Source organism: Phocoena phocoena, chromosome 18 (assembly GCF_963924675.1).
Source record: "Phocoena phocoena chromosome 18, mPhoPho1.1, whole genome shotgun sequence".
NCBI classification, from domain to species: Eukaryota; Metazoa; Chordata; class Mammalia; order Artiodactyla; family Phocoenidae; genus Phocoena; species Phocoena phocoena.
The window spans coordinates 77,577,143-77,721,321 of NC_089236.1; the positions used below are offsets into that span (position 1 = coordinate 77,577,143).

Below are 144,179 nucleotides of genomic sequence, written 5' to 3' on the forward strand. Positions count from 1 at the left end.
TTTTGTTTGAGGTTTTTTTTGTTTAACATATTTTTTGGAGTGTAATTGCTTTACAATGGTGTGTTAGTTTCTGCTTTATAACAAAGTGAATCAGCTATACATATACATATATCCCCATATCGCCTCCCTCTTGAGCCTCCCTCCCACCCTCCCTATCCCACCTCTCTAGGTGGTCACAAAGCACCGAGCTGATCTCCCTGTGCTATGCGGCTGCTTCCCACTAGCTATCTATTTTACGTTTGGTAGTGTATATATGTCCATGCCACTCTCTCACTTCGTCCCAGCTCACCCTTCCCCCTCTCCGTATCCTCTAGTCCATTCTCTAGTAGGTCTACGCTGTAGTTTTGAGTTTCACTGGTCATGACTGTAGTTTGCGCAGTATTTGGTGGGTCTGGAAAGAGCAGGTATCCCAGAATTCATTCAGTTTTAGTATGTAGCCGAGTTATTTGATACAAACATAGGAAGTGTGTACAATGTGTGCTTCCCATGGCTTCCACACATCCATACCATGCAGTGCTTTAAGTGCTGGACCTCCAGGCAGGTCTAAACTATAAATTTTTGAAATTATATATACGCATACACACACACACACACACACACATATTTATAGTCACTGAGTGAATGAGTCAGCAGGTATAAACATATATATATCTCACAAATACAAAGGTCAAGAGTGTACCAAAGATTTAAAAGAGGGATCCTACAGAGCTAATTAAAATAGTCAGATATAATCATAGGGAAGCACTTAAATAAATAAGGATATATTCGACAACCGAACATCGCTGAGCCACCGAAAGAGTGGACATAGTTATTTGCTGACAGAAAAGATATTCCTCAAACGGTGTTAAGTGGTGAGAAGAAATCAGGCCAAGTACAATTGTCTTTTTGGGAAAATAAGCAGAATGTGAACAAGAATTCTGGAATACAGACCGCCAGAGTTTTAACTGATTATCTCTGGGCAGGGGAATTATGGGTCGTTTTTTCCTTCTTTTTGGTTGTCTACATTTTGCGCTTTCTCTATGTCGAATGTAAGTGGTTTTTTTCATGAGAAGAATGATCTTGAGCTTTAGAAACTGTATCCCAGTGCCTTCGGGGTAGACAGGGCAGAAGACGGCTCACTCTGGGGACAGGAGTCTGAGATTTCCCAGTGAGCCTCTGAAAAGAGGAGGAAGTTTCAAAAGTTAAAGAAGCTATAAAACAGGAAAATCTTTCTCTTCTGAAAGCCTTTCTCCGAAAAGATGCACCACGCACCAACACAGAAGCATCTCCCCTCCTCCAGGTGTGTACACCCCCAGCTGCAGACCAGCACTCCCCGGAGCCCCGCCAGCCGCAGTGGAACTTCCGTTCCCTGGTGTACCTACCCCTCCAGGTAGGCTAACTCAGCCTCCACTCATTCTCTTTCCCCTCTTACTTTTCAATGTCAAGAAAGAGAGAAATATTCATCCTAAAGGTGACCAGGGCCACATGACAGTTATTTGTACAACCAACGGTTTCTTAAAAAAGGTACTTAAAAAAAACTCACCTTTTTAGGAAAAATACTTTTTGGCACAAATGACCATCACATAGTCGTGACTTTGCTCCTGCTGGATGCCCTGCGGTGGCCCACGTGGTGGAGAACAGCACAGGTAGTGTCACCCGAGCACTTTCCTGAAGATGAAAGTTCCCACCAGAGAGCCAGTCGTGACCAGCCAGACCCAAGCTGCTGGCTCTGGAGAAACTGGATCAAAGCCACACGCTGCACTGTGTCCCGACCAACAGCCCGGCATCCACTGGTCCTACTCAGAGGGGGCTGTCCTCTCGTCCCCTCCCCACTTCCTATACCTGCTCATCATCTATTCCTTCCCTCAGTGGATATGATGAGCTAGACAAAGGTGGAACAGTGAAGAAATAAAAGTAAATAACATCCCAGTCCCACTTTCAAGGAGCTCTCATCCAGTGAAGGGAGAAAGACGTACAAATAATTATTACAAAGCTGTGGCTCCCTGACTCGGATTTCACAGGCCCAGAAAGAAAAAGAAGAATAAGAGGAAGATTTAGAGTTGCCAGTGAGGACAATTCCCTATGCCCCTTCCTGATAAATACTAAAATCTTTTTATTTCAAAAAACATTTTAATGTGAAACACAGGACGTAATCTCAGAATAAAGAACAGTCCTTGCCAAGAGAGCATAGTTAGAAAAGCTACTCTGATCCATCAGTCAATCAATCATTCTATCTAAAGCTCTAGGATTGGTCATCCTTTTCCATCTTGCACTGGATTAGTGAGCATTTCTTGATGTACCGTCATGGGTCTATTCATGGGTATTTGGATCCAGGGCAGGATCCGATATAATGGAAGTCCCCACATTTGAGTGGGACCTGTGCTCGGTGGAATAGAGTCCCCCCAAAATCCATGTCTATCCAGAATCTCAGAATGTGACCTTATATGGGCAAAGGGTCTTTGCAGATGTAACTTTGAGATGAGGTCATACAGGATTAGGGTGGATCCAATGACTGGGGCCCTTATAAGAAGAAAAAGCAGAGGCACAGGGAGAATTCCACATGATGGCGGCCGAGACTAAGTGGTGTGTCTATGATCCAAAGAACACTAAGGATTGCCAGCAGAAGCTAGGAGATAGGCAGGGGGCAAACTCGCACTCTGAATCCTCCAGAAGAAACCAACCCTGCTAACACCTTAATTCTGGACTTCCGGCCTCCAGAACTATGAGAGAATTCATTTCTGTTAAGCTAACCGGTTTGTGGTACTTTGTTAAGCAGGACTAGGGAACTGATACAAGGGCCAATGAGGAGACATCATTCACTTGACATCGAGGCTGTGGAACCACAGAAAAGGTTTGTAGGGATGGAACATTTGATATGCACCTTCAGAGAAAAATATCTTTCAACAGCCAAAGTGGGGGAATATCAAAGATCAGGGGGTGGGGGGCGTTTGGGATACAGGGGCGGTGTGAACTGGGTCCAGAACTGTGGTGATGATGACGGTGAAGGTGATGATGACGGTGGTGGTGATGATGGTGGTGGTGATGACGGTGGTGGTGATGATGGTGGTGGTGATGATGGTGATGACGGTGGTGGTGATGACGGTGGTGGTGATGACGGTGATGACGGTGGTGGTGATGATGGTGATGAAGGTGATGGTGGTGATGATGAAGATGATGAGTAACATTAAGGCGCTGATTTGGGGGCACTTGGAACTTAGATTTGAATTTTGTCTTTGACACTAACTGATATATGAAATCTGGGGCACCAACGCTTCATTTCCTTATTTATAAAATGAGGATAATAATAATAAAGCGTAAGACATATACTTATTGTGATGGTTGAATAAAATTCTGGAATGCACTCAGTAAATGTTAGCTACTGTCATTTTTATTCTTTTTTGATTAGATGGATTATTTGATAGGGAGTGAACACTTATGGTAGCAAACTAGTTGGAAAAATTTATGATACGTTTTACCCAAGAATAGCTTGTGTATGGTCATGAAACAAAGTATAATTCAGATTTCGTTGGTGGGGTTCCTGTGTTACCACACCCTGCCTGCTAGGGGGTTGGCAAAACTCCTGACAAAATCTGAGAGTTTTTCTTTCATATCGTTTCCTTGCAACTTTTTCTCAGCCTCATTTGTAAGTAACACCAGAATATGTCACAACAAACTATGTCAAATTGAGACTCTCCTTACACCGGGACTGACATATCAATTTGGAATATCCGTCTCTCCTTCTGTAGTTGATCAAAGTTCATTTAAGCCATTTCCTATTGTATTTGTGTTGTTCTTAGCCTTGGAAATTTTCTCTTTGGGAGCCATTATCTTTTTTTTTACTGACTGGCAACAGATCTGCCCAAATGAAGGCCATGGACCATTTGCCCAAAATGCTGTAAATATTTACCCTGTGTCTGTGTTTGTCTTTTCGTTTCACTCCTGCTCTTGGGTTTTGTTCATGTAAACTTTTGAATTTCATTTTTACAAAGTCAAATCTGTGACTATTCCTTCTGTAGTTTCTTTCACTGACTCACGCTTAGAAAAACGTCCTTCCAAGGTTAGTTATATTTCTACCTGTATTTTAGTTTAGATCTTCATATTTTTCTTTTTTATATTTGACTCTTTAATCCATCTGGATTTTTTTTGTAGTTTCTTTGAGGTAAGAATCTAAGTTTTGTCTGTTTATTTGTTGCTTTGCTGTGTTTTACAAATATTAGCTGATGTCCTAGCATTATCTATTAAATGAAAGTGTCATTTTCCACTTGATTTGAACATGCTTACTTTATCACATAATAAATGTTTTATCTAAGTGCAGTTCTCCCTGAAAATACCCTCTTAAATGACTGTCAACATCTACAGATGAGGTGGGAAAAGTCGAGAACTTACGTGACTCGAGAGGAGAAAGAGGCAACCATGCCTCAGCGAATCTCTCGTGAGAAGCCGTCCCTTTCCCACGGCTGTTTCCCCTCCCTGGCTGCATGAGGCCCCTTTGCTAATAGGTACTGGGCTCAGGAACCTTTTTGCTGGCTGGTTGGCATTTCCTGAGTAAACACTGCACTCACTAAACAAGTTACTGCATATTGAAGTGTTTAGCAGATGCAAAATCTGAGCCAGAGGGAGCGCACCCAGCTCAGAGGGTCCAGCCTCTAGACAAGTTGTTTCTCAAGGCCACGGGAAGAATCTTGAGAGCATCGCCCAGGGCCCTGACCACCCTGGGGTAAGAGCTGTCACACTGCCTTCACCTGCCTGGATGGATGTCCAGAGACACCTAATGGGTCAACAGGAGTGGTTAGAAAGAAGCCAGGGGACTGCACCCAACAAGAGTACGTCCGATTGCAGAAGCATGTACTCTTAACATGGAGGCTCCTGGCGAGGTCACTGCCACCGCGCTTCTATCCATGACCCATGGCATTGCCCACCCACCCCAGTTACACCACCAGAGGCATTTCTGACCGACAGGCAGATCTGGGTGACGAGATGTCTCATCCTTACCAAGCTTCATGCCTATTAATACCTAGAGCATAACAAGGTGAATTTTCAGGGTGCGTTTTTAGTAACACTGTTCTAGAAATGAGCTGAAACTACCAAAACATTTTTGGGAGTCTCCCTCTTTTCTTCCGTACCCTTCCCTTCTCCATCAATTCAATCCTAAAGCCACTCGGTGGGTTGGAGCCAGGTGGATGTCCATGCTGGGTGGAAGGAGCCACAGAGGAGCAGGGGGGCAAGGTGGCATCTGGTGAGGCTCACCGGAGCCTGAGCCGGGTGTGGGGGTGTCCCCGGGGCTGTGGTGCAGCCTCGGTGCCAGAGTCCAGCAAGACGGGGACTGGGGCGAGAGGTGGGGGAGAAATGGGACCAAGGGCAGCCTTGGGGGTTGGTGCCTCCTTGGCATCAGACCCCAGTGGGACGGGACGGGGGGCACACACCGGTACTGGGACCCTGGGTACTGAGCAGGATGGAGGGTGCATCCATGTGGGAGGGGCAGGCACCAGGAGAGCTTACAGGTGGGGGGCAATCCAGATAGTGTGCTGACAGGTGGGCAGAAAGCCCATGTCGGGGTGCAGTCTGGCGGAAGGCCAAACAGAAGCTGGCGGTTCCCATGCAGGGGAGGGGCGGCTGCGGTGGGAGAGTGCGGCCAGGGAGGCTCACCATCAGGGAGTTACAAACACAGGACGAAAGGTGACGCCAAGCCTGTGACGCTCAGCTTGAACTCGGGGTCTTCAGTACGAGTGAGTATGCATAGAAGCAAACGTGGATGGAGCTGTGGGTGCCTGCACGCGCCGATCAGCTTTGTCCACTGACACCGTCTCCCACTCCAGAGCTCGCTTCCAAACCCCATCCTCCCCTCGGGGGAACCAGTGCTTCTTGGAGGCCAGGGCAGGGAAGGGCCAGGGTCCGCCTACAACCTGTCTTCATGCTGACGGTGAGGACGTGCCTAAAGAGTGCTGGCACGTAGGCTCCATACTCAGATTCCCCCAAAGCTGGACACATTGGAGCATCGCGGTAAGTGATGATAATAACAGATTATACTCCATTGAGTGAAATGGAAACCACGAGTTCATACCAATAGAGGCAAACATGGAAATGAACAAAGTAAATGTTGGACAAGAAGCAGGTTATGCACAGTTTGGTTTTTTCTGTTTGTTTGTTTGTTTGTTTGTGGTACGCGGGCCTCTCACTGCTGTGGCCTCTCCCGTTGCGGAGCACAGGCTCCGGACGCGCGGGTTCAGCGGCCATGGCTCACGGACCCAGCCGCTCCACGGCACGTGGGATCCTCCCAGACCGGGGCACGAACCCGTGTCCCCTGCATCGGCAGGCGGATTCTCAACCACCGGGGAAGCCCCTTATGCACAGTTTTAAGGTGGTTCCCACCCGACTCGTATTAGTCACGACGGGGAAGAGGAGTGAAGATGCCAGCAGATGCCGTCTCACCAGGCAGTCAGCGGCCGTCACCATCCCTCCTGTGTCCTTCCTGCCAGCCTCTGGAGGAGCTGCCAGCATCACGAGGGGGCAGCAGGCAGCCCCAGAGTCTCCACAACGCCGGTAACCCTCACAGTCAAGGTCACCAGAGTCAAAGACAGGTCCAGGAGCTCCTTCAGGGTGGTGAAGACAAAAGACACGTGATGACTAAATGCAGCGCGAGGTTCTGAAGCGGATCCTTTTGTTTTCAACCACTTTTTAGGGCAAACGTGAGTGCCGTCTGGGGACCGGTGACGTACCCTGTAAAGTGTGATTTTGCCGGCTCTGTTGAGGTCACGTGGGGAATATTCTCATGTTTAGAAGATACAGACTACAATGCTCAGGGATCTTAGGACATCACAGAGGCAACTTGTTCTCAAAAGTTTCAGGAAAAAAAATTATTTGGGTGGTACTTTCAACTTTTATGTGAGTAGTTTTTGCTTGTTGAAAAACTCAGACTTTCTATAGGGGATTCCTTTATGCATAAAGGAAGGATAAAAAAAAAACTTCGGATGAACATAAGTCCCCGGACCCCTGGCAGCCTGTGCACCCGCATAGGGTCATCCCGTCCCCACTCCCCCAGCTGGCGTGGACTGTTCCCAGGTCACATGAGCATGACCTGTGATGACACATGCGTGCCCCGGGCTGCCAGCGCAGTGCACGGTGACGAAACCCCCTGCAGTGTGCCAGCGCCCTAAATAAAGGACGGTGAGACCCACAGATGACATCCCTGGGCTGCCAACCAGGAGGAAGGGAGAGGCTGACTGACGGCCAGAGCGGGTCAGGAAAGGTCTGCTTTGGGAGGCCGGTGAGATGAACTTCCAATGAGAAGCGACCCGGGGATCTCAGGACAGGGGTAATGGCAACACTAAAAATAACCAGAGCGGCTGGGCTTGCTCCGGGCTAAATCCTCGGCTCCAACATCTCATGTGACCAGTCGCCAGCATCCTGAGAAGTGAGTATAATTAGTGCCCCCGAGGGAGGAGGAAACCTGAGGCCCGGAAGGTTGAAGGACAAGGCACCTGTGACCTGCTAACTAGACTGGCAGCAGCCAGCATCTCACGACACGTGCAAAGGTGGCCTCACTGTGCTGCGATCCTGAAACTCGCAGTGTTGTGTGCCAATTACAACTCAAAGGAAAATTAAAACATAGACAAACAAACAGCGTGGCTATGGTCGTTCTGCTATATAAGCATCCCACTGGTCCTGGGAGGGGGCACGTATTCTCTGGCTCTCACAGATGAGGACCCCGAGGCAGCGATGCTGGGGCCTCCCCCGGGGTCACAGCCTCTGATTAGGGAGCTGGACACCCAGCTTTCTCATTCACAGGCTGCTCTCTGAGCCTGCCTGCCCCAGACTCCCAAGACCTGTGTTGAGGGCTGCTTTCACAGACACAGCCTTTGTCACGGCAAAACTTGGTAGAAAGTCCCGTGAGCACGTTTCAACACCAGCAGCTTGACAGAGGGGAGGAGCTTCCCAGGGGCCACGCTCCACGGCCACCGGCCTTCTGCACAATTCCCTCCACTCCTCCTGGGAGCCCACAGCCTCCTCCTTCCCCACCTCGCCGATGTCCCTGCTGAGCTTTGAGTGACTCTCTGGAATCGTCACCTTCGAGGGGGTAAAGTCACATCTTGTCTGGCAAGTGGAACCACGCACCCAACACGGCCAGGATGAGGGGCCCGCGGTGTGGGCTCTGCATCGGGCAGCCTTGCTCTGGTTGAATAGTGATGGCGTTCAGGCTAAACACAGAGACATCGAATCCTCTAGGACAATCTCAGCGACCGTCACCAAGGGATGCACAGGGGACACTCCCAGGCATGCGGGGGAGGCCGGGCAGCGGCCAGAGCCCCGTGGCCAGCCTGTTGCCGTCACCAGCCAGGCCATCTGGTTTTAACATGGGGTTGATGCTGTATCCCCCTCCCTCCCTGTGACTGAGTTGTCCCCTCCACGTCTAGCTGAGCGGGGTGGCTGGGGTCCGAGGGAGGGAGAGCCTGGGGAGGGCTGGTGCCTGGGGGCAGCCCCAGGGCTCTCTCATCTACCCCTTTGTCCCCCTATACATGCAGAGCACCCATGATGCTGCAAAGCGAAGGAGACTGGGACCCCGTGTTCCCAGGAGCCGAGCCACCGGATCGGCGCAGACCACCCCGCACACACAGCCCTCTCATCCGTCCGAGAACAGGGCTTCGCACGTGTTTTAGGACAGGACACGGAAGGCTAGGATGCGAAGGGGTAGAGCCCACTGCCCGGCCTCCGTAGCCGCCGTGGGTCTGGGCGGAGGTACGATGCATCTCTACTCCTCAGCCCAGTTCTGCCCAGCGCTCTTCCCTCTGCCCTGGCCCTCGGGAGGCAGGAGGCCAAATCTCAGTGCTTCTCTCTCTCGATGAAGATGGGAGCCACTCTGGCCACGCTGGGACGTGACCTTGCACACTCATGCCTCTTCTGCTGTGCGTTTAGGCGCAAATGTTTAAAGCAGACGAGGGGTATAAAAGGAGCACAGAGTGTACAAAGTGCTATAAAACACAAGGCGTAAACGCTGTCACGCTCGGTACTTTTAGGAGCGCGAGGGGGGATGACCAGTAAATGAACTAGGTGCAAAGCCGGCTCTCGGATCTCCTTGTTATAGCCTCTTCCACTAATCCGTGTGCTGTGCGTTCCCACCCGCCCTGGACCTTCCGCTGTTCCCGTCCACAACTGGAAGTCGCCGTTTGGCTCACAGGGCACCCCTGACCTTAATAAGGAGGATGACAACACCGGCTCATCACCATAACAAAGACTGTTTTCATCTTTTATGGTGTCGCCCAGTACAGAACGCTGGCATTTCTCTGACTTGTCATTCATGATTCGTAATCATCGCAAGATTCTTACTGTCATCAACAGAGGCCACAGGTCACTCACTAGATCTGAGGTGTTTCATGGCCAAGGGCCGTCCTTGCCAACCCCTGAGGCTCCCCAGTCAGGGCCCCGTGGAAGAGGGAAATAGAGACCCTAGGCTGGGCCCCAGAGGTTCCCACCCAGTACGTCTCTATGGGGTCCCACCTCGCTGGGTTGAAATCTCTGACCCAGCAGTTTAAATAACTGTCCTCCTTTCCTCACCTTTTCAAGGTGATATTTTCTGGCCTTTATAGAAGGCTCCACTTCCCTCTGCATTAGTGGCTTCCTTACAATTCTAGAACATTCTCAATTAACAGGAAGTGGAGTCTGTCTACACGGCACCAAGCGATGTGCACGTGAAGCCATCAGATCTGCGTGGATAGAAGTCAGGAAGCAGGAACCCTGAGGGGCGGGGTCCTTGTCAGCTACTGGGAGATCTGGGGTTTCTTCAAACACAACCTCGAGTTTTCACCGCTCCGTTACTGGTGGCTCCAAGAAGGCCTCACGCGGGCTCTCCTGCCTTTTGGCCGCATTCCCTCGTGTTTATCCCTCCCAACTCAACCTGGCTGTAAACTCCTACTAACTAAAGGTCACTACGTTTGAATTCAGCCTCTCTCTCTCTCTCTGGACTCCTTCTCTTAATAACACGTTTGACTTCAAAAGGAGAACACAGTTCTTTCACCAGCTCATCACGCAATTCACCCCACTGTGAATCTCATTTCACATCCGAGGGCGTCTAAGGGCTTCAGTGCCAGGTTGCCGGGTGACCTCGTCTCTCTGGCCTGTCTCAAACGCACAGCTCTCCCTCCGGTGGAAGCTGAGATCCTTGTGGGAGGCCCTGCACGGAGGATTGCTTTTGATTTTCTGTTCTCAAGTGCGTGCAGCCGGAACAGGGACGTCCTGACGCGGTGGGATCTGCGGTGGTGGCTGAGCGCCGGCCTCTGGGCTGCTGCGGGCTCAGCACTGTTTCCCAGGGGCCGCGGACCAGCGTTTCCGCCACCAAATCCATTTGGCTCTATTTAGGAACCAAGTACAGGAAGGTAGTTATTGTACGAGATTAGTTTCCTGTAGGCCATAAATTGGCAGTAGCAGAAAAATACAGGATGAATTTATTAGCGCGCAAGGTCAGCTAAAAGGAAGGCGAGGCTGGCGAGGGTGCTGTGTTCTTTCTTTGAACCCACCTCCCAAACTCAGCCAGGCTGAAAAAGACCCTTTAACTACTTAATTACTTCTTAATAGTTTTAAGCAAATTCAAAAGACTGTGCCCGCCTTTGCTAAGTGCCTGGAGGTAGAGCTGCCTGGAATATGTCAGGAATTCCTGTCCGGACTGGCGTTTCTGAAACCCGATTAAAAGCCTCTACAATCTATGGCCTTGTGGGGTGGGGGGGGTTGTTTCCGTTTTTTGTTGAGTTTTTTTTTTTTTTTTTTGGTTGGGGTACAGGGGGAGGAAGGCTTAGCTGGTGTTGATTGGCTAGGTATTTACTCTGACCCTAGATTTTTATATTTGGGAATCAAAAACAGCTTCTAACAGTTAAAAAAAATTCAAGTCAAAAATGTAATTGTTTCCAACCAGAGATATGCTCACGTGACAAATGTCCCTGCAGATATTTGCTTTAGAAAGAACAAGTCACTTTTTTTTTTAAGTGAATACTTCCTTGAAAACACAGAGTTGCAGGTAGCCGCAAAGGTGGGTTACGCTCCTTGTAAAGACACTTGTACTTTCTGAGACATCCTTGGCTGGCAGAGCCTCCCCAGCCTGGAGTCGTAATCCTCCCTTTTCCCTTTGGAGATTTTTCCAAACGCCTTCAAGCTGTCAGGTAAAATTAGGCCCCGCTGGTATGAGATGAAGTACTTGGAGCCGGTTTTCCAACGCTTTTGCGTGAAAGGCTGTAATTCACATTTTAAATATACCGGAGATCTACAGTGACTTACGGAACACCCTTCCCCCTCCGTTACCCTGAGGCCCTGGCCCACCAACTCCCCACCCCGTGCTCCTCTGCGGTGTCACAAGGGTGGACGGCAGGGATTGAGGAAGCAGATAAAACAGCTCAGTCCTTTCCGTCCCTTCCCAGCAGATGACAGCCCTGTAGAGTCTCCAGTTTCTTGGGGAACCGTAGCACTTTATGTAGCAAACGGACCAGATGATCAACCTGTCTCCACGTAGCAAGGGCCCAGTTAACATTCACTGAAGGAGCCTCGTATGTTCCCCGGGGTTTGCTGCCCCCTGTTCCCTGGGGCAGCCCCTGCTGTGCCCTGCAGCCTTGGGGGCCTGTCACAGGACAGCCTGCAGGACTTGCAGTAGAGGGGGTCCCGAGCTGCCTCCAGTTCAGAGGTTCAGACAGGCGCCTGGGCTGCGCTGCCTCATGGTTCCAAGGAAGTCGGGGGCTCAGTCGAATTGTGTCCACTTGTCCAGGCCATGCTGTCTTTAGGAAAACGTCTGAGAGAACGTCTCCTACAATCGGGTCTTACTCAGATGTTCTAGGTCTGCTTCGTGGCACCCTGCCCCAGAGCCCAGGAGAAGAACCACGGAGCACGTGAGCCAGCCTTGGTTCCATGGTCACCTGCTCGGCCCTGCTGGGGGTAGGGGTGCTGGCACTATTCCTCCATCCTGTGATTTGCTGAAGGTTTGGATAAGAGCAGCTTGGCTGGACATTTGATCCTCCTTCCTTCCCCCGAAGAGACAAGGGTCTGAGGCGAGTATAAGCCTCCACGTATGTGTCTGGCATCAGCTGGGCTCAAGCCAGACTCAACCTCCTGTGACCTTCCGTGAGCCACTTATCACAAAAGAAATCCAGAAATTAAGGGGGAAGTTCACATCCTAAATTGTGCCAGCGACAGCCTTCCCAAGGCCACCCGGGGCCAGACCCTGGCTGGCAGTGTCCTCACTGACTCAGCAGGGCTTGCCTCCACGCAGCCCAGATCCACGGTCCCCAAAACAAAGACGATGCTCCCTTCCCGTGTTGCTCCGAAGTCAGTTTTAGCCAATCCTGTGAACCTCAATCCAACAAATATTTAGAGCTCATAATAGCCACAGGCCCAGCTCTGCTCTTGGCTCTCGACGACTGAGACAGTCCCACCCTGGAGCTCCTGGATTTCTTTGTCAGGCATCTTCAGAGACAAGCTTCGTTCCCAATTCTGTTCTTGTAGAAAGAAAAAAAAAAGCGGGGGAGAATTTTCCACTCAGAGCCAGGAATCTTTTTTTTTTTTTTTTAACATCTTTATTAGAGTATAATTGCTTTACAATGGTGTGTTATTTTCTGCTTTATAACAAAGTGAATCAGCTATACGTATACATATGTTCCCATAGCCCCTCCCTCTTGTGTCTCCCTCCCATCTTCCCTATCCCACCCCTCTAGGTGGGCACAAAGCACGGAGCTGATCTCCCCGTGCTATGCGGCTGCTTCCCACTAGCTATCTGTTTTATGTTTGGTAGTATATATATGTCCATGCCACTCTCTCACTTCGTCCCAGCTTACCCTTCCCCCTCCCCGTGTCCTCAAGTCCATTCTCTACGTCTGCGTCTTTATTCCTGTCCTGCCCCTAGGTTCTTCATATCCTTTTGTTTTTTAGATTCCATATATACGTGTTAGCATTTGGTATTTGTTTTTCTCTTTCTGACTTACTTCACTCTGTATGACAGACTCTAGGTCCATCCACCTCACTACAAATAACTCAATTTCGTTTCTTTTTATGGCTGAGTAATATTCCACTGTATATATGTGCCACATCTTCTTTATCTATTCATCTGTCGATGGACATGTAGGTTGCTTCCATGTCCTGCCTATTGTAAATAGAGCTGCAAAGAACATTGCAGTACAGAGCCAGAAATCTTTGTGACAAACTTCAAAAATGATTCAGCAAACTCTCGCAAGACATGTGGCATACGGTGTGCTGAGCTGGATAAGAGTAGAAAACACACAAGCCTAGGAGGGAGGAACCGCTGCCCTCTTCCCAGCTCCGGGCTGCTCCCGCGAGAACAGCAAAGCATCGCTGGGGCGGAGGGTGGGAGGGCATTTCCTCCTCCGTAAACCCACGGAGGGGCCTCGCCTCCGTCTCCGGTGACACTTCCTCCAACTGGTGAGTGATGTAGCTATGGGGCCAGCTGAGCACATGCGGTGGCTTCGGCTGAACTGAATCTTCTTACCCGACATGACCAGGCCCACCATGGACTCTGCCCATCTGCCATGCTGCATCCAGGTGGTCCTGTTGAGTTTCCCAGTCACATCAAGGCGAGAGCCCCTCCACCCTACAAGGGTTATTCTGGGCGTGACCCCGCCAGGTACTCAGCCTAAGATCATTGCATGACTGTGATGCCAGGGATGGAAGGGAGGAAACAGAATCTTTAGGACCAGTATGGAGACTCTGATCCACGGCTTGAAAGGTTATCAGAAACTAAAGAGTTGTTCTTTCCACCCCCTCACGTACCCTCCCACACGCCACGGCTCGCTCTCCTCTCGGCTGCCATGTCCTGGAGCTAGAAAATGCTTTCCCCATCGGTGAGTTCAGAAGACCCTGTGTTTCCCCAGTGCAGAGAGCGCATCTCAGGGAAAACCTGAAATTAGCAAGGATAGACCAACAGCCACCTATGCCAAGGGCACCGTCAAAGCCACTTCTAGGTCTACAGAACAGACAGAACCCAGGCAGGACAAGAACACAGCAAAGTAACACCACTGAGTAAGTACACAAATCACCAAAGAATCACAGGAGCATTGGGGAAACAGCAGGGGGACAATCCAGTCATGACGGTGTTGGGATAAATAACTGCATATTGCATCGGTAATTTAAAAAATAATCGCCTTATTATAAAACCAGAGAAACAAAATGTGGTCTATTGTACAATGGAATACTACCCAACCATGAAAAGAATGAAGTACTGATACACACGGATAAGCCCTGAAACATTATCTAAGTGAAAGAAGCCAGGCGGGAAAGGCCACATGGTGTATGATTCTATTTATTTGAAATTTCCAGAATGCCCAAGTTAATAGAGGTGGAAAGTAGATGGGTGGTTGCCAGGAGCTGGGGGTAGAGAAGAATGGGGAGTGACCACAGATGGACGCAGGGCTTCCTTTGGGGTGATGTAAATGTTCTTGAATGAGGTAGTATTGATGGTTGCTCAACTTCGTGAATACACTAAAGACAATTGACTTGTACACGTTGAAGGGGTAGATATTACGATATCTGGATCATATCTCAAAAGAAATAAAATAAAATAAATGAGGGGCAGTGGCAGATGGGAACAGAAATGACTTCCCTTATCCATTATGCCTTCAAGCAGGGCCTCAACATTGCACCACTTTCACGCAATCATCTCTTTGGAGGCAAAGGTCACTGGGATTTGGATGAGGACCCAACATTACAATAAAACTTTCTAGAGGACCTGGTTTTACTCAGTTTCCCGGCTAAGGCACGTGTCCCTCTGAGTTTCAGTTGGAATGAACCTGCAGTGGAAATAAGAAGCATCTAGAAAGAACCTCCAACTTGGCCAAGACCTCAGTTGTTTGAATAACTTTGGCCTGGAAACTACGCACGTTCATCTATTTCATAACTAATCCTCAACTCAGTGAACTGTGTTTGCAGTTAACTCGTGTCAGGGGATTTGCCTTCTGCTGTCTATAGGAGAACGCAGCCTTGCCAGCTTGGGTTGGGCTGGCAGGCAAGCAGATTTCTCAACCTAGGTGTACTTGCTAACTCTCTGCACATGTCCACGGCCTGATGGCAACAGAGTCCCCGGGTCACATCCCCAATTTCCACATCAGTAAATGTCGAGTAAGAAATTATGTTTCTTAATTTGCTTAGACACTGAGGACAGACAGACAGGGGAAACGGCACGAGGTCCCTGTCACCACGGATCTTGAAGACATGAAGTGGACCTAAAGGAATAAGAGTATTAATAGACAAGGGGGACTCATTCTCGCCAATCCTCAGGCATCTCGATGGCTCTGCCCTTTCTTGCGGACCCCACGCAACAGTGGCAGGAAAAAGAGACCAAAGCACAGATCCGTAAGGGCCACAGCTCTGTTAGAACTCACCCACAGATGTCTGCCCCTTCCTGCCCTTATGATCCAGGCATAGGCTCCTCTTTGCTTTTGGACCCCCTTCCCCTCATTCTCTGATTGCAGCTCAGCCCAAGCATCGTTCTGTTGACTCTTCAAGTGCCTCTTGGAGAGGCTTAGCCTCAAAGCTCTCAGCCTCAAAGGAGACTAGCAAACGAATTCCCTCTTCATCGTGCCGACTGTCCTCGGGGAGGTGCCCACCTGATAAGACTTGAAAGGAGGAGCAGGGTGAGGGCTGGGGGCAGGTTCCTTGGTTGGTAGGTTGCTCGCTATCTCGGTGGTCTCTGACTAATCCATCCTCCCTCCCCTAGATTCCAGGACCTAGACGAAAAGTCCTGCCACATGTGTGCTGAGTGAACAGATGAAGGTGAACAGCCTTTCATAGCTCAAATTTGAGACTTACATACAATGAAGTTGTAGGCCCCAGAGCTCCTTAGATGCTAAGGACTATGATCTCCAATCCAGAAGCTTTCACCCCGATGGTGAGCCCGTAACTGGGAGCCGGAGGACCTGGGCTTGAATCCTGGCTGCTGCCGCTGGTCTGCTGGCCTCAACAGGGGTGTGACTGCTCTGAAGCTGAGGTTCCCGGTCTCTAAGGCAACAGGATCGGTCGGAGGCAGATGGCCAGATGAGTTGAGGTAGAAACGGCCGGGATTCCAGGAGACAGTGTGCAAAGCGGACATGCAGACGAAAAGGACAGCAGGTGGGAGGGATGCTGATTTGCAGGTGAGAGTGAGCTCCCATGTGTTGAGTGGTTCATGTCAAAGGTCAAAGCAGGTGCTCAGGCAGGGAGGGATACCTTGTAGTTGAGAGGGAGGGACGGGCGTTCTGCTGCTGTCAGAGGGACTGGACCAGAATGGGGGCATCGCCTGCCTAGAAATGGAGGCTGAAGCCTTAGAAATGGGTGTGATGGCTCTAGGAGAGAGTGGCTCGAGAAATGAGGGTCAGGGAAGGACCCCAGGAGAACAACCACCTCTCAGTGTCGGAGGTGGAGAAGAGGCAGAGGAAGCAAGAGAGGATGAAGGGCCAGGTGACCCCAGGGTGTCAGGAGCCTGCGGGGGAGGGGCTTTCCGGAAGGGGAGAGCCGACAGGGCAGAGATGGAAGGGCAACAGGGCCAGGAAAGGCCATGAGAAGATGGGACAATGGTGTGGTCCCTGGTGACGCTTAGGAGAGTAATTCAGTTATTCAAGGCGTGGAGGCGAGGAGATGGGAAGGAACGGCACGTGGATCTATGGCTCCCACACTACAGTGATGCTGGCCCGGGTGGTCCCCGGGCCAGCAGAATCTGCAACACCCGATAGAAACGCGGACGATGAGGCCCCGCCCCGGACCTGCTGTGTCCGCATCTCAGGGCTGGGCAACCTGTGTGTGTGCGTGTGTGGGTGTATATGAGTGTGTGTGAGGAGGGCATTCGAGTGGCTGTATGATGTGTACGATATGTGTGGGGTGTGAGTGTGTGTGAGAGCCGGTTGGGGGAGGGGGATCTTTCTGTTTGAAAAAAACATCTTTGAGAAAACATACAACAAAAAGCTACCGTTGATTCAGCAATGTTTGAATACGGTTTATAGTCGGTTGGTCATGAGGCTATCTACAGATATTTGTAAAATAGTACGTTTGTATCCTGTACAGAGAGGTACGAGCAAAACTGCGGAAATCCAAATACGATTGGCAGATTTTGTTGATGCCAACTTCCTGGTCGTGATATTTGACTACAGTTTTGCAAAATGCCACCCTTAGAGGAATCAGTCTGGGCAAAGGGCACATGGGGTGTCTCTGTATGATTTCTTAAAATTGCATGTGAATCTACAGTATCTGAATAAAAACTTCTATGAACACTAGGGATCTTGGGTCATGGCTTTACATATTTTTTAATTTAATTGTTTTGAAGATCAACTTTTTATACTTTTCGCTGTAGTGGCATGGAGTACAATGAATGCAAATGCTGTTCGCTGACACGACGATTGGTCACCGTAAAGACAAACAGCAGTTAGAAGCGTAAGTCAAAGAGAAAAATCAGTGAGATTAGAATAGCAAAACCACATCCAGACGGGTGAGGCAGCAGACGAGGAAGATGACAGAACAGGAGAATCCATCCAGATACATCTACTAGATAAATATGAGATACTCAACTCCTTGCTGGAAAATTAAGATAGATTCAAAGCCCTTTATTAGTATTTTTAAATCTTCCATTTATAATAAAAACTCCACTACACTATTCAATTAATTTCTTTGTTATCTCCAGAAGCGTTATAATGCAGGGCTAAAGAAAAAAGCACAGTTAAATTATGCTCAAAGCCCACACAAGCCTTATTTATAAATTATGTTCCACATAGAATTCTTTCCCGTTATACCCTGAACGATTGGAACATTAGATGCCAACTTGGCTAAGTTCTCTCTCTTAACTGCCAGGGTGTCTCAGTAAGGTTCACCCTGGCCACCCTGTTTAATAGCACAGACCCCCTATCCTCTGGGGCTTTCCCTACCCCCTCACCTGGCTCTACTTTCTCTTGTTTCAACAGCACTTATCGTATCCTAACATTTATTATGTCTACAGTTAACATCTGTCTTCCTTTCTAGAAAATCAGCTTTATGAAGGCAAAGATTTTCTGGGGGTGGGTTGGGATGGGTGGAGGAGACATACACTGATGTACCTACAATGGGGTTGGTGACAATGAATATCTGTTTACTCAATGAATGAATTTTAACCATTCAATGGTCTAATTTTCACTTCAAAGTTTTTGGGTAGAGACTACAAAGAAAAATAAGGAAAGCTTTGCGTGTGGCTTGTCCCTTCTGGGGGCACTGCTATGCAGACAGCGTGACGTGAGCATTCAAGCCAAGGTGGGAGCAGAGGGTCAGCCTTGCATCCCCATGGGGGTGACACTGGCCACCTGCCGTGGGCAGAATATGGTGATGAATGCTGCAGGGTATTGAAACAGGACCTAGACAAGGCCACGTCCTCGGCAGTTTACAGTCCAGAAGGGGTGCAGAAACACATCCGTGAATGAAGACTAGAAAACTGTGAGAGATGGAGGTGAAAGTCACACAATTCTGCAACAGAGAGGTCTGACTTCCAGGGGGATTCCCGTGGGATGCACTTGAAGATGGAGGGGACATTCTTTAGGAGGACACCTGAGCAAAGACATGAAGCTGCCCCTGGGCGGCCCCTAGGAGGAGCTCTGTCTGAAGCAGAGAAGGTGTCAAGAGAAGGCGGAGACATCATCGTGGCGCAGATAAAGGGCCAGGATGACACACAGTTAACTAGCAAACGTGCATTTATAGTGAAAGAGGTTAAGCCGTGGGGAGCCTGTGCCTCCAGGTCTGGAGCCAGGATCGGGAGAGAGGGGAGGGGACCAGGGCTACTGTCTCCAAGGAGAACCGTCTTCAAGTGTGTCCACAGCTCTTCCCCTCCCCCAGAGGGATCCAGAGCCACACCCGGGGCCCCTGGAGACCCTAAATGCTCCTTCGATGTCTCACTTGGGGATGGGGAACCAGGGGCTGGAGAACCATGCTGTCTCCAGAACTCCACATTCTTTACACCTGGCCACACACACGCACTGCCTGGAAAGTTCTGAAAACCAACTAGTTCAAAGGTACTCTTTCTTTCTTCCAAAAAGTTCCTTTCTCTCCCCCAAAACTGTTACTTCAAGCAAAAGATACTTCGGGACCGAAATGGTGCCTTTCAAACAGTGCCTGACTCAGCCACTTTCCATTTCCTACTAGAATACCTATGAAAACACAGAAAAGGAGAAAAACACAGCGCAGGGAACTAGGACGGGCCGTCCACCCGCCGCCAGAATCTGGGAGACACGCCAACGGAGACGCAGGATAATGCAGGCGGGTTGAGAAACAGCCCTCAGCCCTGCCAGCCGGGGCCCAGGCTCCAAAAGCCAGCAGCCGGGGCTGGTGGTGCAGGGCCGCCCCTTCCCGCTGCTGCCCTCCCGCGGGCTTCTCATCGCCTAGGAAAACCGCTTGTCGAGCCTCCTCTGGCACAGCCGCTATTTTTTGAGGAATGTAGATTGATAACTAACATAGAATTGATCGTCTGTGATGTAAACCCGTTGCAAATCCAAGGAGATCGTGACAGATGTCTCTCCTCCCCCCAGCCCGTGCAGGCTTCCCCTCTCTCCAACCTCAAGTCCACGTGGACCCGCGGTCAGCTCCGCAACCCCACCATCAACGCCGACACTCAGCGCCCTAGTCCTCACCTGGGTCCCTAGAAAGGTTTCCCTCCTCCGGTTTGGCCCCATCCCAGTGAACTCTGCACTGAAACCAACAGAGTCTCCATAAATGCCAATGGGAACACCCCTCTCGAGGTCTCCCCATAGCCATAGGCTAAAGCTGGAGTTCCGCTTGGTCATCTCCCCTCCCCCAGACCACACCTGGACCACCTTGTCCTCCGAAATTCTCTCCTGCTAGAACCTCCCTGGATATCCCAAGCTCGAACTCAGCCGCTCAGTGCTGAGCCTCCGTCTTGTCTGTCTGCCTAGAATGTTCCCGCCCCCTCTCTCCGCCTGCACCTGACCCATCTCATCCCTGAAGGCACAGCTCAAGGAAAACCTCCCCAACAGCCAATGATGGGAGAACTTCCCGGCACAGCATGTGCTGAAGACCTCCGTCAGACCACTTCACAGGCACAGCTGGGCAACGATCCGTTTCTCTTGTCTCCTGCATGGCGGCCCCTGGAGGAAACTTCAGTCATTCGCTCAAAAGCGATTTATTCAGCCCCGGTACATACCAGGCACTCACTGGGCACACTCACCAGGCACACAGCAGTGAAGGCACAAGTTCTGGAATTTTGATGTTTATGAATCAGCAATCCTATAAATCAGCCACATCATTTCCGAGAAGGATGGCTATGCTGCGACTGTAGCTTTTTCTTCTCTATCCTCCAAGATCCAGCCTAGGTTTTGACACAATGGACACGACCCATAAATGGCTTGAATGAGCGTGAAATGGTAAGTATCGGTCTGATGATGATAACGAAGTGTTCAGTACAGAAAAGTATATGTAGAGAACATGGGACAAAGAACAGAAAAGGGGAAGAGCAGAACTCCGTCAACTGATTCGCTGATGAAGAGAAAGGCAGTGGTGAGCGCTTCCTTGAAGAGTGACAGGATGTCTTAGTCGGCTCAGGCTGCCGTAACAAAACACCACAGCCGGGGTGGCTCAAACGACAGGAATTGGATCCTTGCAGTTCTGTGGGCTGGAAATCCACGATCGGGGCGCCTGCATGGCTGGGTTCTGGTGGGAAACACTTGCTGGCTTGAAGAGAGCTGCTTCTGCCTCCCAGCGTCCTCCTGTGGTGGGGGCAGAGCTCTGGTGTCTCTTCCTCTTCTTATAAAGACCCCCATCCCATCATGGGGACCCCACCCTTGACCTAATCTAACTCTAATCACCCTCCAAAGTCCCCCGATTCCTACTACCAGCACACTGGGGGTGGGTAGGGTTTCAACATTAGCATTTGGGGAGATGCTAACATCCAGTCCATAACAGAGGCACGACCTCCCCTGCCATGAACTTCAAAGAGATGTGTGAAGGGATAGAGTCGTTGGTGGGGAGGGGGTCTGCAAGGCCAGGGCTTGTCCTGCCGACTTCTGTTTTCTTTGAAAGTCTAAGTCAAGGTCACCTGCTCAGCTGAGGGGAGGGACAGGTTGGGGAATTGCAGGGAAACCATTAAAGTGTAAAATGACCCTTGAAGAGCATGGGAAAGGCAGCTTTTTCCAGAGGCCAGAAGACAACCCTCCCCCAGCCCCGCAGCACCGACGTCCAGCTGTTTGGACATCACTCGACACAGTTACATGCTTTTCCGGGAAGGCCCGGGGGCAGAGCGGGAAACAGAGAGGTAGAGAGAGGGGCTCGCGGCTGAGAAGGTGCTCATCACCTGGGCAGGGGAGTCAGGAGCGCAAGCAAACCACCTCAGGGCTGGCGGCTCTAGAAAGTGGTCCAGGTCTGGTGTCTAGGTATGGAAGTGGGGGAAGTCAGCACCGAAAGAATGATGCCGTCTGAAAGTTTTGCTTTTTAAACCAAAGAAGAGTCATTAAACGATATAAAGTCAGGTGAAAATGTAACATGATTTGACCCCGTTCCCAGAATACTGATGCCCAACCCAGCAGCTTTCAGTTCTGATTTGTGTTTATTGTACGTCAGAAATATTTCCTAACGTTGTTTCATGGCCTAGCGAACCTGCCAGCCCTGGACTTTAATCTCCAAGAGGCAGGATAACGCGTCTGTGTAACAGGGCCCCTCCAGGACGAACCTGTAACTGCCCCCAATGCTGAGCCCTCGGGGTTCATGGGCCTCCCCTGGAACACCTGCAGGACTGGGCATCTCTAAGTCAGCCCGCTTGGAAAGGGGTGTGTGTGGTCAGATGGAGAACCAACAAAGTTTTGAAAATGGGACACATGAGAAATGACCTTTCCTCACATTAAATTTCACTTAATCGAAGTAAATGTGGTATGGCTGTCTGTGGCCCAGAGGATAAAAAGCCTTGGGTACTGTCTCTGCCAGCCTGGGTGCCCACCCCCGCTTGGAAAGTCGAGCTGAGCGTGGGGCAGAGGATTTGCTCTGTTGTGAAAAGAACTGGGCTCATGGTCAAGTCCAAGTGTGTAATCTGAGCAGGAAGGGGTGGGTGTGTTTTGTGCGCACCAGCAGGTCGACTGGGGAAAAGGTGATGTTTACTGCAGGGCTCGGGAGACGTGAATTTTCCGCAGCTCCGGAGCTGAAATGACAGCAAATGAGGAGGGGCCCCAGCAAGCGGCCCCTCCGAGCCAGCCCTGCACAGATGGGGCGAAGGGAACAGTTAGGCAACCGGCTGAAAAAAGGGAAGATTAAGATCAGGACACAGAGCCTGGGGCAAGAGACGAAAAGGAAGGAAAGGGTCACGAAAATGGACGGGGAGAAGACACCGGTGCCAGCTGGACTGCCCGGTGCTGATTAAATAGACTGGGATCCGCTCAGGATGGATGCCCAGGGAGGCAGGCCATGGGGATAGACACAGACCCAGCGGCTCTGATACAGGGGTCCTCGAGCTCCAGCGTTGGTCTGTTTCTGCTCCTGAAAAGTTGCCACTTGCTGACTGATCGCAACCAGCTCATTACAAATCTCTTGGAGCAAATGGAGCCTTTCAAGGCCAAATATAAAAGACGTTGGCCCAAAGGTTCTGGGGCAAATCTGGACTTTTGTCCTGAAAGGGTAATGTAGCGGTTGACATTTTCAACTCTAACAGAATGGCTGACATAACCGAAGTGTTGAACAGCTATTCGGGGCAATTTTGGGAAAGAACTCATCTTTATCACCCAGGAAAAAAGAAAGATGAACAATATCAGTAAAATGGACCCCTCCTTCTTTTCAATAACACATTTCTGGGCATAAATTGTTTTGGAAAAAAATGCCTCAATTCGTGTTTTTGACCATCCAGTAGAGTCATTTACTTAAACAGGGGTTCTTAAAATTATTTAGGGAGTGAACCACCAGAAAGTTACAGAGCCTAAGCAAAGATTGATGTTCAACTCTATTTTCAAAACTAGGATTTTTCCTTCTTAGTGCTTAGAAGAATGTCAATATCGAAAGTACGCAACACACATTCACAACTACGAAGACAGCTCTCTATGAAAACCCAGCTGTCAAACGACATCCCTGAGCCATTTCCAAGGGATTCTGCTCAGGGTTTGTACTTGTTCCCTCCTTTCTGTATCAGTTTAAGTGTTTTCTGGCAGAGAAGCCATAGAATGTGCAAAAGATTTAAGAAAAAGTAGCTGCGGGAACTTTTTAAATTGAGCAATTTCTATCCATTTTCTCAACATTGTGTGTGCCGTGAGAAAAGGCCTTTGTTTTATTTTAACAGTAGAAACCTTGGTTCAACCCGTAGAACACATGCTTTCCACAAGAATACCGATGGAGAACCGTTGTCCTGAGATGTCTCTGACTTCCGACCTTCTGTCTTAGAATATATTAGAAAGTGGTCTCTAGAAGTGGTGTTTTCTTCCTACAGGATTGAAGTTCTCTTCTTTTTCACTTGGCTCTGACCTCATCATCTGTTTTGATCTTATTGCCTGTACATTTTGTGAGACATTCTACATCCCTGTTGAAAAGAGGTGAAAACTATGTAGATAAGACGCGAGAACAAAATTCGACGACCACGCCCCCCCCCCAAAAGCAAACTTTGGAATCAGAGGATTTAGAGTTTTCAGAGTTCTGTTTCCTCATTTTTGTCTTTCGTTTATTCAACAAGTAATTAATGAGCATTTATTCTACCTACGCCAGACACTATTTGAGGGCTGGGAATATAGCAGTAGATAAAACACAAGTTCCGGCTCCATGGAACTGACATTCTGGAAGGGGTAAACAGGAGACAGACAATTAAATCACCTTTAGTAATACAACATGACAGGTGGTAGTGAGGGCTATGATTAAAAACAAGCAGGGCACAGGGGATGAGAAGGAGGTTTTACCTAGGGTGCTCAGCGAAAGTCCCTCAGATAAGGTGACAATTAAACAGGAAAGTGAAAGAAAATTTCAGGGCAAGGCCTGAAAGGTTCTCTGGGGTGAGAGCATTCCAGGAAGCGGGCTGGCAGGTGGCTGGCTCTGGGCAGGATTTACTCTTTAACCCTCCTAGAACCGATGTGTCCATAAAGCCTTTGTAGGTTTATACATCGAAAGAGCCTCCAGATGAGTTCTTTGATGGGATAAGTATAAAGTCGAAGTCTTTAACATTGAATTTTTCTGTCTTCAGGCCCCCCATCTTACCTCCACCGGGCACCCCTGTATCCTCAACGTCGGACACAAGTTCTCAAAGCGCTCTTTCAATGGTTTCCACTCATGTACTTTCATTGCACGGGGCGCAGAGAAGACTGAGCTCTGCAGCAAATTCACTGAGACTGCTGATTGCAGACGTTTCCTGATTCCCGCCAAGGTCATCTTGATATTTCCCTGAAAATCGTCAGAGAGCTTCCTCAGTGGACCCAGATTTCTTTGACATCGACAGGAAAACCACTGAGGGAGCAGGGCAGGGTCCCGGCTCCACCTGGACTTGGTGTGGGAACAGCAGCCATTCTCAGAGCCCGGGCCACAGGGTCCTCCGCAAAGGCCTGGGCTCCACGGTGCCGGGTCAGAACCCCGTGCAACTTGCAGTAAAACCAGCCACGGAGAAACCCAAATGCTGAGGCGGGGCGTTTCCGCAAAGACTCACCTGTGCTGTCGGCATGATGGTCACACCTGCTCACTTCAGAACACCTTGCCCCGCCTGTATTTCATCCCTCGCTGCAGATGGCAGAGGGAAGTCCCACCCTGTCCCATGACAAGCCACAGTCTGCCTGTGAACAGGGCGGTGGGAACAGGGGCTGGCAAGCTAGTTGTGTAACAAAATGACACAGAGAGTAGGACAAAAACCCCTGCATGGAAATGGATAACTTTATCCACCCATCCAATCAGAAAGAGCCCAGTGGCCACTACTACAAAGTTACCTTTTCACAGAAATGCAGAAAATACAACCACAACCTTCATGGGATTGAGGTCATATAACCTTTACGTTCAAGTGGCTGGTGCGGTCTGTCAGAGCCTTCCTTTCCCACCTGACCACAGAGCCGTGCATTCTAGGTCATGGCCAGGTCCCTGCGGCCCCAAACAGCAGGTGCTACCAGGGAAGAGCTGTCCTTGTGTTAACAAGTGTATCATCTCTGTCACAAAACCAAAATAGGGCTGAAACAGAAAAGACATTTGTTTGAAATCCACATGCATGTGAATTTCACACCCTCAGAGAGAAACCCCTTGGGCAGAAATGTCAGGCCTTTAACTTTGCTGCTTTACCAAAAAAAAAAAAAAAAAAAAGAAAAGAAAAGAAAAAGAAAGGACCATTTAAAATATTTCAACCTATATGGGAAAAGAATCTAAAAAAGAGTGGATATATGTATATGTATAACCGATTCAATGTGCTGTACACCTGAAACTAACACAACATTGTAAATCAACTTTACTGCAATAAAAATTTAAAAATAAAATAAACTATTTCAGAAGGGCTAGTAATTAGTAGGATGGGCTTCTATAGAATCTAATAGGTTAATTCTTTTAAAACTAACCCAAGCAAACATGGTAAATGCTAGCAATGCTGGGTGGTGAGGACACAGCGTTCCTTGTATTAGTCTAGCTTTTCATACAGATATATTTTAACAAGAAAAGAATACATATTTAATAATGAATATATAATAAAAGGTTATCACTATTTAATAATAAAATATATTAATGAAAATGCTGCTGGATGCTTTGAGCTTCACTAATATATAGGGTGGAAAACATCTGTGTAGCATTTATGTGTAATATTTGCTATTAATGTGTAGACTCCTCCCTCCTCTCCACAGAGGTTCTAGAAAAGCAGACCCCATACCACTTCACAGCCAGTATCTATTTGTCCTTAGGTGATGATGTTACAAGAGAATGCCACTAAAGCTTCCATGATGCTGTAGCATCCCGCCGCCATGCTGGGGACCAGATATTTCTTCCCCTGGGCTGAGATTCGCCTGCTGTGTGGACACCTAACAGCCGGCCGCCACCAGCGGGCTGTGGTCCCCAGACCCAGCAGCCAGGGGCAGCTCTCTGTGGCCTGGCACCAGCCAGCAAGCATCCCAGTCCAACTGCAGACCCCCGCTCAGGGCTGAGACACAGAGGCAGGAGACCGGTGGCCCCAGACTGCAGCGTTTCCTGTTTCCGTTAGTTCTCACTTGAGCTGCCCCCAGAGAGACCCTCCCAAGGAGAACGCATCAGACTGCATCGTGTTTCTCCACCTCGATTCTTCTCTGCCGTCAGCACTGACCGCCTGGACCACTGGCCAGACCATCCTCCACCTCTCCTCGCAGCCCTGCCAGAGCGATGAGGTCTCTGATGCTTGAGGAGTCTCGGTCCGCATCCCGTGCAGAGGAAGCCACCGCCTGCACTGGGCACAGTTCACCCCTACCTGAGGAAGGACAGGGGACACTCTGCTACGGAGGGAAGACTTAGGGGGTCGGGGGGTCGGCCGGGCCGACCCTCCTTGCTGCCAGTCCTGTGCACCCACAGTGACCTGTCTGCCTCGGCCAGGGGTCAGGGACAGAGGGAAGTTGAGACCAAACCCCACCATCCTAAGAGGGCAAGGAAGGATGGGCTGAAAGTTGCTGGTTTTCACCTGTCCTGAAGTCACTCTCACCTGCACAGGACTTCAGGGTACCTGCCAACCACAGCCAGGGCAACTTAGCGGGACGCACTCGGACCTCGAGTTTGTCCCTTCAAAGGAGAGGTGGGCGTGAGCCAGCGATCATGAAACATCTGTCCACACACTGTACGCTCCTGCACCGGTATTCTGCTTGGAGGAGAGGCGTTTCTTAAAGATGGGCCAGCTGGTTGGAATTTAACACACACATATATCTATAAAACACTCTCAGTATCTATTCCTAAATTCTAGTTGGGGCTTTTTGAAAACTTAAGAAGCCCTTGGGAGGCCATCTAAATGCAAAATCTTTCTAGATCTAAATGCAAAGTCTTTCTAGATCTGGTTGCCTCCTTATTTTCCACAATTGCCACATCTACACGTACTTAGAAAAAAATGTTAGTGACTCACCCATGTTCTCTCCAAAGCGTTAACTTCCTGGGAACAACTTTCTTCTCCTGTGACAGCTCTTTGTGATGAAGTATGGCAATCTAACGTACCTGTATGCTCACGCGTGTGACGAAAAGTCACAAGATGCTGTATATACTATAAGTCACACACTCTGTTATTCTCCATGCTAGTCTCATGGAGTCGAAACAGATCTTTTTTTAAATGCAGGTCATGACCCACTGACGTGGTTTAATGACCTGCAAATAGGACCCGAGCCTTGAAAACCACTGGTTTGCAGCTCTGAGTTGACCTCGGGTGAAGTATGGGGAGCCTTCTCCCGTCCCTTCCTCCCTGCACTCTTTCCCACCTCCCTGTGATGTCCAGTATCTCAGAGGATGGAAGTATCAAGGATATTGACATAAATCCTGAAGTCTGAGTAATAGTTTGTTTTGCAAAGATATAAATGCTCACAAATTTTCCATCAAGACAGAAAATTAATACACAGAAAACTTCAGTGCCTCTTCCTCTGTGCTGTCAGCGCTTACTCTGTTCTCCCAATTATTTTTTTCCTCTAAGTCAGAGGAAAACACGACATGTCTCGCTGCTTTGAGATGCACCCTTTCCACCCTGTCTTAGTTTAATTTGTTTATTGGTTTAATGTCATGACACAGGAAAGTAATTTCAGGCACCTGGGATTATGGTCTATTTTGTGGTCTCCTATTTAATTTTTAAAGTATATGTAAAATTCACAACCTGCTTCCCACTGTATTTACGTTAATATTAAAATTGCTTATTGTCAAGTAAAATTCATAGTCCAGGAAGAAAAGCGGTGTTTACTCCAGAGCTTCAAGGACCCCAGAACAATAGGCCACCATTTCTCTTCCTGGTGTTCTGCTTCTGTTTGAAAAGTACGGCCTTAAGGCAAAAGAAACTACCAGGAATTTCAAGCACCATCATAAGCCAGCTGAAGAGGTTTGGGTCAGTGGCTCCCAAGGGCCATGACAAGAAAACCAGATGAAAATGACCTGCTTTCATTATTACCGTAAGCTAATCATTGTGAACACAGTGATAAAATCCTCCTCCACACACATAAAAGCATGTGTCGATCTAAGATCTAATAACTGCTATCAGTCATTGTTGAGCTGTGTGTGTGTGTTGAACTGTGTCCCCCCAAGACTTATGTTCACATCTTGACCCCTGGTACCTATGAAAGAGTCTTTATTCTGAAGAAGCATCTCTATAGATGTAGTCAAGTTAAGATGAGGTCCTACTGAAGTACCCTGAGCCCTGAATCCAATATGACAGATGTCCTTATTAGAACAGAAAGGACACAGACACAGGGACAAGGCCACCTGCAGACAAAGGCAGAGATTAGAGCCACGTGACTAGCGGCCAAGCAACTCCGCGTACTGCCGGCCACCAGCAGGGCCGGGACAGAGACCGGGACCAGAATCTCCCTCATGACCTTAGAAGGAACCAACCTTGGCCACCAACTTGATGTCATACTCCTGGCCTCCTGAACTGTGAGAGAATAAAATTCTGTTGTTTTAAACCACCCAGTCTGTGCTAATTTGTTACTGCAGCCACAGGAAACTAATACGGATGTGTAAACTCCCATGAATGCATTTGTATTTTTATCATTTAATAAATGTCGATTCTACGTGAAAGTTCACCCAGAGAACCCCAGGTTACACAGTGGCCCCTGCACAGGAGGACCAGCTCCTGTCTTCGCTTGGTGGGGAGGAGCCTGAGGGTAGGAACCAGGTCAAGCTTGTTCCAGCTGCTTCTCCAGCCCCTGTGTTTAGACATATTCTTGCAGTTAAGTCTTAGATTCTAAGTAAGAAGTAATAGTACATTGACCATAACAACAAAGAAACATACTTGAGTTATTTTAATTCTGTCTTTCATGGTGACCTTTTCGAGCTTTTATTTATGGTTAAAATTTGAAACAGTGGGACAGAGGGTGGACTGCAAGATGGAATATTTCTGTCTGGTAAATGCAGATCTCAGTTCATTAAATATTTTACTGAATTTGGAAACCATTTTTAAAAATAGAAAGGTACTATCTCAACTGCTATTTGTTTTAAAACTAAAAAACAAATCAAGGAAAGCATAATTATCACTGACTATGACACGGTCTTCACTTCCCCACTGTGGGGAGGAAGGCCAGTTGGCACCCTTTGTCACCCCCATTTTTGCACCAATCAACAAGTATATGCTGGCACTCAGCTAGGTCTGGGGGATACGGAGATTACAAGAATAAATACACACAGTCTCTTTCTTCAAGCACCTTATAGTTTACGGGGGAGACCAACATACATGTGATTACACACAGCCATGGTTTCCAAACCTACTGTAGAGTGTTTGTGTGTCCCCCAAAACTTGTATGTTGAAACTTAACCCCAATGCGATGGTATAAGGAGATGGGGGACCCTTGGGGAAGGTGATTAGGTCATGAGGGTGACGCCCTCCTGAATAGGATTAGTGTCTTTACAGAGAGCTCCCTCACCCCTTCCACCAGGAGAGGACACATGGTGAAGATGGCCATCTATGAACCAGGAAGGGGACCCCCCCACCACACACCAGATCTGCCGGCACACTGATCTTGGACCCTCAGCCTCTAGAACTGTGAGAAATAAATGTGTGTTGTTTATAAACAGCTAGTCTACGGTCTTTGTTACAGCAGCCTGGACAGACTAAGACAACACCAGAATTAACTATGAGTCTTTAAAAAAATTATAGGCACCCACTCTGGAAAACAGCTTTATAGGTTCTTATAAAGTTAAACATACCTTTATCATATGACCCAATGATCCTACTTCTGGGTATTTACCCTAGAGAAATAAAAATGTGTCTTCACACAAAATGCTGTACTTGAATGTTTACAGCAGCTCTATTTATAATTGCCCCAAACCGGAAACAATCAGAATGTCCCTCAATGGGTGAATGAATGAGTAAAACGTGGTATCTTGGGACAATGGAATACACCTCAGCAATAAAAAGGAACACATCTGTGACACACAACAACTTGGATGAATCTTAGAGGCATTGTGGAGAGTGAATGAAGCCAGTCTCGAAAGGTCGTATTATATTTGCACCATGTTATTGAAAAGACAGACCTATAATGGTGAAGAATAGATTCGTGGTTGCCGGGGGCAAGTGATGGGGTTGGATATGACTGTAAAGGGATAGCCCCGAGGGAGGTTTTGAGGATGATGGAGCCATTCTGTGTCCTGACAGTGGTGGTGGTCACGGGAATCCATACATGTGTCAAAACTGATAGAACTGCAAACCCCCCAAAAAATCACCATCGCTGTGCGGTTGAAAGGTCTTAGCGGTAGAGAACAAAAGCTTGAGAAGCAGGTGAAGACAGAGCTGTGAAGAGCTGCAAAGAAGTTGTAAATGAATTTTGAATGCGATGGGGAAACGAAAGATTTTTAATCACCAGAGAAGCATGATTAGATTTGGGTTTTAGTAGGGTCGTTCTGTTGACAGGATGGAAGACGGATTGGAGAGGGTTACATTGAAGGGGAAAAAATCAATTAGTATTCTATTGCAAGAGATCAATTAAGGGCAAGAGATAATGATTTCAGCTCTGGACATTCTGAGTTAGAGACATTTATGGACATTGAAGCAACGCTGTGTATAGGGGGTTGAATATATGAGTCTGAGGCTCAGAAAGAGGCCTGGGCTAACACTACCAGTTCGCTGGTTGAATTCATACGTACGGATGAAGTTGCTTTTCGTGAATTGTATACAGGGTCGCGGGGGGAAACAAGCAGTTTGGGAATGCAACTAGGGGGATCACAGTATCTGAAAAGAACAGAGAGAGAAAGGAAGCTGAGAATGTATGGCCAAAGAGAAAAGGAAAAGAACCAGGAGAAAATGACGTCCCAGAAGCAAAGGAGGAAAGAAGAGAGGATTCAACACGCTGTGTCTGGTTTATTATCACGTGATAGATGGATGAGCAACCCAGCCGTTCACAGAGCCAGGAAGTCATCTGTGTGTCCCCCGGTCCACAGCCTCATTTCACAGCTAAAGAAACTGAGTCCTAGGGATGCTACTTGGCTTGTTTGAGAATCATGGCTGATTCATGGTCAGGCTATCACTGGCAACCAAAACGCCTGGAGGTTGGAATGAATAGTTGGAGTTTTCAACGTCTTCCATAAAATATATCTATAAATATATTTTTTAGTCAACACATTTCCCCATCAGTTTTTGTTACGTCCACTTATGGGAGAAAAGCCTCATCTATCCCAAGCCAAATAAGTCAGAGCCAGCATGAGTGGGTTGATTCCATTCTTCTGTTTTTTTATGTGAATAATCACCAGCCTACCTGGATATTTCATTTGCCTTCCGCTCCCCATTCCGTAGAACACAAACATCACTTTTGAACTACCCATAAAAGCCCCAAATTTGGTTCCTAGGTAGGTTTCTTAGATAATTATGATGGAAATTCCATTTTGCCCCAGCCTTGACTTTTCCATTTTCTTTCCCAAAATACTTGCCACTTGCTACCCCACCAGGGTATGGAGACACTCTGAAGTGTTTGGGATTTCCTACAAACTGGGATAACCTACCCAGGCCTTCCAATGGCTTGAACGCTACCACATAGCTTAAAAAAAAAAAGAAAACCTTATATGTGTTTCAAACCTTACAACTAATCTATTATATAACTGAAATTATTCTATTCAGAAAGGTTAAATGTCACACATTAGAGCCTCAGATTCTCAGCGCGCTCCGTTCTTCCCAGATAAATCTCAGTAAGTGAAAAAAAACACACATTGCCGACATGCCAAGTTTGCTCCCTGATTTATAGATTTCTTAAGAATTGGATTTTGCTTAGCAAGGTTGGAGGAAAGAAGAACACTGCATCCAAACACGTGGCGAAAAGATAACTAGTCTAGAACTGAAGTCATAGACCTTTGGCGTAGTACGAAGCCACTCGATTCTTTCTTGGAAAAGGCAATAACGAGCATTCTTTCCCATGATGTCATATCTTTTAGAAGCGAAGTTTCTCAACAGGCGCTGAAATAACGAAAAGCAAGTGGATGACAAAATCAAGGTGGACCAGAAAATGCAGCGTGAGGTATCCGATCCGACCCCAGGGCTTGAGATGCAGTGCCGTTCTGTCAGGCACATCCAGCCCACCACTAAGTACGGGGGTTCTTTTGGTATGGCAGAGAAATACTGTTTCCTCTTTTAATTTACTTGTATTGGGGGGTTTTTGTTTTCTTTTTTTAAATTGAAGTATAGTTGATTTACAGTGTTCCAGGCGTATAGCAAAGTGATTCCGTTATTTATATACATATATATCTATATATCTATTCTTTCTCAGATTCTTTTTCCGTTATTAGTCCTTACAAGATATTGAATATAGTTCCCTGTGCCATACAGTAGGTCCTTGTTGTATATCTATTTTATATACAGTAGTGGGCATCTGTTTTCATCTTTTAAACAGCTACTAAGTTGTTAGGACATAAATAGTTAATAAGTTGCTTGAACCTAACTACTTATACAAAGAGCAGTTAGGACCCACTTTTGGCTTAGGAGTTGCTATGAAAAATCACTGAGACACGAAGGGGCCAAGAACCGAGGAAGCAGGGAAATCTCTATGCTCTGTTATCAATGCCCTGGTTTGGCACTTGGCCCGGGAAGGGGAGGGCCCCAGCATGCCCACTTGTTTTTCCTACTGTTGGTGCCTCACCCACTTCTATGGGGCCTGCAATTCGCCAGTCACGGAAAATGCCCGCTCAGGAAACAGATGTGCAGAGGCTGCAGAGGAAACCCACAATCACCGCCCATGTGAACCAGCCCAGGCCTCCATTCATAAAAATTCAGCAAACCGAGGGCCACGAGACAGAGGAAAACACCAGCACGGAAGATAATGATGAACAAATAAAAGAGCTCCGTGGAGAGAAAACAGAAATAATCATAATAATGAAAGAAATCCAAGGGGCTTCCCTGGTGGCGCAGTGGTTGAGAGTCCGCCTGCCGATGCAGGGGACGCGGGTTCGTGCCCCGGTCCGGGAGAATCCCACGTGCAACAGCGCGGCTGGGCCCGTGAGCCATGGCCGCTGAGCCTGCGCATCTGGAGCCTGTGCTCCGCAACGGGAGAGGCCACAACAGTGAGAGGCCTGCGTGCCGGAAAAAAAAGAAAAGAAATCCAATTTGATCTTGAAAGGTTAGAGAGGGAGTTACACCCATAAAATCAGAATTGGCTGCAATTAGGAGCAGGAAGGGGGAGGGGCAAAAGAAAACGAGAAGAAGAGAACAGCACCCACAGAAAAGGAAGAGACCCTGGAAATAAAAGTAGGATCGTAGGATCAGCAAAATAAACATGGATGGAAACACCAAGCTGGTTATCTAGACCAGAGCCCTTCTCCACTGTGCAGACCAGTCAGCAGATACTGTCAAAGCAATCTCCCAGATCCAGAAGCAAAAATAAACAGACAAGTGAATAAATGAAAACTTAACAGTCTTGCGAGATATATCCAGGAGGGTCAAACTAATAGAGACTTAGAGACAGAAAGGTGAGAAAGAAATAATAAGAGAAATAATTGAAGCATCATTTCCAGGGCTGGAGTTTCTTAGATAATGGTCCACCAAGGCCAGAACAGGATGAAGAAGAAATACATCCACATTCTGATAAAATAGAAGAACACCAAAAATAAAAGGAACATTCTAAAAGCTCCCACAACAAAAAAATAGAAGAGGGCCGTGTGGTATGAATGAACCATTGGCAGCCATGGGAAGCTAAGAAAATTCACAAGGAAGTTTAAAGGAATCCAGGAGCCCTTGGCCTCGGCTCACTCTTTTTCAGGTGGTTGGACTGAGTGACGTGAATTACATCGCCTTTGCGACAGGTTCCACCACCTTGTTTTGAAGAGGTTAAAATTGAGTAATTATAATACTATGTACTGCCACGGAGGGACGCGTACTATGTGAAAGAAGCAAGTTGCACAGCAAATGGACCATCTTATCCTATTGAAGCTAAATACACACACACGCACATATAAACTGGACAGATAGAGATGATGATGAAGATAGATAGATAAATAGATGATAGATAGATGATAGATAGATAGATAGATAGATGATAGATAGGTAGATGAGATAAACATTTAAAAGGACAGAGTACACAGGTGGAATTTGGGAGAATACACTGGCTTTTTATCTTCAACATCTGATACTTTCTTTCTCTCCTTTTTTTTTTTTTAAGAAGGAGTACAGATTACTTTTGAAATTTTTTGTTTAAAATGGGGGCTGCAGGAGCATGGCGTGCTCAAGAAGTGAGGAAAATCCGTGTGGCTGGTGAATGCCGAGAGTGGCGAGCCAAGCAGGAAGATGCCAGAGCTTTGGGCAGAGAAGGATCAGGTCCCCACGTTCAGATGGGGCCAGAGAGGGAAGCCAGGAGTGGACAGAGTAGGGAAAGGATGACTTAGCTCTGGCCCGGAACACGGAAATGACACATCTGACCCTCGGCAGGGCTTGTTCTATGACCTAAGTGGATTCACCCATCGTGCACAGACAGAAGAGGTCAAGAACCGTGAAGCCTGGATCGATTGTTTGGGGATCGACTCCCTGCCCTAAACCTTATCCCTCTACACGGTGCCACTCCTAGTGGGGAGTTAAATTCCCGGATATGCTCAGAACCAAAGCAAGCAAAATGAGGGTCACTAGCCACACAATTCTTCTTGCCCTCCATGACTGTCCCACCAGCAATGGCACCAGCTACCCCTGGGTCTGAAATGCAGTTGAAAAAATGCCCCCAAACATGGTGGAAAACTCTAGATTATCTTGGGAGAACAGAGCATTTGATTGAATCCCCAATCCCACCCATTCCTGGTCTTCCGTATTGGGGATGCCCCTCAAATAGGTGGACATGTGGGAATGAGCTAGAGTCACACAGGCGACCACAGCCCCGAGGTTTCAGGATGGCCTGGTTTTGCCATATCCCTGAAGAAATTATGAGTGGGGAAGGAAACGGGACTAATTCTTATTTACCCTTAACCGCAGACTGTGAGTTATAGGGACAGATCATGGCATGTGATTTATTTTCCCACTCTTTTGTGTTTGTGTTTCTTATGCTCAGAGGCGTTTATCACAGACTCCCATAGACGTAGCCCCACATCTGCAGCGGGCAGGTCCCCAGACTCTCCAAAGGGCTGCACAGCTGAACCTCGCGCTCTGAGCAAAGGCCTTAGCCGGTTCCTGGGGATTTCCTTACCCTCCAAGATCTTACCTTGGCATGCCGTCCAGGATATCACTAGCGAAGAAGTATCAATGTGAGTCAAAGGCTCTTCTCTGAAATGCAATCAAAGCACCAGCAGAAGAAACCATGATTAAAAAAAAAGCATTGATAAGTACAATTCAAGTCCTATTGTTGCCTTTGTTTAAAAAAAAACACAAAACCACAGACATTTTTTGTATGTAAATTTTTATTTCAAAGCATCTGATCCCCAGAATGTATTCCACAATAAGTGATTTTCTTAAACAAATCAGGACAGTCATCAGTAGGATATTAGTTCTGGGATGAAGTTTTCCACAAGATTCCCCCCGTACGTACTGTGGATGGTATTTTAATCATCTGTCCTTGGAAAAGCATGAACAAAAAACCAAGTCGTGTACTGAACCTTGAATGTTATTCTATACACAAAATGAGTTTTAAGCCTCAGAAAACACTTCAGAACAAAGAACATGTTTTTAATGCCCATGAGAAAAAAACAAATATGATAAAGATGATGGGTGTAAAGGATGACTGTTCAAAGCCGAGGTAGACGTTCTCCCATCGAAATCTCCACCAAGTCTGTTGTTGTGAGTCCCTGGGTCCTGGGGGAGGACACTGTTTTTTTTCCGCTTTCTGACATCATCTGTTGCAACCTGATGCAAAGCAGCACGCAACTTGTCACAGGAGGAAATAACTCTGCGGCCAGCATGGAACGTCTCAGGGAGCCCGGGGGCTGGGAGGCCATTAGTTGAGGGTGGGGCAGACTGCCTCTTGGGGGAGCTCACAAAAACAGTGCTGCGGTTCCAAAGAGAAAGCAGGATCCTGTCATTAAAGAAAAGGGTGGGAGTCCTTGCAGGCGGGAGTCATGATACAAAACTTCGGATAAAATGTCAAGGCTTATTTCAGAAGGGCTGTGCGAATGCTCCGTGCTTCATGGGAAGAGGGCTTGGAGCAGAGCATCCATAGATACAAGGTCCCCTAAGAACGGAGATAACAGGAGCGATGCTGGTGGTCCTCTGTGCCCCTTCTTAGCCTGGGGGCCTCGGGGGCAGGACCGGGAGCGTCTTCTTCCTTTCCTTGGTTCCCAAGGAGCAAAGGCCAGCCTGGTGAATGTCACAGCAGGTGAGCGCTGGCCAGGCCAGAGAAGAGAATGAAAGCTCCCTGAAACGTGCCCTGCATCGCTGGGGCCCTCGGGATGGCTCCGTGAAAACAGCTTGTGAGCCTCCTGCAGCCTACAGGGCCCAAGCAGGGAGACTTGCTCTCCAGGCCTTACATAGATATTATGTAGCACGTAGCACGCTGCTTCTCACGGAACATGCACTCAAGTAATACGTATGAGCACGTGAATGAGAAGTAGCTATTAAAATGGTTTATCTTATCTGTGGATAAATGGATGAACTAAATAAAGGACAAAACACAGACCAGCCAGATACTTCATGACGTTACTACCTTATTATAAAATTCATTTGTGCAATAATAAAAACAAGCACATGTGCCAGGACTGATGTAACAGCTTCGTGGATTTTGAAGCACATCAATCTTCACGCCATCCGCATTTCACAGAGGAGGAGGCTGAAGCCCCAGAGTTCAGGCAACACGCCGAGAACAGAGCAGCAATGACAGGCAGGCGGGATTCGACCCCGGGGATTCGGAACCAGTCACAGCTCTAGACCACTCTGTTGGGCAGCAGGCAGCAAAGTCACAATTTCAAGAATCCCTGTCTTTTCCTGGTTGTCATATTTGCTTCATCTTGTTCGTTATGTATACTCCAGATGTCTTTCAAGCTTTCAGGTTACGTGGTTAACAGCTTGGCCAACAAGAACCAGACTGTGGCCTGTTTATTGCTCTCTACGCAGCTTTACAAAGATGGGTGTTAAACCTAATTTCCTCATTGCTAACTGTGAGGGAATACTCACTGTTTAAGGCTCAGACAAAACAGGATGCATGAAACAGTTTCAAATGCCTTTCAGGGGTTCTGAACCCAGGGATTACCATCATTGGAGGGTTTTAAGATTTTATTTCAGTTGAAAGCAGAATTAAAAGAAAATAATTTTTTAAAAATTTTTTGAGAAATTTTTCTCCACTGAGATTGTGAAAACATCATTAAACAAATTTTATATACCTACTAAGGACACCCAGGTGTTTCCAAATATCTAAGCATTTGGAATTGTATGTAATTAAGAATTATCAAAGAATACCTTTGCTGTGATTCATAAAATCTTTAGCAATTAAGTAATTTTTTAAAATTATTAGCTCTTGAAAAAGACCTGAAAATATAACTGTTTCATAAATTGAAAATGGAATCCTGTTAATTGAAGATCTTCTCCGTAAATCACACCTGCGGAGCCATGGAGGAATTAAAGCTTTTCCTCAATCTTCCCCAAATGCACACTCAGGTAAAATAATATTACAAGACAGGAAAAGAGATGAACTTTGATCCACCATCAATCATTTACTGATCCTGCACCTGGGACCAGGCATTGTGTTGATTAAGCTTGGGATTCAGAGACCAGGGGGGCAAACTTCCGGTCCACAAACTTACTTCCTGTTCACAAGCTACTTCCTGTCCACAAACTTACTTCCTGTCTACAAACTTAAATCCAATCTACAACTACTTCCTGTACACAAACTTACTTCCTATCCATCAGCTTCCGTGTGGGAAAGGGAGGTGAGAAGGATCAAAGCAGTGGTTGCCAGGGGAACCAGGCCAGGGAATCTCTGGGAGAGAGGACACCTGAAGATGGGCATCTGCACTGAATAGGAAGGGGCTGCAGTTCCTGGGAAAGCATGAGAATTGGGGTCGGGGGGGCGTCTACAGAGGAAGTGAGAATTGTGCTTGCTCTTGGAGAACAGGTGGAAATTGGATGCTCAGAGGGAAGCAGTGAGGGCCCAGGAAGCAGAGGGGACTCCTTGGTGATCCAATGTCAGGGTGACAATAATAATAGAAATCATCGTAACCGGAGAGAATGACTTCAGCAAGGGAGAAGGAGAAATGTAAGTTAGAAAGGCAGATTGGGGTCAGAATGTGGCCATTCTCAAATGTTAGACTGAAAGCATTATCCTGTAGGTAACAGTGGATACTTTGGGAAACAATATTAACATAAAATAAATCACTAAAAACGTACTATCAGTGCTGGAAATGGCTTTAGAGAATATCCAGCCGCTACTCCCTCTCCTCTAGATTGAAGCCCCTTGTGTCTAGAAGGCTGATTTATTTTCCCTGTATCCCCACAGTGCCTGGCAGAAAGTAATCACTCAATACAAATTTAATTTTAAAATGAAAGAATAGGAAAGGGTAGCCCACAGCAATTGATTCAGTGACTTGCCTAAGGTCACCCTGCAGGGAGCAGACCCTAGGTTCTCTGTTCATCCAGGACCAGAACCCATTTTGGCCTCATTCGGTCTTAAACATAAGCTAGATATTTTATCCACACAAAGACAGCTATCTAGATATATGCACTTCCAGATAGTTGACTGTTTTTTTCCAGTTGACACGTGGACATCTGATGTCTTTCAAATATACACATTAAGTCATTAAGTTTAACATTAAAATATAGGTGTAAAATTTTCTAGAGTCAACCTTACCATACTAATATTACAAGGGTTCACAGGCTATATGATATATTAAAATACATTTAAGAGGAAGAACTGGGCTTCCCTGGTGGCGCAGTGGTTGAGAGTCCGTCTGCCGATGCAGGGGACACGGGTTCGTGCCCCGGTCCGGGAAGATCCCACATGCCGCGGAGCGGCTGGGCCCGTGAGCCATGGCCACTGAGCCTGTGCGTCCGGAGCCTGTGCTCCGCAATGGGAGAGGCCGCAACAATGAGAGGCCCGCGTACCGCAAAAAAAAAAAAAAAAAAAAGAAGAAGAACTAAGAAAGCCCTAATCCTACAAATCTCTTTCTCTCTCCTTCTCTCTCTCTCTCACACACACAGTAACTGCTCACTAAGATTATTAATTCATTAATTCTCCCCTCTTTCAAGCACTTCATTTTTCTACTGTAACCCTGGGTGGAGGGAAATACGTGAAGCAAGATTGGTCGTGAGTTTATAACTGCTGAAACTAGGTGATACATATATGGCTACTCCTTATACCTTGCTCTCTACTTCTGCCCATTAAAAACAATTTCTCATTAGAAAATGTTTTTTAAATAAGTGTGAAAAAGTAATATCCATTAACAAATAAATATTTCATGCCAAATTGGCTTATTGAGCAACATTCTGAAGGAAACAATGAAAACGGAAAACTGGGTGAACAGGGTATCATTAGAATGATTTCCTAGCCGGTGGCTGCAGGGGTCCAGATGCAGAGTGTAGGTAATTTGGGAAGTTATCACCCTAGAAGAGGAAGCAGAGCTGTAGGACTTTCTATCCTATTGTACAACTGTCTGCTGAACAGAAAGCTGCCACGTTGTTTCAGAGACAAAGCCATGTTTTAACCCCAAACTTAAAAACAGCGTTGTTATTCAGAAGAGATTAAAAGGATTTCTAGCAATGTGAGTATGTGAAAACTCAATGACTAGGAAGCATTCACCAAATTTTATAAATCGAGACTTCTGATTTTGTTTTTGCTTTTGTACCAAAATAGACCTTTCCACGTGGGCACAGCTCCCCGCAACCCATAAGCAGGAGCAGGTTGGGAAAGCCAGCTGCCATGAACCCCATGAACCCCTTCACTACTAGTGCAGTCCATAAAGTTGACCATCTGTGCCTGAAGGTCTGTAGTGCCTAGGTGTGTGAATGTTAAACATACAGGACTAAGCCCCTTTAGAAGGTATATTCTCATCTTATTGGCTATAATCCTTGACCAATCCAAACCAAAAGTAGACAGTTGTAACCCTAAGGACTAAAAGAATCTAAAACTGAACTTACCTCCCTAAATTGTGAGCACGATTGCCTGTCTTCATTTTATCATTTGCTATTTTTGAAGGAGAAGAATGGAGAAAGATTGAAATGTGATAAGAGAAACCGTCAGAACCTAAAGTTCTATGTATACATTCCTGGTTGTATAACCAATGTCAAGGGTTGGCTGGGCATAGAAAGAACTCCAGAAATGTCTGCTCTTACTAGTATATATAGGATGGATAAACAAGGTCCTACTGGATAGCACAAGGAACTATATTCAATATCCTTTGATCAACTATAAAAGAAAAGAATATGAAAAAGAATATATATGTGTAACTGAACCACTTGGCTGTACAGCAGAAATTAACACAACATTGTAAATCAACTATACTTCAATAAAAAATTTTTAAAAAAAGAAACGTTTGCTCTTGAGCATAGAAATCATTGTTATCAATCTCATTACATGAGAATAAGTTGAAAGTATAGGTACATCCTATATACATCTTAACACACATAGTTATATACAGTAGACAAATTGTTCATACAGACTTGAGCAGCAAAAAACCCTAGTGAGTAAACCCTGGCACACTGGATGCTTCGTATTTCAGTGTGTTCAGATATCTGCGAAAGTAGGGAATTGAATTTGTAATTAAAATTTTTTTTTTTTTTTTGCGGTACGCGGGCCTCTCACTGTTGTGGCCTCTCCCGTTGCGGAGCACAGGCTCCGGACGCGCAGGCCCAGCGGCCATGGCTCACGGGCCCAGCCACTCCGCGGTATGTGGGATCTTCCCGGACGGGGGCATGAACCCGCGTCCTCTGCATGGGCAGGCGGACTCTCAACCACTGCGCCACCAGGGAAGTCCCTGTAATTGCATTTTAAAAGCAAAGCCTAAACTATATTACTATGTTTATAAGGCGTGAATAGTTATAGCAGGTACAGGGTCCTGGAAATACCAATTCTTTCTTCACAGGCCGCTGAGGCATCCTTTAAGAACGGAATAGTTTTCATGTTTCTATTCGGGATGAAATCAACCACACTCAGCCAGAGTCTGTAGCTAAGACAAGGTGAGCAAACTGGATTTTAGGCTGAAATTATTGTGAGGTGAAGCTTGAAAGGCAGGAAGTGCCTCTCAGAGTCCTGGGCTCTCGGGACTGGAGGGAATTACGTGCAGAAAGGCCCTCAGAGGGGGCTCCAGCTAAAGATGGAGTTAAATGGCCTGGAACTCAACTTACAAGTAAGTTAAAAAATAACAAGGGTCCTCCCTTTTCCCTGTTCCTTTAATTGAAGTATCTTCTATCTTGGAGGCCTCTTTTGAAATGCAATACTCCTGGGAGTGTGGTCACACCTTAAATTATCAGCTGACACTTTCAGAGAGATTAGCGGCAGCCCACAGAAAGAAAGAATGGGATTTAGGCAAAGTGCCTGGGAGTGGAGGGAAGGCCAGAGACAAAGGGGGGAAGAAAGCTTAGTTGATAACCAGGCAAATTCTCCTACTTGAGAGTGTTCTGGTCTGCAATCCAGACTCCTAACCTCTGAGTGCTGTCCTTTGACCAAAAATATAAACGATGGCTCACGTGTTGCTATGTAAGCTATTTCCGCACAATCTCCCAGGTTATCCTGGAAGCAATTGGAATTCCCTGAGTGGGGCAGGCAGGACGGCAAACGAAATAAACCCTTAATACAATTGAAAAGCATTGACTTTTTACTTCAAACATATTTAGACAATCCCTGAGGGGTGTTTGTACACTTGAGATCAGACTTTAGAAAAACTATAAATGCACTATAAGGTAAAGACATAGTCAACAGAATAGCAAGTACTGATAAATCTCTATCCTGAAAACTCATCAGATTTTTCTAGCGATGCAACTAAGATACTCTACCAAAAACTATGTCGCTGAAGGATTAGAAAAAGAAATTTCTGCTTCAGGAATCTATTCTTTTTTTCCTTTTTCAGATGTACTTTTAAGATTTACTCTTTTAGCAGAATGAAATAATGCCATTGGCAGCAACATGGATGGACCTAGAGATTGTCATACTGAATGAAGTAAGTCAGACAGAGAAAGACAAATACCGTGTGATGTCACTTACATGTGGAATCTAAAATATGACACAAATGAAACTATCTACAAAACAGAAACAGACTCACAGACATAGAGAACAGACTCTTGGATGCCAAGGGGGAGGCAGTGGGGAAGGGATGGAGTGGGAGTTTGGGATTAGCAGATGCAAACTCATTATATAAGATGGATAAACAACAAGGTCCTACTGTATAGCACAGGGAACTATACTCAGTATCCTGTAATAAACCATAATGGAAAGGAATATGAAAAAGAATATGTATACGTATACACATATATAAGTATATATATTTACAACTGAATCACTTTGCTGTGTAGCAGAAATTAACACAACATTGTAAATCGACTATACTTCAATAAAATAAATTTTTAAAAATACTTACTCTTGGGCTTCCCTGGTGGCGCGGTGGTTAAGGATCCGCCTGCCAATGCAGGGGACACGGGTTCGAGCCCTGGTCCGGGAAGATCCCACGTGCCGCAGAGCAGCTTAGCCTGCGCACCACAACTACTGAGCCTGCGCTCTAGAGCCCGCGAGCCACAACTACTGAGCCTGCGAGCCACAACTACTGAGCCCGCAAGCCACAACTACTGAGCCTGTGGGCCTAGAGCCCGTGCTCCGCAACAAGAGAAGCCACCGCAGTGAGAAGCCCGCGCACCGCAACGAGGAGGAGCCCCTGATCGCCGCAACTAGAGAAAGCCCGCGTGCAGCAACGAAGACCCAACGCAGCCAAGAATCAATAATAAAATAAAATAAAATAATTAATTAAAAAATATATATTTACTCTTTTAGCATCTTTCAAATATGTAATTCAGTATTGTTAACTATGGTCACCATGCTGTACCTTACATCCCATGTCTAAAAATAATCTATTTTTAATTTTTCTTAGTACGCTGGCTAGAGTATTTATACATTACCTTCAAATATCTGCTTGTATTGATCAATTTACAACAAGCTCGTCGCAATGCTTCCTTGGAACCCTACCACGCAGAGGAAATAACCTGCTGCGTTTTTTTCACACTTCCTCCTATAGACTTCCTAGAAGCGATAGCACGGAGCAAGCTCTTCCAAGTGTAATTGACCTCACTGGGTCTGACGGCATTGGTAGACCCTAACGGCCTTAAGTGCCACCCGAAGTTGCTGAGCACGGGCTTCGGAAATACATGTTTTGTGAATAGTAGCTCCATTTCTCCAGGTGTGATAAGGGGCAGTGTGTACAGCACAGAGAGGAGAAACCAAAAGTTGCCTCCTAACTCCACTTTCACATCCATTTGTGTCTCTGTTGCCACGAAACTTTCCACCATCGCTAACAATGAGCAGCGAAACAGACGTGAGTTTTCATTCATTTTCCCTATTTTCACACTCAGGTGACCACATTCATGAGCAATGGGAGGGTCAAAACTATTAGTATCCTTAGATGGGTTGAAAGTGAGCGTGAAGGGAAAAGAGGTTTGTTCTTTAAGCTTTAACGTGGCAGATGTAGCTGGGCTCCTTTTGCACACCAGACGGTGGGTTTGGAAAGACGGGAGGGAATACGACCATCGCCTTTCGTGTGGCCATGTGCAGACTGGGTCTGATTTACGAAACAACTAGCAACAGTGGAAGTGCGCTGAGAAACATACAACTAATGATCAGGAGACTTGGTTCATGATCTCAGTGTTGTCAATTACTAGGTGTGTGACCTTGGACCAGTCACAACGTCTGTCTCATGGGTTTCTCCCCGTAAAATGTGACGTTTGGCCATGGCGAGATGGTTCCTTTCTGACCCAGAATTGTCTGATTCCATGTGAGTCAAGTCCAGTGAGGGAGCAACCAGGGTTCATGGCTAGACCACCTGTCACCCGTTGGGTGGGTGACATGTGTTACATCCCTTAAAGCACCTGAGTCCCGTCCACACCTCTCTCTGCCGAAGGTCCTCAGTTTAGGCTCTTAACTGCTAAGGAAGAATAATTATTTAAACATAGACCCATTGGTAAAACCAGCATATTTTAGAAAAAAGGGGAGGAGAGCTCAACTTCTCATTATGTAAAAAATTCAAAGTATCATGTCGGATGAGGGAAATGTGTAATGTGGACCAACACAGCCCCTGGTTAGTACAAGAATTCCACAGAGCTGAACAGTGATTCAACTGATCTGATTTGATTTGATTGAGGCAACCAAAAATGCGGTATTCTCTTGCGATTAGATTTTGGACTTTAAACAATGTTAGGGGACACTTCTATTAGTTAGCCGTATAAATACTATAAATCTACTCTGATTTCCCTGAATCTTCGTATGAGAACCTGTATGTGTAAGGTCAGTAAATCTTAGAGAAAGCAATAAATATTGAACAACCTGAAAAGGTAAGTCAGAGAAATCCAATTACAAAGGCCACAGTTCAACCCCAAATGGATGTATTAGAAAGGAGCGTGGCTAACACAGGCTCGTCCAAATGGATGACACCCAATCTACAGTGTCTGAGTTTCAAAGCCTCACTCTCCTTCTGCCCCCATGGCCATTTCTAGGTCTTTCAAGAGAAGAAGGTCTTCTTCGGCTTCCTGGGGTGAGGGGTGCAGGCAGAAGGGAGCCTGAAACCCTCCCTCTCCCCACGAACCCTCAGAGATAGGCCGCCTGCCACCCCAGGCTCACACGACGGACGGGAAGCCACGCTGCTTCCCAGGCAGCAGTCACTTGTGTGCTGTAAACAGTGACCTAGTCATTGAAAGTATATCCTACGTGGCAGCCACTGGCTTTGTTCAGGACCCAAACCCTCTGTCGCCAGAGATACCAACAACCCTGTTTGCTCGTCAGCTCCGAGGTGATGGCCTACGGACGTGATGACCTTCTTCGTTCTAACAGATTCTCCTGCTGTTTGGAGACTAGGAATGAAGAACCCTACTTAGTTTAATGCCCCCTGAACGTTAGACTGATTTGAAAACATCGTCGTTGTTTTGACAAGGATGTTGACGTTTCAGACAGAAGAGCCACGCACAGTGGGGATGCCTCGGGCTCAGATCCAGCAAATTGGAAGGACTTCACGCAGCCAGGCTGAGGGTAGCGGCTCTGGAGCACGAGGTATGGTTTCCACCCTCATTTCCCACCTCCACGCTGGGTGGTCTTGGGCGAGTTTCATCATCTCTAAATCTTAACGGCACCGGAAGCGTAAAGATCACTGGGAGGTTTATATGTGACAATGCACTGAAAGCATTTTGCTCTACACCTTAAAGGCATGCAGTACCTGGCATATATATAATAGATATATAATATACGTAATAATAACTAATAGTGTTGCTTTTATTCCATTGTCAGGGCTGCCATAACAAAGTACCATAGACAACAGAAATGGATTCGCTCACAGTCTGGAGGCTGGAAGTCCAAGATCAAGATGTCGGCAGGGTTGGTTCCTTCTGAGGCCATGAGGGAGGGTCTGCTCCAGGGCTCTCTCCTAGGCTTGCAGGCAGCTGTCTTCTTCCCGTGTCTTCTCACATCATCTTCCCTCTGTGCGTGTCTGTCTCTGTGTCCAGATTTCCCATTTTTCTAAGGTCACCAGTCACATTGGATTAGGGTCCATCCTGGACCTCCTTTTACCTTGATTTTCTTGTTAAAGATCCAATCTCCAAAAACAGTCACCTTCTGAGATGAGGACTTCAAAATACGACTTTGGAGGGGACACAATTCAACCCATAACACTGTTGCTATAAATAACAATAATAATAATTGATATTTTTACTGTAATTATCATGATCATATTTGGAGCAGAGGTCATTCATTCCAGGGAAGTACATGATGTCTTTGAAACTGAGAATTCTTACCCACTATCTTGTAATAGCTGACTGAGAAGGAGGTGACCGGTTAAATGAAAGAACGAGTAAGTGGGTGAATTGTGGGCAGGATGTAAGTACCACTAAGGATTTATAACCAACAGGACTAACAGAGCTCCCAGCACTCGAGGGAATGAGTCACAGACACAAATAAGATGCCCCATAAAGAACCTGCAGTTCTAAGCCCACAGCAATAGGAGGTCAAAGCAAAGACGTCTGTCTCAGAGGAACCAAGGTCAGAAAGAAAGTTGCAGCAAAGCAGGCTTGAGGACTTCCCTGGCGGTCCAGTGGTTACGACTCCACACTTCCACTACAGGGGGCACAGGTTCGATTCCTTATCAGGGAACTAGGATCCTGCATGCCACGGTGTGGCCAAAAAATAAAAATATATTAAAAAGAATAATGCTTATTAAAAGAAGAAAAAGCAGGCTTGATGCTGAGTGGGGCTCCCTTTCCCCTCCCCCCACTCCCCAGCTCTGTACTTCACCTCTCAGTACCTCAGGGTCCACAGAGTTGAATCTACGGGTAACTGTAAAATCACCCAGCTCAGAACCTACACATCACACCATCATATGCACACAAACATGTTAGGTTTTTTTTCCTTCCCGCAATTATGTGAAGCTTCACAATTCTGGACCCTTCGGGATGGCCCCAGGAAGCCCAGGGATCAGCAGTGGAAATCCTGGAGGAAGTGCCCAGGGCTCTCCTCACTGCAGCAGGGGCGGGAAAGCCCTCCAAGCACAGAATTTCCATGGAAACCACCCTGAGGCGTGACTCAGAGGACATGGGCCTGTTTGACTTAGGTTACATCGTCGCCACGTTGAGAGCATGGGGGCAACAAAGCCTACCGTGCGTAAGAGACTCAGTGGATTTGGGGTTATACTTAGAGGGTTTGTTTGTTTGTTTGATTTTAGTATAAGAGAAAATTGCTTTATTTCAAAGGCCAAGCTCATTTTCCTCAGAAGTCAAAATATTATTTAATATATACCTATTAGCCAACTGGAGTTGAATTATAACTTAAAAATGAGAAATAAGAATGTCCTTTATGAAAAGCAATAGGGGGGCTTCCCTGGTGGCGCAGTGGCTAAGAATCCACCTGCTGATGCAGGGGACACAGGTTCTAGCCCTGGTCCGGGAAGGTCCCACATGCCGTGGAGAAACTAAGCCCGTGCGCTACAACTACTGAGCCTGCGCTCTAGAGCCCGCGAGCCACAACTACTGAGCCCGCGCCCCTACAGCCCGTGCTCCACAACAAGGGAAGCCACCGCAATGAGAAGCCCACACACCGCAACAAAGAGTAGACCCCGCCCACCGCAACTAGAGAAAGCCCGCGCGCAGGAACAAAGACCTAACTCAGCCAAAAATAAATAAATTTATTTCAAAAAAATAAAAATCAGTGGGACACACACACAAAATCTAAATCTAAACACCTAATTCAACAGGCTGATTGTAAATATGATTGTAAGTAGCCTGTGGGCTACTCCTACTTCCAACAAAATATGCCTTCTTCCGGGTGACAGTAAGCTCGGATAAACAGACACAGGGAGTCTGACTGATTAATATGAAAGGTGCTAGAAGGGCAGAACTTCGGAAGAAGAGAAAGTAAAAACGCGCCCCCCAAAAGGTATTATCAGTCTCCTACTGATTTGACAAAACAGCCTCATTTGTTCTTGGAACTCGATTCACAGTTGATGGTGAATTACAGAAAGGGCAAAAAGATGAAATTCCTTAAAGTATAATTCTCAAGGGTATGGAAAGGATTCAAAGAACCTGTAAAACTGAACACAGATCGTGCTTTGTCTTCAAGGAAAATCATATTTGAATTACCAACCTAAATACTTCAGTACACTTTTATGAGACAAACATTTTCTTGGGATGATAAAATATGCATTTTGCAAAAAATAGAAACCATGTCCAAAAGGACTGAAATATGTATTGAGGGTACGTGCACATACACACATATGTACTTATATAATATAGACGTCAATATGCACACCACATACGTGCCCTGTATCACATTCATACACTACCTATCTATACACACACACACTAGTAGTCATTATTCATACCAGATCTATTTCTGAATACTGTGATCCAGCCTCACAGCCCCCACTTAATGGAGATGCACTACCACTGTGCCAGCCACCAGGGTAAAACGCTGTGCCTATAGTTAAAGCTTAGTTTTACACTTAGAATTCACAGTTGGTGTCACAGACACAATGGGATTTGAGTATTTAACAGTTCTCAGAACTTCATAAAGACGAGTAAAAGAGAGATCCCATTGCTTTTGGAGAAGGAGAAAATGAGTGGTTTGTGCAATATTTATAATAAATGTAGATGGAATCCCAAACAAGAATTTGTCTTTAGGATGAACAGCTGAATTGGCCACACCTGGGCTAACTAAGGGTCGTGAACTCCTTGACCGAATTCTGTTCAAGGACTTTGATAAAGGAGCGGTCATGGGGTTTTGAAGGTCCAGTGATCTCATCAGGGAACATCCGGCTCCCATTGCGACACTGCCTACGGTGGACAACGGATCCTTTTTGGAAGAGCTTGGACCTCGTTAGGACAGAGAACGGCTGCACCAGGGTCAGACCTGAGAAGCCAAACGACAGCAACGCACCCACTCCCAGTCCCTGACCAGCCCTGGCGTCTGGACACACAGAACCCAGAGCGGAGGTCAAGTCCTCTGCAAACTGGCAGCAGGAGTGGCTCTGGGGCGATTCTGCAGACAGCCCAGTCACCCTCAGCTGGTTGGCTGAAGGATCGAATTTTACCACCTGTCGGAGACAGCGTCTGATTTTGTTCCAATATCTGAAGAAACTTTTAAAGCCAGAGTGCAATCACGTGGCCTCCTTTCCACATCCAGCGGGGGCTGGGAGGGCAGAGACAGACACGAAGTTGTCCTGCTGCCTGCAGTGCAGACGGTGTGCCGCAGACAATACGCATAATGGGAGACTTAATCAAATTTCAGTTTTCAACTCTGAACCCTGAATGGAGCCCGCCTTGTCCCCAAGTCATCAGCTAAAGAGAAAAGGCTACACCAAGTGACCACATGGATACGCTGATTTCTGACCTCGTGGATGTCGGACATTGGAAAGGATCAGGGGGCTCAGGGGGTTCCCTGAAGAGGAGGGGTCCCAGCAGGGCTTTGAAGGAGACGTAGGGTCCATGAAGGCAAAGTGAGAAGGGAGATCTTTCAGAGCCCCACCCCCCAATCTATAAACCAGTCTTTCCCATTTTCTCATCAGTATTTGTCAGCATCATTTACCTTGAAAATTCTGTGCAAACGAAAACCATTAAAAGCAGTTCAGTTAATTCAAGGTAATTATTTCAGCGGAAGAGATTTTTGTTTTCCTAACCCCCTCTCTGTCTGCAGAGAGGCAGCTCTTGGTTACACCTACCGTGGAAAGCCTTCGCTCTGCTTACTTTAAAGAATAAGCCACTGTTTGATTTGGTTTCTCATTTTCAATATGTAAACCCTGGTCTCTTGTGTCTCCATTCCAGGAAGGAAAAAGAAAAGAACAAAGCTCTTTAAATATCAGAGTGATGGCTGCTTACCGATGCACACAGCCTCCATACCTTATATAACAGCAGCTTAGGGGGATGCGTAAGAATTTCCCGGCTGGCAACCTCGATTTGACAGGTGAACCTCCACTGAACCAATCACTTCTTATTTGGCTGCGATTTGTTTCGTTTTGCTGGCTGCATTGCAAGAGTGTGTATTTATTCCAAAAGGCCGTTCACCTATTCCACGGTTCAAAGGGACCATTTTGTTCATTTGAAGGGTGACTGTAACGATAGAGGAAGACACAGCCAAGGAAGGTGAGTTAGAATTGTGAGTCAACTTAGTAGGGAAACTTAGGAGTATAAACCACAAAAAACAAAATAAAAATATCATTCCTTCGTTTTAAAAAAAATGAAAAAACAAACAAAAAATCGCTAGAGCAAACCACACTGCGAGAGTTTTACTCTATACCAAAAGTAATAATCACAGCTGCCGTAAATACTTCGCTTATTTGTTTGATTCATATTCTGCATTGGCAACATATTCTGTCTGCTTGATTTAACTAACCCACAGCAAACGAAAATAGAGATTCATATAAATTTGTACCTAGACTGTAATGGAGTCCCTACCTGAACTTAGGGTTTACTTGATTGGATGAATAGTGATGTGTCTTACCCACCTCCTGCCGTACTGCTTGCCGCGTGACAGGCCAATAGGTCAAGAGACCAGTTGTTAGGACAAGGAATAGTGACTTTATTCAGAAAGCCAGCAGACTGAGAAGATGCTGGACTAGTGTCCCAAAGACCCATCTTCCCTGAGTTAGAATTCAGGCTTCTTTTATACTAAAAGGGTAAGGGGTAAAAGTCCTGGTTCTGGTAAGACTTAGGAGGGGATATGTTCATTGCTTCCCTCGTGCAGCCATTCACAGGTGGGCCTGGTCAGGATGTCTCCTGTGAGCTAAGAAAAGGTGTCTTAGCTTGACGTTCATAACCTGGGAGGCACACTTCCCAGAGATGGGCCAGTAGGCAGGAATTAAGCTTATAAGCCGCATCCCCTTAGTGATGAACTCACAATAGAATACAAAGGTTCTGGGCTTCCCTGGTGGCGCAGTGGTTGAGAGTCCGCCTGCCGATGCAGGGGACACGGGTTCGTGCTCCCGGTCTGGGAAGATCCCACATGCCGCGGAGCGGCTGGGCCCGTGAGCCATGGCCGCTGAGCCTGCGCGTCCGGAGCCTGTCCTCCGCAACGGGAGAGGCCACAACAGTGAGAGGCCCGCGTAACGCATAAAAAAAAAAAAAAAAAAAAAAAAAGAATACAAAGGTTCTTCTCCGCCACATGAATAGCTTTCCGTACCCCCATGGGTCGGCCCACTTCCGGTGAACAAAAAACGAGACGGTGGCTCCATCATCTATCTTTTTATTCAGAAAAGGCCATGCTTGCAGCAAGGATGAGGGCAAGTATTTCCAAAAAGTGGCAGGTGTACTAGCTACGATCATATTCGACAAAAATCTTGCTTGGCCAATCAAAAGCTATCTTCAGGTAGGACAGGTGGCTGTCGTTGGTTGTACCATATTAAAATATATGATTTACATCAGATTTTTATAGTCATACTGCTGTGGTTTTCACAGATGTTTGGCCTGTAAACATGCTGAAGTTTATAATTTATGTGCTACCATCTACCGGTATCTATGGAGGCTACGAGAAAGAAACCAGAACCACTTGGGAGCCGAAAAGCACCTGAATGAACTTCATCACAGACTGCCATAGGACTTTGGGATCTGAGTCCCCCTCTGAGTCTGATTTTCCTCAAATGTGAAAACGCAGACAATATGACCTACAGCAGAGCCGGTGTAACTGCCAAGTTCACGTGGGTGGAAGAAGGGCTGAGCACGCTGCCTGGCGGGAGAGAGGCATTCGGGGATGCTAACCAACGCCTTCCCCTTTAGAAACCTCCGCATCGTCCCAACGGCAAACACAAGCACTGACAGGCGTGTGTCTGACCCCTCGGCAGGTGTGCCGGGCTGGGAGCAGAGGTCAAGCATCTGGACGGCTGTATTTATCCACTAACTGACACCCTTGCTCTCTCTCCTTAGGCTCAGCCTGAATATCTAGATGGAGAAGCCCGCGCTCCCCTCGAGGTGGGAACGCAGAGTCATGGACGCGAATGCAGACGCGGTGGGGTAATTACAGCTGTGTGCTGCCCATCAAGCCTTTCCTGTTATTTACACGCTCAGATGAAGTGGGCCCTCTTCACAAGCGTGGCATCGACCCTGGGACTTGTACCAAACAGAACCTCAAACACAAACCAGAACCAACTGCGCTAATTTGCTGAACCCCAAACGGATCCAAATTCAAAGCTCTTATTTTCGAAAGTGCCAGTAGGGAACCACAGTTGCAAAAACACCAGGAAAACAGTCTTAACAGGACATCACTACAGGAAAGTTTCCTGCCATCTATTTCAGCGTGCTGTGGGTTTTTCTTCTTCTACTTTCTCGAATTGCTGAATGCGTCATTAAAACAATAACCGAAGTAATCTGACGTCTCCTCCGTGGAGCCGCGCTTTATTGACCCTAAGCTCTCTCAATCAAATGGAGATATGATCAATGTGATCAACTTAGCGATTTCTACGGCATCTGCTCTGTGACATAGTACATCTATGTCTCTGTGAGACAAGTACATTGATTTTTTCCAGAGCAGGATTATTTTTTTCAGTTCTAAGAAAGAACTGCTGAGGGCTGCAGAACTGAGCAGATCGCCGCATGGAAGAATCTGCTTGGTTGATAAGATGGTTTAGAAGAAAAATCACCTTACTGCACATCCTGAACAACTGTCAGACTAGGTCACAAACGCTGTTTGACCGGACCGTACCAAAATATTTAAGGTATCGGATTTTCCAGAGCTCAAGGTAACTGTCTTGCCTGAGACCTGGACCTCAGCTTAGATTTTCCCGTCATCCCTTCGTTCACAGCGACCATGTCTGCGGATCCAGTCTTTACTCTGTTGACTACACAGGGGTCTTTGTAATAATACCGCGTCTGATCTGAGTAAAAGGTAAACAGTAAAAGGTGATACCGAGTGCTGGGTGGTCATCACCTGAAGACAGGGTTCAAGGACCTAGCCAAGACCTGAAGCTGGATATGACTAAGTAATCCTGTAAGTCCTCAAACAAGCACAGTGAGGTGTTTATCAGAGCAAAGAGATGCTCCTTTACAAAAGAAAAAACATTTTCTTGATCTGTGGAGATGGCAGAACATTTCCCCTCTACCATGATGGGCAGCCTATGCCTTGAACAGCAAACTTGCAGATTAATGAAGGTAGTAAAATACAGCACATCCTCCTGCCTCCAGGTATAATATTTTATTCATAGAAGAGCTGTGTGAGCCTTGATGTATATGGACTTCCATTAAAAGGCAGAATTCAATCTGAAGGTGTCACCTCCAGGCTCCCTTAAATTCAACTCTCAGTCAGATGTGCTGGGCGTCCCCCCTCCTCAGGTAATTCTTCCCAAAAACGAAAAAGAAAAAACAGGGGAAAAGGAAAGACAAGCAGGTTAGAAACAACTTGAGCGCCAGTATAACTCATGCGGGTCTAGGTAGAGCCCTGAACCCCCCAGTCACAGAGAGAACAGCTCTAGGTTCCAGTAGAGCCATTTTATTTTATTCTCTAAATTTGTACTCCCAAGTTTATTTATTTATTTTATTAATCGAAGTATAGTTGACTTACAATGTTGTGTTAGTTTCTGGTGTACAGCACAGTGATATATATATAAAATATATATGTGTGTGTATATATACATATGTATATATTCTTTTCCATTATGGTTTATTACAAGATATTGAATATGGTTCCCTGTGCTATACAGTAGGTCCTTGTTGTTTATCTATTTTTTATATAGTAGTGTGTATCCGTTAATCCCAAATTTCTAATTTATCCCTCTACCTCTTCCCCTTTGGTAACTGTAAGTTTTGTTTTCTATGTCTGCGAGTCTGTTTCTGTTTTGTAAATAAAATTCACTTGTATCATTTTTTTACATTCTATATATGAGTGATATCACATGAGATTTGTCTTTCTCTGTCTGACTTACTTCACTTAGTACGATAATCTCCAGGTCCATCCATGTTGCCGCAAATGGCATTATTTCATTCCTTTTCATGGCTGAGTAATATTCCATTGTATACATGTACCACATCTTTTTATCCATTCATCTGTTGATGGACATTTAGGTTGTTTCCGTGTCATGGCTATTGTAAACAGCGCTGCAATGAACATTGGGGTGCGTATAACCTTTCAAACCATGTTTTTCTCCAGATATATGCCCAGGAGTGGGATTGCTGGATCACATGGTAGCTCTATTTTTAGTGTTTTAAGGACCCTCCATACTGTTCTCCACAGTGACTGCACCAGTTTACATTCCCACCAACGGTGTAGGAGGGTTCTCTTTTCAGAAGAGCAATTTAAAATCTCGTCAGATAGGTAATGTGTGGTGTCAGATACACCAAAATGTGTGATTTATTTTCTCCATAAATTGTGAATGTTTTCCAATTAGCCCCAAACCTTTAAGAAGCTCTAATTTGCCTTAAATAAAAATTCAATTATACATTTATCATCACTTCTATTCTCAAGTGTTTGATTTCTTTAGGTTCAGAGCCTTCATTCATCCACTCATTCATTCATTCACTTGGTTCCGAGCCTGACATCACACAAGAGCAGAATTGCAGGAAGTGTATAAAATCATGTAGGGACCCCCAAGTTGATTACTTTTAACTTTCTTAAACCATTAAAATGTAACTCAGGTACATAAATCTATCTGCCAAGAAAGGATGTGGGGTGTTAAATTTTCTGATACATAGGACAGGATAGTGGACTCCTTGGGATTTGAAGTCCGGTATTTTAAGCTTCCAGCCATTCTAAGCCCTTGACACTTGCCCATGACATTGGTGCAGGACCCTCGACCCACCCCAGAACGGCTCCAGTCTGGACTGAGGGCAGGCATAAAGGCAGAGCTGCCCACCCCACAAGCTCACCGCTGGCTGCCACTCCCAGAGAAAACAGAAAGGTCAGCCCTTCCTTACGCAGCTCCTAAAATTAATTTGGTGCTTGGCCTCAGAGGTGGATCAAAGGGTGGATTACCTGAGGTTGCCTCTGTACTAACAAAGGCATCTCTTCAGCGCGGTAAATCGGTGTGATGGCCCTGGGCCCAGAGCAGCGATTCGAGAAAATCACCCATGGCAACAATTAGGCCATGAGTCTTCAGTGACTGCCAGGAATCTCACTGAATATTGGAGGGAGAGAGAAGTTATATGTAATCCAATTTAGAACAACAACATCAACGGAACATTCCCTGTTCTGCGAGGACGAAACCCAGCCCAGGTCTGAAGGGACCCGATGGCTGTGCCTCCAGTGAGACATTTATCTCACAAAGCCTTGGCTTCCTCGTCTATAAACTGGGACAGGCTTCAAGGCCGGCACAGAAGCGCTCAGCACACACAAATTATTATTATGATCCTTCAGGCTGCTGTGACAGAAGGAAGTCCACACCAAGAAGCAAAGGCCTCCCAAACAAGGGAGCACCCTAATTGCCCCAATATAAGCCTCACAGAGATGCTCTCCGTGTGGAAGCTCAGAGGAGAGACCTGCAAGAAAGAGGTACAGAGCTGACATTATCAGCTCCAAGAGGAGGGACAATTCAACCTCACAGCCTTCTTGCAGACCTGTGAATATCTGAAGTCTTTGAGAAAACTTCAACAAGGAAGAAATAGCAAAGCCACAACAAATGAACTTTAGCAGCAGGAAGGAGCCCCTTTGGGCCCCAGCATCTCTGACCAAATGGGAGCAGACCTTGACGGGTGCTAATCAGTTGAGTGCTTCTGAAACATATGCCTCATTTTCCAGTGGAGATCCTCAGCCCTCACATGAATGGATGGAGGGCTGCAATCACTGGTCAAGGAGCAAGAGATGGGTGGGAATGAATGATGGGGGAGGTTATCCTCAACGGGGCTGCACCCTGTCAGTCCCCAGGCATCTAAGGAATCACCTTTACTGGGAGAGGTAGGGGTCCAGGACAAAGCAATCGTCCCTTAGTAACTAACTATCTTTTATTCTACATATTTTATGTGGCAGGCAGTGCGGTGGCTATTTGAAGCAGGTGATATTTCTAATCCCCTCAATGGTCCTGGAATGTAATATTATTGAAGCAGTTAGCTGGATAAGTGAAATGAGGCTCTGTGAGACTGAGTACCTTGCCCAGCTCAATACACATCGATACATATAACATTCTGTCCACCCTAACGTCCTTCCTTTCACTAGGATTCTGAACGCGGGTGGGCAGGATAGCTGTCACATAGGGTGGACGCTGACCCAGGCTGCGGAATCAGGCTACCCCACAGGGTCCCCCGGTGACTGGTCTAGGAGTGAGCATGTGACCCATACAGAACCAGAACCATCTGGAGGAAACTTTGTATGATGTTGGGAAAATCTCTTTTTGAAATTGCTAACTCTGAGGGGAATGTAGGCCTGGGGCTGCCGGGAGCTTACTGTGTCAGGACTTCAACCCATAGGGATACAACACGGAGAGGTGAGGAGAGAAACAGACTCCTAGGAATTTCGTCCCTGAGATCCAGCAGTGACGGGATCTCCGGGACAACGGTTCTCAGAGTGGGATACCCAGGGCAGCAGCAGCAACATCCCTTTGGACCTTGTTGGAAGTGCAAATTTCAGCCACCCCAGACTCAGTGAATTGGAAACTCTGAAGGTGGGGTCCTCCAGGTGAGGCTGATGCAAGTTCCCCTAGAAAACCACGGCTCTAGGTCAACCACGGAGTCTTTACTTTCATGAGCTAATAAATGCCCTTTCTTTGCCTAGACTTTGATTAAAATAAAAGAAACAAAACCAAGATAGTTTTGAATTATTTTCATGAAAAAGTTAAAGTCTTTCCGTACATCCCAAGCAAACAATTATTTTCTAATGAGAAGCTTTTCACTACAGAGGTGCCTTGGGGGGTGTTTTCGTTTTGTTTTGTGTTCGTTAGTATCTGCCTGATGCTTACAAGAAAGAGGAAATTTGAAGCTCCACAGACAGAAGTTGTATTTGACGCCACAAGTGCTGAACAGTGGAAAGCACTGCTGGGGATATGGAATCTGAGTGGCTGTCATTTACACAGGAAGCAGTTAGCAATAGGAGTCCAGGCCACAGAGAAAGGAGGGGGCTGGAAGCGTAGATGTGGCCACTGGAGAACACCGCAATTCAAACAACACAAAACTCTAGTAAAGAGGAGAAAAATGACAGACGATGAAATCTTTGAAGAGAAATTTGAAGACTTGGAAATGACATGCGTCCTTACCTTTGCTAAATGCATGGAGAAAGAATGGCCGAAAAAGATATCACAGGAGATCAGAGCAAAGGAGAGCAGTGAATGCGGGGACAGTTCTCACGGGCAGTGGTCCACTGCATGCGGTGCTCCTAGAAAAGCAGGATGTGGCCAGTGGCTTAAAACTCCTCCCAGAGGTCCAGGGCTGTGGGCTTAGGGGCATCCTTTGGATCTGCCCATGGAGAAGACTGGTGAGCTGTTTCAGCAGGGGATGGAGACGGGAGGGAAACTAAGCTGGAAAAGGAATGAGTAGATGCTACAGGCAGTTGTCCTGGGGGTGGGGTACAGGTTGTGGATGGCAGGTGGCTGACGTGGAGCCTGGAGGAGGGCGTGTCCTAGGAGGATGGATGGCCGCACGCTTATAAACTGAGTGGAGGGGTGAGTAGGAAGCAATGGAAAAGAGAGGAGGTGTGAGGTATCCCATGAGGCAACCCTCTTGTAAAAGTGGGGAGGCTCATGGCTGCAGAGGTGTGAGAGAGAGAGAGAGAGACAGAGGCATCACAGGGCTCTCGGGCAGAGCTGGGCTGGAACCCCTACCTTCTGGCTCCTGGGCTCCGTGCTTTCCACCCATAGGTCTGCCCTCTGTCCCTCCAGAGTCACCCATCTATTCATCCAACAAATGTTCAACGAGCACCTTCTACGCCAGGCGATGTGACCGTGCACAGAGATATAGCAACTCCCAAGGCGAGAGTCGTGTGACCAAGGCTGTCGCCCCGGAATCATACCCCTGCCCCTCCCTTGAATAGAAAACAATTACTGTTATCCAAGTTTCAGGAGGAAGCTACAAAGAGAAAAAAAACAAGAACTGGTTCAAACCACTGTGACCCAAGATGGCAGAAGATTCGACTTCCGGTGGACCTGGAGCCTCATTACAGGCTCACTGTGATGCATTAGCTAAATGACACACCAACCAGCGGCACACAGTTGCCGGTTGCCATGACAACAACCGGGAAAAGCCAAAACAAGGACTGAAAAGGCCGGTTGCATCAATTCTGGGCCCAAGCCACAACCCTGTTTCCAGATAACTCACGTATTCCTCTCACTCTTTTCCAAATCCCTCCCTTTTACCTCGACCTTCCTATATACTTGGTGTCTCCACCCGAACTGTGCTGAGAAGTTGATTCGCAGACTAGGTTCCCACTTCCCCATCCTTTGGCCACTGAATAAACCTGGTGCTGTTCCAGTCTCAGCGTCAGTTTTGCTATTGGCTGCGTGAATCTGATCGGAAAAAGAGCCTCCCCAACCGAGACAGGTCGTCTCCACCCGGGCTACGACCCCAGCATGGGTCTGGTCAACAAATCTGGTAACAGTTGCAGGGTAGGGTTTGGGGCCTTAGCTCCTGCCCTGTGTAATCTCCAAGCCCTCAAGCCCCCTCAAATAGATGCTGGATAGAAGTTAGAAAATAGCATTTGCCATGAAACTCAGCTTCCAAACAAGTGCCCTCCTCAGATCACCACCTCCCCACAGGTCCTCCCTGTAGAAATCCGGGGCTGCCCCTGCCCTGGGAGGTTTAGAGATGAGGACACCAACGACAGAAACTGTGACTGCAGAAACCCAAGGTCAAGGGAAGGAGGTAGTGACGATGCTGAACTGCGGAGAGCACAGAGGTCGACCCCGGGTGCTCCTGGGAGGCTCACGAGTCCATCAGAGCATGGAATTCCCGGAGGAAGCGAGAAGGGCCTGCGCCTTAGACCAATAGGAGCTACCCAGTTGGAGGAGGCGACTCACAAAGAGGCGACGGGATGTGGCAGGAGGAGAAGCAGGAGGGCAGAATGACCAAGTGCAGGAAAACCCGGGCCGTTTGGCATCCCCAGAGCAAAGGAGGAACTCCTGGGACCGTGAGTCCAAGCTGGTGATTGGGCTTCATCGTGAAGGCCATCGGGAAGCCCCGGGCACACGGCAAGACACCTGCCAGCACCGCGGATGGAAAAGAAACCAGTGCCAAGGCTGGAGGGTGAGAGTCACAATCCAGGCGAGAGGCAGGTGGTGGGTGGAGTTGCCAAAGGCAGCAGTAACAGTGGAAATGGGACAGCGGGGCAGAATGTGCAGGAGACAGCGTAACTGGGTTAGAAGGGGGCCTGTGAAAAGCTGTGACAACGGGGGCAGATTCTGCATACGTGTGCAAGTCTGCCTTTCTTCCTGGGGACAGTTTTCATTCTTAAAGATGTCCGCGACCCAAGAAGACGTCCTTATCTAATTTTGGAGATGCATGCTGTCCATTGGGCGGGATTGGGTGTTTTACTGGTTAATGATGGGTAGGAATGGGGCATCACTCTTAAGGCTTGTGGCTTCTCTCCAGGGAGCCTAGGGGGAGGGTAGCCTGCAGACACGCCAGGGAGAGGGCAGAGTCAAAGGGCACACGCGTTCACAGGTCGGCAAGTCTTAGGTGCACATGTTCTTTTGTGTGTTTTTTGATGTATCTATTTATTTCTTTATTTTTAAACATCTGTATTGGAGTATAATTGCTTTACAATGCTGTAAACATTTAGTTTCTGCTATTCGTATACATATATCCCCATATCCCTTCCCTCCCACGTCTCCCTCTCACCCTCCCTACCCCACCCCTCTAGATGCGGCTATATATACAGTGGAATATTACTCAGCCATAAAAAGAAACAAAATTGAGTTATTTGTAGTGAGGTGGATGGACCTAGAGTCTGTCATGCAGAGTGAAGTAAGTCAGAAAGAGAAAAACAAATACCGTTATGCTAACGCGTATATATGGAATCTAAGAAACAAACAAAAAAATGGTCATGAAGAACCTAGGGGCAGGAAAGGAATAAAGACACAGACGTAGAGAATGGACTTGAGGACACGGGGAAGGGGAAGGGTGAGCTGGGACAAAGTGAGAGAATGGCATGGACACATATACACTCCCAAATGTAAAATAGGCGGCTAGTGGGAAGCAGCCGCATAGCACACGGAGATCTGCTCCATGCTTTGCACGTGTTCTTTAATTGGGTTAATCGGTCCAGCACGGAAGGAAGCTGTTTCGGTTCAACCCAGGGAAGACTCGTCAGCTCTGCTTCTCCAGGCACCTCACCTTGGAGGGACAACGTGCTACTCAGTACAGTGAGGTCGTAATACACTCTGCCCAGGTCGGGGTTGGAGACCTCAGCCCAGGAAAGAAGCTACAGTCTCACCCCAGGCAAGCAGGGTCTCCTGAGCCCAGAAAGACGACCTGCTTCACACGTTCCAAAGGTAGCCAGCAGCAGCGAAAAGGAAGCAGCGGGAAAGAGAAAGAAAGGCAGCAGCTCTCCCCCCCCATCAACGCTGCTGTCAGGCCGGTCCCAAACAATCGCCCAGAGCCACTGGGAGGCCCTCTGACGGTCTCACCTAGGGGAGGGTGCATCGCAGATTAAAAACAACAGCCTGCCCATCAGAGGCAACGCTGTTAAGCGTAAGAAGAGGAATGCCACGGCGGGGAGCAGATCAAAGGGCTCTGAGCACCGCAGAAGCGGCTCACAGACTCACAAAAGCAGCTCTGTGCCTTTAACAGCAACCCCTGGAAGGGTCCCCCGGTTGCACAACCTGAATGCCGCCCAGAGTGATGTGGTTTGGAAATTAACCTGGCCTTTCTTCCCACTGCTGTTTTACATATTAATTAAAGTGTTTTCCCTGGATCTGGAATGCCTGCAGGCTGGCTGGGCTCTGCAAAGGCCCTTCACTCCTCCGGCTCTGCCCTGGCCCCAGGCTCCGTCGTGCAGGGTTCCCCGGGATTAAATCTCTCCGAGCCTGCAAGGGACCCTGTCCTCCCTGGCCGGTACCGTGCTAGAGAACACACACTCCAATAAGGCCTTTAAAAAGTCACCCGTCACTTCCCCCAAAGATGACTGCAATTTAAAGGAGCTGGGCTGTAGGAGAAATTGCTGGAAGGGCCTCCATCTCTCTCCTCCCCATCAGCCCATTCCTTTCTTTTCTTTTCACGAGCCTATTCCTTTCTTTTTCTTGTTTCCTATTCCAGCAGTGTTTGGAAAAACGTGCAAACAACTCACATTTTAAGAATAAGCTGACTTGTTTTAGATCATATATTTTGAGGGAATCACAGTGGCTCAACGTTTAAAACCACGGGAACCTGAACCCTCAACATGCAGAATTGTTCCGCAGGGCTCAGCTTCCACCCGCCTGCTCCAATCTCAGGCTCTGCGTCCCGACGTGCACCTTCGAATATCTTTTTTTTTTTTAAAATTGAAGATTCACAGTGCTGCTTCAGATATATGGTAATGCCAGGATTTTCTAGTTAGATACATGTGGTTCATATATCTGTCACCAGGATAATAAAATTAAGTCATAGTACTGCCTTAGGTTTTAGCTAGCTCAGCCTAATACATCCTTTTCAGCTCTGAATTATAATTTGGACTGTATCCATGAACTTCTTGGCTTATGTTAAGCTTACGTATTTCTTTGTGATTTTAGAGAACTTTGTTCCCTATAAAATCAAGCGTCAGGTGATTTAAACTCAACAAAGCAAAATGTAGGACTAATTGGTCATCTGTCACAGAGGCAACTCTGTTTCTATGGCAAAGAGAAGATTATTCCAAAATGTATCTAACACGTGGAAGTAGATAGCAGTACACATAAGGAAATCCAGTTGATTTACTGAAAATAAAATAAAGCTACTCTCTCTATTTCCCTACTTAGCGTTCATTTATAAAATTCAAAAGGGATCAGAGAAGGTCAGGATTCATCGCAATGAGGGTTTAGGGGTGCCGCGGAAAGGTGGCCTCCACACCAAACGTGAGCTGCAGCAGCAGAAATTCCATCACCGTTGACGTATTCCTTGGAAGTTTGTCTACAGTATATACCACACGCTCGCCTCCACCCCGCCCCTGCGTAGTAAGAGGGCACCAGTTAGGCTGGCAGAAATCCTGTACCAAACTGGTTTAATTAATAAGGAAATGTAGCGGCTCCTCCGGACCACCAGTCCAGAGGCAGGGCCTGCTTCAGGGCTGGAGGGGCTGGGAGTCCTGTGTTGCCCCCTCCCCTGCCATCAGCCTAGGTCTCCATTCTTCTGCTTGTTCATCCCGCATTAGCTCCGTCCCGGGCTGGTACCTCTTGGAGTCCTGGGCTGATTGCCTGAGAACTTACCTACATTCACTGAGTGAGCTGCTTCCAGAAGGTTCTCAGCAGTGCTGGGGAAACCCTTCCATGAGCCCTAAGCCTCCCTCACATGCCATCTGGGGTCCCAAACCACCCAGCAACGAGAAGACAGCCCCCCTGGAGCTGCAGGGGGACCAGCCTCCTTCCGGCATAAGGTCCGTCGGGGCCTCAACGTTCTCTTAGAAATGTCTGTGGGATGAAGCAGGGGATCTCTAGCAGAGGAACAGCGGTGCGAAGTTGCAAGTCCCCATCCCAAGAATAACTCAAGGGGACGGAAGTGATGGATTACCAGTCGGGAAGTTCATCCCAGGGTTTCCGTACTGAGAGCTAGGACTCAAGCCCATCTGAGGCTTCTTCCAACTCCAAGAGCCTGTAACGTTACACCTGTTTGAAATGTCCCACTTTGTCAGGACAGAAGATTCACAAAGGATTTATCGAATGCCTACTGTGTGGAGGGGACTCTTCTTATAGGGTCTGGATAGCAGGAGTGAGCAAAGCAGACCTCACCGCCCAGGTCACTTACATTCTGGCAGGAAAGACGGACAACACACAGGGTCAGCAAATGGAACGACAGAGGGACAAGCGTGAAAAAGCAACAGATGGGAAAGCGGATAGGAAGTATGGAGGCAACGCTGGAGTTTTCATTTTAAATAGTAGCCAGGGAAGTACTGACTGTGAAAATAACCAGCCCCCGCAAGGATTTGGGTTCAATTCCTTTATCTGGGAGGCAACTCCAGGAAGCCCAGCGGGGAAGTAGGAGGTGAGCAGGGAGCCTGGAGAGTGAGCTGTACTGGGGCAGCTGGGACTCAGGGCGGCTGAGGACCAGAGGTAACATGGGGAGCACAGCTCAGGACGCCCCTCAGACAGAGGGCCGGGGGGACAGAAGGTTCTGGAGCACAGGGGGCTGCCCGTTGTGGTGAGCACGGGGGCACTCGCTGGGCACCAGGCCCTGCCTGGTGACTTTGGGAGATGCCGTGTGGCGTGGCCTGGGGAAGCAGAGCTGGGAACGGAGCCAGGAAGGTTTTCAGGACACAGACTTTTCCCCCGAGTCAAGTGGGGACACATCTGACCTATTTTCTTAACAGGGTCACAGTGCTTCCTAATGAGGAATGAACTGAAAGGCGGCGAGAGCGAAGCTGGGGGGTCAGTCCGGAAGGAAACCAGGGCCCAGGTTGGGGAGTGGGCTCTTCTGAGGACCACGTGGAGAGCTGTCGGCCGGGCAAGAGTGGGGTCAGGGGGTCCCAGGCAGCATTAGGTCAAGTCTGCATGATTGGAATGTCTGCAGGAAGAGAGAGAGCTGGAAACTGGAGAGAGGGAGAGAGAGAGAGGAGAGAGAAAGATGGAGGGAGAGACGGAGAGAGAGACGGAGAGAAAGATGGAGAGAGAGAGGAGAGAGATGGAGAGAAAGATGGAGAGAGAGACGGAGAGAAAGATGGAGAGAGAGAGGAGAGAGATGGAGAGAAAGATGGAGGGAGAGAGAGTTGGGGCAAAAGTACAAGGAAGTTGGAGGCAGAGGGAGGAAGTGTGAATTAAAACAAATCTCCTTGTGTCGCCTTGTTTGTGTGTTTGCCTTTCTGACGCCAAGTCGGGATTTCAAACTTTAAATATAGCATAAGAGTGTGAAACATGCAGCTCACTGGAGTAAGGAAATCTTTGTATTTGCTGCTGATGGGGTAAGAAATGTGGGTCTGGGGAATGATGTCCTTTTCCATTAAGATACCTTGGCTTCAGGGAGGGAAAGCTGGACTCCGCTACCCGCCGCCTCACACCCCCGCCACGACTCAAATTGTTATTTTATTCCTCGTCATGTCTCCACATCATAAAAAAATGACTGTGCAGGGCTTCCCTGGTGGTGCAGTGGTTGAGGGTCCGCCTGCCGATGCAGGGGACACGGGTTCGTGCCCCAGTCTGGGAGGATCCCACGTGCCGCGGAGCGGCTGGGCCCGTGAGCCGTGGCCGCTGAGCCTGTGCGTCCGGAGCCTGTGCTCTGCGGCGGGAGAGGCCACAGCAGTGAGAGGCCCGCGTACCGCAAAAAAAAAAAAAAAAAAAAAAAATGACTGTGCATATTATGGGGTTTAACATAATTTTCAATGAATGAAAGAATTTGGGAAGAGGGTTTCTCAAAATGCCAATACCAATTGGTTAGATCTTCTAAAGATACAGCTAGGATTCTTCTATGAATAGATTTATTTAATCTGAGAGTCCAAATAAAAGAAGCGATACACATTTATGATATGTTTGTCCGAGTTACACATAATCCTATCATTCAAGAACAGACCTGTCAAAATATAGAGAGCAGAGTGTAGCTGGCTAAGCTGACCTGGCCACAAAAGTCATTTATCAAAATCCAAAGGTAGCTCCCTACAGAACGGCCTTTTCACACCAACCCGCAAGTCCGCAAATGATTTTGAAGACCCAAACTTTGACATTCTTTGAGATCCAGTAGCACTGGGGCGAACACTTTGACCAGGGAGAGGCCAGCCCCTTGCTAGGGTTAATCCCCCATCAAGCCGTTCGCGCCTCAGCACCTGCGGAGCTTACCTCCCCCGTCCACTCTTCCGGAGTATGTTCATGCCTCTAAAAGGACTATCCCTGAGTTATAAAACCACAGTTACCACCATACTCTCATTTTGAGTCAGTGTTCTAAACATTTACATCCGTGAAAGTCCAGGTTCGGGGTAGGCTGGACATTCGTCCATCCCTAATCTTGGAGAACATACACTTTACTAGAGGGGTGACCAGGTACCTCAATTCAGGGGCAAGCATGAGCCGCCGCAGCCACCCCCGTGCTATGGGTCCGTCGTACGTTTGAGGGAATCAGGGAAGTCTTCCGGGAGGAGGTAACAGTGGCGAAAGGCCTTCGAGCATGGCTAGGCTTTTACCAGGCCAACTTAGGGGACAGAAGGACAAAGACAGGGGGGCGTAAATGTGTAGGGAGGGCTCCTGATTCCTTCCCGCCGCCCCTGGACCACACGGCACCGGGGATGCCCAGATGAGTCGCTGGAGATGGGGCTGAGTCGTAAGGGCCCGGAACCCTGAAGACCAGAGTTTAGACCTTGCTGGGTAACAGGAGGGAGATCTGTCGAGGTTTTGTGCGCTGAGCAGTGATGTGACCTGAGCTGAGCGTCAGAACGCTGAATCTGTGACGCCACAGAGGCGGGCTGGATGGGAATCCAGAGGAGCTGGGCAAGAAGCAGCGTCCTATCAGCGGGGACGGCGAAACAGGGGCGGAGCTGAGTGAGGCCCCGAAGACAGAAACTGGCTGGATGTGGGGAGGGCCCAGGGGGCTGTCGGAAGTAAGTTTCAGCCTCACTGACTCAGAGAACGTGGTCAGGAAGTGGAACTGGTTTTCAGAGAAGACAATGATCCGTTTTTGGACCTGCTGGATTGACGATGCCATCAGGAAAACCAGGTGAAGGCATCCTGCAGGCCACTGTCAATGCGAGACCGTGGCTTCTGGGACTGAGAGGTGGGAGCAGACACCAAGAAGGAGGTCGCGGAGGAAGGAAACGCCGAGCCAGGAGGTTATGGAAGCAAAGCGGGGCTCGATGAGGGTCAGAGGGCAGAGGACGCAGGAAGGGCTGGAGGAGAAGGACAGCTGGGCGACCAGAGCCCCGGGGCAGGGTGGGCGCCGTGCGGAGGCGTGAAGCCAGACAGACTGGGCGTGAGCCCTTGGCCCCCCCCACTGAGGCCACAGTACACGAGGCTCCCCCTGCCAGCATCCCCTCGTGTTGCAGGGGGAGGTGCTCTGAGGATGAAATGAGACCACAGGGTCTGGCCCACGACCGCCCCGCGGAGGCCTCTCGGAGGAGCCGTGACGTACGGCTCTGGTGGCCGGGAGGTTGTCAGCACCCGTGGCACCTGCTGGCAGGGGGCGCCGGAGCCACTGCGGGTCGTCCCTTCTCTACCTGGAAAACATGGAGACTGTCTGTCTCCCTGCCTTCCTTCGAAGCTATAACTGACAGTTTCTCCCTCGAACGCTTTCCTCAACTCTTCAAAGCAGAACTGGGATCTCAGCGACTGGCGTCTGCTGGTCTTTGTTCTTCATATGAGGCCCAAGGGGGGGCCGCTGAGTTTCTCACCGGCTGGTTTGGCACCAGCCCGCCCACATGGATTAGACAGACAGAGACTCAAGCAGGAATGATGCCCACGTCCTAGAGCAGGATGGGATCAAGTGCTGGTTGTACAGTTGGCTGAGAATGAGGCAGAAGGAGGGGAGGGAGGGGGCTTTGCGTGGTAGACACTCTGTCGCCCGCCCCCCCCCATGCAGAACCAGGATCCCTGGGGCTGGCTGGACGGGGGAAAGGGAGGGAGAAACCCAGGCAACCAGCATCCTGGAGAGCGGGAGGGGTGGGGAGCTGTCAGTTACAGACCCGAGCCGGGATTAGAAAGTGCAGATTTGACGTGGGGTGTCCTCGTGGCCCGAGGTCGGGAAGGCCCTGACCACAGGGTCCTCTGGGCCAGGAAGGTGAAAACTGTCGGGCCTTTCTGGACTGATCTCCTGACTCTATTTATGCTTGCCCACCTGCTTCAGGATAAATGTGTACCTGAGACCACAGGGTGGCAGGGAGGATGGGCTGGGGACGTAGAGAAAAGCGAGGGGCAGTGTCGTAACCATGGACAGCACGGGGGGAAGGGGGGCACATTCAAGAGGAGATCTTCCTGTCACCAAACAAGCAGGGAAGCCCAGTGGCAGACAGACCTTCCCCTTCGCTCCGAAGGGGGGGCTGGGAATCTTTGAGTCAGCTGGGTAACTTCTCCTCTAGCCTGGGCTCTCAGAAGGCTTTGGGACAACCGGCCTGACGGGTATCTGCTGTGTGTGGTCCCCCGTCAGCCAACAGACCAGCCTGGGCTTGTTCCACGGCGAGCCCCAGGCTCCAGGGGGGCAAGCGGAAGCTGCCAACCTTGGGGACGACCAGGTTCGGTCCCTGTCACTTGTGCCAGCATCCTCCTGGACACAGCAGGTCACGGCCGGCCTGACTCAGGAGCCGAGAAACAGACTCCTTCTCCTGATGAGACGGGGGTCACATCTCAGGGGCGAGATGCAGGGCGGGGCCGGAGAGGGACATACGTGGGAGCGTTTTTGCAGTAAATTTATGCCTGAAGCTTGGGGAAGAGGAAGGAGACAAAGAAAAACGGCGCTACGGTGGCGTCTGTCGTCAGCCAGGGAACTTCGGAGCGTGAAGTCTTGGCAATGGGTCATTTTCAACTCCTGATAAGGCCGAATGAGTTGCCACTTGATACGATGGTCTGTCGTGTAGAATGTCGTTTAGGGAATTGGGGGAAGGATCTTCAGAGTTTCTTATATGATTTATTTTCGTGCTTGTCACTTATTATAAAATTAATGAACTTTTATGAAGGACCTGTGCCTGACAGGTAGGTGATTAGTAGAGGTATTTGCTGAATGAACCTAATTCAATCCCCGTTGAGATAATTCACGTGTAAGGAAAACGAGGCCCAGAGAGGCAGAAGAGTTTGCTCAGTGTCACACAGGAGAATCTCTTTCCCCGAATCCTAGTTAATCCCGCCTCCTTTTCATTCTCTGTTAATTGTGGGTTTTTTTATACGTGATAAGAAAAGAGAAAATGATTGGAGACACTGTAACATTAAGTCACGTAATATGTTTTATCATTTTAAATTCATTTAACCTAGCTTTGCTCAAAAGTTTTGTGGCTACGGTGGTATATTACACGATATGAAATAGATTATCTTGTAATATAAGGAACCAGTTTCTCTGCCGACTACCTAACACCACGCCTTGGGACATCAAACCCAAGAATGGTGTTCAATTATTTTATCAAACGGTACTTATTTTAGCCTCAGATTTTTCCAGGACAGCTGATTCCATATTCACTCCGGATCCTCTCTTTAGGTCTGGAGAAGTCGTTTCTTGAATAACTCAGCAAAGACTTCAGTACAAGAGGATCCTCTGCTTTTTATACTCAATCTGCTGGTCAGTGTTTCCCTTTGTCAAAAGCAAGTGGGGATTCCATCCTCAAACTGCAGGAGGGCCCTTGGCTAAGAGCAGCCCTGGACCGCAGAGCAATGATACTACGGAAGAAAGCCCAGGGGAAGTAGTCACAGACGAGGTTCCAGAAGAAGCACGTGCCACGGGCAGTAACTGGGGGGCACGTGGTCTGGCTGGGAAACATCTGTAGCAGCAAAAAAGACGTGATCAGCAAAGGATAGCTGTGTGTCCTGGGAGTGGATTTATGGGCGTCACGTTATGAAGGAAATCATGGGATCCTGTTTTTCCTATAAAGGATTCTTTCCTTATCCGCTGATTATATAAATCAAAACAAAGTGGGATTAGTTAAAATAGGTAACCAACAAGGACCTATTGTATAACACAGGGAACTCTGCTCAATCCTCTGTAATAACCTAAATGGGAAAAGAATTTGAAAAAGGATAGATACATGTATATGTATAACTGAATCACTTTGCTGTATGCCTGAAACTAACACAGCATTGTTAAACAAGTATACTCCAGTATAAAAGAAAAATTAAAAAAATACAAAACCAAAGCAAAGCAGGGCAGGTGGCTGGTGTCACAGGAGTGGCCCATGTGGCTTTAACACTTCCTGACCCGAGGCTTCACTCACTCTCTGGAGAGCCTTCATGCTTGTTCACCGTGTTGAGGGCACAGCAGGGCTGGGAGGTCTCCCCTCTACCCGTGGCTGCCGAAGGGCGCCAAGCCATTCGTCCAATGCCGAGCGAGACTCGGACCCAGGCTTTGGTCTACTATCCTGGGCCCCGAGACAGCTCCCTGCAATGTCCAAGTGCCAGAGACTGAGAAAAGCAAGTGCATCATTCTTTGCCGTCTCCTGGCTTTGACTTTGAATTGTATAGCATCCTTTTAGCCATTTTCACATCCTAGGTGGGTGGGTACTTTGCAAAAGTCTCAGTCCGTTTGGGCTACTGTAACAAAAGTACCGTAAACTGAGCCGCTTAAACACAGGAGAAACCTATTTTGCATAGTTTTGGAAGCTGGAATTCCGAGGTCCACGTGCCAGCCTGGGCAGGGTCTGGTGAGGGCCTCTTCCCTAAGGGCCCTAATCCCACCCATGACCCCTCACCTCCCAAAGGCCCCGCTTCCCAACACCATCACCCAGGGACGTAGGTTTCAACAAAGGAATCTGGAAGAGACACACACATCCCGTCTATAGCAGCAAACAAAGATGAGAAGTTATTTTCTAGAAAATGACACAGAAACCATTTCAACCTATGTTTTCAACTTCCTTACATGTTCATTTTGGTGCCTTTCAATCACTACAAGTCTCACCTTTCTAGCAGGTCTTGAATGCAAAGGAATGTAATGAAAAGTCTTATTTTCTTCCCCAAGATACGAGCTTAGCGAGCAGGGTAATGAACCCGTGAAGTCCAGAAAGAATGAGGACGTGTGAAACCCTCTTTCCAGAGAACTTAGGGAATCAGCACCCCGGCATCCTTTGCAACAAGCCAGCCACCTGGCCCCTGCATCCCTCCTGAGTCACCAGGTAAATAGCTCAGGTTACTGTGAGCATCGGTGCCCTGCCCAGCTGTCTTGCACAGCTGTTCACTGCCCTCAGGTGTAGATATTTACTCCGGGATTGAGCATATTTTCAGCCACACCTGGATGCCTCCAGGTAGTCAGGAGAAAACGTTTAGTGGAAGGGAAACAACATCCCTTTGGCTGATGGGAGTCTGTGCAGAGGAAGGCTAAGCGGAGGGAGGGGTTTACTCACTATCCTTGCAGTGGAACAGCTTCGCTTCCTCCTGGAAAAGTATGTGATGAAAAGCTTCCTGCCGTGTTCAGTTACCCTTTGGAGGAGGCCAGAAAGGGGCCGTTAGCAGCACGACTCCAGAATTTAGGCAGGCACTGGAGGACCACCCCGGGGGCTGCCATCTGGCAAAAATCAAGGTGGCTGAGGGCATGGCTGAGCCGGAGACAGATGTATTATCAACTTTACATCCCGTGGCCCAAGTTGGATACACCCCCCTTCACGTGAGTCTTCAAAGGTCAGCTTGGTAAGTAACTCGGAGGGGAGTGAGAAGAAGAGGATTCCCCGGGCCTCTGTGTTTCTGCAGGACCAGTGGTCCTGACCTTGGAGGGCTGCTCTGGCCACTGGCCGGACGTCCTTGGTCCAGGCCCAGCAGATGAAAGCAGGAAGCGATGTCTGTGAGCCAAGAGCTGAGTGTTTTCAAAAAATAGACCGGACGGGAGGAAGCAGCACGGGGTTTGCTTTGAGAGCAGTAAACAAAACTTTGGCTGCCTGCCAGGGAGGAGCTGACATCTCCAGCAGATCCTGGAAAGCTTGGCGGCTGCTGGGGCCTCCTTAGGGCTGGGAATGGGCAGCAGGAGGGCTGCTGGGCAGGGGCGGTGGTGGGGGGGGGGGCGGGCAGCGAGGTGGGGGGGGGGGTCGTCCCTTCTTCTCCCTCCCTTCCCAGGGAGGACCATGGTCCAGAGGAAGAGGAAGAGCCCGGGCTGGCTTTGGTGTTTGGGATAAACGCCACCAGGGCTCAGCTCCCTGATGGGAAAAGAGGATGGAGGGAAACGGCCAGGTGGCATCTCCCGAACTCTGCCAGCAGGTGCTTCTTGCGGGACAGGAGCTCGTTCACGAGAGGGTCCTGTTACCACGGGGTCCTGCAGGGAGGGCCCGTCTGGGTCTTAGCCCAGGGCTTCCTTTCCTCCCTCACAAGGAGTCTGAGAGGGGCATGACCACATCCACAAGGATTAAAGAACTTCGCAAAGACAGACCCTTCCCTGGGGTTTGTCGTCCGGTGCCCTCGCAAATTAACTGGCCTCCCTCGCTTTTTTAGGGGAAAACCTGTTTCTGCACACCCCGCAGGACACAGTTATGAACCGAATCTCTAATCTTGCAAAGTCGCCGTGGGCATGACCACTTCTGGGCATCCTCTGGCCTCGCTGGGTGGTGAAGGTAGATGGCCTGTGAAGAACACTGCCAGAGAGACGGCAACTTCATTAAAACCTCACCTTCGATTATTGTAACAGGAGGTGCCCATCTCCCTTCCTCAGCACACCCGGAAGCGTTCATTCCGTGTGAGGACAAAAAGACCGTGACTCTTGTGTGTTTCGCTTTTTTTGGACACAGCGTGGCCGTGCATAGCAGACATCACTGATGGTCATACTAACCAAGATCACAGTAACGTGCTAACAGCAGTTACATCAGCGGATGAAGAAAATACACGGCCCGGCAATTCTGAATCACCCTGACTCGTCACATGCGCTATCTTAAATGTAGGGCAGCGGAAACAGCGTCATCAAGATCTAAAGAAGCAACGACCCCCTTTGTCTTTCAACTGGAGGCACTGAAGAGCGGAAATGACAAAGAAGTCGAACACTGGTGTATAGCTCAGGGTTTGGACACAAAGAGGAATGAACCGCCTGCCCAAGTAGCCTGCAAACTTGCCAAGTGATCTTTAACCTGGGACTCAGGGGCTTCAAGACGGACTAGCTATGATCCTGCCGGACCCTTGAAGATGGTAACAGCATCACTAGATCACCAGGAGTCAATGTGCATCTTCCAAGCTGACCACTAATGGGTCAGAGTCAAACTCTCCCAAAACAGTGCAGGGGGGCCCTTGAGCCTTCAGTGCGGGATGCCCTGGAACCTAGCATTCTCCTCCAAGTTTATAAGTTGGTTTCTGGTGAATAGTTCCAGCATCTACGAGGAGTTGTTTGAAACAACTCCTCGCTTCTTTATTTACAATCAACTTTTCTGGGTAAATACACTCGCCAATTCCTGCCTTGTACGACTCCCTTAGAATGACAGCCCTCTCGTCACTAAAATAGCAGATTTCAGGGATTTGAAACCCTGCAGAGCATGCCTTATTCCCGGTGCCGAACAGGAGCCCCCAGGAACAATCAGTCAGGGCACCAACGGGCCCGCACGTCACCGACAAGTTCCCAGATGCCACACAATGCACGCCAGTCTGTGACTTAAACTCCATCATTTAAAAATCACCTTCCCGGGGCTTCCCTGGTGGCGCAGTGGTTGAGAGTCCGCCTGCCGATGCAGGGGACACGGGTTCGTGCCCCGGTCCGGGAGGATCCCACATGCCGCGGAGCGGCTGGGCCCGTGAGCCATGGCCACTGAGCCTGCGCGTCCGGAGCCTGTGCTCCGCAACGGGAGAGGCCACAGCAGTGAGAGGCCCGCGTACCGCCAAAAAAAAAAAAATCACCTTCCCCATCGCTCTGATTTTATTTGTTCAAAAGAGACGACACCCATGTTATTACATTACTGTAAAGCCCAGGTAAAGCGGAGGTACAGAAAAACGACTTCTAACAAGGAGGTGAAACCGTCCTTGATGAAAACCAACAGACACCATTTTCGTATCTTCCACCTCCCAAACTGCACCTCTTGGCTCTGCTGACCTGACTGCCACATGCCCTGGATGTCATCTGTCCCGTGCCTGTGTCTCGGAAGCAGGATGGCAGCAAGCACACGGGCACAGGTTCCGGGGCTGTGCTTCTGCGTCTGAGTCCTGGTTCCGCTGCTAGTGAACCCTGTGCCCTCGGACGAGTCCTTTAACCATTGTGTGCCTCAGTCTCCTCATCTACAAAATGGGATGGCGAATGCCACCACCGAAGGGTGTGAGGGACGATGAAGGAGTGAGAATCTGTACAGGGCTGAGAACAGCATCCAGCACACAGGCAATGATTCTACGTTTGCTGAAGTGAGTAAAATATTCTTTTTTTAATGAACACATCGACTTTTCATAAACGTTGTGATGTGTGGGGTATTTTCTGGTTTCCAGAATACAAATATTAAGTGAAGAGGTCACACAGTCACAAAGTGTTTTTAAAGAACCAAATATTTACTTAACGACCCCAAACACCAGAAGAGTGGCTTGATGTCAAATTCATTATCCACACAGGAAAAAGCATTCTCCAGGCTTTCTTCATTTCATAAATAATGTATTTTATTGTATTGCATATGGCTATTAAGGAGAGCATCCATGATCATTACAGACTAAATACAATGCACTAGTCTAGTTCCATTGAGTCTGGTTTCCAGCAGTGCCATATAGGCCCTTATATACAGCAAGGACAGTGGAAGACAGCAAGAGAAGGTCAGTCTTTTGTCATATCACAATAGCAAGAAATATATTTAACATCTTGATCTCCAGAAACAATACGTACCCCAAAAGAAAACACTTTAATAACTGTTAAAGTTTATATAGCAAAAAATATTTTAAATTTAAGGTAAGTCAGGCAAAATGTACAAAGACCCAATATACATTGTGAAGTTTTAACAAACATAACATTTATACATTTTGGTTCCATTCTGTAAACTAAATTAAAAATGTAAATATTGCATATGCCTTTTTTTTTGAAATGTACAGGATAGAAGAAAATTTAGTATATTATCAACTTTTTACTTCGCTTGTTTAAAGTTGCAGGAGGAACATGAACCATGGGAAGGGTGGCAGGACCACGTGAAGAATGGGGAGAGCTACTTAAATACGAGTCAGACACTGCGATCGGCAGCGCCCACGTTCAGTCCTATCTACGGGGGTGTGTGTGTGTGTGTGGGGGGTGGTTTCCATAGCAACTCCATCCATCCCGAGTCCCAAAACTAAACCAAAACTTTAGGACATTTTATACATTTTAATAAAGTCTCTCTATATTACACACTGAAAATGACCATCAAACTAACGTGGTATAGTTTACGCACTGTCGTGCTGTGTGATTCTCTAGAAAAGTGAAACTTGGAAAATGCTCAGGGCAATCACTTTACATTCAACTTTGTCTTGCGGTACAATCCTCTGTTCTAAAAGGTCAGCATGGCAGGAGAAAGACTTTTGCATTGCGATTAAATACATGTTTAAGACATTGAATTTTTTGGTCTTCCTCTAGAAAAGCCTCATTTTATGAATGCATTATTCTATAGTGATATCTATCTATATATTTATATATATTTTTCTCCCACCCCCCCCAAAAAAAAAACCCCAACTCGTATCTCCAATGAATTCGTGTAACCTCTACAGGACTCTCAGAGAAGAGGCACTGGGGACCCAGACACGGGAGGGAGGCTCTAGATCTCCCCCGACGTGTCAAGGCAGCAGAGAGATGCCGTGACATCCTGCAGGTCAAGGGCAGCGGTTCTCCCCGACACCCGCGGTAACTACCACCACACCGATACTTTCAGCACACTGAAAACATGTGCAATAGGGGTAGCCTTGTCGGGGACTTTTTTCACAAGTGACATGTACTGTAAGATTGTTTTTCTTCTTCCTGGTCTATTAATAACATAGGGGCCAGAATGCCTCTTTTATCAGTTCCTGTGTGTGTGTGTGTGTGTGGCTGTTGTTGAGGGCAGCCTCGTTGCCAGACACAATAGCATCATAGTAAAGATAATACATTTTAAAAGAAATCTGCCAAACCCTTGACCAGCCTTGAACCGCTAGCATGCCTACGTGAATTTTTGGTTAGAGAAATGCAAGCTCAGGATTAAGGATAGCAGAGACGTTTGAGCTTGTAAATAGGATCAAAGGCGTTTGCAATTTGAAGTACCTACATAAACATCTACAGAGAGAAGATTAAACAAGTCTGTTAAAGGTAAAAAGAGATACTCACCCCCTTCCCAGAACCCGCCCCTCCCACCCCCCCCATCCCCCAGTACAGCTGATGGTTTTCCAAAGTAGGTTGCTTCAGTTACATATAATAATTATCATTTATCCATCCACCTTCAAAGTCCAATCTCAAATTTCATCTCCGTTGGGAAACGTCAGTCCCACGCTGGGCTCTGTCTGTGAGTAAACACGCAGGTACCTGGGTTGGAGTCTGACAAGCAGCTGTGTACCGGGCCTGTTCCATGAGGCAGATGACCGCGCTGGGACTCTAGGTACCCAGACGTCCTGCCGGCCCCCGACCACGCCGATCTGGCTTCACCTGGAACTGAGGTAGGACGGTGGTAGTTTTGAGAGGATGCCAGTAAATACCAGATTTTACCACTTTAATGCGAATTGGTAGAATCTCCTAGCATGCTGAGGGATATATCTGCTTTGCCAAAATGAAAATTAAGGAGAAATTAAGACACTGGCCACAACGGAAAAGGCCGATGAAAACGTCCAATTTTCTCGTGAATCACTCCTTCCGCTAATTTTGTCGAAAAACAAAACACAACACGACCAGCACAAGGATGAATGCCCCCTGTGGGAACGAGGGATAGAGATGGTTCCACGTCTAATCCAGAGGCGTCCACACGCGGTAATCACTCAGATTCAAAAGGAAACTGAGCAGCTTCAGATTTTAAAAAAATGTTGAGCATCTTCTGTTCACGTTTTTCTCTGATGTGTGTCGTCACGGGGATAAAGCCAGGCAGATCTTCACTCTGAAAGAGGAAGAAAAGAAGTCAGCGGGGCCGCTGTGCACACAGAGCCATCCTACTGCGGGAGACGAGGTCCCTCTCAACCCTCCTTTACCATCTGTGTCACTTTCAGGAAATGATCCACTTTGGGAAACAAACTTTTCCTCATTCCGTTTTCCAGAGACAAGTTCAATGGGTAAACTCCCCTTCGGTTTCCCCAGGAGCAGGGCGACTGGGTTTACAGTGAGTTGTGAGATCCATAAAGTGAGGTTCACATTTTCAATGCAAGAAAACCATTCATGATTCTACCCTTGGGAGAGGGGCTGAGCCACCTGGCAACGGCCCCTTAAATGCCCAGGTCTCAGTTCTCCGTGTGGACAGAGGGGGAGAAACCACTGCTTTCCTCACAGGGCTGCGGAGAGGATGAAAACCACGCCACGTGTCACCGCGTGTTCTCAGCTACACGGATAATGCCAATGTGGGTCGTGGTAAGAAAGTGGGAGAAGTAATATGTTCACACTTCTGCCCTCGGAAAACCCTTCCCACTGGGTACTCTATCCTGTTGCTAAAACGACCCAAGATTCAAAAATAAGCCCCCGTTACACACCCGCTTCCTCTGCCCTTGGGCGGAGCCAGCAGGACCCTCACCAGCTTCAAGTGCTCCCCTCTTTCTGGGCTGAAAGATCCAACTTCCTTAACTTTTTCCCAGTCCCCAATGTTTTCAGCATATTTTTACTGGATGTGTTTGTCCCTTTAGAGGACACACCAACTGGAGAGACTGACTGACATTTCACAGCATACTGCCTTTTTTTTCTTTTTAAGCCTCTTGGCTTTTAAACAAAAATGCCAAGTGGTTCATCACTCCCCATGCTGGTAACTACTTGGTCACATGCGTGCCCGGTGGGTCACGCCCCACCGTAAACAGAGCAGTGTCTTCCTTTCCTTTGCTTAACCGGCACCTCTGAATATTCCTCTAAAATCACTCAGAATTCTGCGCTCGGCGCTCACCACACTCCTGGATTTGCTTTTTTTGTGTGTCTACTTCTTTTCTGTCCATCTTGATGAGTTCAGAGGACTAATCCCGGCAAGAGAAAAACTTCCAGTATCCCACAGCCAAGAGGAAGCACCTGCTCTGTAGCCCAGCAGAACCCAAACAAGAGCCTGTGTAGACACGTGCTGTCTACACGCAACATAAATACTGTATCTTTTCATGACGTTTTCAGGAGTTCCCTACAATGTGACATTTTGAGGCAGTGCCACTTCATTATTTTTAAAAAAGCTTACGTCCTTTCAGAAACGTAACAAGTAAACTGTTCAGCACATGAAACTTAATGGAGAACAGGGTCCCAAAGTTCCTCCGAAGGGAAGACGTGTCTCCAGCTATTTATTCATTATCGTGATTTCTGGTCCTAAGAGACTCTGGTGAGAACCTGAAGGTTAGCGTCCCTTAATAAAGACAGCATTTGCTAAAATCCACCCGGACTTGAGTCTCACCCTAAATGAGTTTGCACTTTGTCACTCAGGCCCTGACTGTGAAAAGAACCTGACGGCCACCCTAGAGGTACTACTACCCTGTGGGTCCACTTTCAGGTTTCTATTCAGAGTTTATTTTATTTTTAGCTAAATGTACCTAATGGTCTCCTGTTAACGCTAAAACCCCATTATCTTGAAAACAGGTAAGCAAGTAAATTCTTTAATCCCTCAAACTCAAACACACAGAGTTAATTATTGCTGAAAAACTTACGTTCCTTTACTGCAAACTCATAGGGCCACGGACATTTTTGCTCTGTGTTTAAGGATGCTTTATTGCTAGACCGTCATGAGCTCTAATCAAGTTGAATGTGTAACTCCATTTCTTTGAAGCACAAACAACACAATTGTCAAAACCTTAATTTCTAAGCACTAGCATTATGAAAGAAAAGCAGCAAGGAAATAATTCATGCATTTATTCACACAATGACCTTTCAACGTTACTTCCAATTCTGCTCCGGTGCGGGGCCCCTGGGAGGCACATGGGAGAATGATGAGGTAGAGAATGGGAGTCACGTGACAGCTGTTTTCTGGGCAGGGAAGGAAGCAACTCTTTCAAAGGTGTGCTGCCCTCTGCAAACACCTGCATTCTGAAGGATGCTCGGCTGCAGTTACCAGCAAAGGGAGAAGAAAGCTCTTCCAAGGGCACAAGAGAGATTCGGGCTGTCGGCCACCCAGTGAGTCAACTCGATGTGGGGACAGTAAGGAACATGGTCCCCTAAGATGCTGAGCCGTGGGCCGAGCAGCCCCAGGCTTCCACAGAAGGGAAGGGCCAGGGATGTGGTCCCACACCTGGCCAGGGAGAGCCACGGATGACTGGGGAGGGAGGCTGAGCGTGCATGCACACACAGGTACCATCACAGGGAGGGGGATTCGTTCACGGCACGTGGGAAGGACGTGAGCAGCCTCAGGCCAAGGAGACCAGAAAGAGGACGGCCACCAGCTCAGAGACAGATGTCTGGGCGAGAGCTGTGCCGTGCTTCACATATCTAAGCGTATAGATGTGCCCTGGAGCCAACACATCGACCCAACGTGGATGCAATCTGTCTCCTACTGGGTCAGATAACAGTGGCCTTGGACGGACACCGCGAGGCAGAGAGCCTCCGAACTTCAGTCCATGCCACCCAAGTCACCTGCCACTGAAACCTCTTGGGTTCACCCCCAACTCATGGGGAGATCCTCCTGCACGCACCCCAGCAAGAATCCCGACCTAGGATCACAGGGAGGGGGCCACTCGGGGAAGATGCCTGGGATTCTGGGCTCAAGTGCGTCAAGCAAGCAGACTCTCTGCGGCCAGGCGAGCAGCCAGCCAGCAAAGCCAGACCCGCCTGCCACGAGCCGCCTCTCACTACTGTCGCTCCATCCCGCATCCCAGGAAGAAGGGGACGGAGGCAGGAGCGGGGACCTGGGAATGTGAGCCCACTTTTGCCTTTTATTTAGTTACTTCTAAAGTAAGTTAAATTACCCCTCCCACTGAAAATTAGTCTGCTTCAGCCAACTAGAAAAAAAAATCTTCCAACACTGCTAGCCCATCACACTCAACTGTTAAACATGTGTGCTTCGTAACGATGAGATTCCAGCAAAATTTTATTTATTTTATGACCTATGTTAATTCTACTAGAGGCAAAGAACCAGAGATTAATTTCACAATTCCTCCACGGTGAATATCATTAAGATGGGAGACGTTCTCTGAACTGTGAGGGTACAGGGGCGACACAAAGAAGAAATAAAGGCCAGAACCATGTGTTGCTGGTGAAAATTACAGAGTAACATGCACCAGTTCTGAATCTGCTCCTAGATGTAATGCTTCTAAAATAATTTAAATTTATTGATACACATTGCATTTGTGGTATAATTACACACCGTACTGTTCTGTAGCCTAGACATTGCTTCATAAAGAAACTCATTCATGGAACGCATCAATCTAGAGTTATTTGATTGAAAAAAAAAAAAAACTTTCAGCACAAAGATTGACGTTGTTCCATATGGCGTGTCACGCAGCCCAGCTATCCTCTTCCTTTTCACTCTGTGACATATGACAAATGACGTTCATATGAGGGATACAGTCCCTTATGCAGTTACCCTAACTCCCTAGGGACCAGCGCTAATTCTGCCCTTTCTCTTCCATTTAAAAGACCAATCAGAATGCAAATGAGCACGGGTGTTGCCAACAAAGGCCCCACCTCCAATTTGCTCTATTTTACAAAAAAAAAAAAAAGGAAAGAAAAAGAAAACAATCACTGGAAAAACTCTGTCCTTGAGCCCAGTGGGGAAGCTCCCTAGCCACGGAAGGCTCGGATGTCAGAACACGGCCACATCACACCACCGCCGAGCTGGCCTCCAAGAACGCAAACGCTTCAGTGGAAAATGCAGTGAGTGTCGGGTCGAGAAGGTTTTAGAAATAAATCGGGTAAATGTGCTCTGGCAAATAAACTCAAGCAGCATTCTGGGAGCATGTTCTGGCTCACGGCTCTTTTTTTTAATGATTTCTTATGATTACTTGGGTTTGGATGCAGACGGAGTCCCACGTGGGGCTCCATGACACAGCAGGAGGGAACGAGGCCTGGTCTCATGGGCCTTGGGTGAGCAGCAGTGGACAAAACGGACAGCAAACCCATGTAGCAGGTACCAGTGACTTACTACTTTCAGGCAGATCTGAACGAGGACCAGTGCAGACACTTACGTGCGTGACAAAAACGAAACATTATACTTCTTAAGATTAAAATTTATATTTCTAGTAGCAACTATGATTGGAAAAAAAAAAAATAAACCCTATGGTGAGCCCAAACATGTCCTTCAGGTCCATTGAGACTTTTTATGTTAAACACAGAATGACGGGAGAAAATAAACTTTTCTGTTACATGAGAAATTCCTAGAAAAGTCAACCTGATAATTCAGTATCTCCTCACTTTACTAGAAGCAAAAACACTCTTAGAATATACCCAAAAAAAAGTAAGGTCGGGTGTGATAACAAGCCAGGGATTCTAAGAAAAACGGTTACTTGAACTTTGCAAGTGGAAAAAAAAAATAACTTGAAAGGAAAATATGGAAGCACAGGTTTCCCAGGACAAGCAGGCTCAGTAACTGACTTCACCAACCCGACTCGTGAAAGATTCAGAAGCTTCTTGGAGTTGAGCTCATCATTTCCACTGACAATTAAAATCATTTCATCCGGAATGCTTGTTATTGAAGACATTTCCCAGCATCAAGTTGCAACTTGACGCTAATGACACAACGTGAAACAGGATGAGACAACCAAGTTCTCACGTGAGGCTGGGGTTAATGAAAGGCATCTTTCTTCAGCTCTTGTTTAATCCTTCACATAAGACCCTGTCTTAATCACCAAAGACTAGAGCAATCAGGTGTCCTAGACTGTTATCGCACTTCAAATTTCCCCCCATTGTCCAAGTTTCACCCACAGCAACCAGCATAAACTTTATAGTGAATAGCCTACACCAACTTTATGTTGTAATACTTAAGTATCCATTCCTTTTCTGTTTGTTATTGAAAAGCCTGGTGTGTGGATCCCGGAAGCTACCCTTTTAAGAGTTTTCTAGCATCGTCGGAGAACTATTATCATGCCCTAACGCAAACACCAGAGAGGCAAAAATGTCCTTAAATTGCTGATGGACCCTTCTCTTAAATTATGAAACGTTAGACCTTTTCTAGGTAAAAACCGGATGAGGGAGCCTTGGTGACTTGCCCGCTGCCTTGGAGCTGGTCAGCAGGAAAGGACGATCCTTAACTTCTCCCAGAACTTTCCTCACTGCTGCCCTGGGGGCCGACAATGCAGCCCCCATTTTTGCAAATAAAAGACAGGAGGACTCGGGAAGGAGTGAGAGGAGGTCTGGAACTTCCGTTTGGGTCCTGAGTTTAAACCTTTACACGGTACCATCAGCTGTTTATCAACTCCCCGAAGACACCGAACCCTGCAAACTGTGCGTTTCTGCTTCGTGCACCTATCTCTCCTGCTGGTCAAGGGCCTGGACCACCTCGGTCCCCAGCATACAGCACATGCCTGTTAGGTCCTTCACGAAGCTCTGACGAGCTAAAGAGAAAGAAAAACCCATGTGGTTCATGCCATGTCTCACAGGCAGAAAAGCAGAATAAAATCTTCTAAAGGAGCACAGAACTTTAGGACTGTCTGAGGCCCAAGAAAAAAGAAAACCTTTGTCGTCTCACACGAGAGTGGCCTTCTAAGAGAGAGGTCAGCAGAGTACGGCCAAATCGGGTCCTTGCCTGTTTCTGGAAATAAAGTTTTATTGGAACACAGCCACGTTCATTCACTCACTTGGACACGGCTGTTTCTCACTTTAACAGTGGAGGTGAGTGATGGTGACAGAGACATTGTGTCCCAGGACACGAGGAAGACAAGGAGGAGAAAGAAGGGTAAATTTGTGAAAGTTACAACACACATTTCCATCTGCGGGTTACACCTGGAGACTAATTGATACCCCCTCTGAAAATTATCGGCAGGCTTACGTGCTTCAGAGATGCAATCCCATTGACTTAAAAGCCTGCTATCCTGTTACAGACCCTACGGAGGAGGAAGCAAGTCATAAAATCATTTATGAAGCTAGCACACACTTTAGGAATTAGTTTCCCTTACTCTTCCACTTGATATTCCATGCATAATACCATAGTACCGAATAAATCTCATTATTACTAAATATATCCTACAGTACTGCTCTTTCAACTTGAACATAATAAGTAAATTTATATATGATAGATCCGCAACTCAGATAGGGCCCAAATCTCTTCTCTTGTTTGAGTCATTTGAGAATGTGACCATAAGCATTATGTTCCTACCCCCTGGAACAACATTTGGGCCAAGTGATGGAACTTGCGTTAGAATTGCAAATATCCTATGAACGGTATAATTCTCCCTCAGAGGTATATTTTTGTACACTATAAAAATGTCTATATTGTGTCTGTCTGAGGTTCTCAAACCTAAATATTAAAGTTTTGCTATAAATTTAAGGGAATGTAGAATAACAGTTTGTTCAAAATATATCCAACCCCAGATATCCTGTTAGGTATCATTTCAAATGAACCGTTCTTTCCTTCGGATATTTAAATATTTAAGAGTTGCTACTGGGTTTTCTTCGTTTTACAATTTGATACCTTTTTTGTTTTTATTATTGAGACTGAAATAAGCATTTTCTGGAAGCCTGAAATTACGCCAAATGTAACTCAAATTACCTCTATAACGTCACTAATAGGAAACGTACTTGTGAGGACAATTAAAAAGGCACACCTTCAGGAATCTGAAATTTACTCTGATTTATACATAATGATAATGCAATAATTTGGAAATGTTCTGAAAACGGGATTTGTGAAGTGCTTGTCTGTCATCACAGAAAAAAAAGAAAAAAGCAAGGATTAGAAAAAATCGGGGGAAACATATTGTGACCCACCACCAGCCCAGCCAGTGCCCCGAGCTGTCTTGCTGGGCACAGACCCACAGGGCCTGAGCAGCCCCCGCCTCCAGACTGCGAGTACATTCCCTCCCATGGATGACACCTCACTGATACGGACGCCAGCGTCCTGGCTCGGGGGAAAGAACACACTTCGTGCAGACGTACACCTGGCCTTTACATTGAGATGCAGGATCTCCCAGCAATGAGGAGGCTGAGGGCCGTGTCCTTTGCCCTGGCACAGGTGGACACCCATTCCTACCACCGGTCACCTCAGGAGCCTTGCTGGGAGCTCAGGAGGGACTCAGGGCAACCGTCCCCACGGCTCAAGGACATGCGAGTGTGGAGAGCCACTGGCCTCACCAGAGTCGGGGTCCCCAGGCCCAGCAGGCAGCACCCACCAGGCTGTTCCCTGTTAGGAAAATGGGGACATTATTCTTCTGCCCTAGGTTTCTCACTGGGCATGGGGAAACTACCAAAAGAGGTTTTATGCATACAGTATAGGACTAAGTAGTACAAAGAGGAAAAGCATATATACACACACAAATATTGTTTTTTCCACACACGGTAAGCAGGTGCTGCTGGCAGGATGTGCACCTTGGGGCCGGGTCCTTCTGCCTTCTTCCCGCCCCTTTCAACGATGTACACGGGTAACCACACACTGCACTGTGAATGACAAAGCCCCAGGCCTGGCAGCCCCGTGCACTGGGAATCTCTGAGTACATCCATCTGCCGTCACGGCGTCTCCTCCATTCAAAACTACACCCGTGAATGACGTCACCAGCAACTGCAACTTCAAGCAGTAAGTAAACAAGCCACGGATGCACAAACACCAGGGCGAAGAGCTCTCGGGGGGGGAAAAAGTGAATAAACTTGTTTTCATTGGCTAGAAGCGGAACAGAAGCAGAATTGTGGTTTTTTTTTGGGGGGGGGTAACTCAGGGCCATTTAAAGCTAACAGTTCTCAGACCCTGCCCAGAGCACCCTGCCTGGGTGCTTTCTGCACGCCTTGTGCACAGGCAGCGCGTGTCTCTGCCTCACCGGTGAACGCACACATCCCTCTCCGCATCGCAGGGCCCGCGAGCAAGATGCCAGCGGCCGGCGGGGCCCCAGCTAGGCGGGGCCACGGGGCACAGGACCTCTATTCCTATTCTCTCGGGGGGGTCACACACGGCGGTGTCCCATAATGCAGACAGACATTTAAATTCCTCTGTAAATTCCTCTGTGCCCGAAGAGAGCGATTTACATCCAAATGGAGTACCCCCGATTGAAATTTCAGGAATGAAGAGTGGAACGTGCGAAGTTACAGACCATCTTTATGAAGTGCATTTGCTAAAAAGTAAAGTAAGACAGCAGCCGCCGACAGCCACGCCTTCCCAGGAAAGCGGGGCCAGGGGGTCCCAGGCCCCGGTGCCCCAGGCTGCAGACCACCCCCAGCTTCCCCGGCAGGCAGTGCCCGGACCAGCCAGGTGAAGCCGCCCTGCACGCTCGTTCCGCCCAAATGCTGAAATGTTTTTAATGTCCTTCACAACTTGAGCCTCAGCTGGGTACACCTGCTGAAGAGAACTTGTGCAGACTTGTCAGAGCCCAACCTAGACATTCTACTTGCTCGTTTGCTGGGAGGGACCCTGCACACCAGGGGCCTCAGACCCGGGACTTTCATCGTGGCATCGGGAGATCCGCAGAAACCTGTGGTTGGAAACTTTGGCCCCCAGCCCCCTCCTGGAGTGCCCAGGGCCACCAGCTGTCAGACACGGACCAGGGAGGTGCCTGCCGCTGCCCCCAGGTGGGAGGCCTTCATGCCCGGGGCTGGAGGGCACCCAGTCCTGTCCACACGGTGACACACAGGGGGACGCTGCTGGGACACCCCTGATCACAAACCCGTCTCATCCTTCCCTCTTTTCCAGGGAGAAGGCAGAGAGCAGGACCAAAATACCCAGCGACATAAAGTCAGCTTCCCGAACTGCTGAAAGCTTGGAAAGGTGGGAAACGATCCATCCATCCGGTGTAAAGACGGCATTTCTTACTGATTGACACGAAAACCTTCCCGGGCTCCAAAAGCTAGGCAGGGTTTGTCTATGGCTTTTTTTTTTCTTTTTTTGCGGCACGCGGGCCTCTCACTGTTGTGGCCTCTCCCGTTGCGGAGCACAGGCTCCGAACGCGCAGGCTCAGCGGCCATGGCTCACGGGCCCAGCCGCTCCGGGGCATGGGGGATCTTCCCGGACCAGGGCACGAACCCGTGTCCCCTGCATCGGCAGGCGGACTCTCAACCACTGCGCCACCAGGGAAGCCCTCTCTATGACTTTTAAGAATGGATTTAAAGAAGACATGCCTTCCCAACCACCTCTTTAGGAATCAAAAACACAAACTCCAGACTGAGCAGACGACCACTTGATAGACCACAGTGACGCCCAATACATCACACACAGAGGCCCCTCCCCTCCAGAGAAGCATCACGCAGACAGGGATGTCCTGTCCGGAGAGATCACTTCCGCCTTTTCACATTTAGCAGCGCTATGATTCTGTGACACTCGGCCTCTATGAATTAACATAAAATAACTTATTTTCTCCATTCTCCTTAGAGGGCAGCTGGCCATTCTGCAAAATCTACTCGTTGTATCGAACTGAACACGAATGGGGCGTAGGCTTCAAAGTGACCGAAACAGAAGAAGCAGAATAAACTTGCCCATTCATTGTAACTTTTACTATATTTACAAATTGGTTGTTTCAATAGGCTCACATAAAGAAATATTAATATTTAGCCATTGTCATTCTTTGGAGATAAGCTTGAATTGGAGCCTTATTTGACTTGCCCGTACTTCACACATTTTGCACAGATCTGACAAGACTACACGTGAATCAAGTTATTTACAAGTCTATGCTAGCAATCTGCTTGTAGGGCGAGAGTGGCAGACACAAAGGGGGAAGCACAGCCCCCCCGGCCGTGTGTCCCCGCTGAGACTCTGGGTGTTGGTCACAGACCTCCCCCCAACGTGAACACGCAGCCTCCCGCCATCCACCCCTTCCTGCTCTGACTCCTTACACATCAAATTCTGAAGAATGACTTTAAGAGACCCACGAGCATAAGCGTGTTTCCTAAAATACACACTGGACAGAGAAAATGCAAATTTCACACTTCCGGTCTGGACAAAGTAATAGCAACCCCTACAAGGAGGAACGACTACTAATACAGTAGAAATAAATAATTAGGATGGGATCGTCATTTTTCTCGTTTGAATGGATGAGCTTCTTTAAGACACTTCATGCAGGCCATCCCTTTTTTACGTATCTCAGAAAAATTAAGTAAAACGGAGCTTATGTTCTGAAGGTAGACCTAAACCCATGTCAAGTCCTTAAAGTGACATAAGCTACAAATAGCCACAAAGTCCACGTACTAAGGGTGCGGTTTCTCCACAGAAAGGCTAGAAGAAGGGGAGGGTCTTTATCCACATGCGGTACTAGCTTTTCTGGACGTCTTACCCCCCTCAACTCCAAGCTCACCCCCATCGGTGCTTCCACGTTGAGGCCCAATCTCCATGAAATACATGGAATAATGACTTTTCTATCATTTTAGTTTCCCAATCAGCTGATGAAGAAAATCAATTTGTTGCAGAGCCTGAATTTCACGCTCCTTACCGGAAAGCACACTGTGTGGATGGATGCCCTGGGGAGGGGGAGTTGGGAGTAACTGACCCAGTTTTTCAAAGGAAGCCACTGGGGGTTCTGAGAAGACACAGAACCAGGAAGCAGCGAGCGGACCAGAGCATCGTTCCCTACAGCCCGGCAGAAGCTCCCCTGAGGTCCACTGCTAGACCCCCTTCACCCTCGGGTGGTTCCTTTAAAAAATAAGGGTAAGGGCACGAACGTTCCCTCCTTGGAGGTTCTGAGGATGAAACACCATCTAAACATGTTATAAGGTGCTTTACAAATAACGTCTGTGGAACCGAGCATGTAATTCCACGACCAGACACTTGTGCTTTGATGGCACTGTTTATCTTGTGACAATTTCCCTCTGCCTTCCCCAGTGCAATAACATCTCAGCATATTCCTTCCCCCAGAAACTTTCAGGTCTTTTCACCTTTTACATCATGTTTTTGAGAAAGAAAGTCAGGAGTTGACATATACCACACTAAGTGGAAAAAGATGCTATGGCGAAATGATATGAAAAGTTTTTAAACACTTCACATACTGTTCCAAAGAAACTATATTTTCCATCTTCACTGTTGAACAAAGTCTTTACACTGGTTGACCAGGCTCTACACGTCACAGTTCATTGTTAGTTCCTTCTCATCACCTGCTACTCTCTCCCTGCTCCCTCTTGGTCAGCTACACGGGTCTCCTTCTGATCCTGGGACACACCAGCAACTTTCTGCCCCAGGGCCTTTGCACAGTTAGTCACTCCCTTTGCTCATATGACTCTCCCCCTAAATATCTATAGGACTTGCTTCCTCTCCACCTTCTCCCCCTCTCTTCCCTGCTTTGTTTTCTGGAGCACTTGTTACTAACTACACTACTTCATGCTCCGAATACATGTCAACATTACATTTATTTCCTTGGTTTCAAAGGTAGGCTTGAAGATTCGGTACTTTTGGTTTTGGGTTGTTTTTTCTTTGTTTGTTTTAGCTTGGAAGCCAAACCTCTTTCTTTCTAGCCTGCACTGTAATTTTTTTCAAATGGGTGAAATAGTTTTAAAGTATGCAACATGTCACAATTAGCATCTCTGTAATGAAAAAATAAGAAAATGTAACCATTTGGTTAAATCTGAAAGCTGAAGGAAGATGCTAACCTTTCCTGCCTCTGTCTCTCCTGCCCCACAGGCCACCTTTCTATCCTCCCAAGGAGCCCTTAAGGGAAGTTCCTGTCATTTCTTTGTTGGCTTTTTTTGGGGAAAAACAGATAAAACACACACTTTTTAAAAAGGCTCAGAGCTGCCTGCACGTGGTTTCAGGTGTGTCTTAAGAAAACAGAACTCTACTTGGAAATTAATAGGACGTCTGAAAATTAAGCAATTTTGAAGCCTACACTCTAAATAGAACTGTGATCACATGAAATGTCTGTGGATCATTTATGAGGAAAAAAACGAACTAAAATCGAAATGTTGGCTTCTCACGGACAGGCAGCAGCACTGAGCACATCTTACGTGTGAGTTTTCTCAGCTTTGCAGCTACGCATGCTTCCCATCACACAGACTACAGGTGAGCGTCCTTCGTCAAGAGCTGAGGGTGAGCAGGGAAGCCTCAGAAGGAACGCGAGAGGGAGTCCACTAACCTCGTAAAGTTTCTGGAATCCAAAGGCTAACAGCAAAGACAGAGCACACAGAGAAATACTGGGAGTTCTGAGGCGAGGCTACCCAGAGCTCAGAGAGGCTGACAGCTCGGAGCCGGGGCCCAGCAAGATCAAACCTGTGGTTTCTCGGAGGAGAAAACTGATGTGGAAATTCCACCTCACTGGATGGACCCCAAGCGTGTGTGTGGCACTGGGGCACTACCCGTTTGAGTGGTTCCACCAGACTTTTCCAGCAAGGACACCTGCAGTCCCAGCAGGGACAGCCCATCCTGTGTCTTTGGCCAAGAACGGCTCAAGAATAAATTCAGAGATGAATTCTGAACATTCCAGCTGAACGGCACGGACTCCAGACTCGTGAAGATGCATACTTAACCCAGAGTTATTCTAGGAACTGAGTTGAACGCTCCACACGTTTAACTTGGGTTAAACTTGGGTATTTTACTGCGGTGCCTATTTCATTGAGAACTAAATCTCCTCATAAACCAGCACTACCCACAAGCTAAACCACAAATAACAGTAAGAGGTAAAACGGAATTAAGATCTGTCCGTGCTACTGCGTCTTTACAATTTTGATTATGACCCTCAGCACCAAAATGTCAGAATCTATCAGTATTTGGAAGCTACTGCAAACTTTCAACTTGAAAAGAAAATGTTCATTTCAAAAACTTGTCAAAATAAATAAAATCGAAAAACTGTTTCAAAATTCATGAATGTTTGTATTTATAGAAGTGGATCAATATTTCATATCGAATATTTCCACACAGTTCATTATTAAAAGTTTAAATTTTTGTTTATTCAACCAGTTAAAGTGAGTTTTCTGAAACTGACTGAGATAAACGTCCACTCTGGTTTTATAATATTCTAAAGAAAGAAGAAATACAGATTTTGCAGTTTCGCAACTAAGATATTTTGCGAAAACGCACCTAAATATTTTCAGCTGAACTGTACATTTATTATAAGTCTAATTGGTGAAGTAAGTTTCACCAAACTTATTTGATATAAATATTTGATAAAGTATTTGTTTAAAAAATTTGATATAACTGGAAGAGCTTATGAGTAGCTCATGGATTTGTTTTGTTTCATTTGCATAATACCAAAAGTATTAGTTTAGGTCCCTTTCATGCTGGAAAACATTTTTTAAATTACCTGCATCATACAAGAATAAAACAGAAGCATAACACCACCACAAATCACAGTAGCAAATTATCTTTTTAAAAAATGCATCCAGGCTGTGGTATAAGAAACTGACCACTTTCCTTTTCTAGGAGTTCTTGTTGCCTTAGTACTTCAGGAGCTCTGGCTGTACGTCCATCTCTGATTTTCAAACAAAATCAATGTGCACAGCACCCTCTAGTCCATGCCCTGTTTAATCTTGCTTACTGCCTGGAGTTTCTAAAATACTATATGCACAGTTTTTAAATTTAGTAAGAACGTCCTGGCCTGTTTCCAAAACTTCTCCCCCAGCTAACAATTCCCTCCATCCATCCGTCCATCCGTCTATCCATCCATCCATTCATCCACCCACGTTGGGCTCCGGAAGCCCTCCAGGAAGAAAGAAGCAGGGGACCACAGGGGGCCTGAGCTGGGCCTGGCAGGGCAGAAAACGGCTGCGTCACTCACATGACAGGTTGGGGAGGCTTCTACGACCTGGGGATCCACGGGCACCAGACGGTCACTGAGCTCAGCCTCTATTTTCAGTTGCTTTCCATCACTAGCACGGGGCCGGGAAGAGCTCCGTCCCAGGTCCTCCGAGGAAGACAAGTTTTCACAGAAGGGATCCAGACCTCATCCGGGGAAAGACTACCGGGTTTACTTACAAACACTCCCCACATAGCACATCAGCATCTTTATTCCCGTCCGCTTTCCACCTAACTGGGAAAGTGCTCCACAGAGCCAATGCCCCCTGACAGGGTCCTCTGAGCTTTGCTTTCTTCTTCTCCTGAGAAGCAGTTTCATCACTCCATTCATTCCTGACAGGGGGACAAGCATTCCCGTTGTTACCCTGCGCCGCTGGCCGCCAGCGATGCTGGGTGGATTACTGGCGCGCGTGGCTTCTAATGGCAGGCGTGTGGCCGTCTGCTAGGAAGGAAGTGCTCTCTCTGCAGATGCTGGAGAGACTGGCAGCTCGTGTAAACACAGCCCTGAACCACTCCCCAGAGCACAAGGCTATAGATTCCCGACCACGCTTTTTCAAACATGGATAGCTGTTGTGTGAGCTGTTACGTTTATGTCTTCTTTTATGCCTTTCAAAGGGGGGTTAGAATCACATCTTAGGAAGGCAGTGCCTTCTGAAAAACCATTTCTCATCCCATAACAATGAAGTAAGTTTTTTCTCGGAAAAAAATAGAAGATCTTAAAAACAAGAAGGGCACCGGTGAGATAATCCACTCCCCAGAAGATCACCACCTAGCAACCCCTGATTATTCATGGGTCCTTAGGCAAATTCTAAAATGGTTCATTTTCAAATAGACTCATCATCAAATAGAGTGATGACTCGTCATGAAACAGCTTCTTAGGAGACTGCTAATGGCCTTATTAATAATGACGAGTATAGGGTATTTCACTTAGAGAAGAAATGCATCTTAAGGACCCCTCAAGGAATGAATGAAAACACAGCCCCATTAGATGTCAGATCAGGGCCCCAGGATGACCCACTGATAAAGAAAAAGGACTTACATTTTCCCAGATCACAGAGGCCTTTCGATTTGAATTATCCCAATAATTTTCTTTCTTCCTCTTTTCTTTTTTTTTTTTTTTTAAACACAAGTAAGCACATGATCTTAAATGTCTGCCAGGCCTTCACCCTTCTGCCACATCAGAAAACACTGCCCACGTGGGCATCAGTAGCCTATTTCTCTAACTTACAGCATTCTTCCTTATTCAAGTGTCTGCTTTCCTCTAGTTCTGTCCACCAGCATACCTTGTAGCATATGCATGAAGCCATTTCCTGCAAGGCTCCCAAATCAAAAAACAAATAGCACTTCTACAAACAATAAATCATTCTAGAGGGAACAGGCCATATCCTAGGAGAAAGGTATTCATCTCCACACAAAGGCCCACAGAGACAGAGCAAACCGTATTCTTTCCTGGTAATATTTACAAACATCTCTACCCGCTAATTAAATCAGTGACCTTGGAAAAGACGCACGACCTCCCTCGGCCTCTGTCTTCACAACCTTAAAATGAGTTACATTAGACGGATGGTTCTCAACTCCTCTCCCTCAAAATGACCTTGTATTTTTTTTTCCTGTCCCCACTCTGTGTGGAGAGAGTTTTCAAGCATTTAGTGTTGTGGGGGGTGGGGGGGTATCTTACCATGTACGATATACAGTTTGCTTTACTGAAACAAAGACAGCTGGAGGAATATAAGTTTTCCAACTCTGCAGACCACTGGAAGTCCAGGAAGAGAGCCTGAGAGGCCCCAGGAGAGACGACCAACCAACATTTTGATTCAGCTCTAAAATTCACCAACATCACAAGAGCTTTGAAAACAATGTCGAATCCTGAGCTCTTCCAACTGGCAGGTGTGGAAAACAGTTTTAAAAATGAGGGGGACTTCCCTGGTGGTCCAGTGGTTAAGATTTTGCCTTCCAATGCAGGGGGTGCGGGTACGATTCCTGGTCAGGGAGCTAAGATCCCACATGCCTCGCGGCCAAAAAACCCAAACATAAAACAGAAGCAATATTGCAACAAAGTCAATAAAGACTTTAAAAGTGGTCCACATCAAATAAACACCAAAAACAAAAAAAAGAGGGAGCTTTCTGAAACTAACATGACCTTGTAAATCAACTGTACTACAATAAAAATTAGAAAATAAAATAAATACATTTTAAAAAAATGACAGAGCTTTCCTTTATTGTCCAGTCTTCCTGCTTTTAGCTGTCCCCATCTTACTCTGAATGAATAACGTGTGGAAGAAAAGAGAGAAATTAAGTTACTGCCACCAAGTGAAATAAAAACCCAGCTGCTAACTTGAAAGCTGCCTAAGGCCGATCGACAGTAAAATCCCAAGGTCACTATTGTATATGAGCTTCCAAAGTAGACAGTGTGTAGGACTTGGATAAGATGGGATATAAAATAAAGAGTACTGGTACAACAGCATCTTCGTGTGGTTCAACCCATCACTACCCTTTTCTGTCTCAGGGATTCCCAGGCAAGTCACTGGGACTCTCTAAGCTGCAGGTTCCTCGTTCCAAAAATGGAGATCCAGGCGGCCCTCCTATGACACACGGCTTTTGGAGTATTACGTGAGATTTTATGTATGAAAATGTCTTAACCCTATAAAGTGGAAAAAAAAAAAACTTTTTGGATTTTAAACACTTCTTTTGATTGAAAGGGGAGAGGGGCATGCAATTATCTTTCAATATTGATCAGAACAACGGTTACGTTTTCATCCATCTCATCGACTTTAGTAGCATTCTTTCAAAATCATTCACTGTCCATCAAGTTTTGGGGATTGTTAGTTACACTTATAATTTGGAGGCAAAAGATGGGTGGATTTAAGTAAGTACTTTTGAATTTGCATAGAGAAAGCCCTGTGTTGCATTCATAAATATTAAAGATTATGCACTGATTCTATGCAAAAGTGTTAAGTCATTCTTGAGCTATACATATGGATTTTAAGGTAATCATTAAAATCACTAATCTAATGAACTCTATCATAATACCTATTTTTTTCACATTGGAAAGATTGAAATTTAGTACTATACCATAGTAACTCACTCAAGCAGTTGTACTAACAATACCATATGGATCGATTAAAGTAACAGTAAAACTATAGTTATACTTAAGGTTATAACGTTTTAACGCGATTAGAGAACACATTCTTATTCAGTATTGGAGCTTCAATTATGAAAATAATACCCACATCCAGCCTCTTGGAGCACAACTGGATGAGATATTATGAAGCTACACACATGTATACACACACACACACACCACCCCAAAATAGTAATTATTTATTTCCCCCGAATTTGGTACTCTTTAAAACTGATACTAAAAAGCCCAGTATTTACAAAATGCCGTACACGTAATCATTCATCTTTAAGGTGTATCATGGATCACAATATTTGACCAAATATTCCAAATTTCAGTAAAACCACCATAAGCAAATCGCATCTCTGGGCATAAATATCACGTATGGCATAAGAAAACTGGGCCAAGTCTGAAGACACGTTCGCCTGATCAACTTTTACGAAGTCTCTGGACAGGTAAAAGCGACCTGATACAAAGTTAACATTTCCTAGTCCAATAGAAAAGACATTCAGAGCCGCTAACTTAACCGCTGTATCATTTGTAAACGTGCAGCCTGTAAGTCTCAACCCAACTCCATTTCAGCAGAATGCAATGAATTCCATTCTGACGCAACGAATTCAATTAAAGGAGACGGCCAAGCACAGAAGCACCTTGTGTTATTCGCACCCAGAGTGAAATGCTAGTGTCCAACAGACCCCAGCTCTATTCACGCTTTCTTCTGTGCCCGTTATTTCAGCGCACAGTTCATGTAAGTCTCTGCAGCCACATCTAGAAAGAAATTTCAGGAGCAATGAGCAGCCTCAGCATTTCCTCCATCTTGAGTGATGACTTCACCAGTTCTCTTCAGAAAAAATCTACCGCTGAACTCTGTCTACAATAATCGACCTGGAGTGATTCAGAATAATCACTGCCACCTTGAAGAATACGTTCAAATTAATGAAACGAATACAGAAAGAATCTTCCCATTGAAATGTGGCTATTCTCATAAAACCTACCACCTGATCGATAACATGTTTATATCCGCTGATCTTGGAGGTTCAGAAAATTCCGTTTGGTGGATAAGAATGCCAGCATTCAAAGGCCTTGCCCAACTTGTACGGAAACATGCATTCTGCTCATGTCTGCAGTAGATAAAGTCTGAAGAAAATTCACCTATCACAGGAGCCCCAGTGAAGACCGGGCTGTGGGGATGGGCACGCTGGGCCCCTTCCCTCCGAGCTTCCCCAACTTGGTGTACTTGGCAAAGCAGATAAAGGAGTCAAGGTACATTTTCCCTTAAGTTTCTGAGGTGAAATGGGAACACCTGATTCTGCGCTACCCAAAAAAACAAAACAAAAAACCCTCTCCACTTGCCAAATCTGATACCAAAAGTTAACCGGCTCTTGGGACTCTGCTTCTACAGAAAACGCATTAGTGGGAATTTTAACAGAAAACCCATTATCCCTGTGCTGGTCCTGAAACTTTCGCACGTTCTTTTCAGAAAGAGATTCATTTTAATACTAAGAGTTCTAAAGAAAATAAAGCATTAATTACCTATGAAAATTCCTCTTCTGGGGGTTAGTGGGCCTGTGGAAGAACAAAAGAAACGCTGGAGGTTTTCCTACCCAGTTTGACAACCAGTCAAATCAAAACAGGGCAGGAGTGATCACCCTCATTAAATCAACCCTGAAGACTGAAGCCCCAGGCCAAACAATGGCCGATTCAGCAACTAACAGTCTAAGGGTTCTGCTTTTCTCATAAGGCGCCCCATATTAGGAGCAATACTGTCAATTTTAAAAAATCTATATTCCAGTTACACGTTTTTCATCTTGACACTATCTCTTACAACCACGTCGCAAAAGGTCATCAGAAAGTACGGTCCTGATGTAGTTTCAGGATGGGAATGCTCTTTTCCTTAATTGTTATTTTACTCTGTAATTTAAAACACTACTTCGTGACAATTGATAATTATCTAGGAAAAGAAAAGTCTCAAGTGAAACAAAGAGGGGGAAAAAACAATGGTTCTTGGAGACTGGAGTAAAACCAGCCACCAAAACAGAGAAGGCCTGAATTTCTTAGGAAGGTACCGGCTCCACATTCAGACAACTTTGAGCATCCTGGTTTTTAATTTAAGAACACCCGTTTACAAAAGTGTCTTTCCTGTACATAAGTATCAGTAGCATCGCTGGATTTATTAACACGTTTCTTTAGAGGAGCTGAACCGCTCCGGATGTTGACAACCTCCTGGGCCTCCCAGGGGCCCTGAGCACACAGGAGGAGAGGGTTATAAGGACCCCATTCTACAGACAGAGAAAGTGAGAAAGAGGGATTAAATGGCTTTCCTCTCTCACACGTGACTCACACAGCACAGCAACTAGACACCTGGCTTCCTGATTCCTGGGCTAGTGTTCCACACACCCTGCTTCCTGCTCCGAAGTACTATTTTGGTAAAGGTTTCTCTTTCAATAAAGGAACTAGAACAAGTCATGTGACTTCCATTCAGGAAAGCCTGTGTGTGTTTTCATTAGCACCTTAGTTGTCTGTTCCTGGGAACGGGGTGGGAACAGGGCACGGATTACCTTATTATGACAAGAGCTAGCCAACCAAAGCAGAAAAGCTTGCACGACAGGAAAAATAAAGCGTGTGTGGTTTGTCAAGTCATCTCCTTGGAGTTCTAAAAATATTCAAGCCCCTTGCTTTAAGACTTCAACAGACAATACTTTTAAACGTGCCCTGTAACTCTGTTGCCCCTTCAGAAACAATTGTGTTGCTCTCTCATCCCTTGATTCTTTCACTGTGGGAGGTGAATAAACAGTCCTTTTATGGAACAAATTTAAATACAGATGCTTTCGGGGTAATTCTTATCTAATCTGCCTTGTACCTGCACGTAAACCAATTCTAGAACAAAAACCCCACTAAAGAGGAATAGCAAAATAGCACAGTTTAAGGTACACACCGATCTATAACCCTAACGACCAAATATATAAAGTTCATTTTAAAAAGTGGTTTTAGAGCACAGTGACTCCAGTAGCATAGTTTCAGTTCCCAAACAACAATACTCTAAAGATTGGCTGTATTTTTTCCCATACACACCCACAAAACACAGGGTAGGTAACCTTCTCCCTGCTCCCAAATAAGATGCATAGTTTCGAGTTAAATTTGTACCTGCTTGCAGGACCTACAAATACATACACACCCATCTGTGTCAATTTAAGGCGTGCTAACTTTTTAACTGGCTCCACCACTGAAATCCCACCGCCATCCCCAATTCTATTGGAAACAACCATCAAACACTGCTGGGACCTTACCTCTTTGTCACCACCTCTCCAAATACCAAACGCTACCCCCCAAGGGACCCCGAATGGTTCCACTTCAGTGTAACTCGTTAAGTTTTTCCACGCGGAACCCAAGGAGCTGGATGTGGAAACACGGCCACTTCCGAGAGTCAGGGCAGCACACCCAATGACTCAGGAAGTTCATTTTCCATTTTATCTTCAAAGAAATGCTTTGCAAGTCTTCCTTCCATAAATCGTGCTCTCAGACAACACTTATCTCCCGTGAACTTTTTATTTAGGAGCATCACAGACAAATGTCTACGCGTAAATGTGAGTTCAGTAAAAGTGGATCTTCATTCTGGGTTTATCTACAGTCCCTTTCTGGCTCCACAAAATGCAACTTAGTTTCCCCGTTAATTAAGATGAGATGCTCGTCTTCCCTCCGCTACTGTTCTCTGTGCTCAAATTAGTTTACTAGAAATCCATTTAGCATGTAGTCCTTTTTTTCAAAAAAAAAAAAAAAAAAAAAGTGGTTTGGGCACAATGGACCAATTGTAGTTATCCATTTTGCTTAAAAATAGTCTTTTTTCCTTCTTAAGAGAGTGTTTACGTTAACGCCCACAGAGACTCTGGACAACCAGCAATCCAAAGCGATCTCTCATCTTTGTTCAGCCACCACCGAACATACAAACTGCTGTTCTGATTTCAGAATCCTGAATCCTATAGGTTGTAAGGAATTTTATACTGGTGGGAAATCTGAAACAAAACAGGCCAAATCAGGCCTCTCATAAACTTATCTCTTGCGGTTTAACATTTTCCCGCATCTGAAAAGGGCATTATATTAGACGTGAATCACGTTTCTGAAAGTATCTACTTTATCGGAAAGGCCTTGAATCCTTTCAGGCCTGGAGGTGCACGCTCCAGCTCGTTCGCCCTGTGACTGCAAGAAACACCTCCCAGGGCCCTCCTCAATCCAGTCCAGGTTTTTCCCGCCTACTCCACCAGAAGCAGTAATAGGTGTTGTGTTCTCAGGCTGTTTTTCTGATTAGAATCAGATTTCAGCAAAATGTACTTTCCTGCTCATGATGGCCTGTACCCATTCCTGTGTGTACAGATCTCTCCTCCACTCAAGTCTAGTTACGCTGGTGTGTTTATCTGGTCTGCATCTTGGACGGCAGCTAATCATCCTTCAAGTCCCAGACACACGCGCAATTTTTCAGATGCACCTGCAGGGCTTAAGTTAACTCCAAGCAAAGCGACCTTCCGCTGAGCGTCGTTTATGGGACACATCCTGACAACTTCCAGGGGGCTTCGTTAGATGCTGAAGCACCGTGCTCTGATAGCTCTCCGTGACTCTTTTCATCTTGTGTTCCACAATTTTAATAAAAAAGCAGGTAGCGTTTCCTCTGTTATATTGGATTTCCAGGGTATCCACTCTACAGCTATAACTTTAAATCCCATGGATACTAGAAAACACATGCTGGATTTAGATGGCATTAGAGGGCTCTGTTCACTTTTAGAAAAAAAGGTGTACGGATCCCCAAGCTACCTCAATCGTCACCCTGTAACCCTTACAGACTGCTGACCTCGGGCTAGCATCTAAGCCGTGTTCACTGCTCTGTGTTCTGCGGTTCCCACAAAGCCTCTATCTTCCTGACAACGCTGCACAGAAGCGGCTACAAAATTAAAGAAGAAACTCTCTTGAACCCACCCGCCCCCCCCCCCACCTCTCCTCCACCGCATCATTCAAAGTTTGAGACAGTCAGGACCTCTGAGACAGTCAGGACGCACCTGCAGGTGCAAGGAAAGCACACCTCTCTCCTTTTGGATCTGTGATGAGACTGCAAAGAACAATACTGGACACCATCCCATCCAATGGTTCCTGAGAAGACCAGCATGGTCGTCTTTCACTGTCTCCTCTGAAGCCCAGATTCACATCACCTGGGCGGCCGAAAAATGCTGGGGGCCTGGGCCACGCCCACTGGCCGCTTCACATGACTGAGCCTGGGCTGCCCCCATAGGCCATTTCTCAAGCCTACTGAGGCGGTCTAACTGGGTCAGGTGCTCCCAGCCACGGTCCCCAAACTGGCAGCACCAGTACAACCTGGGGGCTTCTTAGAAAAAGCAAACTGGGAGCTGCATCCCAGACCCACTGCACTGGAAACACGGGGATTCACCTAGCCCGGCCGTCCGGGGCTCAGCAAACTCTCCAGGTGACTCCCAGGTGGGCTCGAGTTGGAGAACCACTGCTTTTGAGCTGTGTTTAAGCAGCGTTACCATTTCAGCCTGTTGGGAGCAAAGAGACGTCTCTAGTGGAAAAGCTCCCACAGGCTACGTGTAAACTTGAAATGGTTCGCTGTTCCCTGCAGCAGTCACCGAAATGGATGTTCGTTTCCTAAACAACTTTTGGGCCTGTGTTTTATAAACTCTGAGGCTCGGCAGAAGTCAGCCGGGCCCGGCTCCAGGAAAACAAAGAGAAAGGTGAAGGCTGCGGCCTGGGAGCTGCTGGAACTTCAAGTCCCCTCCCGACACAAGTTTCCCACCTCTCAGATGGAGAAGACCCCCTCTGCCGCCTGCCTCCCCCCGGAGGGCTGACCTGGGGGCACCCTGCAGGTGTGTTCATGGGAAGGCGGGAAGTCTGGGCCCAAGAAAACAAATCAAAAGTCTCCCGAGCCCAAAGATTCACACTCAACTCAAAGATGACCTGAGTGTTCCCGGCAAGGTCTCTGGGGTTCGAGAGCTGACATCGGCCCAGCAGTTAAACAGAACAGGAAACCTGCACCCACACTCTGGCATGGTCGAAGTACCAAAGAAAGGAAGAGGCTCTAGCCACGGATGCCCTCGCGTGCCCACCCTCCTTCCACCAGCCGCAGGGGTCTCACCTTTCACGACCGTGGCCTCTTTCAGGTGATGCGTCAAGAAGTCGAGGCTGGCGTAGGTGCTGGCGGAGGGCAGGGCGCCAGGGCCGGGCCCTACACACACCCCGCCGGTGCTGCCGGCCCCTACCGCGCCGATGAGACCCCCGAGGCTCCGGGTCCGGCCCCAGGCGCTCTTGTCTCCCGTCTGAGGATGCTGCTGAGGGGACGGCGACAGCCCGGGCTCGTCCCTCACGTCGATGGCGATGTAGTTGAGGCCGTTCTGGAAGCCAGCAGAAGTCTCCCGGCGCATCGGCGAGCCACTGCCCCCGGGGCAGCCGACCAAGCCCCCGGGCTGGCTCGGCGTCCAGGGCCGCGCCTGCGGGTGGAGCGGCGGCGGCAACTGGCGGGGGGACGTAGGAGGCTCGTCACCGCCACCCAGGACGCTGCCGCCGCCCCCTTCACCACTTTTCCTGAGAGACACGTTCTCCACTGAGGCCGAGTTGTGGCGCTTGGGGTTGTGGGCGAAGGACGGGGACACGGGGGTCACAGTGGTGGTCGAGGAGAAGGTCTCCGAGCTGTGGCGGCGGCGGCCCCCTTGCGGGTCCGCGCGGATGACCTTGGCCCCGCGGTGCGGGTCTGGGGGCTGGCTGGCTTGCAGGAAGGCCTCGACCCCCGACACCTGGTCCATGAGGCTTAGCCTCTTCAGACCGGACATGGGGCTGCTCACGCGGGCCCCGTCGGGCTTCGGGGGCGCGGCGATCGGTTGCGGCGGCGTGGCAGCCACGCCGAAGGCCATCTCAGTGTAGTCGCCGCTGTCGCCCGCCCCGGAGGATGGAGAGGAGGCCGCGCCAAGGCCCTGGCAGGGTGGTGCCGGAGGCAGGCGATACAGCTCTCCGGGCGGGGGCGGCGGGGGCGCCAGCTGCAGGGCCGAGGAGGGGGCGGCGGGGCGCGGGGGCAGCGGCGGGTACGCGGAGGCCTCGGGGGACAGGAGGGCGTCCAGGGAGCCCACAGGGTCCCCGGCTTGGCCGCCCGGCTGGGGTGACTTGGGCGAGCTGAAGTCGAGGTTCATGTAGTCGGAGAGCGGGGAACGCTGCCGGCTGTCGCCGCTTGTGCCCGGGGTGCCCGAGCCCAGCGACGAGGCCGGGCTGCCGGCGGACAGCAGCGACGACGACGAGGCGGCCGAAGCCAGCAGCGGGGGCGCGGGCGGCGACAGCCGCGCGCCCGCCTCGCCGAAGTCGATGTTGATGTACTCGCCCGGGCTCTTGGGCTCGGGCGGCAGGGGATACTCGTGCATGCGGGGCAGGGTCTGCAGCCCCTCAAGGGACAGGCGCGTGGGCCGCGTGGCCCGGCAGCGCTGGCCCAGGAAACCCTCCAGGCGGCCGCTGCCGTTGCCACCGGGCCTCCCGGGCGAAGGCACCACCGGGTGGGGTGGCTGCGGGTGGCCGCCGCCGCCCCCTGCCCCGGCCGCGAAGGCGCCGGCTGGCTGCGTGGACCCCGGGCCGGCCGTCGACTCCAGCCGCTCCTCCTCCAGAATGCGCCCCACGGGGGAGCTCATGAGCACGTACTGGTCGTTGTCCCCGTTGCAGGTGTAGGCGGCCTTGTAGGAGCGCGGCAGGGAGCTGTAACAGTAGCCAGGGACGCCCCGGAGCATCTCCCCGCCGCCGCCGGCGTGCAGGGCGGCCGAGAAGAAGTCGGGCGGGGTGCTCGAGGCTCCCGCGTCGCCGGGGGACATATTGAGGTAGTCCCCGTTTGGAAGCAGCCTGCCGTCGGCGGCGCTCTCTACGGACAGCTTGGAGCCTCCGCACCACATGCGCATGTACCCGCTGTCCTCCGGGGAGCTCTCGGCCGGGGAGCTGGTCTTGTAGCCTCCCCCGCTCCCCGGGAAGGCCCTGCTGGCGGTAGACGCGGGCGTGGGCCCCGCGGCTCCCGTGGGGGGCAAGGCCGCGACGGCGGCGCGCGGCTGCAGAATCTGCTTCGGGGCGGACACGCTGGTGGGGCTCATGGGCATGTAGTCGTCGCTCTTGCAACTCCCGCCGCCGCCCGCGAGGGCCACGCCGGGGGTCATGGGCATGTAGCCGTCGTCCGTGCCCAGGTTACTGCTGGAGCTCCTGTGCGACCCGATCTCGATGTCGCCGTAATCCTCGGGGTAGGGGTGGTAGGCCACTTTGGGGGAGGACGCGGGGCACGACGGGCAGAGGCGGCCTGAGCTGCCGGAGAAGGTGGCCCGCATCAGGGTGTATTCATCCAGGGACGCGGAGGAGGGCTGGGGCACCGGCCGCTGCCGGGCAGGCGTGGTCAGGGAGTAGGTCCTCTTCCTCAGCCCCCTGTCCAAGTCCTGGGCCCCATCCCCGGAGACTCTGCGGTAGGGTCGGCCGCAGTGGCTCAGGGGACGGTCCATGGTCATGTACCCGTACAGGTCGCCCCCGCTGCCGTCCCTGGCTGGGGGCGTCTCGGCGATGGACTCGGGCGTGTTGCTCCTGAGACTGCAGAAGGTTCTCAGGTCCCCAGGGCTCGAGCCGTACTCGTCCAGGGACATGAAGCCAGGGTCGCTGGGGGAGCCCGAGGCCGAGGCGCTGCCGCTGGAGGGTCGCTGGGGGTGCAGGGGGTGCTGCATGTGCGGGTGCGGGCCCGGGGGCGGCGGGTAGGAGCCCGAGCCGTGCCCGCTGCTGGACGACAGGCTGCCGGGGCTGGTGGCGGCCGCCGGGGGCGAGTGCGCCACGGGCATGGACATGGAGCGGCTGTGCTGCAGGGCGCCCCCTGCCGGCGCCAGCGTCACCTTACTCGCGCGGCCGCCGCAGCCGCCGCTCAGGGTGTGCGAGCGGCTCAGGGGCGCGCGCACCGGCCCCGGGCTCAGGGGGCTCCCCGCCACCGACACCGGCCTGCCGGCCGCCGCGCCGGCCCCCGCCGCCACGCCGCCGTCGCCGGCCCCCGCCGCCACGCCGCCGTCGCCCTCGCTGGCCGTGCGCACCCGGCAAGAGTTGCACTTGGCGGCCGGCGGTGTGGCGGCCAAGCTGTCCGTGCGCGAGCGGCGCACCAGGCCCGTCTGGCTGGGGGGCAGGTTGACCAGGTGGTGGTGGCGACGCGCGCCGGGGACGCTGATGGGGTGCGTGGCCGACGAGCCGGACGACTGGCTCTTGCTGCGCGGCCGAAACTCGAAGAGCTCCTTGAGCGCCTTCATGGCCTCCAGGATGGTCTCGTGGATGTTCTGCGCCACCACCGAGTCGTCTGCCTGCATCCACAACTCACCGGGGCCCGTGACGGCCGAGCGGCCCACCTCGATGAAGAAGAAGCTGTCCGAGTGGCCGCAGCGGCGGATGTTCATCAGCTGCAGCGTCACCGACGGCTGCTCGCAGTTGAGCTTCACGAAGCCGATGGTGCGCGCCGACAAGCACAGGCGGTACACGCCCGTCAGGTTCTTGCTCTGGCCCAGGCCTTTGGGCTTCAGGTTCACTTGCCACACCTCACGGTAGGCGGCCGTGGCGGGCGCCACCAGCCCGTAGCTGTCATCGGCCGCGGCGGCGACGGCGGCGCCGGCCGAGCCGCCAAGGGCGCCGGGCAGGGAGGCGCTGCAGGACGCGGAGGGGGCGGCGGCGGCGGCGGCGGGGGGCGCGTCGCCGGCGATCGCTCGGCCCTCGCTGACCAGGTCGGTGAGCGCGCGGTACCAGCCCTCCTGCTCCTGCTCGTTCTCGGCCGCCACTGCGAAGTACTCGTCCTTGGTGTAGAGGGCGATCAGGTACTTGTGCTTGGCGTCGGCGCGCTTGTTGATGTTCAGGCAGCAGTCGAGCGCGATGACCCGCTTCGGGGCGCCCGCTTTGCTCCGCCACTTCTTCTCGCTCTCGTAGTACTCGAGCCGCGGCGGCTGCGGCGCCGGCCCCCCGCCCGCTGTCGCCGCCGCCGCCGCCTCGTCGCCGCCCGCTCCGGGTCCGCGCAGCACGAAGAAGCGCTTGTGGCCGTGCTTCTGCTTGCGCAGGTAGCCGCACTTGCGCACGCCGCTGTTGTTGTTGTTGTTGTTGTGGTTGAGGTTGAGGTTGGGGCCGTCGCCACCCGCCGGCCCGGGGCGCCCGTTCATCGGCGGGCTCGCCATCACCGGCGCTTCAGGCCGCGCCGCCCGGCCCGGCGTGGAGGGGCCGGGGGGAGCGGAGGGGGCGCGGGCGGCTCCCTCCCCCCCCTGCTCGCCCGCCGGAGCCCGCGTCCCTCGGGCCCAGGAGGTGGGGAAGGTTCGGGGAGGCCCGCCGGGTGGAGGGCGGGGGGCCGGCACCGCGCGGTGGCGCAGCGCCCTCCGCGCTCCGGGGCCCCAGAGGATGCCCGGCGCGGGCGGCGGCGGCGGCAGCGGCCGCTGCCTCCTGGGCTCTCGGGCGGCGCCTGGGGCTCGCGGGCTGGGCCGAGAGTCGGGGGTCCCCGAGGCTCGGGGCCGAGCCTAAGGCGCACCCGGCCGCACGGGTCCCGCCGCCGCGCCGCACTCCGGGGTGCTGGGGTGTGCCCCGGTACTCGGGGTCCGTGCCGCCGCCGCCGGGGCTGCTGCTGCTGGTGCTGCCAACGGCGACCCGGGCTCGTCGCGGTCCCCGCCGCACAGTGAGTAACACATCGCGCACCGAGTGACTGAACTAAGAAGAGCAAAACAACATGTGACTCGGCGTTACGCAGGCACACACGGCGCGGCCCGCCCCGCCCCGCCGCCCGCATTGGCGCCGCGCTCCGCGACGGACGGCTCGCACGGCCAATAGGCGCGGGGCGCGGGGGGGGCGGGGCGGGCCGCGCACCCCGCCCCGCCCCCCTTTCTCCCGGGGCCGCGTTTCCCGCCGTCCCCTCCCCCTCTCGCGGAGGCCAGGGCCCGGGTCGGGTGGGGGCCGGCTCGGGCCTCATTAATCAGAGGCTCGTTGTGGATGCCGGCGGAGGAGATGCCACCCAGGGCGGGAAAAGGGGCGCGCGGGAGGGGCGGGGGCCGGCGGCCGACGCGCGGCGGGCCCTGCCCTCCCGCCTTTGACTCAATTAATTGGGCTGGGAGCTTCCGCCAGGGAGGAGACTGGGGTGGGCGGGGGGCGGGGGGAGGAATTGGGACTGCAGGGGAAGGGGGCTGGCGGAGATCAAGGGCCGACACCGCCCGCCAGGGTTCGGTGCGTGGGAGGGGACGGTGGCACCGCACTCGGGCCCCGCATCGCCTCGCCGCCGCCCCACTAGCTGGGGCCAAGATAGGGGCAGTGAACTTGGCCGCCCTCTCGGAATCCGCCTCCCCCCAGCACACACTTTGGCTTGCGGATCCGGCGCCCCGGCTTGGGGTAGACGCGCGCCCGCCCGGCTGGGCGGGTTTGCTCCTGGGTGGTTCCCGGGTGCCCGGCCCGCGGCTTGTTTACGAGCATCACGTTAGCACCAGTGAGCTCTGGATCCATAGCAGTTTCGTGCCCCTTCCTGGAAGGAGAGCCGGGGTGCTCCCGGGGTCCCACCCGTTCAGGGGCGCCCTTCCCTCGCACCGGGTCATGGGCTCTTTCCGGGGCGTCATCAGCGCCATTCACTTGTCAGGGTCTCGGGAAGTTGAAATCGTCTGTTGGATGTAATAGGAGAAAGAGGAGGACGAGCAGGCGTAGAAAACTGCAGTTTCCTTAGTGCCGGGAAGGGGGCGCGTTCCAGCGAGCACACAGCCCTGTGAGCCGGGTCCCCGCGGCGGGTGCCCTCCTCCTGCTAGACCCTCCGCCCCACGCGCGGAGGCGCGGGAGTGGGCGGTTCCAGACCCGCGCGCCCTTAGCCGGCAGCGGCCGCCGCGTGGAAGGCGCCCATGGATGCTTCGAATTTTTACATCTGTGTGCCTTCTGTGACTTTCAAAGTCGATCACAAATAAGGACCCACCATACAATCGCGTCTCCTAAATGACAGTGAGGGCTACTGGTGAGGGTGGGAGACCCCGAGTTCAGATCAGAGCAGGCTCCGGATCCTGCAGAAACCAAGAAGGCTAAAAACAAGCCTGTGTCTTTGTTTTTTCGTTTTTTGTTTTTTTCACTTGTGTGTCTTCACGAAATGATTTGGAACAATAATGTTGGTTGTTTTTTTATTAAGTCCTGGAAGTTTGCCTTTGAATGTCCTCTGTACTTTATAAAAGTCTTTATTTTAAATATAATAAAGTCTTAAATTTAAGAAAAGTAACAAGATTGTAATATTTGAAAGGGTGATATATATTTTAACCTGTTTGTAAAACTGTGACCTAAAAATTCTGCTAGTTAATTTTATGGGCCAAGAGATCCTTACTTACAGAAAGATCATAGTAGTTTTGTTTGTTGTGTATACACATTATGATTATCGATGAGTAACAAACATAAGAATAATCAATGTCACAAAAATCATCATAGAATTTGCCTCAAAGAGGTGTATGTAGGGTTTCCCTGGTGGCGCAGTGGTTGAGAGTCTGCCTGCCGATGCAGGGGACACGGGTTCGTGCCCCGGTCCGGGAAGATCCCACAAGCCGCGGAGCGGCTGGGCCCGTGAGCCATGGCCGCTGAGCCTGCGCGTCCGGAGCCTATGTTCCACAATGGGAGAGGCCACAGCAGTGAGAGGCCCGCGTACCGAAAAAAAAAAAAAAAAAAAAGAGGTGTATGTAAAGTTGATCCTTCATTTTAAACCATGCTTTAAAAAGTAATACCTCTGGGAGTGCCCTTTTAATTGTGCATGTGTATTTCTATGTGTGGGCCTGGGTGTGTATATACATTTGTGTGTGTGTGTGTATGTGTTGGGGGCACCACCCTTATGGACATTGTGCTTCGGTTTTTTATTCTTTTTAGATCTTGCTGCCCCTTTTATGGTAACATGTTGCCTAGCAATCTGCTAAGTAGTTAATATCCATTCATGTTTTCTTCTTCCTTGACCCTTTGAAAAATAAAATTCTTAGGAACTCAAAAAAAAAGAAAGAGAGAGAGAGATGAAGGGGTTCTTATCTGGGAGCTTGAAGAGAATGTGGCCCAATTTTATTGGCTTTGTGATGAGTTACCGTAAAGCAGCGCTGCCTGTATGTTCAGTAACCCTAATGGGCATAGTGGGATCATGGGGCAACCTGTTTTCAGCATCACGCCATAATAATTTCTTCTGAGAAAGTACCTTTCCTTTTTGATTTTGACTTTTCATACAAAATTAAGGTTTCAAATATTCATTGAATACTTCTTTGCTGTGCCCTTCAGATGTTAACAAGTCCATCTTGGATTTGTTTGTTTTTTTCCCCTTAGAGGGATTACAACGTTCAATGCCAGTTTCAAGTAAACGTGTCAGAAGCTCTCCTTTGGCAGTTGACACTTTCCCCATGTAGTACTGCCTCAGTCACTGATTAGGGGCAGACAAGGCAGGGTGAAGAATGATCTCCTCTCTCAGTGGCGTTCTCATACTATAAGATCACAAAGCTACAGCAAAACTACTTGTCATTCTGAAGTCCTAGAACCTCTCACTACAAGTGTGGGAGCACAGTTTCCATTCTCATTAAGAAGTCAGTCCATGAAACCAGCAGAAAGGAGCTCTGTAATTAGAAGCATCCCAGTCTTCTTCCTCAGCGAAGGAACTGGTTGTCTTTCCCTTTCCATTGCCAAATAAGCTATTTATTTATTTAAAGCTTGTGTGACACCTTGTGATTTTCCAACTGCTCTCCCATACTTTTCCAGCAAAGGTCAGCTGAATAACATCTGCCTACCTGCTCTCTGCGCAGGGCTGGGTGCTGCTGTGTGGCCTGTTGCCAGCAAGAGCCCGGATGAAATTTTTTCTCATGGTCCGAAAGCTTTCATCAGAAATTCTCTTTCCTTTCATGGATAGCAAAATGGCCATATCTTTAAACAAGGAGGGATTTTTGTTTGTTTGGGTTTGTTGTTTTGTTTTGTTTTTTAACATAGAATCTTACACAAGGATTCTTTTACTAAAACCCAAAGTCCTTTCTGGAATAATTTAATTACCTTTCATAAAGTAGTCAATTTCACAAAAGTGTAGACATTAAATACGTACCATAAATCCATAACACAAATAACAGTAACAATAATAGTGACCATCATTAATTTTCTTCTCTGTTTCATATAAGGAAGCATCTGTAACAGGAGAAAAGTAGATAACATGAGAGGGGTTTTTTTGTGTATTTTTGGTTTTTTTAATTCTTAACCCTGTAGCTGTTTGACAGTATTTTTGGTCTGGATGAACTCTTATCTAACTGAGTAAGCAGATCACTAAATGGAATATTATATGACCAGTTTTAAAATGTATTTTAGCCACATAGCACAGGGAGATCAGCTCGGTGCTTTGTGACCACCTAGAGGGGTGGGATAGGGAGGGTGGGAGGGAGACGCAAGAGGGAAGAGATATGGGAACATATGTATATGTACAGCTGATTCACTTTGTTATAAAGCGGAAACTAACACACCATTGTAAAGCAATCATACTCCAATAAAGATGTTAAAAAAATAAAATTAAGATATACAGTGTAAAAATAAAATGTATTTTAGGAATAGAAATTTTAACATCAGAGGTTTACATTGTAGTCTTTAAAAAGAGTGGCAACATTTCATCAATTTTGCTGTGTTAAATAATGTATGACAGTTGCTCATTTAATACATTTCCCTTTCTGTGATGAATGAACCCTGAGGACAGACTTTTCCTCATCTAGGATTCATATGGGGACTTCCTACACTTTCGCAGCTAGTTTTTTTCTCTCACGAATGTATTTGCTAATATGTTTCAACTGAAATTTCACAAGGATTTTGTAACATTCCAGTGCTGTACAACAGAATGATTTACATGAAGGAATGTAACTGCTGTTTGGACCATTCACTGTCAACGGGTGGCTTTGCAAATGTTTGAAAAAGCAGGATTTGTTCATAGATTGTATCGGTTTCTCGGAAGTTGTAAAGGCTTTCCACTTCACTATTTCTTTCGCTCATTAAAAATCCTGATATATTTTAAATAGTCCTTTCCTTAAATATTCACTTGGGGAAGAGGGATTTTCTAAAATAAATGATTTCTCATACACATATATGCTAGAGCAAACTAACACTTAAGAATTATTCTGAAAAGTGTATGAATTGAATTAATACTGTTTAGAAAAATGCTCATTTAAGTAGTAGGCACCAGGATAGGCTAATCCAATATTAAAAACATTTTTATTTTAAATAGAATTGTGTTGAAGAAATATTAACACATAAACAACCAATTACATAGTGACTGCTGTCAGTGACTTAACATTCTTATTCATTAACCCCTGAATTTTGTTGTGTTTAAATTTCGAGACTATATTCCTAGATTAAAAACAAAACCAAACAGAACTTTTTTTTTTCCCTAAAGACTTCCCATGATTGAAATAAAAATTTCACATTAATGGCTATATAAAGTTACTGAATCATTAAAAAAACAATCAAACAAAAAACCTGTTCCTTCTTAAAACATCCCTCTTCCTTGGAATTCTTGGCCCTGAAATACAATATACTAACATTTTGCTTGACTAAAGTGATCCTTTGCAATGTTCTGGCTGCAGAGTTAAAACATTGTTTATCGTGTTTGTTTGTTTTTTCCTGTCAGAGCAGAACAAAAGTGTCTGCTTCTCAATGTGTAGTTCATGAGCAGATGACATTAAAAAAAAAAGGAGGGGGGCTTTAAAATGACACAGCTATATTTTCTGGGAAGGGAGGGGGGATGAGCAGTGAGGCCCGCTGGGAGTGCCCTTGAACAGAGCGCAAATGTTAAGGAAGGGGAAAGATCAACCCGAGTTCATTGATCCCACTGTTAGTTCTGGGAACAAGCTTTCGCCCTGTTTTTGCAAACTGCTCAGGACACAAATAGGACACGGCTGCCCCGCTTTGCGCCAAATGCTCTGGTGTTTTGGGCTGTAGTCAGAAACCTTCCACTTTTCTGCAGCCGTTCACGTGCTGTTTCTAGGCTTGCCTTTCAGTCTGTTTTCTAGAGTTGTTTTGAAATCCAACCTAAAGATAAGAGAGGAAATGTGACCCGCTCTTGTGAATGCTGCCACCAACTGGCAACGCTTCTTCCCAAGGCAGGACCAGCTCCCAAGCGAGTTGTCACAGCCAGAGTGGTGCCTGCTTTTGTAGAAAGCTGGTTGTAACCTCACCTACACTTGCTCTGCACAAATCTTTAAATAAATCAATAGAAACTATTTGAGATAAAACAAAGAAATATCAACAAGTGAACTAAGGGCAAAGTCAGATGACAAATGAGGGATGAGTATATTAGTAAGTTTAAGAATTGTTTTTTTTTTTTGGATTGGGTATCAAGCTAACATGGTCACATTTTCTAATATTCTTTAAATCTCAATTTGCATCTTTAGTTACCAAGAACGGCTACTGTATAAAAAGTGTATACCAATGTCCATTTAAGATTTTAGAAAACTACTTAGCCAACAATTTAAAAACAAGAATCTAAACAAGATTATTCTCGAGCATTTCCTGGAGCAAACCTAAGGGTTACAATAGGGATACAAACTTTTCGTTGTTTTCTCCACTGGACCGACCTATCAGTCTCAATTTTTTTTTTTTTTTTTAGAATAAGCCAAAGTCATCTTGAGAGATAGTGAAAAGCAAAATTTGAAAAAGTATGGAGGAAAGAAAATATATTTAAAAAACTATAACAACATTTTAAAAGCTATAAATGACAAATAGCAGTGAAGTGTCAACCGTGGCTATCTTTCTGATTAATTTGAACTTATGAACTCATGGCTTATTTATCAAAGCTAAATGTATAAATTATACCATCTTTCATAATTGCTCTAGTCTCAGTTTTTAGGCAATGCCAATGACAGAGATAGTCAAGTTAGCGATGGTATTTGAGCTAAGTTACCCAAATAAGGTGAAGGGATCAGAAGATGGGATTTATTTGCTACCAAATTTGTTCTTTTTTTTTTTTTTTTTGGCTACGTTGGGTCTTCATTGCTGCACGCGGGCTTTCTCTAGTTGCAGCGAGCGGGGGCTACTCTTCATTGCAGCGCCCAGGTGTCTCATTGCGGTGGCTTCTCTTGTTGCGGAGCACGGGCTCTAGGCGCGCGGGCTTCAGTAGTTGTGGCACACAGGCTCAGTAGTTGTGGCACGCGGGCTCATTAGTTGTGGTGCATGGGCTTAGTTGCTCGGCGGCATGTGGGATATTCCTGGACCAGGGGTCGAACCCGTGTCCCCTGCAGTGGCAAGCAGATTCTTAACCACTGCGCCACCAGGGAAGTCCCCAAATCTGTTCTTCAGGTACCTTTATCCTGGATGAAAGAGGGAAAAAAAAACCCCAATAGCAATAATAATAATAATAACAACTAATTAGAGTGGTTTATCAGTGTATTTACATGTTACAGCATTTGATTCCCACCAATCTGTGAGTATCAAATCAAATAATGTAGTACACATTATTATATTATTAATTAATATATTATAATTATTATAGTTGTAACTATATTATAATAATTAATAACATATTGATATATTATTATAATAGGTATCAATGTAATATAATAAAATACATCATTCTCCCATAATGCCAATATTATAAACATATGGTTCTGACACAAGTGAGCATCCAGCTAGATCTTTAATTCCCGTTCTGGGTTATCTTTAGTAACTTGAACTATGAACCCACATACAATGTTTAAGAATGATGAGCTATTTATATGTGTATGCTACTTTTTGTCTTGTTTAACACGTAGAACACAAATGATATTAACTAAACTGAAGTAACTTGAGGCAAGAGGGATTCCTGAGGTTCACAAGAAAATAATTAGAGCAACAACTTGTGAAATTAAAGCAGATGCCACTATCGCCATTCCCCACTGACTGTTAAATGTTAAATGGAGATTTCAGTTCAGATAAACACATTCTAAGAATCCCTGCTGGGAGTGCACACATCAGCCTGCATTTTCACGTTTGTTAGTTCTTCATTAAAATGTCAGCCTGTCGTCTTGCTAGAAGAGAGAAAAAAAATTAGAATTACATATTGAAAATTTCTTGAAATGACATTTGATACTATAAGAATGTCTTTTTAGGTAGTTAGTAGTAAGGATTAAAAAGCCATATTTTTCTCTGCTGTTAAACAGCACACAGAAAATGAAATATATTTGGTATTTTGAGACTTTATTATTCTGTTTTTATTTTGGCAAGTGTGTCCCTGATTTTAAAACTTCTACACACTAAAAGTGGATTCCAGTTTCAAAATGGTAACTGTATCCCTCATGGTATCAGTTTAAAAGGAAATTAATATGCGGATTGTCAATGAGCAACATTGTTTAAAGTTACATTATTTTTCAGTTATAGAATGATAGAAAAGTAGGCTTATCCTTTACTATGCAGGTGAATTTTTATCTTTCTCAATTTAAAATATGAAAATCAGGAAATATCAAATTATTAAACATATGTTAAGTATTCGTTTAAGCATCAAACATTTTAGGAATTATCTAGAACACAGGCTTTTGCCCCTTTGGTTTTCTATCTAAATAATAAATGATTTACGTTTGAGAAATTTCTTTCATTACAATATTGTCACATATAATTCGGAAACAAAAATTGTTATATGTTATTATAACCGTCATCTGGCATTTTTCTTAATTTTCTTAATGCTGTATTTTGGTTCCTAATGTTGCTATTTTAACCTCTTCTAATTAATAATATATGGTAGAGAAAGTGATTTTCATCTTTAAGCCCAGGAAGTTTCACAAAGTATCCCATATCACATTAGATAACATTTAGGAAAATTCCAAGAAAAGGTGTTATGAAGATATAATAAGAAAACAAAAGCTGAACTTCATCTTGGTTACATGGAACTATCTTCTGGTTAAAATTCTGTTTGCAATTAGAAGAAAGAAAGAGGATACATGAGAACAAGTAAAAGGTAAATTGAGGCAACTTTAACATTAACCTTGTTTTAAATGGCTTTTTATTTTATTTTATTTTCTTGATGTGAGGTGTTGAGCAGTTAACATTTAAATCAATTTGCAGGTGATCCTGAGCCATCAAAGACCTTCCACCTGGTCTCACAGGAGCATATGCCTGGCTCATCTGTCCTCATTCCATGTTCAGTTAGAGTAACAACCCCATTTTTAATGCTATTGAAGTTCCTGTCATTCATTTCAAAATGTTTCCTAACTGTAATTAAGCTGTTTGTTTTCCACTGGTTTTTTTTCTTTTTTTTTTTTTACTCCCTTTAAATTCTTAAGCAAGTTCACTTTACTCTCTTCTCAGTGCTGTTTGCAATCTCCAGCTGATTCCATAGGAGGGAAAACCCGTGTTGTCTTCCCAAATTTGCTTTCTGGATGCTGTTCCCAATCGTGATTGGACTACAATTTCAAACATAGCCATGCATAATTAAAACATTTTAGTGATAATAACAAAGTGCCCATTTTACAAACAAGGCACATCCATTTAAAAGAGATTAAGTGTGCTTAAACCCTGTGCTTGCTTCCCAAGCTGAAAACTCCGCAGGGAATGAAAATTGTTAAAAAAAAAAAAAAAAAAAGTCTCTAACTTTCATTTCATGGAAATTAGTTTTAATTAGTCAAACATTAGTAATTCTATTTAGACTCTTTTTAGGTTAAATTTTTTAAAGCTAATATTTTAGACAACCGATCCTGAAGGTCTATAGTAGGGAATACTAGTAGATGGTCCGCAGTTAACGTTATCTGGTGATAAACTCATACTAACCCAATAAAATATCTGATTCTATCAAATTGATCAATGTCTTAAGCATCTACTTTGAGCTAAAGTCTGTGTGGTCCTGTTGGCACCAAAATGCAAACCCACAGCAGCCCCCGAGCTGTGCCTGTAGGGAGGGACGGCCTCCCACAGGTGTCTCTGGTCCCCATACCTCTTGCTGGGTAAGTGAGATGTGCAGGTCCCTGGCTCCCCTTTACTCAAGCCATTTCCAGGGACTGCATTTGCAGCAGTCACCCTAAGAGATAAGGTGATGGATGGCTCCCTCCAGGATAAAGAGCAGGCTTGCTTATTTCCTGCTACAAAAGAGGTGGATTTCCCAAGCCCGGTGAACCACAGCTATGACAGCCTATCCCCTGCTGCAGGGACATCCATTGGGACTCCCCATATCACCCCCATGATGCTTGGGGGGGTGTGAGGGACAGAAGCAGGTCTTGCTCTTTTCTGTGGCACAAGTCTCTGACCCGAGAAGCACACGTCCTCTGCCAGTGAGCATGTCACAGTGACAGGCTAAGTGCTCAGCTCATAAGGAAAAAGCACAATGAAATCTCAGCCTGAGATACTGCCTTTCAGGAGGCTCCGTCTGAGGGGACAGAGAGCCTGTACGTACATAGCCAAAGCCAAGGGCCAGAGGCATTCAGTACAGAAATACAACCAGCTTCACAGGGGAAGTTGGTGTACTCTAAAGTTGGCATTTTATTTCGTTTCTGGAGAAGATAGACTCTTTGATAAATGATGTTGGCACAACCGGAAAATATATCTGAAAACACGTTACAGTTGCATCCTTGTCTCCTTCCACTAAAATGTCAGATGAATCAAAGTTCTGCATCTTAAAACATGAAACCATAAAACTTAGGAGAAAAGGAAAGAAATATTGATAAATTTAACTTTCTGAAACAGAATTCTGAGGAGAAAAATACAAAATCAAAGTACAGACAGCAAACTGGGAAGAAATCACAGCCAATATCACAGATGAAGTGCTAATTTTGTGTTTATTTCATACCTTCAAGTCTCCTGTAAGGCAATAATAAAGAGACCACAAACACAACATAAAAATGGATGAAAGATCTGAACACAAAGTTCACAATGATGAAAATAAACACAAGAAAGTCTTAATCCAATTAAACCTTGCTTAACCTATCTCATAATAAGATACATGCCAGTTAAACCCACAGAGTGGTACAATCGTTCACCTATCAGATTGGCACCAATCGAGAAGTTTGATAACACAGTGTGTTTGCCAGAATGTCAGGAAAGGTTCCCATACAAGGATGCTGGCGGTATAGACTGAAGCAGCATCCATGCAGGGCAATTTGACTGAATCTATCAAAGTGACAAATGCCCACACTCCTTGACTGACAATTTAACTTCTGAGAATCACTTGTGCATTCTGGAAATGATTGCTTTACAAGAGTATTTATTGCATTATAGCTGAGAATGCACCTGATATACATGTGTGAAATAATATGTATTGGAAGACCTTCATTCCAGTCTTGTCTGGAATAGCAAAAATTTGGAAGCTAGTTGAGTGCCAACAATTTGGGACTGGTCAAATCATATATGGATGCAAGACTCTGCAACTGAGGCATAAATGAGGCAGCTTTACTCGTACGGACCGTAATATCTGAAGATGCGGTATAAGGAGAGAGAATATAACACAAGAATCAGTTAAATATTCAAAGGTGTAAAAGTAATGTATGTTAATGGTTAGTGGCTCGCTAGACCTTGCTGATGGTATGTCTGTGAGGGAGGAAGGGAAGAAGCAAGAACAGCTCCTGAGAGGAGGGACCCTCCTGCACTGCTGGCGAGAATGCAAACTGGTGCAGCCACTATGGAGAATAGCATGGAGGGTCCTCAAAAAGCTAACGGTAGAGCTACCATATAATCCGGCAATCCCACTCCTGGGCATATATTCAGAGAAAACTCTAATTCGAAAGGATACATGCGCCCCAATGTTCACTGCAGCACTATTTACAGTAGCCAGGACACGGCAGCAACCTAAGTGTCCATCGACAGAGGAGTGGATAAAGAAGATGCGGCACATATATACAATGGAATATTAACCAGTCATAAAAAAGAATGAAGTAGCGCCATTTGCAGCAACGTGGATGGACCTGGAGATGATCATACAAAGTGAAGTAAGACAGACAAAGACAGACAAATATCATATGATATCACCTATATGTAGAATCTAAAAAAAAAAAAAAAAAAGATACAAATGAACTTACTTACAAAACAGAAACAGACTCACAGACTTCGAAAACAAACTTAATGTTTACCAAATGGGAAAGGTGCGGGGAGGGATATATCAGGGGTTTGGGATTAACAGATACACTCTACTGTATATAAAATAGATAATCAACAAGGACCTACCGTACAGCACAGAGAACTCTACTCAATATTCTGTAATAACCTATATGGGAAAAGAATCTGAAGAAGAATGGATATACGTACCTGTATAACTGAATCACTTTGCCGTACACCTGAAACCAACACAACTTTGTAAATCAACTGTACTGCAATATAAAATAAAAATCAAATTAAAACAACAACAAAGAATGGCTCCTGAAACGTCTTGCATGGAAACTGGGTGGTTGGCAGCAAACTTTCCTGAGGTGGGGAGACTGGCCATGGAGAGAGGGCTGGGGAGGGAGGTTGATTTGAGATGCCAGAGGGTTTGGACATACCGTCAGGATCCAAGGGAAGATGCTGGGTAGACTGTCACAGAAGTTTGGACCGGAGGTATCAGTCTGGGAGTCACAGGCATATAGTGGCATTTAAATCTGTGGGATGGGCTAAACTCGTAGTGAGAGAGATGAGAGCAGGGAGAGCACCCAGGACACTCTCACATTTCAAAGTCAGTGACAGGAAGAGGAGCCCTCAGAGCACAGTCGGAAGAAGCAGCCTTTGAAGCAGGAGAGACAGCAGGGCGAGGCATCAAAGAGCGAGTGGAGGAGAGCCCTGCAGGATAAGGATGCTGAGTGACCCAGGGAGGTGGATCTGGTGACACGGAAGCCGCTGTGGATCTGGACAGGAGCGGTTTCCTCATGGAGGGTGTTCGTGGAGACAAGGAGGTTGGAAGGAAGCCCAGAGAAGCCATGAAAGATGAGCAGGGTCCCTGAGGATGAAATTGAACAAGGGAAGTACTTCCATTATGGGTTGAAAGTACTGTCCTGGCAGGAGCGGTGGGGACCAAGCAGGACACAGAATTCCGAGGGAAGCTGAGGTGGAGAAATAGCAGTATCCTTGGGGAACACAGGACGGCGGGCGTCCCCAGGATGGAAGGAGGGTTCACATAAGACAGACTCAGGTTTAGAGTCAAACGCAAACTTGAAAGAAACTACGGAGGAGTTTGGGAGATGAGGGAGGAAAACTGCGCTGGTTGGAAGGTGGTTTGGCAATGTCTTACAAAACTAGACATAATCTTACCACGCAATCCAGGAATCATGCTTCCTGGTATTTTTTCAAAGCAGTTGAAAACTCATGTCCATATAAAATGTGAACACAAACGGCTACAGCAGCTTTGGTCCTAACTGCCAAACCTGCAAGCAACCAAGATTCACAGTCATAGGTAAATGGATAAACAAACTGTGGTGTACTCACCGGTTCTTTTAAAAACTGAGCTGTCGAGTCATGAAAGATATAAAAGCACATTAGATGCATGTTACCGAGTGGAGGAAGGCAATCTGAAAAAGCTACTCACTGTATGATTCCAACTCTATGACATCCTGGAAAAGGCAAAACTATGGAGACAGTAAAAATAAATAAATCAGTGGTTTCTGGGGGAAGGCGAGAGATAAGTGAAAATAAACACTCTGTATGATGTAATGATGGTTCTGTGTCATTACGTCTTTATCCAAGCCCATAGAATAGAGAGCACCCAGAGTTAACCTAAGGTAATCTATGGGCTTTGGGTGATTATGATCTGTCAATATATGTTCATTGGTGGTGAAAAATGCACCATTCTGGTGAATGATGTGATAATGAGGGAGGCTGTGAATGGGTGGAGGGGGGCAGGAGGACATCTCTAAACCTTCCTCTCAATTTTTTCGTAAACCTAAAACTGCTCTAAATGATAAAGTCTTAAATTTTGTTTCAAAAAACATCTCCCGTGAGAAAGTACTAAATGTCACTGAATTATGTATTTTAACATAGCTATTTTATGTTATGTGAATTTCACCTAAAAGAATCCGCCGTGATTAAAGAAAAGCATTTCACCTCTACGGAGAGGGTTCAAGTAATGCCATGGTTATCCTACTGCAACAGACAAAAAAACCAAAGCATAATCTTTCTTCCAAAAGATGTGCTTATTTCAAAAACAGGAAACAGAAGGAGAGCAGAAATGGATAGAGAAAATTAAGAAAAAAGGGAAGGCAAGGCTAAAACGCAAAATGCTGACATTCCCAAATTAAGGAGAAGAGAACCAGGTAGTGCCCTAATCCCACCAGATCAGAAGACAAAAATTTCTGATAAACTGACAAGCTTCTCTTAGGGGTTTGTGCTGGAGGTGCTGGATCCTGACCTTGAATCACCTGGGATGCACTCGAAGAGAAGGCATTACGATCCGCGATCCTGCATTAACAGTGTCTGAGGGAATGCTCTAATTTGATGCCCACAGAGGCTTTGAACCTTCAGCCACATAATTATTGCATAACAAACATACATCCCTCTTCCCCGTTGATCTCCCACAGCACACGCACGGTTTCACGAGCCACCCATCCACCCTCAGTGTCGTAACATGGGTTTGAAGAGGTTGGCAACGATTTCAGTTGCCGTGTAAAAGGCTACATCTATATTCTGATCATTGAAGGAATAACTGCTTAGGACATCCTGGCTGTCTTTTCATGTGCACATACGTTGCTGTGCAGAATGGAAGCCACGCTGCTTTAAAATGTTTCGATGCCACCAACTTCTTAAAACATGATTTTTCTTATGGCTACGTACCATTCCATTTCCTCACTGCAATTACCCGGTCCCTTCAGCCACTTGCACTCATTGCCCACAGGCTGCCAAGCTCAGAGCGTTTGGAAGAGCCAGACACGGCCCGTGAGCATCGCCGCCACTGTCTGATGGTCACTGTTCCCGAGGGACTGCAGACGCAGCAGATGCTGACAGCAGACGTGGATGGCGGTCCGTTCAGTTCACTGAGCATTTGTTGTACTTCTGCATGCAGGAGCCCTGGCTACTGAGGACCCAAAGAGAAAGGACACGAAACGGAGTCACGGAAATAGAAGATATAGCGAGAATGGTCCTAAATACTGCAGGTGTCATTATTCCCATTTTATAGATGATGAAACTGAGGCACAGAGTGGCGCTTAAGCTCAAATCACATGGCTAGTGAGGAGCACAGCCGAGACTCAGGGCTGGCAGCCGAGCTCTGCGGGCCATGCCACCCCCCGCCCAAAGCTGTGTGGTGCCCGAGGCCACAGGTGGACTCAGCACCCACACAGCCAGCTGGTGAGGAGCGAGGAGGGTTACCAGTAACTTACTATCGCACATTCCCACCATTAGCTAAGCAAAAAGGTCAGTGGGGACCTGCTGTGCGCAGTGCACTGAGCTGTGTGTCAGGAGGGACGATGAAGCAGCCCCATGGGTCCTGCCCTCAGGATAGGAAACAGACGTAATAGTAACGGTACAGCGATTATGCGATTAAGCTTTGCTTGTGTACCACGAGTCCAGGTTAGGGTCCCGGGTTTCCCCCCCACCCCCCCACTCCTTCCTGGTGGAGACGATTTGGGTAAGGAAGATCAGGAAGGAGACGGTAAGGAAAGGAACAGTGACCGGCCAGCCCGAGACGACCTCTAGCCCTCAGAATCTTTAAGGAACTGAGTTTGGTTTGAAGAATGCTCCGAGTTGCAGAGACTGACCTGTACACCCTTCAGCCAGCAGAGTGACATGCAGAAGCCCCAGGGAACCCCAGAACTTAGCCAGCCTCTCAGAACCTCCGATCCACAAGCCGTTTGCTGTTTGGATGCTTCCAAGCAGCCCCTGGCGAGAGGCGCACCAGGGAAGCCTGGCTGGTGTCGAGTCCAAACGCAAATCTGGACATAAACAATCCCACAATACATCCCTGAATATGCCCTGGCCCCGAGCCCTGGGCTCAGTGTGGTGTTTCCAGCGTGATGCTTGCTAAGAGGGTTCCTGGAAGTACCTGGCTGAAAATTTATGAAAACTTGGCCCAGGTATAAATGTTTGTAAGCTATTGTTCTTTGTCTGTAAATCTTTGGAACTGTTGTTATGTATTTTTCCTCTGACAATTTGGCAGAATTGGAAAAAGTTACCATGAGATCCAGGTAGAGCCCCAGAGGAGTTCTGGCCAAGAGGGGAGGAGGGCACTCAACCAGGCAGGACGTTGGGCTGAAGGAGAAAAGCAAGGACACCAACTCCTTTGCACTGAAGCCACATCAGCTAAAGAAAAGAAAGGGAGCCCAGCAGCACTGACACCTTGGCACTCCCGTGGGTGGTCCCTGCCTTTGCATGACTGTCCCAGCTGCCCTTCCCAAGCCCTCCGCGAGACATCTCTGCCGGCTGATGGGCTGCTCCTGCTTGCTGCCACCGTTCCCTCCCAGACTTCCTTCCAGAGTAGGTCCTGACATCTGCATCGGGATGTGCGTTCTCCCATTCTGCTTCCCTTCGTGGAGATCTCGGGGAAGCACAGGACCACCAGCTGAGCATGCTAAGAGCTTCCCCCTCTCCCCTGGAGCCCAACGTGCATGACTCACGTAGTTCCAGCTGCTGGGACAAGATGGGTGATACATTCTGGATGCATGCTCCCAGGGAGTGGGCCTGTGCTCCTCAGCTTCTGCACTTCTGGAACCACTTCGGACCCAGAGGTAGAAGACGTGTGTTGACGATGGCAGAGCTGCCTTACCAATTCTGCACCACCTGCTTCAGGATTGATGCTGAGCCCAGGCCAGGCCCCTGTTTTGGGTGCGTCTGTGCAAAGCCTCCCATCCTTCCAGGCTCCTCTCTGATTCTGGCCACAGCGATGGCTGGCAGCTCAGTGAGGCTGCAGCTTGCCTCATGACGGCACCTCAACTCAAATGCATGCCACTCCTCTCTTGCTCTTTCCTCGGGCTTCTGTGATACTAAAGACACAAGGGAATGTCTTCTCAGCACTCAGGCTCACGCTACATGAAAGTCCCACGGCAACCCAATACCACGCGGCAACCCTCAGACAATGGAGGGTGAGAACGATTGGACCTGTGTATCTCCCTTTGATAACACAGCCTAGGTGATGGTGGACTAGGTGGGCTAATCCAACAGGCCTTGTGTCCTTATAGAAGAGAAGAGATACAGAGGCAGACACATGCAGAGGGAGGATGGTGTGAAGACACACAGGGAGAAGCCACCTGATGACAGAGGCAGAGACTGGAGTGTCAGGTCTGCTACATGCCAAAGAGCAAGGATCGCCAGCAACAGAAACCAAGAGGAAGGTGTGGAACAGATTTCCCCTAGTGCAGTCATTAAGAGCACGTCCCTACTAATACCTCGATTTCAGACTTCTGGTCTCCAGAACTGGAAGAATACCTTTCTGTTGCTTTAAACAATCAGTTTATGGTACTTTGCTACGAAGCCCTAAGAAACTACTACAATTAGCCTAAAACACGTTGTAATTCCAGGTAATTACTAAGCGATAAAAGACTACTAGGCTTATTTCAAAAGAACTAGGGAGTCAGCTTGACAAATTTCCCCCTGGTCAAAAGGGCGCAATTTGAGTTTTAAAAAGGGTAGAAATGGCAAAGATTGACCTATATCCCGTTGGCTTAAATCCTTGTGATTATAATGATATTTTACAAAACCAAATTGGTCACTTCTTGAGAGGCATGAATAATGAGCCCATTATTTTGAAACCCCAGTAAATAAAAGGAAAGGATCAAGCACTTTTTATGCTTATCCTCCATCAACTATAGACATTTAACTAAAGATCAGATGAGGGGAAAGCTCAACTTATAAACTTATTCTAGCTAATAAATGAAAACAAAATGATAAAATTTGAATGCAACTATTTACCAATCTCCAGTGAATCTATGGATCGAGGTGTCGAAAAGGACAAAGAAACAGACATAAAGTACGTTCCGAGGATACATCCCAGTGTGGTCTTGCCAAAGGAATTGAACCCAGATCTGAACGAACCTCTGAATCCAACCACACACAGCGGGTACAGGATAACTGGCTCTAGGGAGTAGGGGACCTTTCTTTTGTCAAAAGGATGAAAGAGTCTTCTAAGCAAAGAGGCAAGCTCTAAGCTAAGGAAACATGGAAGTGTCCTTTGTCCCGAAATGCCTTAACACCTCAACACTGCACTTCTGTACTTTACAGGTAAGTATGGAAAACGCATATTCTGATTTTTAATGTTATCAATTACATCTTTGCAAAAGCTATTCCTGAAATAAATGCTTTTTTAACGTCTTTATTGGAGTGTAATTGCTTTACAATGGTGTGTTAGTTTCTGCTTTATAACAAAGTGAATCAGCTATACATATACATATATCCCCATATCTCCTCCCTCTTATGTATCATGATCTCCCAAAAGAATTTAATAGTTAATTGTAAAAGTAGGCAGCAAATCTGAATTGTGGCATCATTATGATTTTTAGAACAAAAATATACAAAGAATCATTTTTGGTGGCAAATATAATACTTTTGGATCAGTAAAACTTTATGTAATTATTGCTGTGTGGTTTGTTCATGATATATGGCAAGCAGCAAGATCTAGTCCTTGGGAAACACAACAGGACAAATGGCCCACCTTCTTCAACAGACGAACAGTAAGAAAAAGAATTGGTTGGTGGGAGATGATGTGTGGACTTAAAACTTAATCAAGTTTAAGTACAGCAATAAGGAAGTGTAAAGGAGCGATTAGTGTCAAAACCAGGAGAGGGGTGATTTTGGAAGGGGTGAGAGCCCATGATGGGGAGGGGGGCACAGCCAGGGCTTCTGGGGAGGCTGACATCGTTCAGCGTATGGACCTGGTTGCTGTAACAAATTCACTGGCTTTTAGCAGTTGACTAAGCCCCGCCTTCGTTTCGTGCATCGTGGTACCTGTGTTCCACGGGCTTGCCCGGGGGTGCGCCTGTTGCCTTCTCATTGTTTGCAAGCTGATGGCAGCTCACTGCCCTTTCTTTGCGAGTCTTCGTTGTCTTTTATAGCATTTGGTAGGGTTTACCTCTCTAGGTTGGACGTGTCTCTACAGAGACAGATGCACACCGTTCGGTGTAGGGGTGGAAAACGGTCTGACTACCGGCAGTAGCGAACACTGGTCATGAACTTTCACATGGAAAGTTACCGACCTGACACATCAGGATGATGGCAGCGCATCGATCTCTGTACTGACTTGTCCATTTATGCCTTCATCCAGCACTTGTTGCCAAGGAGTGGGAAAGAGAATATTTGGGACCTCTATATAAGCAGAGGGGATTTCCTAGGGGATGCCAACTGGATGACAGGGAATTGAAACAGCAGTAATAAACCTGACATGTATAGGGGCCTTCCAGGGGAGAAGCGAGTTTCTATAAACAGGAGAGCCCAAGGCCTCAGGAATGAATGAGAAATAGGAGGTGTGCAGGTCAGGACTCCTTTGCTTGCCATAAAGTCAACCTAAGTTGAAATCGCGGTCATGGGATACTGCCTTAAACTGTCCTCGTGCCTCAGAGCTTCAGGACAGTGGGACAAGATTGTCCTCATTATTAATGGAAAAGGCACAGCACCTGCAGAAGGTCCTTCTGAGATCCTTTGCCCATCACCCACCGCCAGCCAAGGTGAAAGAAGAGGAGAGAGTCAAGGAGACTGATGGCCAAGCTTGCTCTTCTTGCCGGGACTTGTTGGTCTAGTTTGGATTTTATGGCGTTTGTGCTCCCGGGTCAACTGAGGGAAGTCCAGGGGAATCTTTGAGCAACAAGGATGTACTTTCAAGAAGAGGAGACACCCTCTAGAACCTCACAAGACCTGCAGTGGATCAAGAAGTGCACCTCCAGGAGCCCCCAGGGGGCTGACAGGCACCCCTGGAATTGGTGGGCATATTTGAAGGAAGAGACTGTTGACCTAATCTTACTTGGAGAAGCAGGAAGGCTGAAGTAGCCCCCAGTGACAAGACAAAAAGACAGGCAGCAGGGGGAGAAACAAGCTCTTCCCGAATTGGGGAGGGGGGAGGGGCAAGGGTGCCAGGTTTTCCCAGGGACCAGCTGGGTACCAGGAAATGTCACCAGCTCAAAGACTTCTCCCAAGAAGGCGGCGGGGAAAAGGCAGGGTCAGGATGGGGCTCCTGCCTCCAGAATATAGAAGCGCCCAATGTCTAGGCATTTGCAAACGAGGATTAAACACTCAGACCATGACGCTGTTCAAGCAGGACGCTCTCCCTTCCCTTCTGCAGAAGTCATCGTACCAAGGGGAAAGTCACGACACCAAGAATTGAAGGACAAATGCCAGCTTTCCTCTCTCATGGCTGGTCCCCACATTTCAGGGAATCCCTGAGCTGGGAAGAAGAGCTCTTTGGCCAGGAAGAAAGAGTACGGTTTTGATTTGTATGGGAGTGGCATTTGTAATGTCTGAGGAAATGAGAGTGCCGATAACTGAGGGTGACAGAAAAGTCATGGGACCGGTTTGAGTGTCTTTAGGAGGCAGAAAGAGGAAAAGATGTAGAAGGTGTTTGAAGTTCCTGGTGCCCACTGGTTGCACTGACTTAATTAGAAAAGGCTTACTGACCTACAGCATGCAATCTGGATGGAATGCACATTTGGACCTGGAGCTTAAAGCTTAGATGGTATAATGTAACCTGACCTCTCTCTCTCTCTGTCTCTCCCTCCCCTCTCCCTTCTCGACTTATTTCTAATATTTAATTTTCCTTGTTGACTCCGTTGTCCCCGCCAGCAAGCAGACTCTCTCCCCACGGTTGGAAAGATGGCCATTTCTTTACAGCTAGTGCTCTGAAGGTAGAAAGAACCCCTCTCTCCCAGCATCTGGTATCAGTTGTCACAGAACGACTCAGACTTGTCCTACCTGGGGGTTCCCTATACGCCTTGAACCCATCACTGCGAAGGGCAAATGGGACGCCAGGGTCACCAGGCTCAGCCAGGTGCCCATTTCGTGGTTGGAGACGGGGGTCTCAGAGTTAACCCTCTAGCTGGAGTCACGTGAGATGGGCGAGGGTACGTTCTCAGTGGTAAGAGAAGTGTTGGGGCCGATAGAATAAGGAACCGGAGAGTTTGGGAACAGCAGAGGTAGCCCAGGAGCAATCGTGGGAGAACAGACCACAAAGGGCTCTTGACTCTCCTTCAGAAGTGATGGAAGGACTTCTACGTTTCAGCGTCCACTTGGCTGGCATCCTCAGTGGAACAGAAATGAGGTTCCACCTCCTCTCTAGTCTTTGTTCCTCGGTGTCTGTAGCTTTGAGATGCTGAGTGGAAGGAAAAGAAAGTACTGAGGTTGCATGAACATTTTCAAAACACATAAATTGCTGAGAAAGCAGTGGACTGGAGGCCAGTAACAGACACAGTCAGTCATGCTGGAAATTACACCCCACTCCATCCAAGGAGCTTTACTGAAACACAAAAGCGTGCATGCGAGTGGTCAGTAGTGCAGATTTTCCCACTTATGACTAATATTTTCTTTCAACGTATGACAACCAAGGGAATACGAGGGAATGCATCGTCTGTAAATCCTCACCCAGCATCTAGCATACATTTTAATGCAAATTGCTACACAGACTACAGTTCCTTTTTCCGACACCCGTCGCCCTCTGAGTAATCGCCAGGTGACTGCATTTGCTTAGGTTGCTAAAAGACACAAAAATAATGGTAAGGGTTTTTTTTTTTTTAAAAAAATGGTGTAATTTAGTGGGAAAAGCAAGTAAGTTAAAATAGAACAGATATAATAATACAGTTACTTTTTATTCTAATCTTGTTTGATTCTCAAAATGTGTTCCGTAAAGCAAACTGTTCTAAATAACCATTAATAGACACATTGACAGACCCATTAAAAAAATGTATTTCAAAGTCGTTTCCAGCCTGCCAGGGTTGATGGACGTTTACGTCAAGTAAGTTGTAGTTGCGGTAGCAGCACTACACCAACCGACCACCTCAATTCTGCTCCTGCTTCTATGACTTAATAGCCATGAAATCACGGGCAGCGCGCTTACCCTAAGTATTTCCCATCTAAAAGCATGTGGGTGTCTGGTTAGATGCTTGCTGAGGCTCCTTTCTGTTCTAAAAAATTACGTTCCTCAACCATGTTTAAACCCAGAGCCCTGATTTTGTAAGCAATACAACCTTAGGGCTGTATTATTTCAGTTTGTCAATTCATTGGACAGGAATTATACAGGAATTAACGACTCCAGCAATTGGAAAATGAAAAACCACTTTAGTGGGAGCCAGAATTCAGTGCTTTCCCCACTTCTGCATGATTTCTCAGCCGGCCCTCAAGCCCTCACTTCCCTCGATAGATACCCAACTTCAATTCCAAGGTCAACTTAGTTATGTCACTCCCTGGCAAATACCCTATATGCTGCCATGCCTCTCACCCGCTGTAACGAGCCCACCTGTACCTCATGCAATTCCTCACCATCGGGCTGTGAGAGAAAACGGAACCCGCTGACGGGTCTTCAGGGAAACTCACAAACTCAAGCATCAAATGAACCCAGGACGCTGACCAGCCTCCTGCATCTCCAGATCCAGCACCTCCCCCTGCCCCGGGCCCTCCTTCCTCAGGCTCCGCCCCCTCGCGCCTCATCCTCATTCTCAGCTGATGTGTGAGTTTCCCGGAGCTGCTGTGACAACGTACTATGCACTGGGGGCCTTAAAACAACAGAAATGTATTCTCTCGCGCGCTTCGAAGGCTGGAAGTCTGAAATCAAGGTGTTGGCAGGGCCAAGCCCCCTCGGAAGGCTCAAGGGGAGGACCTACCTTGCCTCTGCCAGCTGCTGGGGGTGGCCTTTGACCCTGGGGTGATGATGCCGTGGTCCAAGCTCTGCCTCTGCTTCCCATGATCTTCTCCTGGCCGGTGTGTCTCTTCTCGCAAGGTCACTGATCACACCCTGATAACTTCATCTTCACCTGATCACACCTGCAAAGATTCTATCTCCAACTAAGGCCCCGTTCATAGGTACTGGGGGTTAGGTCTTTGACATCTCTTTGGGGAACGCAATTTAACCCACCATGTAAAGGCTGTGCCTGTCTGCTCCCTCTGCACAGAGGGCTTTCTCTCAGTTGATACTTGTCTCTCTGTTTCATTCTGGGAGGAAAAAGTCAAGTTCTTTCCAACGGAAGAGGCGAGGACCTCCAGCACGTGGTGCCTTGAGCTAGCCCTGGATGTCCTCCCATCCCCCGTCTCCTTCAAGACTTTGCCCACGTGTCACCTTAAGCGTCTCTCCCCTCTTCTACTTTATTTTTCATAACAAAGGTCCATTTGTAACATGCAAAGACTATGTTTAGTTATTATTTCTACTGATTGTACCGCATTTCCCACTATTAGAGTATAAAGTCCACATCTGGGGTGCTCACTGATGTGCTAATTGTCTGGAACCTGGTGAGTCTTCCTTAACTGTGTAATTTATCAGTGTGCACGACGATTCCTCCCAAACACTTTTTTAGAGTCTGTCAAATATTTTGGAGCATACACCCCCTTGGAAAAAAAAAATGACTGGTTTCGATTTTTGTTCAAAATGATGTAATGATCCACAAATTAGGCATAGCAACTAAATATGCCAGTAAAAAAATTAATATAAAACAAATGTGGAGAGGCCAAGCTGGAATATATTATTTTGGTCAAAAGCAAAAGAGTTGATAGATTTTGTTAAGAAGATTTGTACGAAAACTGTGGGGCTATTGAAAAGCTTCCAAAGTACTCTTTTTGTAGGGAAAGGGGAGGGGCAAACAGGGATAGGCGAGTAAGAGGTACAAACTATTATGTATAAAATAAGCCACAAGGACATGTTGTACAACTCACGGACTGTAGTCAATATTTTATAATAACTATAAGTGGAGTAGAACCTCTAAAAATTGTGGATCACTACATTATATACCTGTACCTTATATAATATTGTACAGCAACTATAAGTCAATAAAAAATTTTTTTTAAAGTACGCTTTTTTGTGACTAGAAACAACACATAAGGTGGAGGGTTTATTGTTGTAGTTGTCACTTCAGTTAGTGAAGTCAACACAGCGTGTCCTGTTGTTGGTACTTACTGAAAATGCATCAAATATTCCTGCATCTCAAAATACTTTCTTGAAGCATTTACTTATTTTTCAGTCTAAGTATCATTGGGACAATATTCCTATTTATTCAAAACATTGCTAAGAAAATTTCTGCAGCTCAGTTAATAATACAAATTAATATAAATACTTGTTGGTCAAACTTCAAATAGCGAATAGAATTTGGGAAAAGGAGAACAGTTGGCATCTGCAAAACGGTTTCACATGAAAATAGCTCCAGCATCAGTGGATTCCCGTTGGGAATGTTGTCTCTTGTGGACTATTTGAAGTAAAGATTCAAGTTAATAAATAAAGGATGTGGTTAAAAAATAATTAGGAATGACAATTTCTTTTAAATAACGTTCCGTATGCAAATAACTTTCATAACGAGATTTATATAAATACATTAAGATATTCTAATTTGGAACGACTTAGCATTATTCAACATGATGATGTGTGTGAATGTACATTTCAATCTAGAACACCCTATGAATACACCCTATGGAGTGCAGCCTTAGAAAGATGCTGCTTGATTAGAAAAAATGCCAACCCAACATAACAACGAAATCAAATATGTGTACTTGGTTCACTTGTGTGTGAAGTTGTGGGGATGCCCTCACCCTGCTCCCCAAGTGAGTCCTATGGTTAAAACAGTCTTCCCGAACCACATGTGGGATTAATGAAGCACAAAGCTACCTAAGGGGTTTGATTTGGATGGAGGGAACAGAGCTGGATCTATGACACAAACATTATCAGAGGTCAGTTGGTGTCCCTTTGGTATAAGTTCAAAATCAGGGTCTTATATCTGCCCAATGTTAACAGTGGAAAGTAAGGTTCTTCTAGCAGAGACATTGAAAATGATTTCAGACGTCCTGAATTATGTAACAGTGAGTATTCTCACAGACAATAGGGCCATACCTGAAAATCTAGGCAGGGAATTTCTTGTTAAATATTAGGGCACTTGGGCTTCCCTGGTGGTGCAGTGATTGAGAGTCCGTCTGCCGATGCAGGGGACACGGGTTCGTGCCCCGGTCCGGGAAGATCCCACATACCGCGGAGTGGCTGGGCCCGTGAGCCATGGCCGCTGAGCCTGCGCGTCCGGAGCCTGTGCTCTGCAACGGGAGAGGCCCCAACAGTGAGAGGCCCGCGTACCACCAAAAAAAAAAAAAAAAAAAAGAAAGAAAAAAAAATATTTTAGGGCACTTAACAAGACTCACACGTTGTTTGCCTTGGAAACCTCCTTAAAGGTAGGCATTTACACCATTTGATAAATAATACAGTAGCGTCCATGAAACGACATTTCAAGTCATTATTTTGTTTATTCATCTGAAGTCAGCTTCTCCAAAAAAAAAAATACATCGCTTCCTACATTTCTTACCTGGGATATCCTACAGTCATAGGGAATCAAGTACGAGCCCATTGTTAGCCAACGACGGGGTCGCCAACACAGTTAATTATTTATTCACTGCTTTGTGTGTAGATCCAGATCCATCACTGCTTCTAACAGAGTAAATCAACGCTTGTGCAATAAACAAACAGGTGTGGTCTTCTCAACTGATGCTCTGGGGACTGGTGAGGAAGCATTTCCTTAGACTTAAGCATCAGAATAGAACGACGAAACCTATCCTCATCCCACCCACACCTACCCCACCCCCACCCCCGCCCCACTGCAGTACCCAACACGAGGTCTGGAACGTGGGCGTTTAGGGTCTGGAGTAATTTGAGAGGGTTCAATAGTCCACAGCTTTCCAGCTCTGTGACCTTGAGCAAGTTAATTAACCTCTCAAGGCCTCAGGGCCTCACTTGTAAAATCAGTTTTCTAATAATGTTCACTTATAATATCAAGTACGTAATTAGCACAATGCTTACTAGCTAAGAGTAATAGCTCTTATGATTTTATAGACTGAGTAAATTAAATAAATATACATATATTTTTTTCTTTTCATCGGTGGAGAATGAAGGTAAATCTACTATTTTTATGGTGGTCTGTATAGTTGTTAATGTTACACAAATGGTCCTCATGTGCGCAAAGCTTGAAAATCACAATTCTACAGGACGGTCTAGAATCATGGACTGGGACCCGCAGTCCAGACAGGCTGAATGCTATACTCAAGGCCATGGAGCTCATCAAAAGAAAAGTCAGAATCCCTCTTTTCTGGTATCTTGTTCAACCTCTCGAAACAGAGAAGCTGGTGGGAATCTATCCAGTGTCCTTACCATGGAGAGCTCACCAGTGGGACCAGGGTTATGTCCGTTTTCAGATCAAAACTTGAAAAAATGGTTTTGATCATATTTCTTGGTTATACGCATATCATAGGGCTAATGTGAGAGTAATATTTTTTCGAGCCTGAAAATTAATTGTTAAATTGATATCTTGACAGTTGGGTCCCTATGGATCAAATGAGATTTGTCAGAATAGCAATGCAACTTCACAAATGGATTTTGTTTGGATATAAGGCAGTATTACTGTTTTAGTCTGGTTAAACACTGGAGATGTTTATCAGCATTACTTATTTTTTTCAAAAAATTTCCCCCCGACTTCATTCATCTCAGCCTGAGCTTCTAAGGCAGGAGACGAGGTACAATCACGGCCCAAGTCAAACAAATCTCACACATACTTGTCAACAAACAGTTTCATTATTGTCAGAACTCAATTGCTATAACACTACTAAAAAGCTCATAAATTACTTAAAACTGTGTGCTCTGCACTTTCCCCAAGAAATCTCCACGGAAAGCAATGTAAATGTTGTGTAGCTTTTGATGAATTGCTCTGCTCTCATCCCTAATGTAAGGCTGAGTCTCTCTTTATTGAATGGTGGTCTGCCAAAGTAGTTGGTGTCCTAATGGTCAATTAAGTTCCAAACGGACTTCAAAGACGGGGATTAGCTATTTCCCTTTGCTTTCACTTCTTTAATAATAATTCACTCAAAGCCCAGAGAAAATTTTACGTATGCTTCATTTGCAGTCAGTGTTTGCGAATTATTAAATACTGTTTTCCAAAAAAAATTTTTTTTTTCCAAAAAAATTTTTAACAACAACCTTTTTAAGAGCAGATCTGACGATCATTACAACAATGACACAGTTAGAAATTAGCAGTGGCACAACATGGCACAGGTGAACTTATCTACGGAACAGAAACAGACTCACAGACATAGAGAATAGATTTGTGGTGGCCAAGGGGTTGCCCCACCTGCGTAGGGGAAGAATGGATTGGGAGTTTGGGATTAGTAGATGCAAACTATTACATATAGAATGGATAAACAGCAAGGTGCTACTATATAGCACAGGGAACTATATTCAATACCCTGTGATAAAACATAATGGAGAAGAATATGAAAAAAGGTATATATATATACACACACACACTATATATATGTATAACATCAATTTGCTGTACAGTAGAAATTAACACATTGTATATCAACTATACTTTAATAAAATAAATTTTTTTCAAAAAGAAATTAACGGTGGCTATGACACCATGTCAAGAATACAGCATCTGGGCTTCCCCGGTGGAGCAGTGTTTGAGAGTCCACCTGCCGATGCAGGGGACACGGGTTCGTGCCCCGGTCCGGGAGGATCCCCCCATGCCCCGGAGCGGCTGGGCCCGTGAGCCATGGCCGCTGAGCCTGCGCGTCCGGAGCCTGTGCTCCGCAACGGGAGAGGCCACAACAGTGAGAGGCCCGCGTACCGCAAAAAAAAAGAATGCAGCATCTTCACGGCACAACTGAAGTTGCTTTAATCCTGCTCCGTTGTTCAGATTTACTATTTGTGTATCTCAGAGGGAAAAGCTCCGTGTACACATTTTATGCCACAGGCGTTATGTCTTATAATAAATGTGACAATGGTGCATAAAAGGTTTTCAAAGGAATATTTGGGAAAATACTTGAAAATTTCTTGTTGGGTTTTCCCGGTATCCTGTGATATTACTCATTTTACACAGGACTTTAGTGCCAGTGGGGAAAAGTACCTAGATTTCCTACACCTCCAATCAAAGGGACAGAGGAGGAGTCCCAGACTCCCACCCTCAGCCCCACAGGAGCCCAGACAGCATCCTCTGTAGCTCTGTTATCACAACAGGGATTTGTGTGAGACACTGAAAAGTACCTAGAAAGCCACGTACTTTAATAGAAGTCGAAAAACTGTGAGTTTGTTCTCTAAAGTAATCTTGGTTAAAAAAGAAAAAGGTCCATCTCGAGAGATCTGTCACACAGACCTGTGGGTGCCGTTACTGAATGCAAGACAGCAAAAGATGACTTAAAATTACAGGCGTCCTGGTCCTAGGGCTGATGTGCATGGATCTGGGACCCAGCAGAGGGGGAGAAGGAGTGGGGACCTCTCAGCTTTTCCAGGCTCCGTGCTCTTCCCTCATCTCGTTCCCCCAGAGCTTGGGTGACTGCTGCCATCCGGCTGAGGTCGTGGAGGTGGGATACCCAGAAAGATGGGGAGAAGGGGCAAGTACCAACTAGGAGAGAGATTCTGGGGCTCCTTCTCTGTACAGGAAGTCCCCTACATATGAACGGGTTCTGTTCCAAGAGCACGTTCGTAAGTCCAGCAAAGTTAGCCTAGGTACCTAACTAACACAATCGGCTATATAGTACTGTACCCTAATAGGCTTATAACACTTTTCACACAAGTAATACCTAAAAAACAAACGCTAAAAATAAAGAAACCTTTTTTTTTTTTTTTTTTGATACGCGGGCCTCTCACTGTTGTGGCCTCTCCCGTTGCGGAGCACAGGCTCTGGACGTACAGGCCCAGCAGCCATGGCTCACGAGCCCAGCTGCTCCGCGGAATGCGGGAGCTTCCCGGACCGGGGCACGAACCCACGTCCCCTGCATCGGCAGGTGGACTCTCAACCACTGCACCACCAGGGAAGCCCAAGAAACCATTTTTAATCTTACAGAACAGTACCTTGAAAGGTAAGGTAGTATAGTACAACAGCTGGCATACAGGGGCTGGTAGCGGTACCAGCTCTATCACCGGTACCTTTACGCTTGCTTCTGGACATCCTCGGCTAGAAATAAAGATATTGTACTACTGTAGTCTCTACAGTACTGTAAAGTACACAAAAGCACAACCCCTTGTAGAGGATGCACGGACGTGACAATGTACACCATACACGTGAACTAGCTTACATGATTGGACATGCGAACACAAGTTCGCATCTTTGAAAGTTCACAACTTGAAGGTTTGTATATAGGGGACTTACTGTACTTTAATTGTAGGTTAACAAGTGGTTACAAAAATTATGTAGAGAGGCCTCTGATACCCACAGGCCAGTTTCCTCTATGGTTAGATATCACATAACCACACTGCAATATCCAAACCAGGAAATGTACATTGCTGCAATGTGCTAGGTGCCATGTCATCATCTGTGTAGATTTCTGTATAGGACTATTCCCTCACTAGACAGATCTCCCACTGCTGTTCCTTTCTGTCACACAAAGGGCTGTGGCAGGAACAGAGATGGAGGGTAGAGGCAAGAAGGGGGCCCAGAAACTTCTCGTCTTCGTGGATACAATAGTTTTCTTACGGCATGGCACCTGCTTGTGATAAGCCACAGTCCCATGACTAAACACGTCCTGCATACTTACCCTATAAGAGAAAGAGAAGAGCCTACAACAGACTCTTATTGATCGACACAGTCAGACAGTGTTACCCTGAGAGAAATGGTGGGAAGAGTGTTGACGTGGATAATAGTACCTTGATTAAGAGAAGATTCCAGTGTACCACCAGGAGAGGCAGGTGACGGTGCTGGAGGGGAGGAGATTGGTTAATGATGCCTGTAGTTGTTTTGCGTCCCCAGGCCCTGAAAGGTGTGCATACCAACGTAAAACACAAGACCAAATGACTTGTATTGTTATCTACATGTGTACCAAACCACCTGTTTGTCCAGCACCACTAAATGAAGTTTCCCCTCGTGAGAATAAGTTGTCTAGATAAGTAAAGGTGAATACACCTTTAACACCTGGTGTATTTATTAGACCACTTAATGGAAATTTTTCTAAACTGAAATGTGAATCTCTCTGCTTCTTAAACAATATACCTCTTACTGAAATACACATTTCTTGTTGGCACACTCTGTGCTGGAAAAAACATCACCCCACTGTGTTTTTCAAAAGAACTAAGTTCTGGTAGCACTTCTGCATCCATTGAGCTGAGTTGCTAACAGCCACCTAGGCTCATCAGTTCCCTTGCTCTTGAGGGTTGCTCTTTTGATCTAGAACCACCTAGAACCATCTAGAACGAACCGCTCTGGGCTCCCCACCCGACCCCTGCCCTCACTAGAGCAGCTCCTCCTTTATCTTACTTTTTATTTTGTGTTATTAGAGACCTGCCTAAGATTTTGTTTGAGAATAGGACATGTTGATGAGAAATATTTTGAAAACCAACAGATCAGACAATCTCTTTATGGTCCTATGAATCTACTTTGCCCTCAGCTAGGGCTCACAGCTGGAATACTGAGGTTCTCTAGGATTTTAAAGATTTTCCCAGTAGACATTGCAGCTGCTCATCACTCTGTCTCTCCCACGTGCTGTTTGTGATTTCTGGAGGGAACAGGATTCCAGCCAAAGACAATGGCCTGGCCCTGCTCCCTCCCCCCAGACCACAGACTTTGCTCTGAGCAGCATTCCAGTTCCCTCTCACAAGGAAGGTAAAGATCCATCCATAAACATTGAGCTTCAAATCATTGGAGATAAAATATGAACTGCTTGAACATACCATCAGGAAGTATCCAAGACTTGATTTTTTTGAAAAATGCCCCCCATTGGCCCAGAGTGGAATGAGGAAACACCACGGTTGATGGATATAGCTGTCTTTCTGTAAAATGAGCAGATTCTCAGGTGACATAATGCGCCCTCCATGGCTCCCCTCCTCCAGGACGGAGCTCTCGCTCTCTTCCATCTGTGCCTGTTCACCCAACAGCACCGTCGTCTGTCTCCTTAGTTAAAAAAAAGATCTCAGGTGAAGCAACTAGCACCTCCTCTTGCAGCTTCATTTCCTCATTTGTTGATGCAACAGAAACAAGGCTCTAAAAGTTATAGTTTAACAGAATCCCAGGCATACATAATATTAAAAATTATATCTTTGATGTTATGAGATTAAAACTCTGGCCCACTCCCTGGATAATGGATCATATAATTACATTTCCTTTGAAACTGTTGTGTAATATTTCAGATTCTAAGTAACACCCTCACCCATGGCCTAACTCATGGAAAGTATTAATAGCCAGGAATATCAGTGATGGAACCATCCGTAAAATCATATATAGGAAAGCTTTATTTTTGCCGGGTAAGCCTTTAATTTAGACATAGTCTTTCACTGAAAGTAAAATTATGGTACAAATGGTCAGGAAAACAAATTGTCCATGTGTGCTTTTGCTGGTCCACAGAAAGAAATAGGTTAAGGGTGACAGCTTTGGATGCTCTAAAATAATTAACTTTTTAAACTCATAAATTCTTATTTTACGGCTGCCTACAGATTAATCAACATCTGTTTAAAAGTGGAATTTTGCAAACGGGCCTCATTAACATTGTAAGATTGTATATCTTTACCAAAATTCTTTCCATCCACTTTCTAAGCCGAAGACAAAACTGTTCTACGGATGGTGGGCCTTGCACTCTGTTCCACTCTGAGGCTATTAAAGAATATTTTAAAAAGTTATATTTATCTTTTTCCTCCTCCAAAAGAGCATCTTTGGTATTATATGGTGTTATTTCGTATTTATAAATTACAAGATTGGGCTTCCCTGGTGGCGCAGTGGTTGAGAGTCCGCCTGCCGATGCAGGGGACAGGGGTCCGTGCCCCGGTCCGGGAGGATCCCACGTGCCGTGGAGCGGCTGGGCCCGTGAGCCATGGCCGCTGAGCCTGCGCGTCCGGAGCCTGTGCTCCGCAACAGGAGAGGCCACAACAGTGAGAGGCCCGTGTACCGCAAAAAAAAAAAATTACAAGCTTATTCAGAGTTGCTTGCTGTCTGTCAAAGATTAACCATCCAATCAGGGAAGACTGGGACCAAATTTGGGAGAAAAGCGATGACATCGCAATTTGGCGACAGTGGCCGTGAAACTCACCAGGCCCCCTCGCTTGTCATCGGAGCACACTGCTCCCCGAGGTCTACCCCCTGCCCGGTTCTCCTGCGTGGCCTCCTGGTCAACCAGCTTCTCAGCTGCCTCAGGTCCCAAGGCCTGCGCTAAACCGCAGCGCCAGGCCACTCTCGCTCTCAAGCTTTGCCAGCCCACACATGACCCCTGTGCAGACCAACGCAGAGATGGCACCTTGGACCAGCGGTAGCTGGAGATACATGTCTATGAATCTGGGGTTCCTGCAAACGCAAGAACAAAGAACAGCCCCCGAGGGAAAACGCAAGTGAGAGTTACTTTCGAGGTTAGAATGAGCTGTTGGCAAGAGCCGTCCAATGACAGATGCTCGAGAAAAAGAGAGAAAAGGCCATGTTGCGAGCCAATCCCAGGAGGGAAGAAGCGCCACGGTGGCTGATGCCCGCCCTGGGTCTCCCTCTGAGCGAGGCCTTCCGCGTAAGGCGCCCCTCCCCAGCCCCTCCTCCACTCCCCGGGAGAGGGAACCCCATCCACACTCCTCTCCCTCTTCGTGGATGCCAACTTTCAGTGGATACCCGGCCCGTACCCGGCCCTGAGCTGGCCTGTCACCTGGGCTGCCACCTGCACAGTCTCCTGCCAGCCTCACCACCATCTCACAGAGAAGCAGAGCCCCTCATCCACCTTCACAGAGGCAGAGACTCAGAATGTAAGTAATGCATCTGTGCTCACATGACTCCAAATCCGTGTCAGAACCAGTGAAAACCCAATGGCTGCCTGACAGCAGAACTGCCTGCCCCCTTCTGAGCTCAGAAACTGAGCCTTCCTTGGTCCTCAGGCCGAATCTTCTGGCCGCCAGCTGCCATCAGAGACTTCAGCCACCAGGGACGCCGTGCCCACCTTTGAACGCAGAGGAAGTCTAAATACCCTTCTTCATAGTGTTTATTCAGATAGCCTCTGTGTCTCAACAATTCTCAGCCATTAGTTAAGTGGTATGCCTTCACAGACATCAAAACATTCATAAAAAATTATGGACTTAATTACCCACTTTGACCATCGGATAAAAAAACATGTGAAATTCTAACATTTTTTGCATGCAAATGTACTCTTCTTAGGGGCAGGACGGGAATAAAGACGCAGACGTAGAGAATGGACTTGAGGACACAGGGAGGGGGAAGGGGAAGCTGGGACGAAGTGAGAGAGTGGCATGGACATATATACACTACCAAATGTAAAATAGGTAGCTAGTGGGAAGCAGCCGCATAGCACAGGGAGATCAGCTCCGTGCTTTGTGTCCACCTAGAGGGGTGGGATAGGGAGGGTGGGAGGGAGACGCAAGAGGGAGTAGATATGGGGTTATATGTATATGTATAGCTGATTCACTTTGTTATACAGCAGAAGCTAACACACCACTGTAAAGCAATTATACTCCGATACAGATGTTAAAAAACAATGCACTCTTCTTTCTAGATGTTAATGATTACAAGCAGACGAACCTAGGTCCAAGTGTAACCTGAACGACAAAAGACCCATCGCAGCTCCCTGTGGCTCGTTGTCTGATGTGCTGAGTCCATTAACCGGCTTTGATTTGCAGTCACCTTACAAACTCAGACCCTTACAAGGTACTGAAAATATTTGTTCTTATGTGCTTGGACACGTTTCTTCCTTTTTTTTTTTTTTTTTTTTGTTGAGCAATGGTATGACTATATATATTGTACCTGGGAGGCAAGGTGAGGGAGAAATCTCAACAGACAGAAGGTGGGAAAAGTCTGGAGTCCCCTGTAAACGTCAGGAAGGTCCCTGCTGGACCCATCACAGAATATGAGAGGAGGCCAATAGATCATTCCCTTTGTTTCTCCCCTGGGCTTCTTGAGCTTCTCGAAGTTCTTCAGGATGATGTCGTAGAACACAGGATAAGCCTCGCGGATCTCCGTGACCATCAGCCGGATATCCCAGGACTCTGCCTCACCCAGCTGGTGCACCCGTCGCCGATAATCACCCACGTGGGGCTGCTTAGTTGCTTTGGTCATAGCATCAGCGCGCTCAGAGAAATATTTGGAGGTCTGAGTGTGGAAGCCTTCCGGCTTGCTGTGGAGGGTGGTCATCAGCTCAAACACCTCCTCGTCGACAGCCACGCCAAATTTTTCCCATTCTCAATCCGAGGGATCTGCAGCTGCAACCAGGTGGTGACCAGGTTGAGCTTCTCGGTGACATCCTTGCCGTCAGGCTTCAGGCGCTGCAGGAGGACCTTCTCATTGCAATTCACTGGGCCACAAAGAGCACCTCTGTCGTCATCTTCCTCTTTCTTCTTTTCCTCCTCGTATTCCTTCTCCTGCTGTTTCTTCCGCTGCTCCTTTTCTTTCTCCTTGACTGGATCAGGCCCTGGGATGTCCAGGGGGCCTTCAGATTGCTCAGGTTGGCTTCATTGAGAGCTGGCTCCTTTAAAAATGCATCCAACTCAGAAATCTTCTTGGGGAAATAGCTCCCGAGCGGGTCTCTGTCTTACCACATGGGTCTTCACGGAACACAGCCACCTTGGCTTGGGCTTCGGGCAGGACCCTGAGCGTGGCCATGGCCGGGGCGGGGGTCTAGCGCCGCCCGCGGAGTCAGGACTGGGCACGGGGAAGGGAAAGGAGCCTAGAGGCCTGTGTCCGGCGCCCCGCCTCCCCGGCGCCCCGCCTCCCCGGCGCCGCCCGTCTTTCGACTCGGACACGTTTATTTCAATCATAGTTTAGTATTGAAGTAAAGATAGAAGGAATTCCATTTGCCATTTTGGAATCTTGTTTCAAAGACTTGGAGGAAATTAGAATTCCAACATGATGAAAAGTTAACGTGTGTATCCCAAACGGTACATATCGTGTGAAACTTGGAACGGGAGAGAGAGCGTGCTATAAATGCATAATTAAACGTACTCCTCAGAAACTCCCTTTCAAACTACAGGCAATGTTTCAATTTCACCAACATTTTGGTCTTGTTCAGGGAGGGGAGCACAGGCCTCTGGTAATGCAATTCTAATCCTAGGCTTTCTGGAATCCTCTATCATCTGAACCTATAACCGGTCTTTACTTTGCTGTGCTTTGCTCATGGGACCATGTGAAGTTAATGCCAAAAGGAATGTAGCGTTTCATTAAAAACTGTGTTAAGCTGTCACTCTAGTATATGAGTAAAATCATTAAGAAGCATAAAGTGCAAGGGCTAAAGAGACCTCAAAATCCACTTAGCTCACTTACCTCATGTTATAGGCAGAAACTGAAGCTGGCAGACATGGGCTCGTTCGAGGGGGTGCGGCCGACTTATCTCGTTGCTGATGGGGTGCCAGATGGTGGGGAAGCGTGGGATCGGATGGGATCTGGAGACCCAGGTGTGGGTTATAACTCTTGCCACTTCCTGGCTCTTGGGCTATTACCTCCCTGGGTCTCAGTGTTCTCATCTGTATAATGAAGATGTGATTTATTCTACAGACATTAAACAGAAAGCTGTATGTAAAATGCCTGGTTTATGGAGTAGACACATGGAAGTGTTCTTCTTTCCTTTTAGAAAACGTTATTTCTAAAAGCATCTCGAGCTGGCACATGCGATGGGACGGTCCATCTCACTTCAGCCTTGCGTCATCCTATTCCACTGATCAGCTGTATCGTTGGGTGCGGCCCTTCCTTGGGCAACCCTAGGCGCTGTTACATAGGGTCACCGCGGAAGGCAAGATATTCCATGATAAGACCCAGTGATTGTTCCTGGAGGGCTGATCTCCTAGATGTACCCGAATGTATGAGCTCCCCAAATGACACTCCTTCTGGGCCCACGGGTTGAAGATGTATATGGCTTCTCCTGCTTGTTGAAGACTTATTAGTTTAGAATGCTCTCGTCCTTCCCAAATCCAGCTTCGCAACCTTTAATACTGATGACCTCCCACCTGCCATAAACCTAGAGTTGCAGTGGAGATTTCCAGTACCCCTGGAGAGTAGCAGAATCTTCTGGTCTTTCTGTGAATTAAGGGCTCCTCATTCTCTAGATATTCAAGGAAATGAAGAGCTTAAGTTTCCAAAATGCCAAAGATTTTTAAAACTTTTCTCCCCCTTGTTACAAGGAAATTTCTGTTCATCACAGAAAACTCCCCAATCCAGAGGAACATACAGAAGAAAATAAAAATCATCCATATGTACCAACCAGAGATGATTTTACCAAATTTTTTCACATTTGGGATCCTAATGTAATAGAGGTTCTAACACACTTTCTTATTTTATATACGACGTAAGGCCAGCTTTTTCTATTGTCATTAAATATTCTTCTACGATATCTTCCCTTAGTGGCTGTAGCATAACATATCCGTGTTTGACAGGGCAGACACTAAAATAAAAGACATTTTCATGAGCGATCAAAGGAAAAATTAGTGCCCTGGGCTTGAATGGATTAACTATACTGTGGACCAATTAACCTGAGCAACCAGTTTTTGATATATCATGAAATTTGGGGCAGGGATGACGTGCAATATTTCCCTTAAGTTTCAAATAATATCTGTTACGTAACTTGATAGTACAATAGGCTAATACATAACTCAATCTAAAAAAAGGCAGCCTCTTTTTATAATTAAGCAAACCAATAGAACAAAGGCACAGGAAGCACTTTAAAAATATATAATTATGGAAGACAAGAGCCATTTCAGAGAAAACAGGAAGAGTGTGCAGGCATGATTAGCCTAAGCGTGGAGACAAGAAAGCCACCATGATGTGTGAGGTCTACTTCCTGTGGTCCGGGAATTGGTGCTTAGCTGGGGTGGTGGTGGTGGTGAGAGCAGGGATGGGGGCCACAAGCTGGAAGTCAGCATCCCCATCCTGCTGAATGACTCCCGGGCTCTTGTTCATCTCAAATACTTTTTTTTTTTAATTGAAGTATAGTTGATTTACAATGTTGTGTTCACAGAGCACCGGGCTGAGCTCCCTGTGCTATACAGCAGGTCCCCACTAGCTTTCTATTTTACACATGGTGGTGTATTTATGTCAAACCTAATCTCCCAGTTCGTCCCACCTTCCCCTCCCCGCCCGTGTCCACACGTCCATTCTCTACATCTACGTCTCTATTCCTGCCTTACAAATAGTTTCATCTGTACCATTTTTCTAGACCTAGATGGGGGGAGGGTGGTAGAGAGGTCCAAGAGGGAGGGGATATAGGTATACATACAGCTGATTCACTTCCTTGTACAGCAGAAACTAACACAACGTTGTAAAGCAATTTTACTCCAATTAAAAAAAAAATAGAAAAAAACAACGTTGTGTTAATTTCTGCTGTACAGCAAAGTGATTCGTTGTACATATATATACATTTTTTTAATAGTCTTTTCCATTATCACAGGATGCTGAATATAGTTTTCTGTGCTACACAGCAGGACCTTGTTGTTTATCCATGTTTGAGGAATAGCTGGCATGTGGCAGGCACCTTGCCGGGCTTGGGGGCACAGAGTTGCAGGGCGGACCTCTGCTCTCCAGGACTCAGCTGTGGTGGGACAGGCAGGAAGCAGACCCCGGCGGGCGTCGCCATCCTGGATGAAGCGTTTGGGGCTCGCAGGGGGCTTTTGGGGTAGGGATGTTCTCCCAGAGGTAAGATCTGAACCGACACGCAGAATGACGGCCAGCGCCCACCTGAGTCCCAGAAGGACGGCCAGCACCCACCTGAGTCCCAGAAGGACGGCCAGCGCCCACCTGAGTCCCAGAAGGACGGCCAGCACCCACCTGAGTCCCAGAAGGACGGCCAGCGCCCACCTGAGTCCCAGAAGGACGGCCAGCACCCACCTGAGTCCCAGAGGAGGATGGAGGACAGCACCCACCTGAGTCCCAGAAGGACAGCCAGCGCCCACCTGAGTCCCAGAAGGACGGCCAGCACCCACCTGAGTCCCAGAAGGACGGCCAGCGCCCACCTGAGTCCCAGAAGGACGGCCAGCACCCACCTGAGTCCCAGAAGGACGGCCAGCACCCACCTGAGTCCCAGAAGGACGGCCAGCACCCACCTGAGTCCCAGAAGGACGGCCAGCGCCCACCTGAGTCCCAGAAGGACGGCCAGCGCCCACCTGAGTCCCAGAAGGACGGCCAGCGCCCACCTGAGTCCCAGAAGGACGGCCAGCGCCCACCTGAGTCCCAGAAGGACGGCCAGCACCCACCTGAGTCCCAGAGGAGGATGGAGGACAGCGCCCACCTGAGTCCCAGAAGGACGGCCAGCGCCCACCTGAGTCCCAGAAGGACGGCCAGCGCCCACCTGAGTCCCAGAAGGACGGCCAGCGCCCACCTGAGTCCCAGAAGGACGGCCAGCACCCACCTGAGTCCCAGAGGAGGATGGAGGACAGCACCCACCTGAGTCCCAGAGGAGGATGGAGGACAGCACCCACCTGAGTCCCAGAGGAGGATGGAGGACAGCACCCACCTGAGTCCCAGAAGGACGGCCAGCACCCACCTGAGTCCCAGAAGGACGGCCAGCACCCACCTGAGTCCCAGAGGAGGATGGAGGACAGCACCCATCTGAGTCCCAGAAGGACGGCCAGCACCCACCTGAGTCCCAGAAGGACGGCCAGCACCCACCTGAGTCCCAGAAGGACGGCCAGCACCCACCTGAGTCCCAGAAGGACGGCCAGCACCCACCTGAGTCGCAGAGGAGGATGGAGGACAGCACCCACCTGAGTCCCAGAGGAGGATGGAGGACAGCACCCACCTGAGTCCCAGAGGAGGATGGAGGACAGCACCCACCTGAGTCCCAGAAGGACGGCCAGCACCCACCTGAGTCCCAGAAGGACGGCCAGCACCCACCTGAGTCCCAGAAGGACGGCCAGCACCCACCTGAGTCCCAGAGGAGGATGGAGGACAGCACCCACCTGAGTCCCAGAGGAGGATGGAGGACAGCACCCACCTGAGTCCCAGAAGGACGGCCAGCACCCACCTGAGTCCCAGAAGGACGGCCAGCACCCACCTGAGTCCCAGAAGGACGGCCAGCACCCACCTGAGTCCCAGAAGGACGGCCAGCACCCACCTGAGTCCCAGAGGAGGATGGAGGACAGCACCCACCTGAGTCCCAGAGGAGGATGGAGGACAGCACCCACCTGAGTCCCAGAAGGACGGCCAGCACCCACCTGAGTCCCAGAGGAGGATGGAGGACAGCACCCACCTGAGTCCCAGAGGAGGATGGAGGACAGCACCCACCTGAGTCCCAGAGGAGGATGGAGGACAGCACCCACCTGAGTCCCAGAAGGACGGCCAGCACCCACCTGAGTCCCAGAAGGACGGCCAGCACCCACCTGAGTCCCAGAAGGACGGCCAGCACCCACCTGAGTCCCAGAAGGACGGCCAGCACCCACCTGAGTCCCAGAGGAGGATGGAGGACAGCGCCCACCTGAGTCCCAGAGGAGGATGGAGGACAGCACCCACCTGAGTCCCAGAGGAGGATGGAGGACAGCACCCACCTGAGTCCCAGAGGAGGATGGAGGACAGCACCCACCTGAGTCCCAGAAGGACGGCCAGCACCCACCTGAGTCCCAGAAGGACGGCCAGCACCCACCTGAGTCCCAGAAGGACGGCCAGCACCCACCTGAGTCCCAGAGGAGGATGGAGGACAGCACCCACCTGAGTCCCAGAGGAGGATGGAGGACAGCACCCACCTGAGTCCCAGAAGGACGGCCAGCACCCACCTGAGTCCCAGAAGGACGGCCAGCACCCACCTGAGTCCCAGAAGGACGGCCAGCACCCACCTGAGTCCCAGAGGAGGATGGAGGACAGCACCCACCTGAGTCCCAGAGGAGGATGGAGGACAGCACCCACCTGAGTCCCAGAAGGACGGCCAGCACCCACCTGAGTCCCAGAAGGACGGCCAGCACCCACCTGAGTCCCAGAAGGACGGCCAGCACCCACCTGAGTCCCAGAAGGACGGCCAGCACCCACCTGAGTCCCAGAAGGACGGCCAGCACCCACCTGAGTCCCAGAGGAGGATGGAGGACAGCGCCCACCTGAGTCCCAGAGGAGGATGGAGGACAGCACCCACCTGAGTCCCAGAGGAGGATGGAGGACAGCACCCACCTGAGTCCCAGAGGAGGATGGAGGACAGCACCCACCTGAGTCCCAGAAGGACGGCCAGCACCCACCTGAGTCCCAGAAGGACGGCCAGCACCCACCTGAGTCCCAGAAGGACGGCCAGCACCCACCTGAGTCCCAGAGGAGGATGGAGGACAGCACCCATCTGAGTCCCAGAAGGACGGCCAGCACCCACCTGAGTCCCAGAAGGACGGCCAGCACCCACCTGAGTCCCAGAAGGACGGCCAGCACCCACCTGAGTCCCAGAAGGACGGCCAGCACCCACCTGAGTCCCAGAGGAGGATGGAGGACAGCGCCCACCTGAGTCCCAGAGGAGGATGGAGGACAGCACCCACCTGAGTCCCAGAGGAGGATGGAGGACAGCACCCACCTGAGTCCCAGAGGAGGATGGAGGACAGCACCCACCTGAGTCCCAGAAGGACGGCCAGCACCCACCTGAGTCCCAGAGGAGGATGGAGGACAGCACCCACCTGAGTCCCAGAGGAGGATGGAGGACAGCACCCACCTGAGTCCCAGAAGGACGGCCAGCACCCACCTGAGTCCCAGAAGGACGGCCAGCACCCACCTGAGTCCCAGAAGGACGGCCAGCACCCACCTGAGTCCCAGAGGAGGATGGAGGACAGCACCCACCTGAGTCCCAGAGGAGGATGGAGGACAGCACCCACCTGAGTCCCAGAAGGACGGCCAGCACCCACCTGAGTCCCAGAAGGACGGCCAGCACCCACCTGAGTCCCAGAAGGACGGCCAGCACCCACCTGAGTCCCAGAAGGACGGCCAGCACCCACCTGAGTCCCAGAGGAGGATGGAGGACAGCACCCACCTGAGTCCCAGAGGAGGATGGAGGACAGCACCCACCTGAGTCCCAGAAGGACGGCCAGCACCCACCTGAGTCCCAGAAGGACGGCCAGCACCCACCTGAGTCCCAGAAGGACGGCCAGCACCCACCTGAGTCCCAGAAGGACGGCCAGCGCCCACCTGAGTCCCAGAGGAGGATGGAGGACAGCACCCACCTGAGTCCCAGAGGAGGATGGAAGACAGCACCCACCTGAGTCCCAGAAGGACGGCCAGCACCCACCTGAGTCCCAGAAGGACGGCCAGCACCCACCTGAGTCCCAGAAGGACGGCCAGCACCCACCTGAGTCCCAGAAGGACGGCCAGCGCCCACCTGAGTCCCAGAGGAGGATGGAGGACAGCACCCACCTGAGTCCCAGAGGAGGATGGAAGACAGCACCCACCTGAGTCCCAGAAGGACGGCCAGCACCCACCTGAGTCCCAGAAGGACGGCCAGCACCCACCTGAGTCCCAGAAGGACGGCCAGCACCCACCTGAGTCCCAGAAGGACGGCCAGCACCCACCTGAGTCCCAGAGGAGGATGGAGGACAGCACCCACCTGAGTCCCAGAGGAGGATGGAGGACAGCACCCACCTGAGTCCCAGAGGAGGATGGAGGACAGCACCCACCTGAGTCCCAGAGGAGGATGGAGGACAGCCACCAACCCTGAGTCTGGTCGTCAGGATCACCTTGCCACCCTCCCTGCGGCTCAACCGTCCTCTTAGCCCCCGTCCTCCCCCAAAACGTTCACAGTCACCATTCAGGAAGGGCTCACGGAGGCAGAGAATGGGACTCAGCTGACACCTGAGGGCCGATCTGGGTTGCACACACACCTGTTTGCAAATCTGGTCTAAACCCTCTCGCTTAGAACAATTGCATGTTCCATTCGCTTCACTCTTTACTCTGAGAAAAGTCCCTGCTGGTCTGGGTGGTGACGTCAGTGCTACAGCCACCCTGCAGCTGTAACTTGAGAGGCGCAACTGGCCGGGACCCCTGCGGCCCCTGAGTCACAGGCATGTGAGACGCCAGCCCTGCGGCTCCCCACGCTGTGGGATTTCTTTCTGAATGTTGCTATAGAACCAGCACAGATAAAACACCTTCAGCAACAAGAGCCCGCACAGTTTACAGACAAAA

At 47.8% G+C, this 144,179-nt stretch overlaps 1 protein-coding gene and 1 pseudogene across 1 annotated transcript; both read right to left on the reverse strand.

Annotated features, from left to right (window-relative positions):
* Positions 1 to 25,892: 25,892 nt before the first annotated feature.
* On the reverse strand, positions 25,893 to 102,350 carry IRS2 (insulin receptor substrate 2). Its single transcript, XM_065895945.1, has 3 exons — positions 98,291 to 102,350; positions 26,171 to 26,311; positions 25,893 to 26,011 (listed from the first exon to the last, which is right to left on the reverse strand). The coding sequence occupies exons 1-3, from the start codon at positions 102,348 to 102,350 to the stop codon at positions 25,893 to 25,895; spliced, it is 4,320 nt and encodes a 1,439-aa protein (XP_065752017.1).
* A 31,919-nt stretch (positions 102,351 to 134,269) lies between these two features.
* Positions 134,270 to 136,724, reverse strand: LOC136137569 (proteasome activator complex subunit 1 pseudogene; annotated as a pseudogene).
* Positions 136,725 to 144,179: the final 7,455 nt, after the last annotated feature.

Coding starts and splice junctions, on each gene's coding strand:
- IRS2 (XM_065895945.1), bottom strand. CDS start 102,350: ATGGCGAGCCCGCCGATGAACGGGCGCCCCGGGCCGGCGGGTGGCGAC. Junction 26,312..98,290: donor AGAGGCCACGGTCGTGAAAG/GTGAGACCCCTG, acceptor GTCCTTCCTCAG/GTAGGGGTGAACTGTGCCCA. Junction 26,012..26,170: donor TCTGGCCAGTGGTCCAGGCG/GTCAGTGCTGAC, acceptor TCTGTGTCTCAG/CCCTGAGCGGGGGTCTGCAG.